This window comes from Erigeron canadensis, chromosome 1 (genome assembly GCF_010389155.1).
Source record: "Erigeron canadensis isolate Cc75 chromosome 1, C_canadensis_v1, whole genome shotgun sequence".
Classification (NCBI taxonomy): domain Eukaryota; kingdom Viridiplantae; phylum Streptophyta; class Magnoliopsida; order Asterales; family Asteraceae; genus Erigeron; species Erigeron canadensis.
This window is the reverse complement of record NC_057761.1, coordinates 35,383,586-35,527,764: the sequence shown is the minus strand read 5'-3', so window position 1 is coordinate 35,527,764 and position 144,179 is coordinate 35,383,586. Positions and strand designations below refer to the sequence as shown.

General features: G+C 33.3%; 13 protein-coding genes, 1 long non-coding RNA gene and 1 pseudogene across 21 annotated transcripts in view; 5 read left to right on the top strand and 10 right to left on the bottom strand.

The window, feature by feature from the left end:
* The window catches only part of LOC122597429, a 12,297-nt gene extending 7,611 nt beyond the window's left edge, over positions 1-4,686 (bottom strand). For 2 of the 7 annotated variants that reach the window (XR_006323424.1, XR_006323428.1), the window contains exons 1-5: positions 4,506-4,686; positions 2,425-3,733; positions 2,251-2,321; positions 1,197-1,253; positions 899-965 (exon numbers count right to left, since the gene is read on the bottom strand). This is a non-coding gene — a long non-coding RNA (uncharacterized LOC122597429). Of the gene's footprint in view, positions 1-898; positions 966-1,196; positions 1,254-2,069; positions 2,112-2,250; positions 2,322-2,424; positions 3,734-4,505 lie in introns of all 7 variants that reach the window. The other 5 variants (XR_006323429.1, XR_006323430.1, XR_006323426.1 and 2 more) reach the window with 5 other exon arrangements.
* Positions 4,687-7,453: 2,767 nt separating this feature from the next.
* On the top strand, positions 7,454-9,800 carry LOC122591062. The gene is made up of 4 exons (XM_043763259.1): positions 7,454-7,528; positions 8,328-8,822; positions 8,961-9,142; positions 9,310-9,800. The coding sequence occupies exons 1-4, from the start codon at positions 7,454-7,456 to the stop codon at positions 9,329-9,331; spliced, it is 774 nt and encodes a 257-aa protein (XP_043619194.1). The 3' UTR covers positions 9,332-9,800.
* A 9,641-nt stretch (positions 9,801-19,441) lies between these two features.
* On the bottom strand, positions 19,442-27,124 carry LOC122585092. Of its 2 annotated transcripts, XM_043757187.1 has the most exons (6): positions 26,783-27,124; positions 25,634-26,181; positions 25,420-25,467; positions 24,923-25,328; positions 23,454-24,027; positions 22,776-23,355 (listed from the first exon to the last, which is right to left on the bottom strand). In XM_043757187.1, exons 1-5 carry the CDS (start codon positions 27,018-27,020, stop codon positions 24,020-24,022), a joined length of 1,248 nt encoding a protein of 415 aa, XP_043613122.1. In that variant the 5' UTR covers positions 27,021-27,124; the 3' UTR covers positions 22,776-23,355; positions 23,454-24,019. The 2 variants fall into 2 exon arrangements, with proteins under 2 accessions (XP_043613121.1, XP_043613122.1); XM_043757186.1 differs by lacking the exons at positions 22,776-23,355; positions 23,454-24,027 and adding an exon at positions 19,442-19,749.
* Positions 27,125-39,081: 11,957 nt separating this feature from the next.
* LOC122580524 (probable nucleoredoxin 2) lies at positions 39,082-46,965 on the top strand. The gene is made up of 3 exons (XM_043752801.1): positions 39,082-39,249; positions 40,811-41,308; positions 46,145-46,965. The coding sequence occupies exons 1-3, from the start codon at positions 39,130-39,132 to the stop codon at positions 46,775-46,777; spliced, it is 1,251 nt and encodes a 416-aa protein (XP_043608736.1). The 5' UTR covers positions 39,082-39,129; the 3' UTR covers positions 46,778-46,965.
* A 4,702-nt stretch (positions 46,966-51,667) lies between these two features.
* Positions 51,668-53,244, bottom strand: LOC122586101 (NEP1-interacting protein 1-like). The gene is made up of 5 exons (XM_043758207.1): positions 53,069-53,244; positions 52,609-52,793; positions 52,422-52,493; positions 52,172-52,276; positions 51,668-51,854 (listed from the first exon to the last, which is right to left on the bottom strand). The coding sequence occupies exons 1-5, from the start codon at positions 53,220-53,222 to the stop codon at positions 51,732-51,734; spliced, it is 639 nt and encodes a 212-aa protein (XP_043614142.1). The 5' UTR covers positions 53,223-53,244; the 3' UTR covers positions 51,668-51,731.
* A 1,599-nt stretch (positions 53,245-54,843) lies between these two features.
* Positions 54,844-56,157, bottom strand: LOC122587308 (annotated as a pseudogene).
* LOC122587317 (EP1-like glycoprotein 3) lies at positions 56,155-60,160 on the bottom strand. Its single transcript, XM_043759453.1, has 4 exons — positions 59,858-60,160; positions 58,605-58,658; positions 58,382-58,476; positions 56,155-57,440 (listed from the first exon to the last, which is right to left on the bottom strand). The coding sequence occupies exon 4, from the start codon at positions 57,127-57,129 to the stop codon at positions 56,155-56,157; it is 975 nt and encodes a 324-aa protein (XP_043615388.1). The 5' UTR covers positions 57,130-57,440; positions 58,382-58,476; positions 58,605-58,658; positions 59,858-60,160.
* A 483-nt stretch (positions 60,161-60,643) lies between these two features.
* Positions 60,644-61,607, bottom strand: LOC122586081 (acidic endochitinase-like). Its single transcript, XM_043758186.1, has one exon. The coding sequence runs from the start codon at positions 61,558-61,560 to the stop codon at positions 60,679-60,681; it is 882 nt and encodes a 293-aa protein (XP_043614121.1). The 5' UTR covers positions 61,561-61,607; the 3' UTR covers positions 60,644-60,678.
* An 11,181-nt stretch (positions 61,608-72,788) lies between these two features.
* On the bottom strand, positions 72,789-73,994 carry LOC122591037. The gene is made up of 4 exons (XM_043763229.1): positions 73,913-73,994; positions 73,607-73,791; positions 73,401-73,475; positions 72,789-72,857 (listed from the first exon to the last, which is right to left on the bottom strand). Exons 1-4 carry the CDS (start codon positions 73,992-73,994, stop codon positions 72,789-72,791), a joined length of 411 nt encoding a protein of 136 aa, XP_043619164.1.
* Positions 73,995-84,257: 10,263 nt separating this feature from the next.
* Positions 84,258-90,859, top strand: LOC122604607 (calcium-dependent protein kinase 29-like). Its single transcript, XM_043777487.1, has 9 exons — positions 84,258-85,121; positions 88,385-88,528; positions 88,691-88,843; positions 89,175-89,290; positions 89,411-89,581; positions 89,736-89,863; positions 89,943-90,042; positions 90,202-90,262; positions 90,661-90,859. Exons 1-9 carry the CDS (start codon positions 84,428-84,430, stop codon positions 90,789-90,791), a joined length of 1,698 nt encoding a protein of 565 aa, XP_043633422.1. The 5' UTR covers positions 84,258-84,427; the 3' UTR covers positions 90,792-90,859.
* Positions 90,860-91,126: 267 nt separating this feature from the next.
* LOC122604602 (WD repeat-containing protein 48) lies at positions 91,127-99,887 on the bottom strand. Its single transcript, XM_043777481.1, has 18 exons — positions 99,500-99,887; positions 97,613-97,722; positions 97,267-97,425; positions 94,831-94,896; positions 94,650-94,739; positions 94,252-94,557; positions 94,060-94,157; positions 93,863-93,898; positions 93,657-93,777; positions 93,318-93,554; positions 93,132-93,227; positions 92,936-93,040; positions 92,731-92,865; positions 92,297-92,634; positions 92,097-92,190; positions 91,817-91,981; positions 91,607-91,730; positions 91,127-91,531 (listed from the first exon to the last, which is right to left on the bottom strand). Exons 2-17 carry the CDS (start codon positions 97,709-97,711, stop codon positions 91,632-91,634), a joined length of 2,244 nt encoding a protein of 747 aa, XP_043633416.1. The 5' UTR covers positions 97,712-97,722; positions 99,500-99,887; the 3' UTR covers positions 91,127-91,531; positions 91,607-91,631.
* Positions 99,888-110,079: 10,192 nt separating this feature from the next.
* On the top strand, positions 110,080-111,631 carry LOC122585965. Its single transcript, XM_043758080.1, has 2 exons — positions 110,080-110,402; positions 111,037-111,631. The coding sequence occupies exons 1-2, from the start codon at positions 110,084-110,086 to the stop codon at positions 111,618-111,620; spliced, it is 903 nt and encodes a 300-aa protein (XP_043614015.1). The 5' UTR covers positions 110,080-110,083; the 3' UTR covers positions 111,621-111,631.
* Positions 111,632-113,425: 1,794 nt separating this feature from the next.
* On the bottom strand, positions 113,426-116,251 carry LOC122591028 (receptor-like protein EIX2). The gene is made up of 2 exons (XM_043763219.1): positions 115,911-116,251; positions 113,426-115,724 (listed from the first exon to the last, which is right to left on the bottom strand). The coding sequence occupies exons 1-2, from the start codon at positions 116,249-116,251 to the stop codon at positions 113,426-113,428; spliced, it is 2,640 nt and encodes an 879-aa protein (XP_043619154.1).
* A 763-nt stretch (positions 116,252-117,014) lies between these two features.
* On the bottom strand, positions 117,015-120,086 carry LOC122591017 (receptor-like protein 49). Its single transcript, XM_043763208.1, has one exon. It carries the CDS (start codon positions 120,084-120,086, stop codon positions 117,015-117,017), a length of 3,072 nt encoding a protein of 1,023 aa, XP_043619143.1.
* Positions 120,087-129,487: 9,401 nt separating this feature from the next.
* Positions 129,488-130,544, top strand: LOC122585073 (uncharacterized protein At1g76070-like). Its single transcript, XM_043757170.1, has one exon. The coding sequence runs from the start codon at positions 129,639-129,641 to the stop codon at positions 130,503-130,505; it is 867 nt and encodes a 288-aa protein (XP_043613105.1). The 5' UTR covers positions 129,488-129,638; the 3' UTR covers positions 130,506-130,544.
* Positions 130,545-144,179: the final 13,635 nt, after the last annotated feature.

The window sequence follows — 144,179 nt, the reverse complement described above, 5'->3', positions numbered from 1 at the left end:
ATAATTGACAATAACTGAAATCGCTATGTCTAGGTAAATATATGATGGGCGTATCTACTCTTAGAGACGTAGTATAGGGTTTCCCATTAGGTGATTGTAACTAAGAGGACTAATGATACACACATTAAACACCAGAAGGGTTAAATGTGTAAATACTAAAGGGTTGAATGTGTAATTACTCTCATTATAAATAGAGGGTAATTAACCCTAAGTTAAGGTTAATCACAACACATAATAAACCCTAATTTTCGTGTGCCTCCTCTCTCTAAATTCGTGCATCATGTTCCAGCCGAATTACTCATCCCATTATTACTCAATCACCTTGTTATGGGAACCCGAAATCAATAGCAATTATGCTTTAATGTTCTTACAGGTTCCACAGGACGATTGGGGATGTTTTATCACTCGAATCGAATCATGTTTATTGCAACACACCACTCACAGGAGATGTCAAGGCTGACCGGAGACGGTAAAGCTGACTAGCGACGGCGAGTATGAGCAACGAAATGAAGGCTGACCGGATACGGTGAGGATAATTGGAGACGGCGAGGCTGATCGAAGACGGTGAGGATACAGTCAATGGTGAAGATAACCGCGATGGTGGAACCCGAATTACATGAATTGATATTCCTGCCGGAGATTTCTCCAGATCTAGGGTCTCAAATGTGTTTGTGTTTCTTTCTTTTTATACTATTTTGCTTGGTATAAACAATGGATAGATGTGTATTATTTACAGCTTTTTATTTTAGTGAGCAAAACACTAAAATTTTCCTGTACCTACTTTTCTTCGTTTCAGTCACAGAAAGTATGAGTCAGTAAATGTCAATTATGTTGTAGTGTTGTAAGACATGAATTTTGAAAAACATATAATAACATTCCAGAAAACATAGAATGATACCATCTAGTCCACCCGAGACCTTACAACCACTACTGTCCTCACCGAATTTCCAACCGACATGCAAAACCTGCATTATCAAAAGAAACTTTAGCAAGTAAGACAACTATTTACTAGTAAAGAATGCAAACAAGCAATTAGACCACTGAAGACCTATAGTACCAGGATGCACCAACTGTCCAACTCCTAAATAACTTGTAACTTCAAAGATGTAATACATGATATGAAGTACTCTTAAGTGTTAAAAGAATTGAATATGCAGCTTGACGTTCAATAGAAAAAAATGAATGTTGCAACATACAGTCAACACGGTCTCCACTCCTGATTGTTGTGAGCCTGGGTGCAAGTCCATTGTTATCTGCGCGCAACATGAAAGCAATTATTTATTTAATTATTTCGACTAATTTTTCAACAAAATAATATATGATTAATATTATTATACTTGATTCAAATTTAGCAGCTACCAGTTCAAAAAAAAAACATACGGCAGAGGCGGCTGAATAGTTATGGTAGGCTAGGCATGTGTTTAAGGCCTCCAGTTAGTTAGGGCCCCCAAATTTAAATGGACTAGATTTTATTTTTTCTACAGGTTGTTGGGATTATAAGGATAATTACTTCATTTAGTAGAAAAAGTAGGGTAACCGTATCAAAATGTTAAATTGAGCCGCTCGAGGCTCCACTCCTTTTTTTGAACATGAGAGGAAAGGTTGAGATTTTTTCTAAGGGTATTATGAATAAGTGATATGGGTATTTTGGGTTTCACTTAGTTAAAAATGAAAAATGAAGGGAACAAATGTTTTATAATGAACTAGAGATATGTATGGTGGGTATTTTTTATTCTATTAATTAAAGATTGGGAGTAGTTTGCAATTGACGGTAGAAAACACATGAAAATATCAATAAGAGGGCTTTAACTATAAAAGACTTAGATGCTCTCATGTGCTATACATGTGACATAATTAGCGGTTTAAGATGTTAGTGGATCATACTCATTCACAAAAACATAAAATTTGTCTCATGTAGAACCACCAAAATGGTTGTTTGAGGCTTTAAAGGAAGGCCCCCAATTTAGTCCCATTTAGAGCCTCAAAAAACCTTCAGCCGGCACTGACCATACCCCATGTCCATTATCAGTTATGCACACTGGAAAATCTACAAGTAAAACAATATCAACCTTTGAAGCAAATCCAGCTTGAGACTCGTCGACACAATTGTCCTATAGTATACATAGATACTTAATACTTGAGAGTTTAACTCAATCGGCACAAACAATTGATCTATCAGTCAACTTTTAAATCTAGCAGGTAAATAGTATGTAAATATATCAAAAGGAGCCAAATAAGAGAATATCTTACGGGATCTTGTTTAGCAGAATTGTAGTTTCACCCCAAGGGCGGCCTCTGATCTGAAAAATGAGCACACCACCCTTACAGTAAAGCAAAAATAATAGAATAAGGTGCAAAGCTGCTTTAGATCATTCTGTAAGACCTATGAACTAATATATAATGCCAGATTGTTATTCGACTTACCTGTTACCTTTATATCTGTCTCGCTCGTCATGACTGAACTTGGACGAACTACAGGAGTAGTCATGCTAACAAAATACACAATATTCAGTATCACCTGTTTCACTATGGAACCTTATAAACCACAAGCGATGGCATAATGTTGATATTGACCCAGTTGTTGGAGTAACTATGACGTCAACCATTTTGAATAACTCCCATGTAATAGTAAATGACCCTGCGCCTGTACTCAATCATACAAGGTTAAACAACAAAATTATTAACATTAGGAATGTGGTCAGAGGAAATTCATTTGGCTAGTATTGGACCGAATTGTGCTACATGCCTCCATATTGATACATCGTAACAGAAGAGTAGACGACCATGATAAGTTGAAGATTAAGACGTTAGCATCACCTGAGACGCTGGGCAGCAACATAGTCTTTAGACGCTTTAGGTGTTTGTGAGAACCAGTTTCCAGAGAGAATCGTGAAAGATGACATTTTACGGGTGGCTTTATAATTGTCAATATCTATAACACGTACTTCATCACCAAGTTGTGCACCAGAAAGCAAACTTGAAGCTTGGCAAACACATCGTAATCATTAATAAGAGATCCCAACAAGATGGTATGGTTTTGGCTTTTGGGCCATAAGTATTCAAAACCATAATCAAAAATATGTTCCATTGTGGGTGCTCCTCAAGCATATGGCAAAACAGCTGCACTTAGCCTAGCGACAGAGTAGCCCATACATCCCGTTGTCACCCCCGAGGTTAACATCTTTGCAAAAGGCTGTTTTTAGAGTTTGAAGCATTGGCCCAACAAGCGTGTCATCAATTTTCAAGGCAAGGACGTCACAGGTACCATAGTAATCTAGGTTAGCAGAGTAGCCTTTTACATCACTACCTTTAGGGTCGGTAACATAACCACACAAATTGACCAGATATGTCACAGTTTGTTTCGTGTGATGATGAGTGTCTTCCTCCTCCTCCGAAGAAAGTGAGGGTGAAGAGGGGGAGGACCTGTGACTGACACCAGGGTGATCAATCCAAACTTGAGCAAGAGTCAACTGAGGAGATTCACAAACAAGTTTTAAACGTCTTTCCAAGTTCATCTTTGGCATGACTGAGACAGTATCTTTGGTTAGGCTGTGCATTGTTTAGTTTCAAAGGAAGAGTATATGGTTAAGCTATTACACATGATACCTAAATACATGGTATCTTTGTAGCACTAGTAGCAAAAGGTATAAAGAACGAAAGAAGAAACACGTATAGATTAAATTACCTCATATGTCGGACGTTGTTGAGCATGATAAGTAGAGAGACTGATCAGCTGCACAGACACATAGATATAAGGTTAACGTAAGCATAAGTGGATTGAAAGGTAACTAGCGCTACACTGCTACAATGTGTGTGTGTGTGTATTATACTATTGGTTGGTCACATAGAGGAACATCGATACAACACTCAACAAGACCGGCAGAATAAGAAGATATAGAGTAAAAAGCAGGGAGCAATAATCAACAACAGCAATATCTGTTTTGTATATACCAGAGGCGAAAACGCAGACTTGATCTTTTCATGCACCTTACATACACCTCCTCCAAACATCGGCATAATAATCAACAACAGCAATATCTGTTATCAACGCTTGCGTTTGTTGATTTGTGGTTAATTACGTACAGGGTTAAAAAGGGCAACTTGGCCATCAAAAGAGCCTTGGTTGCATTTTTCATTTTTGGCATAATAAATATTCAATCTCTCTCTCACACACACAGTTGACACAAACACTTTGTCGTCGCCCATCGATTAACAACACTAGAGAAAAGGCTCAGCCTTTGGTTTCCATCGGGCCAGAAGAGTATTTACAATAATATAATAGCAATAAAAAGTAATAACAGCAACAAGACTGAACAAGATTTTACTACTTTAATAAATAAATAGATAGACAGATAAGTAAGATTTGGTGATGTTGATATATTAATTCTAGTATTATTAAAGTAGGGCAGGCAGGCTGGCAATCTTGTTAATTGACAGATGAAAAAAAAAAAAACTAATGGAAATTGAGCAATAAATAAATAAAAAGTGGTAATCGAAATTAGGACCTGTACAAGAAGAAGAAGAAGAATTCATCCTCTTCCTCCTGGCGCGTGGTTTAATGGCTGTTGTTGTTCATCATCCCATTCCAGTCTCATCCTGTCCTTTTCCCTCCCTTACAATAGAATTAGATCACTTTATAAATTTGAACTAGTTATAGGACCTGCGGGATACGTGGAATTATATACACCGGCTGCCCGGTATATATCCCATAAAATCCCCTCCACCAAATACCACACAACATGCATTGCATGCCGAGATTCGAACCTGCGCCTAAGCTCTTTGGTGCAAAGAAAGCATGTGTGAGCCCGGCTGGCCACTGGGCTATCAACCCAATGGTTACGACAAAATTTTGGACTCAAGCTTATGTCAAATATTCAAACTAAAAATTTTTGATAAAACAATCAAACATGTAACAATAATAATAAAAAAATATAAAAGAATTATAAGATGTATAAAAACATAAACAATAACTATATTAATGTTTTGAATATAATATGAGCGTAAGACTTAAACAGTAAAATCGTAACCATGCGAAACTTATTTGATGAAAACATGAGAACCAAAAAATTTAGTGTCAAGAAAATAAAAGTGAAAACTTTGATGTGGTGCAAATTTAAAAACATTATATATAAAAAAACGGATAAAAATAGTCAAAAAAAAATGTTTAAAAAGTAAGATCGTAACCATGTGAAAATTATTTGATGAAAACATAAGAACCAAAAAATTAAGTGTCAAGAAAATAAAAACGAAAACTTTGATGTGGGCGAATTTAAAAACGTTATGTATATAAAAAGTTGAATAAAAATAGTCAAAACCACATGGTGAAAGTTATTTGATGAAAACATGAGAACCCAAAATTTTAGTGTCAAGAAAATAAAAACGCAAACTTTAATATGGGGCAAAAGTTAAAAGATAGAAAGTTTAGGAGGTTGAAATGAAATATGGTAAAAATTATTCAAATTATTATGTGCTATAAGAAACTTGTACATTCCACGCATAAAGTAGTTAAATGAAAATAGTCAAAGACCAAATGTTTATAAGATAAATCTATATCTGTGTGAAAGTTGTTTGATAAAAAATGAGAACCTAAAAGTTTAGTGTCACAAAAATGAAAGCGAAACTTTGATGTAGGATAAAAGTTAAAAAAAATAGAAATTTTAGGGGGTTAAAACGAAATTGGTTAAAATTTAGGGGGTTATAACGAAATTTGGTTAAAATTAGTATGTGCTTTAAATGTTTGTACAATTCACACATAAAATATAAAAAATAAGAACCTAAAAGTTTAGTGTTACGAAAATGAAAGCGAAAACTTTGATGTAGGATAAAGGTTAAAAAATAGAATATTTAGGGGGTTAAAACGAAATTTGGTTAAAATTTAGGGGGTTATAACGAAATTTAGTATGTGCTTTAAATGCTTGTACATTTTACGCATAAAGTACTTATACATTTACATAGGTTTTTAGTATACATATAATTAATTTTAGTCATGGATTAAAATCTACATTAAAAAATCTTAATCCTCAATATTAGTGCATAGAGTCTATTATTGAATACTAATAAAATTAATAATTTCTCTAGTCTTTAATTTAAGACTAATACAAAATTACATCTCAATAAATTAAATGATAAAATAATAACATTTTTAAGACCACATTATAGATTTATAGATATGTTGTCCCAACGAAAGTATATATTAGTAATTCCTTTCAAATCTATGATTGAGTTTTATATCTAAACTTCGTCATTACACATTATCTTCATGTATTGCAACAAAAAAATTGCGAAAAATTGTTGACTCTTACGCTTTTTGCCCAATTGACCGGTTCCGAAGCTAATGAATTATCCTCAACTTCGTCATCAACCGGTTTTTGAACAATATCTGTCACATTTTTTCAAGATTCATTATTTCCACCACGATAAGCCAGCAACTCATTCACATCTATTTTGTGTTTGTAATGCATACCCATAATCAACCTTGTGTAGGAAATGACATAATAGTAGCCGCGTAAAGTTTTCAATGCAACATCATACGTAATGGATTCGATAATATTGTTATATCCTTGACTTATTTATTTGTTTAAAGGAAACGAAAACAAAAAGTGAGGATTGTATTAATGATCAATATTATTTTTTTTCTTCATTAGACAATGATAATTGGGGAACATTTTATACATGTAAAATGTTAGGGATATTAAAAATTTGTCCAAAACTTCAAATATTACATATATAAAAGGAAAAGACTTACAAATGGTCTTTCTGAAGTTGGTACCAACATGTAAGTTATGTTGCTTCTTACTGCAGTATGTAAACTGGATAGTGCACCAAGTTCTAAGCGGGGATCACTTTAGCAACGGTTTGATAGTTTTTACTTTCCTTTTTGATATTTTCAATTAAACCGCAAAACTAATTAATATAAAGTGTCGGGTCTTATGGGTGAAGAAAGATGAATGTTGATTTAGAATTTATTTCAAAACTTAGCTTTTATATTATTATATACGAGAGCAAGACCCGCGCGTTGCGGCGGTGAGATAATGATGCTGATAAGTCATAGCCTATGATAGGTCATAGGAGATGATATGTCATAGAGTGTCATAGCCAAATATCTTAGCCGTACGGGCTCTGACCTCAGATTTAAAATTTTGTCGAAAGTATATCGAATGACATCTCTAATGAAAGAGCATGAAATTTTAAGAACACCCATATAATTTTTATAATTTATCGATGTATCCATATGTGAACCGGAAGCCAACCCGGAAAAAAAAATAGATAGCGGGTCAAGTGGATTTATGGTTTGACGGGTAGAAGAAATAGAAAAGAGGGTAGAAAAGGGAAAGTGGAAGGAAATAAGAGGACGAGAAGGGAAAAAGTAGAGACACACACAAACACAACGATGAAACCACAAATATAAATAGGGAAACTATTGGAAGGGAAGGGAAGGGAAGGAATAGAAGAGATGGCTGGAGAATCAAAATCAATGCTGGAAAGGGAAATTGAATGTATGAGAATCGATCTAAGTGATGATGAAAAGGTGAAGAGTTTCGTTGCGAAATTTCCAGCGCAAGAACAACCTCTGGATTGCAGGGCATTAGATGTGGCACCTCCTACACGCACTTTTTGGAACAAAACGACGACAGCCTCTAAACCTCGCGCCAGGAGGAGGATTTCTTCTTCTTCTTCCTCTTGTTGTTCCGGTCAGTGACGCCCACTCTTTCTATTTCTATCATTAATTTCCATTTATTTTTTCATTATATATATATATAATCTCACTTGAACCTTATTATTTTTGTTTTGTTCTTCTTCTTATAATTAATACTGTTATTATTATTAATATTATTATCTGTGTGTGTGTGTGTCCTCCCTTTCCAAAATACTTTAAAAAATTTTTTTTTTTAAAAATATATATTTACTTACTACTGTAGTATGGTTTGTAATGGAATGTTTGTATCTATTTATTCAATAAAATATTTTGTGTTAATTACAAGTAGCAGGCATCATGAACTGATCCTTGTAGGCATTCCAAGTGACCAGCAGTACAAAATTTTTAACACAAGCCTCATATTCGTAATGACTAGATTGTTATTTTATTAGAGTTTTTGCGCTTTTGTTGGTTTGTCAATTCCCTTTTAGTTACTACAATTGCTACCAACACCTTCAAAAGTTTTAAAGTTGTCCGCTTTTTGACCCGTATCCCAGATTTCGTTGATTAGTTCCTAAACTTGCTCCCTCTTTATATATATATATATTTCCAAATACAAATAGACTGCTGTGCTGATGATGATTGATTTTGCAGTTGCTGATGGATTGATGGCAGATGCTGATGTTTGGAGGAGGTGGAGGATTCACGAAAAGATCAAGTTGGCGTTTTCTATGGTCTATTCACATCGTTTGCCTGGTTTAATACAGTTTTGGGCCCTGTTAATGTTGGTGAAACCAAATCTTCAACCACACTTTCGACTTCTTGTCAACCTTTTGCCCTTGACGATCTTGCCAACCCTACCCTTTTCGATTATAGGCTGTTTTCTACCAGCTACCGCCCTCTTCCTTCTGATCAATCTGTTGTCGACGATCCCCTTGCCACCGCATTCCTCACCCGGTTCCCGCAGGTAGTTCTGGATCTCAGAAAGATTGCTCACAACGGGAGTCCGTTGGTGAACAAAGCCGTCGATTGCGGCCTGACTTGTTTAATACTGCTCCCTGTTTTCCACCACCCTCTTCGCCACCGTAGCTACTCTACATATTCTTGTGTTGGTGTTGTTGAGTGTTGTATCAATGTTCCTCCTCTTGTTCCACCACTTCTTCGGTCTTTGGATCTTGAACTAAAGGTATCTTTTCCCATCTATCTGCGTGATCAATCAATCAATATTAGAGTATATTATTGTTGTAATTACTGTATGTTTCATATACATGTACTAGTGTACAGCTTACTTAAAACCTGTATTCTTTTGTTTCTGTCTGTGCAGCGGGTCTGTCTCTCTACTTATCATGTTCAACCACGTCTGACATACGAGGTAATCTACAACTTGGTGATGACTTACGTGTTTTGGATTTGGTCAACACTGGTTCTCCCTCCCAGGAAACTCGTCTTTCACGGTTCTCCCAGGAAACTGGTTCTCACAAACACCCAATGCATCCAAAAAAGAAGGTAAAACCAATCGTAACATAAGCTTTCTCGTTTGCTTTGCTGTGACTATAAATAATCATAACCTTTTCTTACGGCTTCTGTCTACCTTGTTTTATCCTTTCTTTCTTCATATTGTGTTTTATAGTTCTTGTTGTATTAAAACTCATCGTTGTTGTTCGGTGTGTCAGATTGGCAAACACCAAAACTTGAAAAGCGGAAGCTAAGTGATTTGTACGATAAAGAGAGTCAAACTGACTCTGATGACCCTGACTATGACTCTGACTGTTCCTTGGTGCGTTTTGTCGACCGGCAGTTAACTGCAAACTGTAGAGGAACATTGATCTTTATCCGTTTTGATATCCCATATACACTTGTAGATGTGAAGCAGAAAGTTGAGAAGGAATTTAACCTGGATCCCAGGGCTTACACCATGGAGTACGAACTTTTGGGGGAAAGGTTTGTGATCGACACGGATGGGGACCTGACCAGTTGCATCGGACGTTGGAAAACTTACCTGAGGAAAGTAAAGTCATTTGTTTTCAAATGTTATGTTCTCGATCAATTGCAAAGACATCTATGATCAGGGCGATGTGTTAACACCTGATACTCTTAGATATCTTAATTTCTCATGGGATTGTGTGTGGATTTGGATTTTAATCTATTGTTACTATTTTGTTCAGTGTTGGTTATGATGCACAGGCCTGGCACCTTTGTGATCACTTGTGCAGGGTGGTGTGAACATTCACCCTGCACAAGTTGATTAGCTTCTTACAATCATAGATGGGTCAATGTGTTTGGGACTTTCTGTTTCCAAGGATTGCGATTCTATAGCTTTTGATGCGATTGTTTGTAAGTAGACAAATCTGAATTTTATATAAAGTTCTCTGTGGTAACTTAGAAGACACTTTTAGCATGATAAACAATCTTTGAAAATTTGTTTGACAAAGTCTATTATTAACATTAATAATAGACTTTTTGAGCCTTGAATTTAAGAATATATGCAAGCTGTTTTTTTAGGCAATAAGCACCAAATTAATCTCAAATAACCGCTTGATGTCGATTATGTTTCGGGGGATTTATATTTCAAATGGGACTTTTATATTTCTTTAATTAAATTAACGAGACAATTGATATTTCTAATAATAAACCTTGTAAAGCATGACAAATTTGACGGGGAATGTTGACTAAACATCAAGTTTTTCCGACCGTCTTAGAACTAAAAGTTTATGTCGAATTTTAAAAGTGTTAGGAAATGAATGGTTGGTAGTAAAACTCTTTAACTTTTAATGCGTGTTTAAAGAGAGTTTTGAAGCTACAAAAGACTCAATCCAAAACGTTTGAAGTTTAATACTTGTTGGTGAATGTTGATATAGATTGAAACAATTCAAAGCAAGGTGAACGTTTGATTGAGGGGGATGTATGCGATAGAATATTCAAAATAATGTTCGTGATTTATGTTACCTTGTACAAAATGCATCGTCTAGATACAAGCCTAAACTGGACAGTTTAGCTATCATAATATCCCTTGTGAAGCGTATACCAAATACTCACGCTACTTCATTTACAACTACAATTACATCAACTAATTACACCATTTACACTACATGTCGTCTTCACCACCATCACTAGTCACCACGGCACCAAACATTAATCACCACCAATAGCCGCAATCATCACACCCACACTGTTGTTGCCATGACCATTGCCGTTGCATTGCGCGGGTACTTATCTAGTAGAAAAATAAATGATATTGTTTGATTATTATCTTAATATCTGAAAATTTTATAAAAATGAAAAAATCTACAAATAAAATCTTTCTATACCTCATTTCTAAATGATGAGATTTGCTAGTAATAGTATGCAAGATTTATTTCAATTCAAAATTTCTCTAAATTTATGTGTAAAAACTTTTAACTTATAAAACTTAAATTTGAATAGACAAAATGTTTAACAGCGGAACTTAGAACATTTTTTAGGAGGTGAGTAATGTATTTTCTTTTTATGATTAGTAATAATTTTTACACTACCAACTCAAAATGTTGGGTATTGGATCCCCAATAGGTGTTAATCTATAGTCCCTTAGAAAACATATTGAATTCTATTATTTTAGAAAATTCAACACTTTTTTATACTCAAAATACCCCTATTTCTTAATCCTAATTCTCTATACACCTAATCTATACTTTTATACCATCAAATAAAAAAACAACTATCTCTTTAAATATCATATGGGGAATTATCTAAAATAACATTAATGATTAACTTACACTACCAGTCTTTAATCTTTTAATAAATCTTCATTAACCTTTTAAATCAACTAGTTTTATATCAATTGTCTACACCACTTGACGCCACCTCCAACATCGACCGTTGTTCCCACCACCACATCGTCACGACCACCGCTGCGTTTCACGGATACTGCGCTAGTTTTGTAAAAGTTGGATCACCAATTTTATAGTTTCAAGGTACTTATGTTTATTTATTACATAAAATTATTACCATTATCTCATTTATTTCTTATATTCCAAGAAAAAAGCGAAAGCACACTGTCACTACTAGTACTCTCTTCTTCTCTTCCTCTCTTACACACATAAACATATTGAAGACGACGAGAAGTTAGTTGGTGAAATTATCATCAGAATCAACTTTTATAGCTCCCTGTTATCATCATCTTCATTAACATTGCAGGATTCAAGGTAAGAATACAAAACCCAACTTTTGTATATCCTCTTTTTCTATTAATTCGGATTTAATTACATGCACACTAAGAAAGTTGTCAAGTTATCATCTTTTTACGTTCAAAAGCTTCCCAATAAAGAATTATAGCAACCCACAAAATTTGGTTGAATTTCATGACGTAAAACTATGATTTTGAGTTGAATTTGTGAAATTATCACTATTTTTCATTGAAAATAAGTTTCGAAAATTAAGCCGTGTCCGAGGCTACAAGCTTAATATGTTGTTCCCATGATGAAAACGAGTGTTTGGGTACAACTTTTATTCCATAACACTTCCTAAATCATGATATTGAAATTGGGGTTTTTTGTTGAAAAGCTTGACCTGTTTGGAGACGTTTGACCCGTTTTCATATTCAGATTGTTATTCCTTCCTTCTGATGATGATATTAGAAGTTACACGTAAATTATACTCACTTGGTAGTTTGTATTGTAGATGGATGATGATGATGGTTTTTTTTCTTTTGTTAATGGCCTGGTTTTTGATGATGATAATGATCCGAATGTGAATTGGGAAGACATTGATGTGTCTGGTTTCGAGGAAGAAAATTCTATAACACTTGAAGATTTGCTTGTGGATCATTCTCCCAATGAATGGAATAGTGATTTGACAAGAGATGAGAGAAGAAGAATAGTGCGTGAGTAGGGATGAGATTATGGCCCGTAAACCGCGACCCGACCGCCACCCGCCCGCGACCCGCCCGTTCACGACCCGGCGGCACCCAAACGGGCCGGTTAACGGTTCACCAACTAAGTGTTTATCGGTTTTCGGTTCGGGCCGGGTCAGAACCGCGGGTTGCCGGTTTGACCCGGTGAAACCGTGAATTCCATAAAATGTGGGTTTTAGTGATTGGGCTAAAAGACATAGTTGGACTTGGGTTGGGCTTTGCAAATATAAGACGTGAGAGTGTGAGAGTGAGATGGCAGACAAACAAAAAAAAAGATATACAAATTAATTTTGGCAACTTATTTACCCTTTTTTTACGGTACACATCACACACACACAAACCTACCAACCAACATTGGGATTGTTCAGAAAAAAAACTCTTCTTCTTCTCAAACCATTCAAAATCAAAACCTAGAAGATTGATGCTTGTTTTTGATCGGATTTTTCTATTTTAAATTTACAAGAATGTCTCAATCATCATCCTCCATGGTAAGTCGGATCTTGTCTCTTTTTTTTTAATTTCGTGATCTTTTTTTCGGGAAAAAAAAATAAAACCGAAAAAAAATGCAAAGTATCGATTAGGTCTTGTTTCATGTTTATTTATGGATAAATATGATATAATGATCTATTTTCATGCCTATTTGTAGATGTATAATCTATTCCCATAAAAACAAAGATCCGAAATTTTTTTTTGTTTTTGTAGTAAATTTTTTATGCTTATTTGTTAGTATTTAATTCAGTAGCTATCAACCCATCCCATGCATATTTTTTTTAATTTTTTTTTCGAACACAGTAGCTTATGACAGTAGCATACTTACCTTTTTTGATTTTGTGTTTGTGTTTAGGATGTTGATGAACACATAGATGAGGTAAACTTATCATCGGGGGAGGAAGTACTTCCAACCAAGAATCCATCAACCGCCAAAAAACAGAAGTTAAAAAGGAAAAGGGGTGCGAACGTGAGTCAACCAGTGAGAATCTATGTTTCAAAAACTAACCCGCAAAGAAAGCGTAAATTGATAGCAAAATGTTGGGATCATTTTGAACCGTATACCGATGTTGAGGACGGTGTATTTAAAGGACGTTGCATATATTGTCAAACATCCTACTGTGCTGAAGGGTCTACAAATGGTACGTCCAATTTAAACCGTCATATGAATAAATGTACTTTAAACCCGAATAATGTTATTTCAAGCAATCAAAGTAACATTTGTTTTTCTAAAACGGGGAATGGGGAAGGTTCTAGTGTTCAAAAATGGGAGTATAACAAAGATAGAATTTGGAAGGTCGTCCTAAATTTGTTTGTGTTAGCCGAATTACCCTTTTCTTTTATTAGACACCCGGCTATGATAGAACTTGTTGCGTCATTGTCCCCCGTTTACAAGTTGCCTTCTCGTTGGACCGCTTCAAAAGGAGTGACCAAATATTTTCTTGAAGAAAAAAAGAAATTGTTTGACGTTTTAGGCAAAACTAACCAAGGTGTGCACTTGACAACCGACACTTGGACTTCGTCCAATCAAAGAAAGAATTACATGGCCTTGACCACACACTTTATTGATGATCATTGGGTGTTACATAAAAAAATCATTAACTTTAGGGTCGTTCATAGTCATAAAGGTGATGAAATGGGGCGGGAGATTTTAGATTGCATTAGTGAATGGAAACTAAAAAATGTGATGACCGTAAGTGTCAATAATGCCACCACTAATGATAGGGCCATTAAGTACTTGCAAGATAGGTTGCCGGAAATGTATGATAATGGGAAACACTTTCAAGTTAGGTGTATGGCACATATAACTCATTTGATTGTGAAAGATGGATTGATTCTTCATCATAAAGCTATTGATGGTGTCCGTTCGGCCGTTAGATATACCAAGAATTCCACACAAAGAATCGATAGTTTTAAGGAATGTATCATTCAAGCAAAATGTGAGTCTAAGAGGTTCTTATGTGTAGATTGCCCAACTAGATGGAACTCGACTTTAGATATGTTGAAAACGGCATGGGAGTTGAGAGATGCATTTCCTATATATGAGCGTAAAAATTCATGTTTTGAAAGTGACTTGGAATATGTGGTTAAGGGTTCGGATTGGGTGCTCATTGAAACATTTGTTAACTTTTTTGAGAAGTTCAAAGAATCAACGGAGTTGGTCTCGGGGACATCGTATCCGGTTGCCCACCGTTTTTTTATGGAAGTTATTGATGTTGATTCTCATCTTCGGGAATGGGAAAACAATGTGAAGTTTTGTGTCATGGTCGGTAAAATGAGGGAGAAGTTTAAGAAGTATTGGGGAGATTTCATGAATCTCAACATGTATACTTACTTTGCATTGATTTTAGATCCTTGTATGAAGATGCAAAGCGTTAGAAATGGGATTGAAATTTTGATGTCTTATGGTCGGAAACCGGAAATTTTGGATGACGAGTTTGATAGTATTGTTGAGGATAAGAAAGGTGTAATTCAAAAGGCATTTGAGGACTCGTTTGCTCAATACAAAGCAAGAGAGGGTGAAAGTTCAAGAATTCAATCAAAGAAACCGGTAAATGAAGTTGCACCAAGTCAAAGCAAAGTTGTGAATGCTTTCTTGTTTGGAAGAGAGGGTGGGTCATATAAAGTTGCAACCGAGTTAGAGAAGTATCTAAACGAGCCACGTGAAGAACTTCATCCCGGGTTTGATATACTTCTTTGGTGGAAACTAAATGGTCCAAGATTTCCCATTTTGGCAAAGATGGCGAAAGGTAACTCTATTAAATTTTTAGTATGATAATTGTATACTTTGTTGGTTTTTAATTTGTATGTACATTGTAGATATTTTAGCACTCCAAGTGTCTACCGTGGCCTCCGAATCCGCATTTAGTACAAGTGGCCGTATCTTGGATCCATATAGGACTAGGTTGTCCCCTTCTTTAGTACAAGCTTTGATATGCACCCAAAATTGGGTTAAAAACAAGGTCGTGGTTAACTTCGATGATGAAATAGACGATTTGCAAAAGGATGACGATGTAATTAGAGGTAATATTAATCATCAATCAAATCTGAATATTTATATATGTTTGTTTTATTTATTTCTTGGTATGTTTGTACTTTGTAGAAATGGAAGAAGAAGCTAGGAGGTTGACGATATGACCGTAACCATCTCATTGAAGATCATGGCAATATTTTTGTGCACTACATCTTGCACTATATTTTGATAATGCAATGTAGTTTACTAATGTAGTGCATGTAATATGTATGTATTTTGGCTAACTTATTAGTGCTAAAATCTAGTTTCTGACTTTCTGTTATGCTTCCTGGGAATGGAAGCTTACTGTCTCTTTTGGTCGTGCATGAAGATGAAAGATATGTATTATTGTAACTTGGAACTTTGGAAGCATTCTGATGTAATATAGTGGTAGTAAGTTACTAGCAGGCGGAAGTATTCCGATGTAATATATGATAAAAGGCCATTCTGATGTAATATAGCAGGTGGAAGTATTCTTTTGGTTGTGCATTTCGACAGGTTTTAGTAGATGTAATATAGCAGGACTCCTGGAAATGTAATTTACTTGTTTCAATAGGTTTTATATTTGGCCTAGCAGGTTTTATATTTGGCCCAAAGAGTAATATAGCCCATCAGGTTTGGAAATTGTAGTCCTGGAAATGTAATATAACAGATTTTCTTTGGCCCAACAAATGTGAAAAAGCCCATAAGGTTTGAGAGAGTATGTTCTCGGGTCAAATGGAAAAACCTGTAACCGAACCGGTAAAACCCGGGCCCGACCCGCCCCGCCCGTGTGGTTAACGGGCCGGGTTTCGGTTCCAACTTTCTAGCATTTTCGGTTCTCGGGTCGTCGCGGGTCGGGCCGGTTCCTGACCCGTGCACATCCCTATGCGTGAGTGCTTTGGTAATAAGCTGAAACTACGAAATGATGAAATACTAAGAAACATTTCATTAAATGAAGAAAAGTCAGAGCTGGGGCAAGTGAACCGAAAAGGTAATGATGATGAGATTGACCAGAATACAGAGGAAGAGGTAGACATGAAAAGTGTTGATGAACAGATGCAAATCACTGCTGCCCCAAGTAATGTGGTGATCAGAAATGCTTCCGATGAGATGATTGAGTTAGCACACAAAAAACTCCAAAGCTTGTGGTATTGCTATCAAGTAGCAGTAAACGGGTCGGTGGATGCTTTGAAGCCCAAAGTAGTGTCTAAAATGATGTTACCTGTATTGGCATACTTTGAATCCCGAAACAATCAACAGATGTTTAATGACGCCAAACAAGTATCACAGGCTATTAATGATCTACTTGAAAGGAATGCTCCACTGGTTGAATTGAACCAAAGATTTGAGAAGCTACTATTTCATCTTAATTCTGAAAGGGCCGGGAAAAGACCATCCCATGTTTTGATTTCTCCAAAGTTGGAAACTGTTCCGGATAGCAAGAAGCCAAGACTAGAACCCATCACCATGGCCCGAGTGGAAGAGGTGATTGCACAATTTGGCAATAGGCAAGAAGATGCTGCTGCAAACCTGGCCGGTTAGTCATCTATTTAGAGTTTAACTTCTCTCCTTACAGAAATTGAAAATAAATTGAAAAGTACTGTATACGAGTATATTAGTGTTTACAATCATTTTTACTGTCTTGTAGCTTCTAGGCCTTCCTTAAGCAGATTTGTCAAGGAAAAACTGAAGATCGAGAAGTGGCCGGGCAAGGCTTTAGCAGGCAACATGCAGGTTTATGTGAAGAGAATGGATATCGCCGACTCACATTACGTCTTTCAAGCTTCATATGTTCACCCCAGTTTTGGAATCTTGCTCAATAACTTGAAGATCTGGATTAATGATTACAACATCAAAGATTACACCATATCTTATACATGGAATGCCAAACTGAAAGATATAACAAATGGTAAATCTGGATTAATGATTACAACATCAAAGATTACACCATTCTATAGCTTTTGATGCGAAAATGCATGGCTCTATATAACTTCATTAAAATTTATGAATTACATTATTCAGTTACAATATGATTATATGTATTCTTCGAGTTGTTTGTAAGTAGACAAATTTAAAAATTTATAGAATGTTCTCTGTGGTAACTTAGAAGAAACTTTAAGCATGATAAAAAAAAAAGAAGAAGAAGAAGAAGCAAAAAGCATGATAAAGAATCTTTAAGACTATCTCCAATGGGGATGTTGTTGGGCGCCCTTGGGTGTCTTTAGGTGCTCTTGGATATCCTTTGCGGTTGAAACTTGTCCAAAACTAAAGATTTTTTGATGCATGCCCATGCTCTTAGGTGTCCTTATATATATATATATATATATATATTTTTTGTGGAGTTAAAAGATATTTAACGATATGTAAGGATGTTTATATGGTTGGAAATAAAATTATAGGATTTTAAGGATTTATAAGGATTTGTAAGGATATGATGTGACAGCTCAATGACGCCTAAGGGCGTCCTTAGCATTGGAGATAGCCTAAAAACTTGTTTCACAAGGTCTATTTTGATAAACCAACGAGTTGCAACATCTCAACAAAGTGCACAACCGCACGGGCTACCATCAAGTAAATATATAGATCAACATGTACCAGCCTGGTGTTTTGTTCTTAATCTACCGGAAACGACTAGACTTATGATAATCAGGGTGGTGTACTTATTAAAACCTAATTACATTATTCAATTAGGAGAGCTCAGTGTAATTTTCAGATCCTCTTTTGGAATTTTCACTTGTTTGACATTTCATTGAAGTCAAGGTCAACTATTCTGACATTGGTAACACTTTTCATCTGAACCGTATGTGTGTTCTAACCATGTGATTTGAACAAATTGATTTTCTTCAGCCAAAAGTTTTGTCGAAAGAGTAAAATTTCTCAACAATCAAGTTGACACATGCATTGATATCTGATTCCCGCACGCAATATCCATATACATTTTATATATTCCTTATCTCATTACTAAAGCGTATGAACTCAGGTTGATTTAAAGAAGACATTTAGCAAGAGCAAAACCCATTTGCTAAGGTTAAGGTTAAATAATGTTGTCTCTTTTAAGTATTTCAATGTTTTTAAACTCAGAAAGGTAAAGGAAGCGTTGGATTGGATAAGCTGAAATGTATCACTAAAAGCTTATACTTTTCTTAATTTGGTTCACATGACTTGATATAGAGGCACCTGGTTTCCCCTCAGTTTTGACACACTTACGATCAATGGGTACAGTTATATTTTTATCCATTGTAGGCTATAGGGTTTGAGGAATTGTTATGTCCTGCAGGAACTATTTTAGATGTTATATTAGTACTCCATATCATTTTAATGCTTTTATTTAGTATTTTGAATTACTGTCATACTTGTGACGTCCTTCCTTTGAAATCAGAGGACTCTGGGCTTGTTGGTTCGACACTTGCACCTGGTGAAGCATTTTTCTGCAAAGATGTTCAAAACCTGGGGGGGGGGGGGGGGGGGGGGGGGGGGTCCGCGGACTATATGGAGTAGTCTTTCGTAGGACTATATGTAGCTCTGTTACCTTACGCTTGAGGAGCGCCCACGCTGGAATAGATGCTGATCATGGTTTTGAAATCTTATGGCCACAAAACATAGACCATACCATCTTAGCTGGATTCTCTCTTATTAATGCTAAAGATATGTTTGCCAAGCTTCATGTTTGCTTCTGGTGCACAATTTGGTGATGAATTAGGTGTTGTAGATTTGGTCAAGACTAAAGCCACCGGTAAAGTACTGTCAACTCTCATGATTCTCCAAGGAAACTGGTTCTCACAAACACCCAAAGCATCCAAAAAAGAAGGTAAAACCAATCATAACGTAAGCTTACTCGTCTGCTTAATTTGCTATTTACATAAATAAGCATAGCTTCTTTGTTTTTTTACGGCTTCTATGTACCTTCTTTTTTCCTTTATTTCTTAATATGGGAGAAAATCAAATCCAGTAACTTTATTGTTGTTTGGTGTGTCAGATATTTAAACACCAAAGCTTGAAAAGAGGAAGCTAAGTGATTTGCACGATTACATCGATTAATTACATTTAGAGCAACTAAATACCCACGCTACTTCATTTAGAGCAACTACAATTACATCGATTAATTACATCATTTACACTACATGTCGCCTTCACCACCATTACTAGTCACCACGGCCACCAAATATTAATTCACCACCAATAGCCGCCATCATAACACCGTTGTCGTCATGACTATCGCCGTTGCATTGCGCGAGTACTTATCTAGTAGAAAAATAAATAATCTATTTGATTATTATCTTAATATATGAAAATTTTAGAAAGATGAAAAACATCTTCAAATAAAATCTTTATATACCTCATTTCTAATTTTTGAGATTTGCTAGGGATAATATGTAAGATACCATTATTTCAATTCAAAATTTCTTTAAATTTATGTGTAAAAACTTTTAACTTAGAAAAGACAAATCTTTTAACAGCGGAACTTAGTTAGAACATATTGTGTAGGAGGTTGATAATGTATTTTCCTTTAATGATCACTACCAACTCAAAATTTTGGGCACCGAATCCCCAATAGTAGCTAATTTTGTAAAAGTTGGATGACCAATTTTATAGTTTTAAACTTTTAAAGTACTTATATTTTAATTAAAACGGGAGCAAGTACCCGTGCTTGTGGCGGTAAGATGGTGAGGGTGATAGGTCATAGAGTGTGATAGGTCATAGGAGGTTATATGTCATAGAGTGTCATAGCCAAATGCTTTAGCCGTACGGGCTCCGATCTCGGATTTAAAAATTCGTCGAAGGTATATCGAATGACATCTCTAATGAAAAAACATGAAATTTTAAAAACACCCATAATATTTTTATAATTGATCGATGTATGATTTTTGAAATAAAAGATTTTGAATAAATTAGAGGAATAAAATGATTTACGGAGGAGAAAAAAAAATAAATGGTTGAGATTTGATGTTATAGGTGATATTGTAGTTACTTTAAGTGTTGTAGAATCTATACTGTAAATTATTTTATTAAGGATATTTTAGATATATTAAATGGAGATGTTTTTAGTTAGAGATAAAGATGTTTTTGATTTTTAAAAATAGAAAGTTTAAGAAAAAAAAAAGTGATTTGTTAAACACTAGATGGATACCCGCGCGATGCAGCGACAAATAAGGTATTTTTAAAATTGCGGGTTACAAAAGAGGGACAGTGGTTAGAGCGTGCCAGATTTTAGGATAGGAAGAGTATTATGAGAATAGAAAATGTCAAAAGGCAAATAAGGTATTTTAAAGATAGAAATAATTAATATGGAGGAGATTTGCTTTATTAGGTAGTATAAATATAGAATAAATACATGAATGTTTTGTTTATAATACAGTAATAAATTATTACTGATATCTTATTTATTTTCTTTTTCTCCAAGGAAAAAGCAAAACACTTTTACTGTCACTACTAGTACTCTCTTCGTCCCTTCCTTTCTTACACACATAAACCACCCCCAAACACCAAATTTCACGAGAGATTACAAAATCAGAATTTTATAGCTCCTATTATCATCGCCGTATATCATTTGCATTGCACGATTCAAGGTAAGAGTAAGTTGTCAAGTTATTACCCTTTTACGTTCAAAAGATTCCCAATTAGGTATTACAGTAACCCATAAAGTTTGGTATAATTTCATGAAGTGAAAGTATAAATTTTAGTTGAATATGTGAAATTATCACTATTTGGGGAAGATGGTCAACGATAAACTTCGGTAATGAATTTTAGTTGAATTTGTCAAAATTTTACTCACCTGATTAACTTGTTTTGTAGATGGATGATGATAATGTTAGTTTTACTTTGGCTAATGGGTTAATTGTTGATGATGATGATGATGATGAGACGGAGCAAAAAGCTGCTGAAGATGAAGATCGATCAGTTGGACATCATAAATGTTGATGAAGAAACAGAGGCTTTGCAAGTCACTGCTGCTGGTTCAAGTGATCATGTGAACAAAAAGCTACTGATGATGCGATTGAATCTGCCTCAAAACATCTTGAAAGCTCGCGGCATTGCTATAACGTAGCTGCAAACGGGTTGCAAGATGCTTTGAAGCCTGAAGTCGTGTCTAATTTGATGCAACCGGCCTGTTGTGGCTTACTTTGCAGCAGAAAAGAATGAAGAGCTTTTGGATGGGGCTAAACTAGTATCACAAGCTGTGAACAACATATTTGTAACCAATGATCAGGTAATTGTCAGTAGACAATTAAACTGCATCTTTGATAGCTCTTGGATCACTTCAAAGCAGAAAGAGCCGGGAAACGACCATCAAAAAATCCTAATGATACTCCGTCGAGATCCAAGAAGCCGAGAAAACCAGCGCTCACCTGGGAACGGAGGGAAGAGGTAATTGCTCAATTCGGGAATAAACAAGAAGAGGCTGCTGAAAACCTGGGCGGTGAGTATTCAACGTTTCTTTTTCATATATAGTTTACGCATTCTCCTTACATGCAGAAATTGAAAAGTATATTGTTTATACTATTTATTGTTGTGTAACGTCAAGGCCTTCTTTGAGCCGTTATGTCAAAGAGAAGCGGAATATCGATGGATGGCCCGGCAAACCAACAGCAGGAATCATATTAGTACATGTAAGGAGATCGATTGGATTCCAATGATGCACATCGCGCGTTTCAACACTTCGGCCTATTTTATGCACAATTGTTGGAAAGCCTGTCTACCTGGACTACCTGTCAAATGGGAGGCCAATCAAGGGGAAGGGATGGAAGATAATTAAAGAGGTAAAGGATGATGCTACATGGGGTGAGTGTCTCGATTATCAATGGAATACTAACCATTGGACCTGCATTCACCTCCTGCCGGTTCGTAAGTGAACCTCAACCTCATCATGAGTTGAAACATCTCGATCAACAAGTAAAGTCCTCATGTAGCTGCAAGTAAAGTCCTCATGTTTTGTTCTTAATCTACTGGAAAAGCTTAAACTTATAATAATAAGGCTGATGTAGTTATTAAAACTTAATTGCACTTAGATGTTGATTGATCATGAATTGGATTCGGATTTGGATGGTATTATCTCTATATAGATATATATATTGACTATTGGTGTTGATTACAATATTCAACTAGGAGAGCTCAGTGCTCTTTTAGAAAAGTCTATAGTTGACCTTGACTTCAATAAAATGTTAAACAAGTGAAAGTTCTAAAAGAGGGACTGATAATTACACTGAGCTCTCCTAGTTGAATATTGTAATCAACACCAATAGTCAATATATATATCTATATAGAGATAATACCATCCAAATCCGAATCCAATTCATGGTCAATCAACATCTAAGAGTGCAATTAAGTTTTAATAACTACATCAGCCTCATTATTATAAGTTTAAGCTTTTTCAGTAGATTAAGAACAAAACATGAGGACTTTACTTGGCAGCTACATGAGGACTTGTTGATTGAGATGTTTCAACTCATGATGAGGTTGAGGTTCACTTACGAACCGGCAGGAGGCGAATGCAGGTCCAATGGTTAGTCTTCCGTTGATAATCGAGACACTCACCCCATGTAGCATCACCCCATGTAGCATCATCCTTTACCTCTTTAATTATCCTCCATCCCTTCCCCTTGATTGGCCACCCATTTGTAGACTACCTTGTAGTCTTGGAGATTGACAGTAGTCCAGGTAGACGGGCTTTCCAACAATTGTGCATAACTGGGGTCAAAATAGGCCGGAGTGTTGAAACGCGCGATGTGCATCATCGGAATCCAATCGATCTCCTTACATGTACTAATATGATTCCTGCTGTTGGTTTGCCGGGCCATCCATCGATATTCAGCTTCTCTTTGACATAACGGCTCAAAGAAGGCCTTGACGCTACACAACAATAAATAGTATAAACAATATACTTTTCAATTTCTGCATGTAAGGAGAATGCGTAAACTATATATAAAAAAGAAAAGTTGAATACTCACCGCCCAGGTTTTCAGCAGCCTCTTCTTGTTTATTCCCGAATTGAGCAATTACCTCTTCCCTCCGTTCCCAGGTGAGCACTGGTTTTCTCGGCTTCTTGGATGACGGCGGAGTATCAATAGGATTTTTTGATGGTCGTTTCCCGCAAAGATGCGGTTTAATTGTCTACTGACAACCACCTAATCATTGGTTACAAATATGTTGTTCACAGCTTGTGATACTAGTTTAGCCCCATCCAACAGCTCTTCATTCTTTTCTGCTTCAAAGTAAGCCACAACAGGCCGGTTGCATCAATTTAGACACGACTTCAACCCGTTTGCAGCTACGTTATAGCAATGCCGCGAGCTTTCAAGATGTTTTCAGGCAGATTCAATCACATCATCAGTAGCTTTTTGGTTCACATGATCACTTGAACCAGCAGCAGTGACTTGCAAAGCCTCTGTTTCTTCATCAACATTTATGATGTCCAACTGATCGATCTTCATCTTCAGCAGCTTTTTGCTCCGTCTCATCATCATCATCATCATCAACAATTAACCCATTAGCCAAAGTAAAACTAACATTATCATCATCCATCTACAAAACAAGTTAATCAGGTGAGTAAAATTTTGACAAATTCAACTAAAATTCATTACCGAAGTTTATTGTTGACCATCTTCCCCAAATAGTGATAATTTCACATATTCAACTAAAATTTATACTTCCACTTCATGAAATTCTACCAAATTTTGTGGGTTACTGTAATACCTAATTGGGAATCTTTTGAACGTAAAAAGATAATAACTTGACAACTTTCTTACTGTATTAAATCCGAAATTAATGGGGGGGGGGGGGGGGGGGGTTTGTACTCTTACCTTGAATCGTGCAATGCAAATGATATACGACGATGATAACAGGAGTTATAAAATTCTGATTTTGTAATCTCTCGTGAAATTTGGTGTTTGGGGGTGGTTTATGTGTGTAAGAAAGGAAGAGACGAAGAGAGTACTAGTAGTGACAGTAAGTGTGTTTTGCTTTTTCCTTGGAGAAAAAGAAAATAAATGAGATATCGGTAATAATTTATTACTGTATTATAAACAAAACATTCATGTATTTATTCTATATCTATACTACCTAATAAAGCAAATCTCCTCCATATTAATTATTTCTGTCTTTAAAAATACCTTATTTGCCTTTTGACATTTTCTATTCTCATAATACTCTCCCCATCCTAAAATCTGACACACTCTAACCACTGTCCCTCTTTTGTAACCCGCAATTTTAAAAATACCTTATTTGCCGCTGCATCGCGCGGGTATCCATCTAGTGTTTAACAAACCACTTTTTTTTTTCTTAAACTTTCTATTTTTAAAAATCAAAAACATCTTTATCACTAACTAAAAACATCTCCATTTAGTCATGCGAAAGACTACCCCATATAGCCCGCGGACCCCCCCAAGTTTTTGAACATCTTTGCAGAGAAATGCTTTACCAGTTGCAAGTGTCGGACCAACAAACCCAGAGTCCTCTGATTTCAAAGGAAGAACGCCACAAGCACGACAGTAATTTAGGCTAGTAGTGTAATCAGCATCACGGGCAATACAGGCGCCCATATAACCACAGAATTTGACCAAATATTTCCCTGGTTGCTTTGTTTGAAGATGAGTGTCTTCGGAAGAAGTCGTAGAAGAAGAAGAAGAAGAAGAAAGGGATAAAGAAGATGAAGGTGAAGGTGAGGGTGAAAGTGAAGGGGAAGATGAAGAGGAAGAGGGGGTGGACACATGACTGACACTATCGTCAAAGATCCAAACTTGGGCGAGATTCAAACGAAGAGATTCGCAAACAATCTTCAATGCCTTGTCAATTTCATCTTTGGCTCGGCAGAGACCATGGCTAGGCTGTGTATTGTTTAATGAGAGAGTTAAAAACAGAGTACATTTTCCTAGTAGTGGAAATAGGTATAGAAGAAACATGTGTAGATTAATTTACCTGGTATGTCAGATGTTGTTGAACAGGATAAGTGGAGAGACAGACCCGCTGCACAGACAGACAAGCAAAAGGATACAAGCTTTAAGTAAGCATAGGCGACTTGAATGAGATTAGCAGTAGACTAGTACATGTATATAAAATATAATAATAATAATAACAATATACTCTAATATTGATTGATTGATTGATCACATATATAGACGGAAAAAGATACCTTAAGTGAAAGATTCAAAAACCAAAGAAGTGGTTGAAGAAGAGAAGGGGCATCGATACAACACTCAACAACACCAGCACAAGAAGAAGAAGAAGAAGAAGAAGAAGAGCAGCTACGGCGACGAAGAGGATGGTGAAAAACAGGGAGCAAAATTGAACAAGTCAAGCGGCAATCGATGGCTTTGTTCACCAATGGACTCCCCTTGTGAGAGATCTTCCTGAGATCCAGAACTACCTGCGGGAACCGGGTGAGGAATGCGGTGGCAAGGGGATCGTCGACAACAGATTGATCAGAAGGAAGACAGTGGTAGCTGGTAGAAAACAGCCTATAGTCCAAAAGACGAGGGTTGGCAAGATCGTCAAGGGCAAAAGGTTGACAGGAAGTCGAATGTGTGGTTGATGATTTGGTTTCACCAACATTAACAGGGGCCCAGAACTGTACTAAACCAGGCACATGATGTGCATAGAACAGAGAAAAGGCTAACTTGATCTTTTCGTGAATCCTCCACCTCCTCCAAACATCAGCATCTGCCATCAATCCATCAGCATCTGCAAAATCAATCATCATCAGCACAGCAGTCTATTTGAATTTGGAAATATGTATATAGAAAGCGGGCAACTTTACGAACCAATTAAAAATTGAGCACCCGGGCAACTTTATTGGTGCTACGGGTCAACGGAATTTGGGATGCCGGTTAAAAAGTGGATAACTTTTGAAAGGTGTTGATAGCAACACAAACTTATAGAGATGTATAAAGATGATAACAATTAAGTCATTAATGTTACTATAGACGAATATGAGGCTTGTGTTAAAAAAATTTGTGCACATGGGTCAGTCGGAATGCCTAAGAGGATCAATTAATGATGCCTGCTACTTGAAACTAACAAAGAGATTTATTGAACGAGTAGATACAAACATCCCATTCCAAACCATATACTACACTAGTAAGTAAATATATATTTATTTATAGAAAAATACTGTAGTATTTCAATTTTGCAAGGGAAGACACACACACACACAAACACCAAAAGATGATGATGATAATAATAATAATAATATATGTATACATATTGTATAATGAAAAAATAAATGGAAATTGAGGAAATTAATGATAGAAATAGAGAGAGTGGGCGGAGGGCTTTCACTGACCGAAACAACAAGAGGAAGAAGAAGAAGAAAGCCTCCTCCTGGCGCGAGGTTTAGAGGCTGTCGTCGTTTTGTTCCAAAAAGTGCGTCTAGAAGATGCCACGTTTAATGCCCTGCAATCCAGAGGTTGTTCTTGTGCTGGAAATTTGTCCACGAAACTCTTAACCTTTTCACCATCACTTAGATCGACTCTCATACTTTCAATTTCCCTTTCCATCATTGATTTTGATTCTCCAGCCATCTCTTCTATTCCTTCCCTTCCCTTCCAATAGTTTCCCTATTTATATTTGTGGTTTCATCAGTGTGTTTGTGTGTGTCTCTACTTTTCCCCTTCTCGTCCTCTTATTTTCTTCCACTTCCCCTTTTCTACCCTTTTTTTTCTTTTTTTACTTCTCATCCCAATCCAATCCCCATGTTTGGCTCCCGAATTCTTTTTCCTTTACCATTGGTTGGTGAGCATAAACCGAACCAAACACACCAAATGCTTTTTGTTTCCTCCAAAACCAAAAATTATGGTTTGGTTCTGATTTCGTATGAAAAATCAAACCGAACCAAAATTTTATATATATATATATATGGTACTTTTCCCTTACGAACGGTACTAAAATGCGAACCAGTGAGAACAGGGATAGGAAAGTAAATTTCTTATCTTTTTCTCTCTCTTATATAACAGTTTTATTATCTTAGAAAATTTACCCTAGATTTCGTAATTGAACATATTATAAACAGATATGGATGTTAATTTTAATAAAATATATCATTAAACTCATATTTTGCTCTTCTTTAATTTGATATCAATTTTATTAATTTTTAACAAGAATTGAGATGGATGCACAAAATAATACATGCATCAATGCTATGTGTGCATCCATTAAAAATGCTATGTTCATTCATTAAAAGAAAGATTTGATACACCCATCATAAATTCTGTTCATTTAGTTACAATCTCAAATGCACAAAAACAATAAAGGAAACAAAATCAGGATGCAATTTGTAAAAGTTCATCCATCACATTTGTAAAAGTGCATCCATTTTTTTTTTCAATCGGATGTGCAATGCTTATTGTAAATAAAAGGTCCTGAAAGAAAAGAAAAAAATATTCATCCAAAATTCAGAAAAAATGTCTATCAAATTCCACTGTTTCACACAAAAATATAATGGATGCACAAGATACAATGGATGCATCAAATATACTCAGATTCGCAATTCCAATAGAAAACCCGCCAGACAAAACGTTATAGATCCATACTAGAAATAAAGAAACTAAACAACCCATTATAAGAAAAGAAATAATTAAAATCTGTATAGATTTTTTATTCCGATCATCGTCGATGGGTATTTATCTGATTTTTGGCAACTTCCATCGCAAAATAAACCACCATCCTTGACAAACAACATATCAAGAATTTTTTTCAATGACAATATATAGTTAATATTATTCTGGAAAGGAGAAGATGATTTGTGATTTTTTATAATCTATTTTTTGGTTGATTGGGAATGAACTTTCATAGGATAGTAGGTGAGAAGAAAAAGAGGAAAGGGATGTGGGTGGAGTGGTAGATGGTGATGAGTAGAGATATGCTCTTATTGAGTCTGTACGTTACATAAGATAAATAGATAAATTTTGATTTTGTATTTCCAAATAAGCCCTTTTGGGTTATTATTTAATTGAAAATTTCCCAAAAATCTAACAACCATTGATCAAGTTTTTTAATGGTCCAGATCTGTTCTCACTCATTCTTATTTTTTTATTGTTTGTATTTGAATGCTCTCATATATATATATATATATATTCTTTACTTCATTATATATATTTACATTAGAATAGTTATTTTTTTTGTTCAATGTTTATCATTAATGTTCTTAGTATTGTTGCTCTTATATGTTACTTTATTATTATTACATATTTATTGCATCTTTTTTTTAAAAAATATATATATATGAATTTGATTCAATATTTGTTATAATGTACTTTATTCATTTTTTTATTTTTATATATATATAAATATGAGGTCTTGGTTTCTTTTAGCTTGAATTGATGAAATAAGTATTTGAACTTTTTAGATTTTATTTTGATAGGATTTTTTTTTCCATTATTCTAGTAGTATTGTTGTTACTAATATTTGTTTGGAAGAGTTTTGACGGGTGGCAATGGCGATTGATGTTAATGACGACGAGTATTGTAGGTTATTGATGTACATGTAATTGATATAATCGTTTAGTGCATTGTATTTAAGGAATAAAAAGTATTTCTGATATTTCCATCCTTTTAACTTTCAACATGTGTTTTTTTTTCTTTTTAACAAGAAATGTAGATAGATTACTTTTTAATTTAGTTTTATATTATGAGAAAATCATATATGCTGTTTAAATCATATATAATACTCTCACAATCATTTTTTTTTCAATTTAAAATCTGATAAATATAAAATCATCCCCCTAAATATAATGAGGTTAAATGATATTGAAAACATTTAAGCTAACCCCTTGTATTATTATTTACTTATAACTATTTAATTTTAATTTTATTGAAAGTATATCCAATAAAACGATACAACTTGTAATTAATTTATACTTATAGCTCATTATAAGTATACTTTTAAAACAAAGCGATCAATTTGCGTGCAAAGAATAATAATGAGCCACTTTTATTTTTCGTTGTATAAATATAACCAAATCATGTAACTTAAAAGTTTGTAAGAACGGAGCCCATGGACAAAACTATGAATCGGGTCTACGGCCCAATTAAAATTACACAACTAATGCTCATTTGTATATACGTTATACGTAGATTAATTAATTAGATTTAGATGTCCCATCGCAATCGCAACTAGACCCGTGCGTTGCCCGAGTTACCATTATTAAAGTAAATTATAAGACAGTCAACTAAAAAAAACAAATTAACCAAATTAACATAAAACTACACATAAAAATTAAAGAAAAAGTTGAAAAAATATGTAAGAATGTGAATAGTCCACAAAGTTATATAAAAGATATGATCGAAACATAAGACGGAACCTAAGACATATAAGATATGTTTAAACCAAGAATACGAACATTAATGAAAATTTAAGTTTATGGGACAGATAGAAGAATATCTTCATTCCTTCACATTTTAATTTCTCATACCTTCCATATCAAACTCATTTTTCACATCTTCATCTTTTACATCTCATTCTTCATATCTTCCACAAACTCGAAGACATATCCACAAAATAGATGAGGACGTATGGGAGTCTTGTATACGGGCAAAATAAGAAGTTAACAAAAATGTCACAATTTAAAGATATTTCACAATTTAAAGGCCTATACTTGGAGTCATACTAACCACCTTGAGCTTGTAATTTGGCTTCGTGAATCATTGAACTACATCGAGATATGTTATTCATGCACGTGAATGATAGAGAAACAAAAATCAAAGAAGAGTAGACTAGGGGTGTCATGTTATAATTATGAAACAATGAATACGAAATAGGTTAGATCTAATATCAAAACGCAATGAGCTAAAAGTTATGCACTTTAAAGCTTAGACCAAATTTAGAATACAAAACTGTCATCATGAACAAATAACACATGCAAACAAATCAAATCAAAGAAAGCTAATAATCAAGATAATTAGATAGAAAAAGATAAAAGATTCCCGAGAACAAATTTCACAGTTTTATAGAAAGTTTAAAACTAAAAAAGAAATTATCTTAATAGACTGAGATGAATACAAATGACCATATATTACGTTACTCCCTAAAATGGTAAAAATAGATAAATAAATAAATAATAAGCCTTTCATCAGCTAGTTTTTAAGTGTTCACAATGGTAAAGAATATAAAGTAATAGTAAATCTCTCCAAAGTAGATGCCTACAATGCTAGATTGTTATATTAGCAAACAAAAACCGGTTATGTGTAGCTTACAAAAGAACCCGAGTTTTCGTTAGATTGGCCTAAACCAGTGTCTCATGATTTGCAATAGAACATCAAAGATTAAAGTAGCTTCTTATCATTCACTTTTAACATCACGGAGGGTAATCATAATGTTAGGTTTGATTTGTTTGGAAGACATATGATATTGTGAATTTCTATATGAGTTGTTGTTTGTCCCGACACCATATGACCATATTGATTATTTGCTTCTAAAGGAGTTTGTGAAAAGGTAAAAAAAACTAAAGATGCAAGCGGACGGAAAATGTAACATGTGCCTTGAACTTATAATAGATCCCTATGAACCAGGGGATAGACTAACTGTTAAAAATGTAACTATTAAATCCCACATTCTGTTTCAACTCGAACCGATACGTATGCATCATCAACAAACAAGTTCTTGACTACCTTCTTTTTTTGCAGGTAGTTTTGTGTAAGTTTTTAAATTTGTTTCAGTGTGTTCTATATAAGCCTCTATTAACTTAAACTTGGCCACATACTTTAACAAAAACCTAACATCATTATCACTCCCTAGAGCATGAAGGCCAAAATCAAGATCACTATCAGGTGCTTTAAAGTGATACCTCATTGGAGTGTTGTTTACATACCCTAACTCTTTAATCATATCCTTAAGTTCAAACACAGAGAATGCATCACCATCTATGAAGTCCACAAAGCTTACTTGACCATCAACATAACTCTTCGATTCACCATTGGTAAAAAAAACCCCATGATGAATTTCAAGTGAAAAAGATAAAGGGCTTTTTTCTGAAAAATAAAAATAACAATAATATTATTATAACAAGTATAAAAAAAACCCTACTTTTACAGTATATACAAGTTTTGTAACAAATGATCAATTAAAAAAAGCAATAAATAATAATAATAATAACAATAATAATAATAATAATAATAATAATAAAACATACCATATGCTTGAGTGAGGTCAATCATCTCATCGTTGCTACGAATATGCCAGTCCGACACCACCATTCTTGTATGTGATTATAAAACAATAAGATATTCGGATGAATTTGGAAGATTATGCTACAGATGGATTTTCTAGTGTTTATATAACCTAGTGATGTGCTTATTCCATTGATACATGTGTTTTAGATTGGAATTCGTAAGGTTAACAGGTATTATAAAGGGTTAAAGTGGTTTATAAAAGGGTGTTTGGGGTGTATTTTACAGAAGTACCCATCACGTGTTTTATCACGTGACTGACTAATGGGTGAAAATAAGCGGAAGTTAGTTTTTGGGCCACCGTTGCGAAAGAAACCTTAAAGTCGGACCACGATTGCATTGATAAGTGTTTTTGGACTGTCTCTGCAAAAGGGGTGATAACACAGGGACCAAAAATGCAATTTACTCTTTTAATAATAGGGAAAATTCCATAAAAAGATAACCTTTTTACACAAAATTCCTAATAAAGGGAATCCATTTAATTTTCGTCTATTAAAAGGAGCTCGTTTCCAAAAGTTTCGCAATAAAGGAAATGTCGTTAGTTTTTAACGCTAACCTTCCGTTAAATGCCATGTCATTAAAAATTCTACTTGGACTTTGACTAAAATTTACCACGTCACTAAATTTTTTATGTATTAACCTTCATCATCATCTATATCATATTCTTCTCATCTTTATCTATTATCTTTCTCAATTTCTCGTACATTCCATTCCCAAACAAAGATCTGAAAAGCAATAAAGCATACAAAATAGATTTTTTGTATCATCATCATCATCAGAAAATTTTGTTCTATATGAATACATACACATGTGTATGTATACATACACTTTTTCTTAACTCTTATAACAGTAACACACAAGATCTAAGTTGGGTTGCTTATGTGGTGGCACTTTTCGTGGTGGCCGGATCTGACGGTCGGGGTTGTGGTGGTGGTGGGATCTAACAGTCGGAGTGAAGGCGGTGGTCGGTATCTAGTTACATTCATTGTGCTGGATGGATGGATGAAGATTGTGGGTCAACTAATTTTATATCTCATCATTGGTCATCATGTGGACTTCGTGATGGGGTGTCACTTTTGCGAATAAATGATACGTATTAGCTAAAATTACTAATTGTTGTGACTCAAAGGATCAAAATAATTCGAATTGTTTGAAGATAAAAGAGATTTGAAGAACTTTTGAAAAGGAAAAAGAACATTGAAAAAGCTATATTGATATAGATTTATATATGTACATATATATATACAGAATGATAGATATAGATGTTGATTGATTTGGGGAAGACCTAAAAGGACTAATATACCCTGATTAAATTGCCACATCAGATGTCTATGTAGGCTTTTTAATGACTTGGCAAGTTAACATGGCACTAAACGAATGACTAACGATGAAACCTAACGATATTCCTTTTATTGCGAAATTTTTTGAAATTTGATCCTTTTAATAGACAAAAACTAAATAGGTTCCTCTTATTAAGAATTTTGTATAAATAGGTTACCTTTTTATGAATTTTTCCCTTATTAATAAGCTGGATTTATACATACATATATAATTAAAGTTATTAACTAGACCATCACAACATGAACCGAACCGATATACGTACGTACTACCAGGGACGGAGCCAGAAATTTTTTTGTGAGGGGGCAAATTTAAAAGTTTCATATTATATTTATTAGAATCTTTGAGGGGAAAAAAAATGTTAAACAAAAATTAACTCTCACCGGAGAATTAGAAAAAATGGACCCTTAAAATAATTTCGTTTAGGTGCCAGTTATGAGAGCATCTATCTTTAACTTGAACATTGGTCTTTGCAATTTTAGAGCATGTGATAACTTTTGATACAATTACTCACACAAATAAAACACTTCAACTTCTCTTTTTCAACTTCGTTAAAAATCAAAATAATTGAAGCTTTTTACTTTACCAATAGAAGATTTTATCTCAAAACTAATGCTTCTAACATAAGTAACATACTTCCAAAGAAGAGGCTTATGACAACGATGGTGACATTTGTATGTATAATGTATTTTTTATTATTATTATTTAGGAACAAAACTACAAATATACCTCTAAAAAATTACATTATAACAAATTTGGAATGGGAGCAGTTGCCCACACTACCCCCATTGTAGAGACGTCCCTGCGTACTACTGTTAATTTACAATCATCATTTTAGAAAGAAGTGAAAAAAAATACCACCCGATCATTATTTTAGAATAAGTGAAAAAATAGCACTTAATAAATATGCCGATATAATTTATTTTTTTTAATGTTCGGGTCATGGGACGGCTAGCCGTTACATCCATACGGACAGACAGTCATTAGCGACCGATCCACGAAGTCAGATACCACAGGGGAGGAAAAACTCACCAATTTAATTGTTACAGAATGCACAACGTTATACTCTTAATACTGGTTTCTTTGGTATTAAAGAGTACCATATTGATTTTATTTTTTTAGGAAAATGATTAATTAATCTAACTATTTATAAAAATTAACTTAAAACTTTAAAAATTTAACATGTGTATTTCATTAATTCTCTTTTCAAATTTTGTTTTTTGATTTTTTTTTTTAATGTTTTTTTTTGTATTAAAAGAGTACCATATTGATGATTAGTTCTGTTTGAAAATAAATGAACCTTAGACAGGTGTCTGGTTGGTTTGGTTTAAACATATACGAATTGCGTATGTGTCTTGTTAGGCCCACACATTTGAATGAAAGAGTTTGAGAACAACACGCATAGACAAAAAGTAGTACTCGATTTCTACTTTTTCCAACCATTAAACCATCAACGTGTCAACCATCTTGAATATCATCTCGGTTCGATAACACTACCACGGTATCCGCGCTATGAGATGATGTTCGTGACGGCGACAGTTTTGGTAGGGAACGACTGTTGGTGGTAGAGGCGGCGTTGAGTGGTATAAATAATTGATGTATAAGTAATTAATGTAATAAGTTAATTGAGAAATTTTAAAAGATTAAGAATAATATATCATTGAGGGTATTTTAAACATTTTCCCCCATGTAACTTTCAACATGAGGACCATTCTTTTTATAATATAGTATACATAAAGACCAACCTCTTTTTTCCTTTATGTTGGGAATTGTCTATTTTATTAAAAAAAATGATTAAAGTCAGATTTATATTTTTTTATTTTATATTTTTTTCTGAACGGCAGATTTATATTTCTTAACTGTTAATGTCATCTGACACTAATCTTTTGAGCTCGTAAATTATTTTCGAAAAGTATATAAACGTCGATGTTTATAGTTGTACTTGAGTCCTTTAGAAAAATAAAATATTTTACATATCCATTGGACCGTTAAATTGAAGAATCATTAGCCATAAAACAAAATCAAAAGACTTACATAGTTAGTAGAACACATATGCGGTTAATTACCTAAGATTATGGGCATTTTTCTCAATATTACTGTTTATACGGAAAATGAGAAACATAACTTACAGATTTATATGTTTTACACATTATTACATGCATAAATAAGTTACACATGAAACATAATCACCTCTTGATCTCTTATATTTACGGATTTATACTAAATTGACAAACATTTATACATGTAGTAATATCTGGGACTATGTCGTTTTAAAGATATATTAAAATATTTTTATTGATTAGTAACAGTGGCCAGTTAAGTTTTTGTTTGGTTCTGTAGCTACCTACCATAACTTTTTTGGTTTTTTTCTTATGGTTAATCTCATTACTTGTAGGCACATAAGTATGAATATTTATGCAACTCGATCTAAGCGTACAACATGATAATTTTTAATCAAAGTATCTGTATGATTTAAATATCTAATTAATGATAGGTTGTTATGATATATATATATATATATAATTAATTATTAAAACAGTAGTTAACCTAACTTTTAAAGGTCTCTTCAAATTTAAAGCTATTTTTAAAATTTATCACATATGTTTTTATCCTATATGACATCTTTATAATTTTTAACAATATTTATCTCTATTTTATATATGTCTTTTACAAAATTCTAAAGCAAAGAAAACAAAATATAAACGGTATAAACTTAAAATATACTTTTAAAACTGAAAAATATTTAGTTTTTAAAATAGTTATATTCAATCCTACGTATTATAAACTCTAACTATATCACATTTATCATTTGATATATTAATTTAGTTTTCTTTTTTATTATTTATTTTTTTGGTGATCATGTAAAAACAATTTTCTTTTTTATTTAATATAAGTTTTTTTTTTTAAATTTTTTTTATAAATATGGAGGACTTTTCTCTTTAATTTTTATATATGTTCTTATTATTATGATTAAGGTTGAAGGAAATGTTCATTAACTTAGTTGGTAAAAACCTCCATAATGCCCAATGAACATTTTGAAAATATTCAAGTGTAAACATCAATGGTTTTCATATTTATCTTTAATAACATTTTGAAGTGATATATTATATTATACCCATATTTAACATTATTTTATTTACATTCACATTCTTACGAAATTAATAAGAACAATCACATTGAACTAATTAAACAAAATATTTGTTATTGTGTATGTCTACATCAAAACATTTAAATCAACACTAACTAAACAATAACTAATAATACGCGCATCGCGTAGGGTAAAATACCTAGTATATATATATATATATCTATATATCTATTAAAAGAGTAGTTAAACAAGCCTTCTAAAGCATTCTTCAAACTAAAAGTCATTCTAAAAAATTACCACGTAGGATTTATCCCATGTGGCATCTCCATATTTTTTTAACAATATTTTATAGCCTATTTTATATTTATAGAAAGTTTTAGATTAAAAAAAGAAAAAATCTTCCATCAAAATGATCAAATCTTATGTATATATAATCACAATTACAGCTTTATAATTCAATATTAAATATTATATTAATGCCACAGACTACAGTTCTTTATTATATTATTATTAATATCAAACTAATACGTTGAGTTTTAATGATTTTTTTACAAATTTTTGTAAGGACTTAGGTTGAGTGTATGTGATTATAAGATATGTTCATGAATAAGTTTGAAAAGAAACGATTCATATCATATTATTGAGAATTTTAATTATGTGATTAAATTTTAATACATGTTTATCTTTAATCTTATAGCTACAAAATAAGTAACATTAGTCAAAACTTTGATAAATGATTGTTTTAAATAGCCTCACATTACAAAATTAATAACATTAGTCAAAACTTTTTATTTTTTATTTTAGAACGATAGTCAAAACTTTATTAAATGATTGTTTTAAATAGCCGCACATCGTGCGAGTAAAAAACCTAATATATATATATATATATATATAGTGAAGAGATCAAGTGTATATATGGTTATTTAAATGATAAAAAAAACCCCAAAAATAGAATGACACGATGACCGACCGTGCAACTAACTGATGATTCCATATAAACGTACGTTGTCGTCGACTTAAATATATAACATGAATCCATGATAAGAAGGTTAACTCTCTTTCAGGTTACACAACATGCGTTTGAGAGATTAATTGTAGCACATGACTGTCGTTAGTTATTGTTTTGATAGTTGGTATGTGTTCATGATCATGTCGACCAATTATCTGATCCCGAAATTTTGGTCCATTTCCGTATGAGGACAAATCGAAATAAAATACCTTAAACAATATAAGCATAACTAATTTGTTTCATTTCACTATTAAATTTTCTTCCTCGTTTGTGGGTCATCCAATTATTTGTCATTATATACCAAGTAATTAGTTCATCATATCTGATGGTTAGATTGTGGTAATGTGGTTGATATATAGCTCATGTTTGAAACATATGTTTAAAATTCTGGTACTAATATTCATTATTTATCATATTAATTTCATTCCAAGTTTTTATTAATTTTAATATTTGATCTGGTGTATACCGGATTTTTAAACATATATTTAAACCAGTTAAGTTAATTACATTTATCATTTTCTAAAATTTATATATGCCTTGTTTCTCCTTTGAACTCTTTAAAGCATATATATCCTCCATATAGTCGAATTTTAGCCAATGAAACAATTAGCTGAATCTTAAGCTTGTTAGAAAGCAAAATCAAACCATTCATCATCATTTAGCTAAGTAAACCTGAAATTGTATCAAACTATAATACATTGAAAGCAAAAGGCAAATGGTTAGTGTTACGAAAATGTATGATTTTTTCCTATTCGTGTCAGAAGAGGAGGATAAACTTTTAATTTAGATATACACATACGAGTTAAATATGATATGACCCGATCCGAAATCCGACACACTCGAATCTTAACCGATACACCTGAATTTTGACCAGTATACTCAAGTCTTAACCGATACACCCGAGTATCGACCGATACAACCTGAGTCTTGATCAAGTTCCCGACCGATTTTTAGTCCAAACTAGCAAACTCGTATCCTCAACCTACCGAGACATTATCTGATTCGGAGAAATCAAATGTATCTGCCGAGTTTCACAGCATTTTGCCTGTAGATGTTTAAAACATTTAGTGACTTTTTTATTATCATGAAAATTAAGGTCATTTTTTTGCAAAAAAAAATATTCAATTGACAATTTTTTTCATTTTTCAATTTGCTCTAGCTTATTAGTAAAATCTATATATATATATATATATCAAGAATGACTTTTTTGTGATATAAAACAAAAGGATAACTTAGATGATGTTAACATCATCTAACATTATCTAAGTTAAATGATGTTCTCCTCACAAACCATTAAATCCAACGGAGCATTTTGATATATATAAAAAATGATAGGGGTGCAATATTATGATTCACGCAACATTATTTCCCATAAGATAATCATCTTTTTAGACAATTAATACAATTATACATTAATGTATGTGTGTATGTCAAAAGAAATTTTGTTAGTATATTGTAAATCAGAGTGGCGGAGCTATGTGGGGGCCATAGATGGCCATGACAACCCGACAATATTTATAAAACTCGATATTTCTAATATTATTACTATTATGCATTTATTTACTTTAAAGGTAATTGACAACCCTAGACTGATGTAAATTTATTTATGTAGCTAGTTTAATTTTAAGCATTAACAATAAAACTATTTGGTGACCCCAAACTCAAAATCCTGGCTCCGACACTATTTATTATTGTATTTATGCATGGCCTTTTTTTACATGTAATTCTACATATTTAAATCATTACATCTACATATATTAATCTGTCTATATATGATTTCCATCTGAATATACAAAGTTTTTTTTTTTAAACTTTTTCTTTATCTAAAACCGCAAATTGATTTCATAGCTACTAAATTTTGTTATAAATATTATAACGAAACTTGTATATATATGCTTTTGTATATAAATGAAAAGACCGTACGGCCGCACAAGAGGATATATTCCATATGTCCTTCAATATATATATATAGGAAAATACCAGGTTCCTTTTATTATCCTACTAGCTAGAGTGAGAAAGTTCAGAATAAAGAAATGAAAGAACAACTTTCTCCGATCAACACTACGTCGCCGACAGTCGTCACCCGCCACAGATATTCTTCTCTTTTTGCCTCCGATCATCGTGACTTCCTTCTTTCTCCTACCGGAGCTCAGGTCATGATCTCTATCCTTTCACACACTCCCTATTCTCTAATTTAATTTGATGCATGAAAAATACGAGTAATACTTTTGTTTAACATATGCATACATGTTATATATACATACATATATGTTAAAGAAATTAATTATCTTAGTTAAATTCATTGAGTCTTACTTTATAATTATTTTTGTTAGATCTAGTTTTTGTTGTTTCTATAATGTGATAAAAACTAAACTTTCTTTAATTACAAAACCATAAAAATAAAAGAAAGTTTTATGAAGAGAGTAGATTATTGATACTACTACTCGTATAGTAGATCATGCCATATATAGAAATTACATAATATACACATATATTTACACACTATTAATAATACATACACCTATGTATTAGTATTATTTTCATGCTGCTCGTTTATAAGTTTTTTCATTTTTATATATACGTCATCACATATGCTTAAAGAAATTATTCATTTTAATTATATATGACGTATGATGTTTAAATATTCATGAGTAATTTACTTCTTTCAAAAAAATAAAATAAAAATGGATGTTCTCTTTTCAAGTCTTAAAAACAAACAAAAAAATTTGTATCAGGAAGAGTCAAACCGCAGGCCCATATCCGGGCTAGAATTTTGGGCCGGCCGTGCGGCTTGCCACCATATATGTCCGACTAGTAGAGAGAGCAAAGCAAACCTCATAACTTTACCATATATTACAAACAAAGTTACTTACAGTCAAAATTAATCAACATGAGACGAAGAGAGTATAATGTTTGTGACACTCCCACTAATATATTCCGTACCAAAAACACTTAAAAGGGGTACCATGAATGTTCTATCAAACTCAAGCTAGCACATTATCACACATGCTTAATAGTGCCTTTCTAAAGTCTTCCATTATATCAATTAAGTTGTTTTAACTCCACACTTGGAATTGTATGTAACAATAATGTTACTAGTTATCAAATGTGCACAAAATATTAGGCAAAAGTTTAACATATTAAGATTTCAAAGTTCTAGATACATCAATAAAAAATCACTCATAGGAATGTGAAGTTTTATGTTAACCAAAATCATTCACTGTTAAAATGGTGTAAAGTTGATTTTTTTTTTTTAGTACTTCGTATGCAAACATCTCGGGGTTTCCCACAACTTTTAAGTTGTAGTGAATATCTAAATTTAAAATGTCACAACGATTTTCCATGTTTTTGTTTATTCAATGTATACATTTGTATTTGGATGACTAAAAAGGTGTGTGAAGTCATTTTGTTTTAATATGCCAATAATACCATGATTATTTATACAAGTTTGAGGTATATATGTACGAAATTAAGAATCCTATAAATGTAAGGTGACTCTCCCTTTCAGTCACTATTTTATTTGTTCAAAAGTGGGGCTCCCCTTGCATTATTTCGACCTCAAAGGAATTTACACATGGTGCATCATATATATTCACAAGTGTAGATATCTAGATTGGTGCATTGAATATTTCTTCGTAGAGGCACAAATTTCATTTCCGGCCTTTTGACACACTGTGTTAAAAAGTGTTATAATGTATGTATAATTAATTTCAGATAAACATTTCGGATCTTGAAGACAAAATCGTGGGTATATACTTTTCAGCAAATTGGTATCCACAATGCCAGAGTTTTACCAAACTCTTAGTCGAAGTATACAATCAAATTAAAGAGACGAACAACGAATCAAACTTTGAGATCGTCTTCGTTTCATCAGACGAAGACTTGAACGCTTTCAATAACTATTATCAATCATATATGCCATGGCTCGCGATTCCTTTTTCTGATTTGGAAACTAAAAAGGCTTTGAACAAGAAATTTGACATTGAGGGAATTCCATGTTTGATAATTTTACATCCTCATGATGATACAAGTGTCGTACACGATGGAGTTGAGTTGATATATCGTTATGGCGTTGAGGCGTACCCGTTTACTAATGAGAGGTTAGATGAATTGTTGAAGCAAGAAAAGGAGAAGCATGATCAACAAACTTTGTTGACTCTACTTACAAATCATGATAGAAATTTTGTTTTGGCTCATTCGGCATCAAAAGAGGTTAGTGCATTTCTTTCTTTTGCACGATATTTATTTGTTGTGTCACATCTTTATTACAAGAATACATATATTGCAACTCGTGGATGTAATATATATATTACCTTTCTCTGATAGAAATTTAATGGGCCTACATTTAAGTTTTTTGGTGAGGTTAATATTAGTCCCAAAATTTCTTAAAGTCTCTATACAAATAAATAGCTTTCTTGAATACTATTATGGCTATGGCTATGTTACATTTTATTTTTCCTTTCCATACAAAATTCGGTTGTTAAAATCATTTCTAAAATTTTAGTAAGTTTTGGAATTAGAGATTACTTATAAGAGCAACCATAAAATACTACTCTATGTCGACGCTTTTTTTGAAGCATACAAGTCATTCAATAATTAGCTGACAATATTGGGGATGCTTTAAACATTGATCGACAGATAGATATGCGACGAATGTTCAAAGTTGTATGTATGGTATCTAAAATTAAATTATACTGTATATATCGGATGACTAATCCAAGTAAGTATGTCGTAACATACTTTTATTTACATTTTATGTAATATTTTAAAAAGATTTAAAGTTTTAAATATAAAAATTCTTCATTAGTTTGACACGATATGGAATCTTGTTCTAGGAGAATAGGAATAGTTTGTAAGTTGTCCTGCTAGGATTCGCACACCTGTAAATCATCCTTTAAAAGTGATAGAGAAAGTTTATCCGTAAAGATTTAGCTTTTGGACCCGTAAAAGGTCTCCTTAATTAATCGTCCATTGTTTTTTTTTTTTGTCATAACTCATAACTTGCATGAATGCAAAACTTGATGTACTTGTGAATTATATAAACTAAATGTTTTTTTTTTTTTTTTTTTTTTGGAATAACGACTACTAATGAATAGAACACATTTTCACTCTATAATACCATTCGTAACCGTTTACCTTTTTCACCTACACTTTTTTTCCCGTCACATTAGCATCACCTTCTCACCTCTTTCACTTTCTCCTTTCCCTTTAACCATTCACCTACTATTTAAACCTCATTTTAATTATTTAAATAAAAATATAATATATTTAATATATATATATATTGTAAGTAACTTACACATGATTTTTCTGCGGGCTCGTCGCTGGAAAGTATTAGTGTTTTTACAAAAAAGTCTTGTATATCGTAGTAGATGATGATGGTGTACAAAAATTAATGGTCCTAGTTGGTCCTAAAATAAGAGGTGGTCTCAAAATATTTCACCCCTATATATATATATATATATATATAGGGTGGCAATCATATGATAACCAAATTAAAATGAGAACAAATAAGAACACTTAAAAACTTCACTTTAATGCATTAAAAGGCCATAAAACTGACATAGTGCAGAACTAATTATCATTATTTAAATGTTTAACAACACATTGATCCGTTAAAATCGAAAAAATCACACTTTTTGTTGGATGCAACATTTTGATCAATATGCATCCAAGATGGATGCACAAAACAAAAAATGTGATTTTTTTGATTTTGACGGATCAATGTGTTGTTAAACACTTAAATAATGATAATTACTTAAGCACTATGTTAGTTTTATGGACTTTTAATGTATCAAAATGATGTTTTTAAGTGTTCTCACCGTTCTTATATTAAAAGTGTTCTAACCGGAGTGTTACCATATATATATATATATGTATATATATATATTTATATATATATATTACCATGTAAACCGGAGTGTTCTTATATATAGGACAGTTATTGTGAAAACCAATAAATTGTCGAGAACTGCGAGAACTATTTTTGACCAATCATTTCTTTTCAAGATTAAAAGAATTATTTATATTCAAAGAGTATTTTAGTCTACATGCATTTATTCTATTTAGTAAGATTTAATTAGAGCATATTTACCTCCTTATTTATAGGAATCAAATGCATTTTGAAATTAACTTTTTATGACTTTTTTTTGGTGCGATGTTCATTAGAATTATAAAACACATAAAACTTAATTAATTTAATAGTAGAAGCTACAATAAGATTAGGAAAGTACAGAATCAATAGTAAAAATTGAAATACAAACAAACTATAATTTATTTTTTGTTGAGCTTTACGAACAATACAAATTTACTAAAAAGTGATATGTTTACATGTGTACAATAGATGCGTACTTATAATTTGTGCACACTTTGAAAATACAATAAAGTCATCGTATACATATGTACCCCGAAAAAATGTACCCATGTAGATATATTAACATGTGTAAATTAGATATACACATATTTAAATTAGATGTACACATATTTACATACATGTGTAAATTAGATGTATACATATTTACATACATGTATAAATTAAATGTACATATGTCGCCATGATATCATACCAACTTATATTAATTTTTCAAGGTACACATATGTACATATTTTAGAAATTATGGATGAATAATTGTGTTTGCTTACAAAAAATACAAGTAATATTTAAGAATTTATAAAACTATAAGTATAATGTTTAAAAGTGGTAGAAAGTCAGCAGAAGATTAATTATAACTAATTAGTGTGTATCAAAAAATTAGTTTTGTTTTCACGTAAAAAATGGAATGGGAAAGTAGAAAACGGTTACAAATTTTCAATTAATGGTGACAGTTTAGTTAATTAATATATTTCTAAACTACCATTTTCCCTTTAAAATATTGTAATATATTCTTTTTAATTAATTAAATACCATAATTAATTTAAGCCATGGATTAATTCATTTGATGGTTAAAATTAGTTCTCGACATAATTTTAGCTCTCAATTTATCTTTTTACTATATATATAAGGGGGAGAGGAGTGGTGGACGGCATGCAGCCGACATAACCATGCCGCCGAAGTAACACCGCCGCCATCAAGATGGCATGCTAGCGGGCTGGGGGGTTAAAAGCCCTGCGAGGCATCACAAGTTTTGACCGTTGGGAATGCGTAGGAAGCTGGGGGTTTGTGAGACCACACCCAAAAAACCCTCTTTAAATGTATATATAATTTATATATATATGTTGTTAAAAAAAGAAAAAATACAGAAAGGAAAGGGCGTGCAGAGAGTCAATAGGAAGAAGAAGATAGATCTAGAGATATTATTTTATTGAGACTTATTATTTTGTATTTTTTCAATTTAAACTTTCACTTTTATGTTTATACAAAACATACCTTCAGGTAATATATTTTTTATATAATAATCATTGTTATTTATATCTTTTATCATTGTTATTAAAAAAGAAGAAGTTTGATTAAATTAAATGAAAAAGAAAAAAAAAATTTGGGAGGGTTGAGAAAGTCATGAATGCCATTAAAAATGATTGGGAGGGATGGTTGAGAGGGTTCAAAAGAAAAATTGAGTTGAAGATATTTGATTGGTAGAATTTGAGAAGAATGAAAATTTAAAAGGCATGACTCCTCTCCCCCTAAAACCTATCTTTTCTGTCAAACAAGTACACCAACCACTACAACCACAAATGAATATATAATATAATATTAGTGAAAGTACAAAGAGTACAAAACAATCAGAAACAAAAGGCCGGTGATATGTTTCACTGATTCAAGCTTCACTGATGTATTTAACCGATTAGGCATAAAGGTTTTATCCTTCTTCACCTGCCAAGTCATCTCATATCACCTTTCTTTCACCTAACCTTTAGATCATTCGTAACCATTTATTTTTTTTACCTACACTTTTTCATGCCACGTCAGTTTCACCATCTCATATCTTTCACTTTCTTTTTTTCCTTTAACCATTCATCTTTCATTTGGACCCCATCTTTATTTATTTAAAAACATAATACATTTTATATTAATATATATTTCCTATTAGCCCCACATTGCAACCAATGGTTATGAAAAAAACAAAAAAGTGGCAGACTTTCACTTGGTGAAATGCTTAGCCAACCCCATCTTCACCTATGAGTTTCACCTATTAACTTTAAAGCTTTCACTTTCAAGTCATTTGCCATATCATTTCACTTTCATCCTTTTCACCTAACTTTTACAAATAGTCTTACAAATGGTCTAAAGACGAGGTCCATTCAGCGAAGGAAGTCGGTTATTTTAACCGGATATCTGCTGACACATGTTATAACTAATATGTAAAATAATACAAATACATAATGCATAAAAGTGATAGTGTATCAAAAGTTGTGATACATTTATCAATCTTTTTAAAATTGCCATGGCTTTGTGTAACTCTAGCTCTTCACTTTTTTTCCTTGTTAAAATCCCTCACCATTCCCGATGTTACCATTTAGATCGTCGCCTTCAATAGTATGACAAAATGATTTTGTACCATGTTTTTATCTTATTTTATTTTACTTTTTATTTTTTATCATATGAAAGATGCGTGATTAAGAATGACAATAGGTTGGGTTCGGAGTGGGTAGTACCAAACCCGAACCCGAACCGGTAAAATTGCTATTTTTCAAAAATAATACCAAAACAATATATGATTTTAGAAATAATATTATTTGATTTTGATGTTTTGAGAAATGAATGTAAAATATACCACATTAGTTGATCTTCATGTGGAATATAAATTCAAAACTAATCACTTATACGTACATAGATATAAGTATTGATTTCAGGTCGGGTCGGGATAAACATGCCCTAGTCCCTGCCCAGGACGAGTTTGGGTATTAGGTATCGGGTATTGAGTTTCCCTGTCGGATCAGGGTTTTTTTTATCCCTATGCGTGATCAATTTGGTAGGTACAGGCGTACAGTATATTTGAAGGTAGTTTGTGGCTACGGGCTACAGCCCAAATTGACTGAATTAAAGTTTATGGGATATTTTACATTGGGCCGTGTAGTACCTGACAAATATATATGGACAATACTATGTAGGTACCTGTTTCTTCTTTGATAGGCAAAACCATTGGGCTTTACTTTTCAGCCCAATGGTGTCTCCCAAGTCACAAATTCACTCCCAAGTTGATCTCCATTTACCAAAAGATAAAACAAAAGCTAATTCAGCAAGAGTTCAATGAGGAACTAGAAGACTTTGAAATCATATACATCTCGAGTGATCACGATCAGCTAGAGTTTGAGTCCTCTTTCGGTACAATGCCGTGGCTAGCCCTCCCGTTTGGCGACCCAAATAGTAAGGAACTAACCAAATACTTTGATATAAGGGGTATTCCTAGTTTGATCATTTTAGGACCCGATGGAAAAACTGTCACAAGGAACGGACGAAGTTTAATTAACTTGTATGAAGAGGAAGCGTATCCTTTTACTGAGGCTCGGGTCGAGCTATTGGAGAAGCAGATGGACGAGGATGCCAAGAATCTACCTAGCATGGAGCTACATTCGGGCCATCGTCATCAACTCACACTAGTGTCTCAAGGAAATGGGGGAGGGCCATTTATATGTTGTGATTGTGATGAGCAAGGTTCGGGTTGGGCTTATCAATGCATTGATTGTGGGTATGAAGTGCATACCAAGTGTGTTAGACCAGTGGTTCAGGTCTCTAGTGCTTGACTCGATATTGAATTAATTTGGTGAGTTTAATATTATAATGGCTCTAGAGTGATATTTGATACCTTATTAATAATTGTTTGATATTTGCTTTGTCAAAAGGTAGTCATGGTATGGGCTGATGGCTTATGATAGATTCTGGAATGACTAATTGTGTATAATAATCTTTTGTATAATTCTTTCTATTCCTATTTTGTGCTTTTCCAAACTGTGATCCGGGATGCATTGCATTTCCATGAAAGTTGTAACATGCTTCTTTTGGGATCTAATATAAAATTGACATGTGTTTGTAGCTGATATATACATTTTAATTTAATTTAATATAATTATTTAGATAGATCGATAAATATAGAAATTTATCTTACAAAATCAAACTAGGTATACATTTGTGTATAGTAAGAAATGTTACGGGATCATAGTTTTTGAACGAAACATCGGGTATAGTGACGGTTAGAGAGTAGCAGGGGGTGCTGCTTTATCCGTTCAATACTACTCCCACTACTCTTAGCTGTAAGGGGGCGGAGTGGGGTGTCCAAACCGGCGGTATTACCCTAATACCGGCGGTAACACCGCCGCCACCCCCGAATTTATGGTTAAACGGGTTCGATAGCGGGTATAATTGCCGCCGAGCATAAATGGAGGGAGTGTGAGATCTTTGAACGTTGAGCGGGGTCCACAACAAGAATCCAACCATTAACCTGCTTTTTATTTTTTTCTTTTATTTATTTCTTTCTTTTATATATATATATATATATATATATGTATAGTGTGGCTGCGTATAGATAGAAGAGATAATACTACACATCAATTTTTCTTTTAATTAAATATTATTATTTTCAAAACCAACCCTGTAGTATTAATATATACAGTTTTAGTAACTAGTTTTATAAGACTAGTAACTGTATGTATATAATGTAATGTTATGTTTTTTAACATTAAATAAAATGTATGTATTATTGTTAAATTGTTTAAGTTAAAAAAAAAGGAAAAAGAAAAATTAAATAATTTGGGAGAGTTGAGAATTTATCGCCCTCCAGTAAAAAGGGTTGTAAGGGTTGGAAAGTTGAATTGAGTTATAAGGATTTTATTGGTGGAATTTGGGAGGATTGATAAATTCCCATATATCCACTCCGGCCCCCTAAGTGTTAATCTACCTATCTATTTTAATACCCTATTTTTCAATTAGCTTACGTGGCAAATTATTAGCCCATATCCAGCTTTTTAATTTCCCCTAATTTATATAGTAAATCTTTAGCTTATACTTATTTTACATATTATTCCCCTAATTTACATACAAGTCTCCAAAGTATACTTATTTTACATATTAAAAGATTTAAAAATAAAAGTTACAAAAACAAACCTACAAAACTATCACTCCAAAATAGTTGGCATCGTTCAATTTTTTATTTATTTATTTTTTCATTTATGACCAAAGTTTGAATCTTCTTTTTCAAATCTTTTTTATCATTTTTTTTCAAATTTTTTAATTAATTATAATGGCCATATATAATGTTTTTGTCCAAAAAATAAACCTACAATTGTTTAGAAAAGGTTGGAACCAAGTGAGGTTATTTTCTTTTTATTTATCAGGTTTTTTTTAGTAGACATTTTGTATTTTTTTGACTTTAAATATATATTTTTAATATTATATAATATTTTATACAATAAAAACACCTCTAACACACAAATCAATTTATATAACGTTTACACGTATCACTTCTAATACAAACAAAAATTTAAAGTCAAAGTTAAAAGGTTATATTTTGAAAATTTAAAATCTGACACTTTTAATGAAACAATTGGGTTGGGCCTGTTGGGATGGTCGATGGAAAGTGAAGCCGGGTGGCAGACGGCCATCCAAAAAATTATAGGATGAGGGTGAGTGAGGAATAGTGTAGGGAAACACATGCTCATCAAACGTCACGTGGCGTGAAATGTGGACCTTGCCTGTAGTAGGGTCAAAGCAACGGTAGCCACGAAAATCAGGTGGATACCCGAGAAAAATATAGCGCACAGACCTATAGTGTAGTTTATGAGGTTGTGTGGCTGAGGTGTTAGGGTAACAAGCACAGCCGAATACTCGTAAGTGTTCGTAATCCGGGTGACGAAGGTAAAGGGCAAAAGTGGGTGTATAAAAACTGAGCCTTTTGGTTGGTAGGATATTATGAAGGTAGGTGGCAGTGTGTAAAGCCTCAACCCAAAACGAAGGAGGGAGATTCGCATGAATTAAAAGGGCCCGAATAATGTCGTTAAGGCGTCGTATCATGCGTTCTGCCCTACCGTTTTGGGAGGATGATTGGGGGCACGAGAAACGAAACAGTAAACGGTTTTGATGAGCAAAATTTTTAAATGCTAAATTGTCAAATTCACCCCCTAAGTCACATTGAAAGGTTTTTATTTTGCGGTTAAATTGCGTGAAAATTAATTGATGGAATTTGGCAAATGTGGGAAAGGTTTCGGACTTATATTTTAGGGGTAAAAGTTACTCTGCAGAAACACGACATATTCTTGTCTCAAGCCCAGTATGCTAAAGATATAATAGCCCGCACGTCTATGTCATCTTGCAAACCATGTGCTACACCTGTTGATCTCTCTTCTAAGCTTAGTGCAACTAATGGTCCATTGTTCTCTGACACGACCTTGTATCGAAGTCTTGCGGGTACTTTGCAGTACTTGACTTTCACTCGGCCGGATTTGTCATATGCAGTTCAACAGGTTTGCCTCTTTATGCGTGAACCTCGAGAGCCTCACTTTGCATTTATGAAGCGCATACTCCGGTATTTACAAGGCACACTTGAATATGGTTTACGCATTGTTAAGTCAGGCTCACATGATTTAGTTGCTTATTCTGATGCGGATTGGGGTGGCTTTCCAGATTCAAGACGTTCTACATCAGGTTATTGTGTATTTCTTGGTAACAATCTTATTTCGTGGTCTGCTAAAAGACAACCTACGGTCTCACGATCTAGTGCAGAAGCCGAGTATCGAGGTGTCGCTAATGCAGTTGCTGAAACATCGTGGATTCGAAATTTACTTCTCGAACTTCATACTCCATTGCAGCGTGCATCTATAGTGTTTTGTGACAATGTTTCAGCAGTTTATTTGTCCAATAATCCGGTTCAACATCAACGAACAAAACACATAGAGATAGATATACACTTCGTTCGAGAGAAGGTTCGTCTTGGACTCAGAGTTCTTCATGTCCCTTCTGTTTTGCAGTATGCAGATATTTTCATCAAAGGATTATATCGGGAGCTATTCCAGTCATTTCGATCCAGCTTGAGCGTCTGTCCTCCGCCCGCTCAAACTGAGGGGGTGTCTTAGCAGCCAATAATATTTCTATATTTTAGGAATAGATAGTATTTGTTATTTAGAGATAATCTTGTATAATTATGTGTATATCTCTTCCTATTTTGATGGTTGTATTCTTCCCTATATATAGGGCCTTTGATTGTGAATAATATACACAGAAAAACATTACAACCTCTATTGCTTTCAAAGAGTATTATCTATCTTCTAGCTTATTGGTAAGGTTTGTACATTAGAATACAAACCACTAGCTCAACTTTTAAAAACATCATATTTTACTTTGCAAATATTTGACACTGAAAGTTAACATGTAGCCAGTTTCAGACTTCAGAGGTCATCTAAACTCATTTTAATCTTATGAAGCCCGTGTGTTAACACGGGACAAAATCTAGTAACGTAATATATGATATACGGGCTGTTTATATTATTATTATTTTTTTCATATATAAAATGAACAAATTATAAGTTTTAACAAATGTTTAATAATGTATGTATGGTTAAAACAACGAATGTTGGACTCTTGATTAATTTTGTACACTTATCAAAAAATTTAGGTGTGGAAATTTGATATGGAAGATACACTTTTATTGTGTCATTTAGCATTTGTCAATTATAAATTAGGATCGACTTATTTAGATTGAAAAAAGATATATGACTCGATTAAAACAATAAAACTCATAACTCTATTTTAGGTATATTGGTTGATGGGTTTATATATTTTATCCATTAATTTTAGCGTGTGAGAATAATAAGTACTCGTAGTAAACATTAGAAAGAAGGAAAGTTAAGAAACTAAAAGAAGACAAGGCACCCCAATTCATAAAGATGAAATATGATTAGATAGCGTGATTTCTTCTCCATTGCATCTTCAAGACGACACGCTAGATACATATTCACAAACTTAACGTGATTACGTGAAGTATTTTCTGTATTGAACAATTACTAAAATGTACTGTAATAGTTAATGGTCATTGAATATATCTGACATTAAATGGCCTATTAATTTTTTTTTCTTTTCTTTTTTGAGTTTTTTTATAAAGTATTTTTTTTTAACATTTAGTCGGGATATGATATCAGGAAAACCTTATCGTATGATGTTGAAGCCTAACACATACCCATAATATATTTTTTTTTAGAACAGCGAAGGGTCAGACCACGGGTATCCAGACTGGATACTGAGGACCTACCCGCCTGCCCCACCCGATAAATTCAACTAGCACGCCAAGAATATTGGCTAGTAACAATGCTTGAGATGAGATTTGAACATGTGATCTTGTTACAACATCTGGGGTAGTGTCAAACCACTGCGCTAGCAAGTGGAAGACACACATACCCATAAATTAGTCAGAGAAACTACATAAATTCACACAATAATCGTTTAATTTGAATGGTTTCGACAATCTTACAAACTAATCTTTTTAGAAATACTGCTGTGGTCAATGAAATACTTCAACAAAAGCCGCACGCAGACGGACATAATTTGCATCATGAATATTGTTACAAATAAAATTCAAAAATTATTGAATTAAATAGAATACGTGCAATTTTTCAAAAAAAAAAAAAAAGGGAAAAAAAATACGTGCGTGCATGTATCAACAAAAAGAATAGATTAAAAGAATATGAATTAATGTGTATTTCTTTGTGCCGATTATAGGGTTCTTCTGCAAACTGGACATGAATTGTGAGTAACAAGCCATTGGGATATGCATTTGGGATGAAATTTGTGTTCGCACTTTGGAAATATTCCAGCTGAATTCCCAACCTCAAAATCCTGTTTATTTTTTCAACACATATAATCAAATATCATTTTATTTAACAAAGCTAATGATAAATAATACAGTAATAATAGAGATGATATACATAGCTCCTGACTATATATGATTAATCTGTTTAAATAGTTGTAAATTGATATTTATGCATATTAAAAGAGTCGTTATATTCAATATATATATATATATAATACGTACATTTTATTATACTTGTCTTAACAGATTAAATATAGCCCCGGATCTATATATGTTTATCGTCTTCCCAAGTTACTTAAATAGAATGGTGTAATTAACTTTACTAAATTCCCATGTAACATACCTGAAGGCAAATTGAGCAACAAGTTGTGTTTCCAGAAGCGTCAAACACATCATGGTTTGATACTTTGATCTTTGGAAGCTTGATTAGCTTTTCACAACTTGCAATCTGGTCACGCCAATTCAATTATTCAAATTAATTAAAAAAATATATGACTTCTAAATCTAAATGCTTCTATATATCAAGTGGCCATTATATCATATTTTTCCTTCATTTAAATGACTGACTTAACTAATTAAAATTTGTCATTTACCTTGGTGATTAGAAATATATGATCCTGATCTCGAAGAAGTTTTGATTCCAAATCACCTATAACAATATCAATCTGCATCAAAAAGTGACATTAAGTCTTTTCATTTTTATTATATTTTTTTCCTATTAATAAAAATGCATTACAAAAATATATAGTTGGGCATGCATGCATATGGTTAATTAGTTACCAAGTGAAGGAGACATTCATGTTCATCAACGTGATCAGAATGCAAGAAATGATCATAGCATGTCCGAATGATTTTATATGACAAAACGGCCCCTGATGCTACACCGATGATTATATCTAGTACGAAGCTCCTTTTGTTCTTGAACCCGATCAATGCTCCTCCTACGGCTCCGATTGTACCCCCAACTAGACCAATATATCATATCAACGTACAATTGGTAGTCTTAAAAATGTAAAACCACTACAATGGTACAATATATGCGTAAAAAAAACGGTAGATTGATAGGAACCATTTGATTCATGTACCGAATTGGTACCTACGTAACCCCCAACAGGGATAGTGTATACAACTAATTTTTTGTATGTGCCAAAAGGAATTGGACTTGGAAATAAGTTGCGATATCCAGTCTCATATTGTGGACAAATGTAAACATGTTATATATATATAATTAAATACTGACCTATACCAAATTGGAATATGAAGATAAATAATAGTCCTTGTATGAAAACTTGAGAAACTATGGGGGTGCAAAGATCTCTTATCTTGTCACCATAATGGTATCCTTTTTGTAAGGATGAAGATGAAAGCATACTAAGTTTGATGGACTTGTTCATGATGATTTTGTAAAGGAATTAAATTTAGAGGTTATTTGGAAATGAACTTTTCAAAAATGGAATTTGGTGTTTATATATGATTTGAATAAAGAGGTCATGTATTGAAAACTAGTAAAAGGAAAGAAAGCAAGAAGCTTCAAATCATGATTGAAAATTCTTTAGAATATTTCGGGGACTGGTTATTTTGAAAAACATTTTGTTTTTTAAAGTTGAATATTTCCTTGAAGTCGATCGAGGGTGACAGGACAGAAACATAACTTGAAACTATAAGCAATCAAAACAAATTACTATCTCTTTACAAATAAAAAAATATTATGTTAACGACTTATGGGCATGTATTATTAATGATTAAAATTAGAAAAACATATTAATAAATTAAATGTCATGACTTAAGAATATACTATTAGTGCCTAAGCAAGTAATATGTATTACAAGTTTACTGAAAATAATATAAAATATTATAGTTTATTGCTTGGCATAGAGAAGTTAGTTACGTACATGAAGTCAATGCGGGCGACTGTTCTCTCTAAGTCAACAGGCTTTAAATGTTTAGTCAATTTTGGCGAGAAGTCTGTCTACGCTCTTGCTCGAAATATATCTACAGATATACACTTTTGAGAGTTTTACAGATACAAGGGATGACCAAGGGAATCAGTATCATTTGTGATCTGTTTCTGAAATTTTGTACTCTTTGTTTTTTCTTCATTTCCATCCATAAAAAGCCCTGGTTGACTTTGACTTTACCATTTATTTTTGTTCTTGCTAAGGGTTATCCATTAATACGGACTTGGTGAATTGTTTATCGATCTTTTTTAATTTTGAAGATAAGTAAGTTCAAAAACTTTCAGTTAACACCATGTGCTTGAAATATAATGCCATCCGACTTTGCCTAAGTCGGACTTTTTACTTATAATTGCTAACTAATTTAAGTTTTGTTTCTATTGACTTCATTTGAGTAAAGAACAAAGATATATAATAAATATTAAACAAAGTGACTCTGTGGCCCAATGGATAAGGCGCTGGTCTACGAAACCAGGACTTGATTTGAGTCAATGTTTGTTTTAACCACCTAGCTTCTAGTGCAGTGGTCAGCCAGGGTACCTTCCGGGTATCTTGGCGAGAGGAGATGTTGGCTTGGAAGTCATGGGATCGAATCTTGTATTCCCCATTGACCTCGGGCATTTATCTCTTTAGCATAAAATGAACCCCCTTTGGGGGTACCAGCGGTGTAAAACGTCTCAAACCCTGAGCATACTGGCGTTTGAACGTCACTGCTCAGCTCGATGAAACGACCTACCACCCGCCGTTCAAAAAAAATATATATAAATAAATATTAGATCACCACTGAAATGGTCTAATGGTAAACAGTTTCCTCATAATAACTTTCAGGTACGAAATCTTTTGAAGCAAACATTTTGGAAATGACATGAGAAATGATTGGAAACAATTACATATCGTACATCAGAGTGAAAAAGAGTTACCATTTCTGATAGCCCAAAATACTCTATATTCGTATAATAGTAGTTAGAACTAGCATATCAAATGGATATGCTTTCAAGTTAATGATGACCTTTGTATGATTTTCTAAACAAATTTAAACTAATACAAGTGACAGTGAAAATAAAAAAGATAAATGGCTATCCTGTCACTACATGAAATTCAAGTAAACCCGCCTTCGAAAAATAAGACTAGGCAAAAGGTCAACTGATCTAAAAAATAAAAAGAACCAGCAGTTCAGTTGATCCGTGGAAAAGGTACACAATTCATAAAGATGGCGCATAGAAATGATCACAAGAACCTCATGGCTACCTTGGCCCTGAAAGAATAGAAGGACTCAGCATTGTGAGCTCCGTCTCTTGTGCAATTGCAGTTTTATTATGCATTCTCAAATCTGTAAAGTTGTAATCCAAATTTGACTCAACACTCATTCCTCCTTCCAACACCTTCACAACCGATGACATTGAAGCCCTTCTCGTAAAATCAGTTTGTAAACACCATGAAGCCACTTTCATCATCTCCACCACCTCCACACCATTTGCTTGCATATCTTCACTGTACTTGTCAACCATATCTAACAATGTTCCTTCCTCCCAGCTTTTTTGAAAGACGGCGAGTAAGTGCCAGCTTTCTTCTTGAAATGATCGAACGAAAATCTTCCTCCCACATAAGATCTTCAAGAGAACAATACCAAAGCTATATACATCCACTTTTTCTGTGATGATTGAGCTGCTCCAACATTCTGGTGCAATACAGCCTGGGGTTCCTTTTATGGTAGTCATCACTTGGGTTTTGTTTTTGTCAACGAGCTTAGACAACCCAAAATCAGATACCTTGGCATTAAAGTTGTCGTCTAGTAGTATGTTTTGAGGCTTAATGTCAAGGTGGATGATTTGTTGCCTACAATCTTCATGGAGATATGCTAATCCTTTAGCAATATGAAGAATTATTTTTTTCTGCACTCCCATTCCAGTACATGCTCCTGCAAATCTCCATGGTAGATCCAACGATCTAATGACCCGTTACTCATGAAGTCATACACGAGAAGTCGTTGTGATTTCCAAATGCAGTATCCTCTAAGCCTTACTAGATTCACATGATGAATGCTGCCAATGGATTCGACCTCAGCTTGAAATGATTTTTAACCCGTGTAAGACCGTCACGACACTTTACTGCAATTTTAGAGCCATCTTCCAAGATCCCTTCAAAAACTGTTCCATATCCTCCTTCACCAAGGATTTTACTAAAATTCTCTGGCGGTTTTTAATTCTTCATAGGTAAACCGAGTGGGCATTCCTGGTACTTGATCGAAATTCTCCTCTTCTTGCATTTCAATATATTGTCTTCTCTTAAGGACTATGTACATAATGAAAGCTACCACCACAATAAGGAGAAACAGAAAAACTCCAATGGCAGAACCTAGAACTGTTGCAAGTCAAGTTTTCTTCTTTTGGGTTCTTGCCTGCTGGACTTTTATAAAAGCTTTAGCTTTCACATATCGATCTGGACTATTATTCCGAAGAGCGGCCATTGTAAACAGTTCAGAAGGTAAATAACATTCACCACTTAACATGTTGGAATCATACTGAAACAAAGCGGCTTTACACGAGCAATTGTTGAGACATGCACGTTTGCAGGTCTCCATGTCCACTTTCTCCATGTCAGCAGTAGAGGTGAAGTTCTTGACATTCTCGAGTGCAATAAAAACTTGATCTTGGATAGCATTACAAGTGAGAGGTGTAATTTCAGAGCAACCAAGGTGACTTTCTTCATAATTTACTGCTCTGAAATAGTCTATCCTGGGGGAGCTTGATGCCGGACAGCTACATTGTTGCTTATTCGAGCAAATGGAATTTCTCCCACAAACCAAAGGATAATCACACTCTCCAAAATCACTGTCTGTAAGTAGATCACCAGCCTCTGTCCACCCATTTACTTGAAATTCAAACACTTTCAAGTGCCCATCTGGCATCAGTTGCATATACTGTGCTGATGATGCCAGGCTTATAGAAATATTGTAATCAGGATTACTTGGCTCCACAGAATTAATTAATAAATCCAGACTCCCATTCAACCACCTAGCATAACTTTTCCCTTTAGTTTCATTTTTTCTAGAAACCATGTAACTGAAATAGGCCTGAGGTGGGTTTGAATCAAGATAAGCAAACAAACCTTTATCGGTGACTTGAAGAGCGTACATACCTTTCTGAGCTGTCCAATTCGTTGACGAAACACTAGGTATCAACTTTTGACCTTGAAACAAGGGTTGTCCGGGTAACAAACAATCGGTCGGGTGATCAAAAGATTGCCAAACCACCTGGCTATTGGAATCATACAAAACCAGGTTTCCAGAATCAGTCAAGTTCGTGCCAACAACAGATGACCCTGCAGTGTTGGTGGTCCAAACCATTCTTCCATCTGCATCACGTAGGACTAATTCTCCAGTGGCAGCGAAATTCAATTTTGCATCATACTGGACCAGAAAATCTCGGTTGGCTGACCAAACTACGGAAGGAAGTTTTCCATTAAGAATGAAGATGCCAAAGAGATAATCAGAGGCACACGTATTTCCTTGACAGAAGAAGCCAAGTGCAAATTGAGTTGCACCATCTATGAGGATGACTTTGATTCTTCCTTCTGCATATATCTAACTGATAATAGATTGATTGATGGTCCATGTAGTGGAAAGATTTGCAGTGGAACATAATTCAAGTTGCTGAGCTGTGAGTGTGGGCGAGTAACAAGATAATATGACAACATTGGCAAAAAGAAAACAAGGATTAATTCTTGATGTTCTCACGAGGTACTAATTAAACAACACTCTACAGCCAATGAATTGAAAAACAAGAAGATAATGTATAGATACAGGATGTACATATTAAATATGACAAGAAGTCAAAACAGTACTCTTTTCTTCCCTTATATTTAAGGCACTTTCCTTCTCATTTCCCATACATCCACAAAATGTTACCGTCAATAAAGTGGTTCCTCTATTAATACTAACATTTTGATCCAATTCGATCATATATATAACTTCACCATCAAGATTTTCCATTACATATCATTGTATGATTACCCGGTGATTGATATTTTATTATTCTAATGGTCTCAAAATAGGTACTGTTGTAACCTTTTATTTTAAATTTTTCTAAAATAAGTATGAATACTTAAAATTAATTTATTAACTTTAACATATTTTTTGATACATTTTTTCATGTAACTTATTTCTAAAAGGCTGTGTGAAAAACAAAAAGAATGTGTTATATATATATATATATATTATATATACTCGTATATACTTTACTTCCTGTGTAAAAAACAAAAACAACTGCATGCAACCGTCATGGCCTCCAAAATGTGTTATATATTTATAATTATAACAAAAACAAAACAATATATAAAAACACAAAAATTAAGAAATCTTGAGTTCGGTCGTTGGAAATTAAGTTAGGCTCATGCACAACTTTCGTCGGCCATCATTGAGTTGGATAAATTTAAACATGAAATGGGTTGACAGTTGTTCCTCAGCAAGGTTCCACCTTTACCTCCTAGTAAGCAAATCAAGACTTTGCTAGAGGGAGTTTTTGTTATCTTTTGATTCAGCCTCCAACAACTTGATGGCTTTTTTAGAGGGTTTAAACGAGGGAAGTAAAAGAGACTACCTAATACCGATTTAACAAGTGTTAGCTGACCACCAATCGACAGAACCCTCAATTTTCAGGAAGAGAGACGGTTTGCTCAAAAGGAATGGATCTTCCTGTTCCAATGATAAAGGGACATTTTTAATGAATTAGCATCACGACGACACAGCAACTCAAATACACTTATCACCAAAGTAAGTTAAATTGGATAATTTAAAAATTAATCCGCGGTAATTAGCTTTACCAATATGCTCCCCAGGAAACTCTGTTCCAACGTCAACTTCACAAAGGACTTAACCTTCATTTAATCAACATGTAGAAATCATCACAAATATAAAAACTAAACTAAAGAAAAGAACAATAACTCAAGCTAATTAGGCCAGAAAACAACTTCAGTCCAAAACTCATAAATCCTTTGTGTCGCATGTCAAATCTGAATAAGTTATGATATTTTGAGGTAGACATCAACACCAAGATTAAAGGGTTAGTTGATACTCACAGAAGACACACAACTGTCATGTGTGAACATAACTATATAAGTTCCACCACATGACACCTAAACTATATCCTGAGCATTGGCTAAATGTCGACCTTTGCTAAGATACTATTTTACTACCATTATCATTTCCAAATCCAGGTCTTCCAAGTTCCCATCTGGTCGAGCCATATACTAGTGAAACAACGTGTTAACAATTGTAAACATTGTACCAACCCATCAATAGATGGAGTGGTACCCGTTCCCAATACAGCTTCGGCCACATGTGAAGTTGAGAGACGCGGGTTCAATCGTTGGGGATGCCTAAATCATGTGGGCATTAAGTAAAGGTATTTCACAGGCATCAAAAACCTTATGGGGAGGTCATGATGGGAATCCAATGTGGTTCTGGGGACAGGGTGCCCTCCTATACCCCCTTTTTCTTTATATAATTGTAACATTGTTTGAGCTTAATATATGCGTAGAAACTCTGCTTTAGGTGTATAGAAGTTTGCATAGAAATTTTAACACTTTAGATATCTTGAATCAACAAAACGTAATTTCCCCTGATCTGTAAGAGACTTAGAGCCATAACATGTCAATGACTGACAGCAGTTTCAAACTGAAAATAAGTAGAATTTACAAAATTTGCGGCAAATTAACTATTACCCCAAAATATTCCATTCTCAAGAAGAGCCCAATTATCAGAAGAACGCCCCCACCCCCACCCAGACTGCAATAACTATAACCTTCTAGATCCCTTGTACTAGTCGTAGGGGTGCTAAAGTTAGTTAATATCAAGCACCCAAACTTAAAGCAAGAGTGGTTGTAAAGAGAAAATTAAAAATATACACTTATTAGGAGACCAATAGAAAGAAATTTCATTTCACTTATAAACATGTTTGTATTGAGATATGGTGCTATTTCTAAATAAGTTTTGGATGAGTGATACCAATGTAAATACCGTTCAAAACACAAAAACTAAATGATAACTAACCAGTAACCACAAGTACATACTTAACTTCCTCTGTGACAATTTGTCAAACAACTGATGTGCACTTTTGTTCCCGTGAGCAGACGTATTCATCATTGCTTTCATACATGGCCTCTTAAGTCTAAACATTTTCTGTAGTACACCTTCTTTGACAAATTTCGAGAATCATCTTCTAAATAGCAGTATAAAAATATTCTCCTGAAACTTAATTCACTGATAAAGTAATAATATATAAAGAGGGATGGGAAACATGTGGTTGTCATATACTCGTATATATTATATAGTGTGTATAGGGGTGGGTTAGATTAGAGACTCCTTATTTTAGGGACTGTTAGGGACTCGATCTAGACCGTCCATTTTCTTCGGATCTAATCACCACTGATCATCTCCGGTGAGACTTACACATGTGTAAGTTGTATAAAAATTATGATTCGGAGCGGGCTTCGCCCTTAAGGATATTCATAAACCAAAGCTGGTGGGGGTGATAGGTCATTGAGGGTGATAGGTCATAGTGTGATAGGTCATAGAGAGTGATAGGTCATAGGGGGTGACCGGTGATGGGTGATCTACCTAAAAAAGTACTTAAAACATGTGTAAGTTACTTACACATGTGTAAGTCTCGCCGGAGATGGTCGCCGTCGCCAGAGGATCATGGTGGTGGTTGGAGATGATCATGGTGGTGGTGGTGGTGGTGGTGGTGGTCAGAGATGATGGTGGTGGTGGCCGGAGAAGGAGGTAGAAAGAGTCCCTAACCGTCCCTAAAATAAAGAGTCCCTAATTTAACTTTTCCCAATGTGTATATATATACATATATATATGCTTATCATATATTGTAACAAAATAAACGTATCAAACACTGCTCTTAATGTCATCACTATACCCTTCTCGACCATCGTAGTACACATTCCAAAGCATGACACCTCCATAGTTTGGAAACTGCTTAGCAAACGGTATAACTTGTGAAAGCATTTCTTTCCTTGGAATATATCCTGCTGTCGTGGCATCAAGAGAAGCAGCTAATCCAACAAATAGCGTACTATTAGAAGATACCGAGGATGCCCATTTACGCCACGAGTTCATAAAACTTGTGGGATTGTTGGGATTGAAATCACATCGAGGGTTATCAAAGTATTGAACCCAAACATAGTCATATATGTCCAGGTTGGTACTAAGTGCATTTAGAAATAGACATTGTGGAGCCGTGGCTAGGTAAATCTTTTTGCGACTTTGACCATGTTCGCGTAGCCTAGTAGCAAGAGTAATATAACAAGCAGAGAATTGCTCCATGCCTTGTGTTATAACAAAGTCAACACCATCTAGGACCGCATCACCAAGAGGTCTGGAAGTTGACTGGCCACCAAGGAAGTTGTTCCATATATAATCAGCTACTTGACGGGCATCATCAAATGATGACAATGAATATGTACTGGAGCCACCCCCAATCGAGAGCATGACCTTCACCCCGTTTCTTTGACAATTATGGATGTCAATACTAACTCCTTGACATGCAGTAGGATCACAATGACCAGCAAGGTTCATCATAGGAGATTGGCCATTACCAAATTGAAAGAGAAACGCAATGTTAACTATACTATATTTTCCAGTGTTACATGCATCTTCAAGCTTACCCTCATTTGTATTTTGACCCCAATATACCACAAGCTGCCCGGCCTCGGATATCCAGGCCAAGGCAAGCAACAACAAAACTAGCGAGTAAAGCTTCATACCCATTTATTGTTTGTGTTTGTGATTCATTTAATTTAATTTGGTGTTGAATAGTCGGGGAGTTCAGAAGCTAGAGCAATCCCCGCTACACCATTAACCTAGATACACACAATCATACTCTTAACTCTCAAGTACAAGCCTCAAAGTACAAAAGAATCTGAAATGGGTGATTAAGTGTTGTAATAGTTGGGAAATACAAAAGCAGATGAAAATTGTAACATATGTAACCCCGCCAAAACCCAAAAAAATAAATAAATAAAGGAAGACATCAACCATAAGAACAGACCAAAAAGATTTCACAAAACCACAGATTAGCAACAAAAATTTCTTGCACAACAATCTAGAGCCAAATTTTTGAGAAGTTTACTTACCATTAATCAGTAATCAAGAATCACTTAAGACATGGACAGAGATTTTTTAATTGAAATCCATCAAATAGCTTGCAAATCGATATTCCTATATATATAAGATAACCTACCTGATCTGAAAATATAAGAAATTTTTGATAAGAAAACTTACCTGTTAATATCAATTGAATCCAAAGTATAGTAACTAAGTGCAAGGAATTGAGACGAGCAGATCGCCATGGATAACCTTCTCAACCAGCATAACCCTACAAACTCTTTGACATTAATACAAGACAATAAATTTGAATAAAAGTCAAAACTAAAAGACATAAATATATACAAATCACAGATAACGGATAGGTTGACTTACAACTAAAACTGATAATCAACATTAAAAGAATCCCAAGTCCTTGTCTCCTTGATCCTAGAAAACCATAACCCATCAGAAGTAGACATGAGAATTACTTATACTAAAAATTAATATTTAATGATGTTCGGAAAATAATAAGTATAATAAAATTCACACAACTAATAGCAGAGTACCCATAGTCCCATATACATTTAATCAAAAAAAAAAACCCCTAATCTTGACGAAAGGAAAAAAGAGAGAAAATACCAGAAACACAACCCTTATGTATGCTGCCCAAGGAAGGACATAGTACCGCGTCATCCAAATTATGGTAATGTAACATATTGGCCTGCACCCAAGTAATTAGAAGATGCCATTATGTAAACAAAAAAATATCAGGAGTTGCAGAAGTAATGAAAAAGAACAGGTAGAAGCACACAAAGGATTCAAGAAAATTTTCGCTACATGAGTACTCCATTGCCAAACGAATTAGCAGATGCTCATGCTCCACTGAATAAGAACCCCAAATTCAGCAAGATAGATCATAACAAACATAGACATGTCATTATAATATATTCACAAATAAGGAATAACAGAGTACACACATACCAAATGTTAAAAGATAAAATAAGCCGATAATGGATATCCTTAGCTCTGTTGGATCTTCAATCCTCCATGATCACTGCATTCAACACCAAACTTATCCATAGTCAACGTCTGACAATAAATGATTTACTCACAATGGAGACTGAGAAAGCAAAGAAATAACATAATAGTAGCAACGGAGAAAAGATATGTGCTGGTGATCCAACAGCAAGAACAGGTATCCAATCATTTTGGGTTCTTTCTTGGGCATGAGCATGCAACCATGTACCATGTAAACACAGATACACAACCATCTACCATGAACCAGTCCCAATTGATCTTTTTACGAGCCATATATGTACCAGCACCCTGTCATAACAACAATCAAATGGTAACCACCAGTAACCAACACCTTTCCAACTTATATAGGTTCAAAGCTTAACATCATGATTCCTTGAATATTGAAAACCCTAACCCAACCATTCTGCCACAAGAGTTGGTTATTATCAAAGAAAAAGTGACCAACAGAAGAACCAGATATTAGCAACCGAAACTTCTTGCACAAATAATCCCAAGTTTATGATAGTTTTATTTACCATTAATGGGTTATCATGAATTACATAGAAATGGGTAAACATATTTCCTAATCATGATCTAATAAAGTTAGCAGGAAACCTCTTTTCAAAAATAAATAGAAGGAAAAAGTTCATGTAACCCATTATTCTTTAGCTGATTTTCTTAGAAACCTCTTTTCACACACACACACACACACACACACACACACACATATATATTAAAATTAACAGTTACCGTTCACAAAAGGATCCTTGAGTGATCCACAATACCTCTATGTCAACTCGTCAAGTCCTGTTTAGAAGTTGTTGCCGTCAACTTTATTTACTGGACCATCCAAGGGACTCTAGATAGTTTATATCCCCCATATGAAACAGCAAACAGAGACGCTTCACATTCAATCTCTGCCATCCAGGTTGAAATAGTCCATATACCTCGGATTAAAAAAGAATTAACTAAAAACCATCTTGACAGGGCTAGAGCTTTAAGATCAGGTAATTGCAAGTAATAACCAGTTAACAGTGAAAAAAAATCCATATTGTGGCTTAATCGACATGCCATACTAAGAAGATAAAAACTCTTGCAGATGTTTGACATAATTAGGAAATTAGCCATTTCTAGTCTATATATTGAAACCAATCCTATATCCACGTTAATTCAGCAAAACAAGCAATTACTTTATTAAAATTTTGAAGATTCGGTGTAGTATTAAAATTGAGTATATAAAATATCAAACAGTCCATTTATACTCTTATCTATTTTAACCTAATCCCATGTTCATGTGTATACCACAAAAGTAAACTTGCCTTACATTAAGTTTGACTTATTTTTCTTTTCAAACCAAATATAGATTATATCGAGTTGCAAATCTCTAGTCTATATGTTGTGCAAGACAATTGACTGACTACATACATACTTCTACTAGGGGATTTCCAAAGCAATTGAAAATTCTAGTAGCATATGTAAGCCCAAGAATAAAACTGTAAAAATCATACAAAGCAGAGGATATTAAAAGCAGAATGCAATGCCCGCTACAAGAACCGCCTACATACACTTGATCAGCCCTCAAGTACAAGCCTCAAAGTACAAGAGAAGTTGAAACATGTGTTCAGGTGTTCTGATACAGGAATACAAAAGCAATTGAACATTTTAAAAAAATATGTAAACCCATCATTTTAGATGTCAAAAACACATGAAGTCGAAGAAGTGAAAGCTAAAGAAATCCTTCCTACAACCACCTATATACAATAGATCAACTCTCAAGTACAAGCCTCAAAGTACAAGAGAAATTGAAACATGTGATTAGGTGTTATCATAGAGTTGATAAATCAAAAGCAATTGAAAAATTTAGAGACATATGTAAGTCCATTATTAACAACATCAAAAACACAAAAAGTTGGGGAAGTCAAAAGCTAAAGCAATCCTCTCTACAACAACCACCTGAATACACACGATCAAACCCTCAAGTACAAGTCTCAAAGTACAAGAGAAGCTGAAACATGTAATTAGGTGTTATCGTGGAGTTGATAATACAAAAGCAATTGAAAACTTAAAAAACAAGTAATCCCTTATATTAAAAAACATCAAAACCACATAATTGAGGAACTTCAAAAGCTAAAGCAATTTCCACAAAACAACCACCTATATACACACAATCAAACACTCAAATTACAAGCCTCAAAGTACAAGAGCATTTGAAAAGGGTGATTAGATGTTATAGTAGTTGGAAAAGAAAAAAGCAATTGAAAATTTGAAGCTAGAGCAACCCCATTACTTAAGACGTAGAAACCACACAAAGTCGGAAAGTTCAAAAGCTAGAGCAATCCCCGCTACACCAACAACCTAATACACACAATCATACTCTCAAGTACAAGCCTCAAAGTACAAAAGAATCTGAAATGAGTGATTAAGTGTTGTAATAGTTAGGAAATACAAAAGCAGTTGAAAATTGTAACATATGTAACCTCGTCAAAACCAAGAAAAAAAAAAAAAGACACCAACCATAAGAACAGACCAGGAAGAGTTCACAAAACCAGAAATAAGCAACAAAAAGTTCTTGCACAACAATCTAGAGCCAAGTTTATATAAAGTTTATTTACCATTAATCAGTTATCAAGAATTACTTGGACATGAGCAAAGAAATTTTTTAATCAAGGTCCTACTTGATCTGAAGAAAAAAAAAAGAACTATTTGATCAGAAAACTTACCCGATAAAATCGGTTGAATCCAAAGTATAGTAACTAAAGGAATTGGGACGAGCAGATCGCCATGGATACCCTTGTCAACCAGCACAACCCTACAAACTCCTTGACATTAATACAAGAAAATAAATATGAATAAAACTCAAAACTAAAAGACATAGATAAATAAAAATTAAAAAATCACAAATAATGAATAGGTTAACTTACAGCTAAAAATTGATAATCAAAATAAACATGAAAAAAATCCCAAGGTCTTGGTCTTTTTGATCCTATAAAACCGTAATCCGGCAAAAGTAACACGAGAAATGGTTATAATAATATTTAATGCTGTTCGGAAAATAAATAGTATAAAAAAAGCCCTAATCTTGATGGAAGGAAGAAAGAATGCAATGTATGTTGATAAATCCCCTAATTATTCCTTCCTTTGAGCCCTAGACCAATATAAATAAATACATTCACAAAATTTGAAACACGCAATAGTACTGAAGTTAAAAACAAAACAAAACAAAAAAAGAAAAAGAAAAAAACCTCTAATCTTGATGGAAGAAGTTTTCCTATTAAGTGGCGATAGTCGAAACTCATCAAATTATTATCGAACATTGAAAGGAAAAGTTAATATCGATGGCCAGCAGAAGAAAGAAAAAGAGAGACGGATGATATGTCGTCGACCGTTGGGATGGTAGTGGATTTGGGGCGGGGATGAATTATTACTGTATTATTTTACAGTTACTATATATATACAATCTGTCTATGTGGGTCTCAGATATCGCGTTGATTCAACGCGGGGAAAAGATTAAACGCGGCGTTTTACTATCTTTGTGTCTCGTATATTTTAACATTTTTACTTTTAGCTATTCTTTTACGTATCTACCCCTTATAGGGTTGGGGAATCATCACAACTCCAAAATTCTAAACCCTCTCAAATTTTACCAATAAAATTTTGCCAATTCATTTTTCAACTTTTTCAATCAATTTTCCTAAGGCCATCCACATCCACAATCACAACCCAACCAAACGATTTCATTCATTAAAAAACTAATTTTTCTCTCTTAAATCTTTCCAATCCAACCAAACCAAAATTTTACACTCCCATTAACAACCCAACCAAAATTTTTTATTTTAATAAAAAATATTATATTTTTATGTCATTTAAAAGAAAATAAAAGTAAATCAATGCAAATGGCTTTGGTTATTTGGTTAGAATGTTGTCACGTCCCCCAATCAAACTCTCCAAACAAGTTGATCTGCCAATCAAGTCGTCATATGATGAACTCTTTTAATATTTTTTTTTATTAGTTTTTGATCCAACCGAACAAAAAGGAAAGTAGCGATGGGGATAGTCTAACCATTTTTAGTGATGTGCCTATGATTTTTACAACCCTCCACAATTTTTTAATTTTTACTCCCTTCGTCCCTAAATATTTGTCATAGCACCCAAAACACACATTTTAAGATATACATTTTATTTTTTTAAGCTGTAAAATGACAATAGTGTCCTCAAGTTATTTAGCTAAAGAGTCGTTTCTTTTTCCATGGCTAGCTAAAAATTCCAGCTTTATTTCTAGCTAAAGAGTCCTCATGTTATTTATGATAGGTTTAAAAAATGCCGCCATTTGTTTGACACACACTAACAATAGATTTAAACCTTTCACATTACAGTAGCTTTCCTTATTCCATTTAGATATGGAACTCTCACTAAACTCACGTACAAAACCAAATTTAGATATATGAAGCTCTTTCCTATTTGTCTCAGTAAGGAAAACATATCTAAAGCTTCTTGTTTTTTTGTTTGTTGGTGACAATGAAGAAATATAGAGCTTCATGTTTACTCTGAAACTTCATGTTCTAAAGGAAAAAGAAAGAAAATAAGCTTAATTTTTAGAAATTGACATTTAAAATGGGACGGAAGGAGTATTTTTTTTTATAGTTATAGTCTTTTTTTGTGTGGATCATTTGCTTGTAACAGGGTATCTAGCTTACGTTGTCTTAACCAGGTCCGTGCTAGAGAGTTCCTTCACCCTCAATACCTAGTTGGAGGAGAAACCCCCAACTAAACCGTCCGAAGGCACGACATTTAATTGGGGTAAAACCTTACCCTCTCTGCATGGCTCAAACCTGCTTCACTGAAGAACTTTTTGTGAAATTCCCTTAAATGTATTTCCAATGTTTCGAACTCGAGACCTACAACATGTAAAGCTGATGCTCAACAGTTATAATGAGATGTACTTAGTCATAACAAATACATTTAGTTTTAAATTTAATTCAAAATAAAAATATTATATATATATATATATACGAGAAAATCGAGTACGGGGTTGTCATGCACCCAACTTTGGTGAAAAACTCCTCACATACCAATATTTTAATATTTTGAATAAATGTTTGGCCCCCATGATTTTTATGGTTTAAAAAAAGGTATGTGAGAGGTTTTTCACCTAACTTCGGTGCCTAACAGCCTCATAATCTCTTCCCTATATATATATATATATATTATATAGGGAAGTGAATATGGGGCTGTCCCCCATCTAAGTATAGATTGAGAACTCCTCACAATTGGTTTTTTCAATCCATAAATATCATGAGGGCCCCATTATTTGTTTAAAATACAAATAATGTTAAAATATATGTGTGTGAAGTGTTACACATCTATGTTTAGATGGGGAACAACCCCATATTCACTTTTCCCAATATATATATACTAAAATAGTAAAATGTTATATACTTTTACAAATGTTCTAAGCATACATAATACAACTATCTATTGCATGCATAGATAAAATCATAAGATTTTCTTATTACCTATGAGAAATATTTACATTAGGTAAAAAGAAATAACTAACGGTCTTAACAGTTGTTAAGTGTTGTTTGGCTAGCTAACGTAGTTACAAAAAGATATTTAATGGAGTTTATTTTCAAGTTTAAGTTTTTTGACTTTTGCCACTAAAGTTTTGTCTTATTTACTTTTTGCCACATAACTTTTGGTTTTTAACCTTTTCTCATCAAAAGTTTATTTCTTTCTTATTGTTACCACATAACTTTTACTTTTTAAATTTTCGTTACATTTTTTTTTATTTTCGTTACATTTCCCTTTTTATTTTGCCACATAACTTTAACAAGCTTTGTTTTCAAGTTTAAATTTCTTAACTTTCGTACTTTTTTTCACATAACTTTGTTTTTTTTCAGTCTCGGAAAGTTTTCTTTTATTTGTTTTTCTCCCGAGTCAACGTCCGGGTAGGAATACTAGTTTCATACTAAAACTCAAGGATTAAAAGTATATCTTCAAAAACTATAATAGCTATCTAGTAAGTAAGTAATAGTCAGGGGGTAAAAATGAAAATTTTGAAAAAAATTATGTCATCTACTTATCTATACTCCGTGTCTCTGTCTTCTTTGTTTGATATCAAAACACATACATTTATACCACCTGCAAAAGTCTTTTTCTTTTAAAATAAGTGGTCAAAGCATGCACTCTCCCCTGCATTTTTTGACCATTGAACGGTCACATCTTCAAGCCCTCGTTCCAACCCTCCGCTGCTTCATAGCCCGCTCCATTCAACCCTCCAGCCAACCCGCTGGGTCGGTGGCGGTGTTTTCCAATGGGTTAAGGCCAACCTGCCCTCAACTAGCCTTAACTCTGTATGCTCTTATAGCTAATAATAATGAATCACAAACCGCATTTACCCATTTTAATTTACTTGCATTATAGCTTGTCACATGTGATTCTGTTAAAATAACTAGATAAAATAACTGTTCAAAATGAGTATTAAAGAAATAGTTTGAATTGAAAAAAGTACCTGCCATATTGGCTTGCAAACCCTTAGAAGGAGATTTGTCATTTAGCAGATTCATCAGTTTTGGCTCATCCCTTGTTTTTATACACTTAGATAGGAAGAAAAAAAAATGTATAAAGGTAAATAATGAGCAGACTTGGTAATAGCAAATTATAACTCTAATACGGAGTTAGGCCATTGTGTAAAAAGAATAAGGGCTAAACAATAAATAAATTCCACATTCTCACATATACAAAAGAAACACTTAAAAAAATGAGATGATTGAATGAATTAATTAAATAATAAATGTAAGATTTCATGGAAAACATTGGTGAATAAACAAATAGTCAAATACTTAAGAAAAGGATTTTTGGAAAATTAAATAAATAAATACTCTCAGGTTACCATTCATCAAATAAGAATAAAACAAATACTTAAAAAAATTATACATATTACATTATTAATCCAAAGTATTGGGAGGGCCAGCCACTTCCTTTTCTGGTCTTTAATACCTTCCGCCCTTGATGATAAAGCTACAATAAGTTTTAATTATCTACAATAATGTTTTTTTTATACAGTTATATACTATGCAGTCAAACATGTACATATGTTATAGATGACTAATAATTGTTGTAAATATATCGTTTCCTTTCTTTTACACCTTTTATCAACGTTTGTCATAATTATACATGCATATATTGTTATTTTTCTTTCTTCTATACTAATCAAGTTTCGAAGTTTGAACTTCTAGCTGCCCGTTTAATTAACTCAATTCTTATATAAAAGTATTGATTACTAGCAGGGGCGGTACTAAATGTACCCCCCTCCAAATTTAAACTTTGTCATGTATTTTAAAATTTTCATAAATTTTTATAAATTTTCTATAGGTTTTTAACATTTTTCCCCCTTTTAGATTTATTTTTCATAAGTTTTCTAAGTTTGTCCCCTTTAAAAATTTTTCTTGGTACCACCTCTGATTACTAGATTATTAAGTACTTATTACGGCCGGTCGTAGTTAACTTCACCCTCCGCTACAACATATGCGAGATACGTACGTCATGAACATGACGTAACAATATGAACGCCATGCCATGGAAACTTAACAGATCACGTCTACTCCTTATTTTATAAGTACCACCTAATTAACTGATGATTAATTTGATGTCAGTAGTCCACATATATGCAACACGTATGCATTGACATTATAACTTTAACGCGCATTCACATTATATATATTACTTTATAACTTAAATGACTACTGTATTCCGACTCAATGTTCGTAAAAAATGACTATTATATTATAATGTTAAGTTGTTACACCAGTTAATTAGTTAGAAGCCACTCAACAAGAACGGGAGCTGTATATTTCAATATATTAATTTATTGACATTAATTTGCAAATATAAAATTTAGACAACTATACACTAATTGAGTTCACACATATTTCTGCTACGACAACGTGTTTATCATGTAACTTTAGAATCCAAAACCTATAATTAAGTTGACGGGATATCAGATCACATACTCACAAAGACCAAGGTTTATGGTCTACATAGAAATATCGTTACAATCTCAACACACACATGCAAATATAATCTTCTAAAAACTCTTACAATTTTCAAAATTATCATATTGATTTAATCGCTATTTGTTTATAACATGTCAGATAATCATACTACATCATCATATTACGATGCATCCCAATTTGAAAACATAGGTGTCGTAAACAAACATATATATCTTATTAGCGAGGGACCCTTGGCAGATAGATGAGAGCACAACCATTGGCAGATAGATGAGAGCACAACCACTATCACAGTGGATATAACCGCCTAAGTAACTAAGCAACACCCGATGTTGTTTTCTATGGGTTTTAGGTAATCATAGTATTTCGACAATTAACATATGAGAGAGGTTAGATGTAAACAACCTTATAATTAATCATACCTAAGTAGAGAGACTGCTTTCACTTTCTATCTAAATGATAAATCGAAAAGGACCTCCGGTGTTTACACAGGTTGAGGATTGAACCTTACCTCTGTTTTCAAAGACAAGAGTTTAATACTTAACCCAACCATGTTACTGTACTGTTAAATTATATTAATAAAAACATTTTGAGTATTTCAAAAATAAAAAGCTGAAAGGAAAGGAGTTGAGTTTGTTTTGCTACAAAGTAATTATTAATAATCTTAATATATATATATATATATATATATAATATAAATGTAACTGAGCTAACCTCAAATCTTCAATTGACCAATCACAATCTTTAATTTCTTAAAATTAATTAAATTAACACATGTCTAAATTAATTTATACCTTTTGATTTTCCATCATTAATTTACACTTTAACCCAATTTAAAAATAATTAATACTTTACTCAATAATGTTTATCTAATAACAAAATATAGTTAAAAATTAAAGAGATTACAACATTTGGATTAATACGAATTAATATTTATATCAATATTTTATTTTATATTATTGATTGTAATCAAACTAATTGTAATATTGTTGTTATTAGTAATTGTAATCAGACTATAACTAGGATAATCATTGTTATTATATATTAGCAATTGGAATCAAACTATATTAAGGATACAAATTCTTCAAATAACTGAACTCTACAAATAAAATGACAACACACGAAATCATTGAAAACTCCATGAAACGTACAGATGCTACTTTTATCGTTTTTAACAACCATGAATATCGAAAACAAAGTTACTTTTTTCAAGACATTAATGAGAACTCAGTCAATTATGTAATCAAAGTTATGACATTCGTTGCTTTTTTATAAAAGTTTGTTAAATACTCTGCTACATCATCTAGCCTTAATATGAGTATTGCTTTCATTATTATTCCATTTTAGTATCTTAAATCCTTTTTAAGTATAATTTTACATATAACGGATAAGTATTTTTTTTGTTTTATATACTAATTCTTATAATAATGATGTTATAAACTCGTGTATTTGTCACGAGTCGGGTCTAAGAACTAGTGCTATTTAATAATTATTTAAGGGATGAAAAAAAAAAAAAACCCTTAATTGATCATATACATATGAGATGAGAAGCAAAGTTCAAACACAAAAAAAAAAACTGCAACTGTTCATATATTTCAAAAGGACATGATCAGCTTAACACGATACATAGTAAATTAAGGTGTAAATTAACGTACCCTGATAATACACCGCAACGTGAGTAAACCAAACTAATTGCTACCATATAAATATTACACTTACAATACGCAATAGAAATAAAACAAGTCTATATATATAACACAACATGCTTGATCGATCAACTAATTAAAATATCCACCACCATTCGATATTTCAATTGTATGCATGATCAAAACTTCTAAACTCACAATATCTGATGCACATACGATATCAATCACAACGCTAGCTTCAACAACAGGCCGGATCGGAAGAATTGAAATCTTCCAATGAATAAGCAGCAGCTTTGCTAAATTGTGCCTGTTGATTCACGCACAGTAATATATATTAGCATTAACAGGATGTTGATATCAAACAACGCACATACGCGGTGATGTGTGTGAAACAACGACTACTATAGATGCAAACCATATATAGTTTGCATGCAATCGATCGTGTTAACAGGCACACCTTAATTATTAGTTTACCAATAATATGCATACAAATATATATATATATATATATATATATATATATATATATATATATATATATGTAGAGTTATATATATGAGAATACTAAAAAACTTAATATTGATGTATTATAAATTCATAAAATTACTAACTTTGTATATAATTATATTATAATTAATTAAGTGTTTTCTGTCAAAATCGAGTTAAAATCTTGATTAAGATCCTTTTTTATGTACCATTTAATTAAACAAAGTTTTGAGTATGAAACTAATACTGAGGTCAAAAGGGTAGAAATTAATTAAGCATGATTATGGTAGACTTTATTATTTAGTGGAACATGATATATACAAGTAATTCATACAACACCACCTCTATAAATATGAGTAATTACCTGCTTGTTGAATCGCATGATTTTATGCTCATCGTTAAGAATTAGTTTGACCAGATCTCCTGTTATAAGCTTTACCTAGAGTACAATTAATAAATTGATAAATTAACTCTCATGGAGTAGTATGAAATAGGTCCCAACAAAACAAAATTACAAAACATGTATGTATATAACTTAATGATACTAAAAGTCTAATATTCATGACTTACTAAATGAACAAAGAAATCAATTTCTTTGGCGTCATCAGACAGAAAGTAATCAAAGGTAGTTGTAATGAGCTTATACGAAAAAGCTGCCCCTGATAAAGCTCCCATGATTACACCTTCTATTAACCTAATCTTGTTATTTCTCCATCCTATCACTGCCCCTGCGATTAATCCAAGTGTTGCCCCAACTGCAATATATACAAGTTGTGAGAAAAAAAAAATTATAACTTTGAAAAAGTTTGCACGATGGAAAAGAACAAGAAAGATTCATGCATGTGGTAATATATGTTTACGAGTGCTAATTATTACCAACTCCAAACTCGAAGACTAAGAAGACGAAGAGTGATCGGATGACTACTGCCGAAACAACGGAGCAGCAAAGCTCTCTCATCTTAAATTCTCGATTTTTAGAATTTCGTTTGACTGGTTTTAGACAAGGGTTACTTGTATATTTATATTCGTAATAAAAGGTGTATTTTAGGAAACTTTTAAAGATTAGGAAACTTCAAGAACCCTTTTTCTATTAATTTTATAAGGTAATATTGTATTTTTCTAAAATTAATTAACTAAATTTATGAAAATTAAAAGGAAAGGTATCCTTTTTTTTTTCAATTAATAAATTTTAAAAGAAATTAAATAATTTATTTTAACTACTATTTGTTCTATCATAACATCAAATATTTTTAATAAATATTAAAAAAAATTGTATACACAACTTATAATTAAGTTCTCATGGTCTTTCTGAAAAAATAAATTTCCCGACACAAGAAAAATATATATATATATGTATATAGAGGAAGAGTTATTTGAGAACTCACAAATAAAAAAGAACGCGAAAACAATTCTGGACCACTCATTTTCTTATATTTTCTCTCTCTTCCATTAAATATGAAAATTCACCTAAATCATTTAAAATGCTTTATCTCACAAACCGTAAATCGTTAGACGAAACAAAAAGCATGAGTAGTCTTAAAATTTCGTCCTCTTTCATTAGAGATCCAATTCGATATAATTTTGACGACTTTTTAATTTTCATTTTTTTTTCCATTGTGTTCATCCTACAAATGTGTAAGATCATTATTTTCACATGTAAATTAGTAGATGAACATATATACACAACAATGAAGGTCAATGGTGGAGCCCGTCAATCCATGGCAGAGCCATGGTAGCCAAGGATGGAGCCCGTCAGTCCATGACGGAGGAATAACGGCTAAGGGCGGAGCCCGTTAGGTAGATCACCTCTCACTGGTCATCCCCTATGACCTATCACCCTCTATGACCTATCACCCTATGACCTATCACCCTCTATGACCTATCACCCCCACTAGCTTTGGTTTATGAATATCCTTAAGGGTGAAGCCCGTTCCGAATCATAATTTTTGTTCAACACACATGTGTAAATTGAACCTACACATGTGTAAGTTCAACCTACACATGTGTAAGTTATGTGTAACTACCAAAAAGCAAACGAAAATTAAAAAGTCGTCAAAAGTATATCGAATTGAATCTCTAATGAAAGAGGACGAAATTTTAAGACTCCCAATGCTTTTTGTTTTGTCTAACGATTTACGGTTTGTGAGTTAGAACATTTTGAATGATTTGGGTGAATTTTATTATTTAATTGAAAAGAGGGAAACATGAAAAGAATGTGTGATCCAGAATAGTTCTTGAATTTTTTTTTTAGGGGTTCTCAAAATAACTCACCCTATATATATATATATATATATATATATATATATATGGATAAAAATATATAACTCACATCTTAATATTTTAAAATCCATGTAAATTATGAGAGTTCAATTCAATCATCTATTCATTATTTAATAAATATTAAAAAAAAAAAATAGAATACAAGATGTTATAAGCTTAAATACATGAATCAGATAGTCACTTTTCTATATATATATGTTGCATTTGACATTGATGCGCTGCTGATAATTTTTTAAATGAAATGGTGTACGTACGTGTGTGTGAAATCACATGATTATGATTAATTATGTTGGGAGGCCTACATAGTAAAGACTTTAAGAGTATAATAATAATTAACTAATGGGGAGTGATATTTATACAATAAAATTTAGTCATCTACAACAAAAGTACAATTTGTATTACACAGTGTATAACTGTATCATGCAGGATTTGTTGTAGATGGCTAATATTTGTTGTAACAATATCACTTCCCTTAACTAATTGATCAATATAAAGTTTTTAAGGGTTGTGGGTCTGGTGAGATTTTGATACCGATAATAATTAAGTCATTTAGATGATGTTTGTGATTACCTCTCTTAAAATGATTATTTAATTAATACGTAAATTTATGATCGCGAAATGAGGCGGATATGTGGGTGGTGATGGCAGAGCTGGTGGTGGGGCCGACAGTGGAGCTGACAGTAGGGACGACGATGGTTGTGATTATAAGAGTAATTGATGTTAAAAGTAGTATTGTATTTATTTTAAGTGTTGAGAGATATATATTGTAAATTATTTCATTAAAGGTATTATATGTATATTAGGTAGAGATGTTTAAATTATTAAATAAATGAGAGAAGTATGTTTGGTTTTTTAAAGGCGGAAAGTTTAATAAAGAAAAAAATGAATTGTTTTATATAGTATATATAGATATAAACACAAATAATTTAAAATAATTTTTACATGAAAAAATGATTACTCCTATGAAAACACAAATTGAAAAACACAAAATCTATTTTTATAAACAAAGCACAAACACCCCTCAATATACTCTAATATTTCGACATATATAACCTGCATTAAACAAAGACTTAAAGTTTTACTCGTATTGTTTTCCGTTACTAAAAATTATAGAAAACACAATCGGTTCAACGTTTTCCCAATCATGTAATAGAACATGTGATGTGGAGAGGGATCGACGTTGGCGACGTCTCATCGATATGGCCACTGGGCCTTCCCGATCTGCGTCTAAAGGTGTTATGGATTCAAACAATCACATTTCAGCATCGTCAACATTTTATTTGGCTTTTAGAAATATATATAATTTATCTATAATATTTTTTTTGTGTGTGTGCAAGTGAGTATATAAGTTTTTAACAGACGATGTTATAGTATATTTTATATACTTCGCAAGATGTCAAAACACGAAAAAAAGTTGCATCAAATAGTTAGCACTTTGGGATTAATCTTTACTACTTTATAAAGCAAAAGCCTATTTTTATTTTTAGAAAGTTCTGTCTTTAAAATACCGAAAGTGTCCTTGGACATTTTATGTTTTTAATGAATTAATTTACATTTCAACCCTTATCTTTTAAAATATTTTTATTATCATCTTTACATCAACCTACAATCCTAAACCATTTGACACCGTCACCACCACCAATAATACCATCACCGACAACACAAAACCGTCATCCCCGCTAACGCCGCCGCATTGCGCGGGTACCATGCTCGTACTTTATAATAATCATGACAACTTAACCTTACCGAGATAACAACTATAAAAAGTAAAAAAAAAAAAAAAAAAAGATTTACTTTTTCACTTGAGAAAGCTAAATTGAAATTTAAAAACTTCTTAACTAGATAGTAAAAACTAAAATGATTGAAAGTACTCAAGTATGCATCGTATTTTAAATTAACCCACCAAATAATACTACTTATTCATTTGTTTAGTTGACTTAATTTATTTTTTTTTCTCAACATTCAATCGGAATAAGAAATCTAAGAAACCTCACCATATAATAGTTAAACTTTACATGTACTTTAGACAACGAGATGTTGACCATGAACCGTTACAAATATTCAAAAGAAAAACTCTAAAGGTGTGTTTGGTATTGAGAAATGAATCAGGAGAAATGGAAATGAATTGATTTCCCATGTTTGGTACTTTGGTATGGCTAGGAAATTAAAACACGGAGAAATACAAATTCTCTGAGAAATAATATTACATATATATAAAACCATTTCTCCCATTTCTTTCATTTTGGGATGGAAATACAGAGAAATTAATTGTGCAAGACTTTTTCATCTTTTTTCTTCTCTTTTTCCTTTTTGTTTTCTTTTTGCTTATCTTCTCCTCCACTAAATATTTCTTTAGAAACGATCACAAATTGGAGTTTTGGATTTCTCGTGGGATATCTCGTGGTGGTGGTGCAACGATGGAGAAGGAGGTATCCTCCGTTGGTGCTGCCGGTGCTGATGGACTCTAAATATGGTGGAGGGATCTGACTGTACGGCGGTGGTGGTCTTGCAAATCGGAATTCCATTTGACGGCAATACAATGATTATAATTTGGTGGTGATCTGAAAAAAAAGTAAGTAACTCTCAGTGCCGCCTTCCGCGAGTTTTGAGTCCCAATACCTCCACGGTGTATGGGGGAGGTTAAGATGTAGGCTGACCTTACCTCTACCTAAATAGAGAGGCTGCTTCCAGTTTCTACCTAAATGGTAGAAAATGCCCTCTAACCTTTGTATGGGATGAGAATCGAACCCATAAACTCTGTCTCCAAAGACAAGGATGTTTACCACTAATACAATCATGCTGCTTCGGTGGTGATCTGACAATTACTATATTATGTATACATGAGCAAAAATATAGATTACGGAGATGTAGAAATACACGTAAATAAATATAGATAGATATATACACTGTAAATAGATATGGATAGATACACTTTATAATATAGATACATGTAAAAGGATATAGATGGATAAATAAAGAATCATTGTTGGTAAATACTACTCGTACCATATTCATTTTATTTTATTTTATTTGATATTTGTTTTCCAATATACTCCGTAAAAATTTAGTTTAATTTTTTAATTTCTTAGTTTAATTCTTTGATTTTTACCAAACAATGGAAATTATAAAATTTCTCCACCATTTCATTTCTCTGCATTTCATTTTTCTTATTCATTTAATTTCCACATATTTCTCTTTACCAAACATACCCAAGACTTGTCATCCCTATAAATTGAGCTCAAAACTTAAGGTAAAATCTAAGATTGTCTCTGACCGGTTGGAGTGTTGGACTAGACATCATTGCCTAGTTGACTTAAGTTGACTTAAATATTGTACTCCATGCATGCATTAACATTAATGTACTCGTAATACTATTAGTTTGTTTTCTCCTCAGTCCTCACATACTATCTTTGCTTTTTAGTATTAAAAAAATATAATAATATAATTTCGTTGATTTGTTTTCAATGTTAAGTTATGGCTTTCGCACGTTTCTGTTTATGTACGAACCCGACTTTGCTTATTCGACTTCCGTATTAGTGCAACAATTATATTATTTGATTGTATGTATATTTGTATGGCTGATCCACAAACACTTTACTAGTAGCCCTTTGGCTAGACCTCGTCCATGTCTTGGATCGGTTGCTTTCCTTTTATGGGCTCAATGGCTCTATTTGGGTCAATGTTTCATACTTTTATAGTTTTATTATCATCTATGTTCCTGCTTCTGTATGACAATTCATCTCTGCCTCATATGAGTTAACCGAAATCTAAATGACCACTAATGCAACTTTATGTTTTTTAATAGTTTGATTCTTACCTGGTTAAATATTTGTCAACATATATTATAAAAAATTAACATGTTATTAATTATATATATTTCTCACGTATTACACGGGTATTTATCTAGTTAATTAAGAAAATATAACTTTGTACTTGTATCATATGTAAAGACGGGCAGAGCTATATGGGGGGTAGGGTTGGTCATGACCCATCCCCCATCACATACATACAAGTATATGGTAGAGGATTTTTATGTCATTTGTAAAGCTTGGTAGTATATCTGAAAATTTGGCACACCCATCTCTATTTATTTTGACATGCTGGATTGGTTTAGCTTAATTTATACCTCTCTTCTTAATCAATGGTAAAAAAAAAGGAAAGAAAAAAAAAGGTTACCCATTTGCTGTGTATGGGTTATTTTGCTCCGTCAAGTTCATGAAAAAGAAGGTGACTTTTGGCTTTTGTCTTTTTGCCTTTTTTCCTACTACTCTATTAATATATAATATTATATTTGATTTGATAGTTGTTTTCACTTTAGACCCCCAAGATATTATACTGTTTACAAACTTGTAAACTTATAAGTGAAGAGTTGGTTTATACTTTTTAATTAACAAAATGCGTTTTATACACATAATGTTCTTTTTTTATAATTCAATATGATATGGTATTAAAATTAATATAAATATTAATATGACATCAATAATTTTGGATTTCAGTATGAGTTAATAATAAAATGGTTCGAAATGATAATTTAATGTATTAGTGACATTGCAACAACACATTGAGTGAGTGTTTTTTCTTCAGATGTATAGGACACATACTTCATGCCATATGTCTGTTTTTTTTCTTAATAAAAAAGCTTCAAATGCACTACCAAGTTGCTTAAAGAACCAATGGAAAAATAACTCGTATAGACTCAACCTTTCACCTTAATTTTTGTCATTTTAGTCACCCATCTTTTATTTTTATTAAAATAGGATGAAACTTTTCATTTTTTAACCACTATAATCACTCACTTTTTATTTTTGTTAAAGTAGGATGCAACTTTTCAATTTTTAACATTTTGGTTATCTGACTTTTATTTTTATTAAAATGACAACTAATGTTTACCCATTGCCTATTCTCTTTGACATAAAAATCAATTCCTATTTTAATTTTAGCTTTAATCATTAGATTCATAAAAATAATATATAAAGATATATATGATGCATAACATAAGATACATATATGATATTAAAGTAATATTCATTATAAATCATTTAATCTTTTATTAAATTTTAAAAAATATTATATAAACAACAACAAAAACAATGATTTTAAATACAAAGATATTTAAAAGGTTTTCGATTCCTTTCGTTACAAAGAAATTTCAGGTTAAATATAGAAAAGGTAAATAGGTATGATTGGATTTAATAATGGTGTTGATCGTGTCACCCTAAGTTTTGATGACAAAAAATAACTGTTTTAAGTGACATGATAAGCTATGTGGAAGCTAGGGGTGTTCACGGTTAAAGAACCGGACCGAACCGAACATCTATAGGACCGAACTGAAAACCAGGAATGCAAAAAAATAGAACCGAAGACCGGACCGGTTTTCTCGGTCCGGTTCATGTTCGGTTTTTAATCGGGTTTGTCGGGTTGATAGGTTGGGCCGAACCGAGTTATTTAACATGAAAATCATCAACTGAAAGAGAAAATTGGCGAGCACCTAAAACATGTAACATAGATAATCTATTTGGACGTGAATGGAACGAAATCTCAAGTAGAGTCTATAGTCAACATTATTGTCACACTTTCACTCAATACAAGAACCCAATATTAACTACAGAGCACAATAATTAACAAGAACCCAATAGAATCTCTGCCGTCGATAAATATACTTTAAGGTTACTAAAAATTTAAAACCTAGAGAAAAATGCTATCAAATAAAGTTTACGTATATATTATGTGATTATGTGATATGCTATTAAAAAATATGTATATTGTTGTTTTCCTAAAAAGGTGCAAAGATCCCACCAAACATTTATGCATGATTTATTGTATATTCTCGGTTCGGTCTAACTCTCGGTTTTCTCGGTTTATAAGTGGAACCGAACCGAGAACCGAAATAGTAAAATATACGGAACCGTGGACCGGACCGTCACCCTCAGTCATGTTCGGTTTCGGTTCAATATCGGTCCGGTTTTTCGGTTTTTTCGGTTTGGACCGTAATATGAACGCCCCTAGTGGAAGCTAAGATGGACTCTTTGTAAGTTACCTAGTTACATGTTGGTGTTCATGAATACTTTAATACCGTTTTTCAGCAATTTTATATAATGTGAGTGATTAATATAAAAACTTATGCATATGTTACATTACATTTTAACAAAAATATAAGTTGAGTGACTAAAGTGGTAAAAAAGTGATGAATAAATGACTAAAGTGATAAAAAGATGAAAAGTTGCATCTCATTTTAACGAAAATAAAAGGTGAGGGACCAAAGTGGCAAAAAAGTGAAAAATCGAGTTTATACTAGTGATTTTTCCCAACACCCCCCCCCCTCCTTTTTCGAGCCCCCGTTGAAAGACCTCAACTAATGTTTCCCAACACTAATTTTGGCCCACCACAACGTAAGTTACTGGCTCTGCCACTATATAAAGTGATCAACAATAACAAGGGTGATAACTTAGTACTAAACTTTAATTTTCTATGGTGAAAATATTTGAAACTCTCGAGATTAAATTCCATGAGGAAAAACCTTTGTGGCTACGGAATACGGAGGTTCAACCATGAGAACTCCACACGACTAGGGATGAGCATTAGGACCGGAAACCCGAGGACCGGCCCAAGACCGACCGAACCCAGCTAGGACCGGCCCGACCCGGAACTAAATCGGTCCGGTCTCCGGGTAGGCATATTGTACATTTTCGGTTATCGGTCCGGTTCGGGTTATACCCGGAAATACCCGGATACCCGAAAAAAAACCCGAAAGTGTAAGGGACTAAGGGTTTATTAGGTTTTTTTATTGGGCTTATGCATGGACCTAAAAAACAGAAAAAGAAGTATAGGAAACTAAACCGTTTGCCTCTTTTTTCTCACATTATATGATCTCTTTGATCTCCCCTCTCACAATCTCACGTCTGGAAAAAAAAAAAGAAAGGAAACTATCTGATATCATCTTCTTTCTCACAACAAAGTCTTCTTCGTCATCAATGGTATGTAATTATATCATCTCCTTTGTTAAGTTTTTTCTTGAAAAACCCTATATATTTTTTAAAAACCCTGATCATGTATATATATATGTTGTTTGAAATCAGTTTTGTATTTGTATATATGTATGTTGCTTTCTGTTCATGTATTAGTATATATGTATGTATGTTCAAAAATCTATATATATTGCTTTCGTTGTACTGCTGTTCATGTATTTATATATATATATATCCTGTTCTTATATTGCTTTAGTATGTTGTTCAGTGTAATCTGTTCTTGCAAATCCAATCAGTTGTATAATTGTTCATGTATATATATCCTGTTCGAAAATGTATGTATATATGTTGTTCAAATTCAAATTATGTACAGCTCGTTAGATTCTATGCTGCTTGCCTTCCCATGTACAGGTGGGCTAAAGCCCAAGTTATGTAGCCCAGCAAAGCTGCCAAAAAAACAGGCCCAATCGGTTTAGACCGGGACTGGACCGATAATTTCCGGGTTGGACCGAACTGAACTGACCTCCAATCGGTCCGGGTTTAAGACCGTGCTTATCCGGGTTTAAGCGATTTCCGGGTTTCAGGTTTTGCCGATCCGGTCCGGGTTTAAGACCGTGTTCATCCCTACACACGACCCTCAAATTGGGTGACCGCGTGAGATTAATGAGCTCGCCAAACGGTTCAAGTAATTAGGTTATAATAGTTTGTAATGTTATTTACAATTTGTCATTGTAATACACTACGTACAAATAATGTTGCACTTGTTCATACTTTTAGTTAATTTGTCACGCTTTTATGTGTGTAAAAATATATCTATACTCCTTATTAAAAATTATGTAGGGGTGTTGAAAAGTTTACAAATATGGGACATGCGGTTTTACCTTTTTACCCTTCTCCTTAAAACAAAACACAAATATGTCTATTCTCTCTATCTCTCTAACAAAAGAATGTACCAAAACAACACACACTCTCTTCATTTCCGTCAATAACCACCGTTGTCGTCCAACATCACCAACACTCCGGCCATCTCCGTCTACGATATCCGCCGTTACGCGCGAGTACCATGCTCGTAAAACTAAAACTGTATAGAAATTTCTCCACACTAAAAATGTGTATAATTAAAAGTTCGCACTTTTTAGTGTGGACTTTCATAGTTATTTTGTAACACCTCATTTGTCCACGCTACCTTTTTAGTTAGAGTGGACAAATGGGGTGTTACAAAATAAGTATGAAAGTTCACATTTTCTACACACTTTTTAGTGTGCAAAAATTTTTACACACCTTTAGTTTTATATATTTTTAAACACATAAAAACGTGACAAAATTTTTAATTTATTCATACCAATTAAAAATGTGGACAAATGCAACATTATTTGTAGTGATAGTTTAATTAATCATCACGCGTTGTTTTAGTATCTTGTTGAAATTTGATATTATATTGTTCGTGATTTAATATGTTGTGTTTAACTTGATATATTCTTGATCTTTAGGCTAAAAGTTTAGATTTAGATGAATTTGACGATTCGAAAAGCATTGCAACTCAAACTTTTCAAACGATTGACCGCAAGTTTACTTTAACCTTTACCTTTACTTGTCTCTTTTAGTACTCGTCCTGTTTTGGTCCATCCAAAACGTTGGTTAGTACCTGTCGACATTGATTTTAAAGATCCCAACCGATACATGTTTTTATTGTATATATACGTTATTTAAGTAAAAGATCTTTCACTATTATGTAACTTCAGCCCGAAATTAACTTTAGTAGCTAGTTTAATTTGAACAATCAATATTGTTAAAAACTATATTATTTACATTGTCTTAGCTAGTTTAATTTGAACAATCAATATTGTTAAAAAAACTATTTACAAATGTAAAATCACAAACCCGTTTACGCACAGGCCTTGGCGTATGCCATACGGCCCCAAGATATATAAAAAGGCTAATCACATCCGAAAGCAACTTCAAAGCAAGAAACCCAACAAAGGCGTGCACAAGCAAAAAAGAACCAAAAGTGAAAGAAAAAAAAAAAAAAAAAAACTACATAAAGCAAGGCACCTTCAATATTTATCAACGGAATCTAGTTCCAAATTAATCTTTACAAAAACCAAAATCTAACACAAACCCATTTCATATCACATCCTAATCTCAAATGGGTATTTGTTGGTCTTTACTAAAACCTCATAGAAGCCACGAAATCCCGATTAGGTCTCCCTCACCCCCTCGGAATCAATATAGTACCCCCGATGATCGTGTCACTGAACAAGAACGAACATATGGTCCTATTCCTAGCAAATTTGACCCACGTAATAAAACCATGAAAAACCATGATCAAGATGGTTCTATCTTAGGTAAGGTGTATGTTGACTTAAAACAAATTTATCATATAGGGAAAGAATTAGGAAGAGGTCAGTTTGGAGTCACGTATATTTGTACCGAAAAGGCGACAAGAATGAAGTACGCATGCAAGTCAATAGCGAAAAAGAAGCTTGCGACAAAGAAGGATATGGAGGATGTAAGGAGGGAGATATTGATGTTGCAACATTTAACCGGACAACCGAATATTGTGGAGTTTAGAGGAGCATATGAAGATGAAATTAGTGTGCATTTGGTGATGGAGTTGTGTAGTGGTGGTGAGCTTTTCGATAGGATAACGAAAAAGGGAAGTTATTCCGAGAAAGAAGCAGCAAAGATTGCAAGGCAGATTGTGAATGTGGTTCATGTTTGTCATTTCATGGGGGTTATGCATAGAGATTTAAAGCCTGAAAATTTCTTGATGGTTAGTCAAGATGAAGATGCTCCAATTAAGGCTACTGATTTTGGGCTTTCGGTTTTCATTGAAGAAGGTTCGTTTTAATTTGCAAATTCAATTCATCTCTTATTCAAATATATACTCCGTTTATTGTTTCAAATTCTTTTCTTGAAAATGTGCTTAAACTACGTACCTATATGTATTGCTCGTGAAAATTAAGATAAAAGAGAAACTATACATACAATACATAAAAATTGTACGTTTATAAGCAAATGAAGTAGTTTTTATGAACATCGTAACTGAGGAGGAGGTTGTTATTAGTCTTAAATTTGCTTTAAGCTCTAGATTTTTTCTGTACTTTTCTTTGGGTTCACGTAAAACGTTTATAATTAATTTCTACAAGATGAGATGTACCTCGTATATAATTTTACAAGTTTCCAAAACTAATAATAATTAAATATAGTAAGTTATTCAAATTCTTCTCATAGGTATTCTACATAGATAATCGTTTTATAGTATCGATCATTGTTATATTTGTCATAACTTTTCATTGCTAAAATATTTTCGACGGATTTTGCCATCGGTAAATTCGGGTTTTTAGTAGTTGTAAGTCGACGTCGTAACATTCATCTTAGTCCTTAAACATAGCAACAATCATCAGATCTAAACTTGTCGTACGTTATTTGCATATGTCTATTTGTATATTATTTGGAGCTTTGAAATCTATCTTGTGAAGTTTACGGACCTTCATTTAATTGTTTTTTAGAACAACAACTTTCTAATTAAGGCTTTAGGGACTATTCAGAAAAATGTAGTTGGTTGTCTTAATAACAGGGGCGGAGCCAGTAGGGGGACTGACGGGTGTTTAGCCCTCGCCAACCGTCAATGTTTTTCATTACAAGACTAACTCATAACTGATTAGTGCAAAGGTATTTTTGCATCGAGCCATCTCCAATCTATAAATGTTTGATTTATAGCCATGGTAATGGAAGTAAAACTTTTATATTAGACTCATAAAAGTATATCATCGTTATAAAATTTTATTTTACTAACATTTTATTAAATAGTTATATCCTTTATATTATATTGGATACAACAATCGGAAAAAAAAAAACAATTGATTCCCCATCAACGTTAAATATCCCGGTTCCACCGCTGCTTTGTTACGTCCAAAGCAAAGTATGCATTATAGGGGAAACTAAATGAATCCCTCCAAGCACCTTAAATAGTATTGGGTCCTTATAGGAATTCGTGTAAAATAAGATATAATAAACAACGTATGTTGTAATTCATTAGAAAAGGTTTGATGATTAGAGAAGATATAATATAACTCGGTGTAGATAAAAAAATCAATGTTAATTACTATATAACCATAGAGATATTATTTTAGAAAGATGATATTGTTCATGCCAAACAACTACAAAAACAAAACGAGTGAAAATGATAGTAATTCCTTCTAGTTTTGCGTTTGTCGTGTTAAAATAAAACAACTTAACCCTTTTATTAGTTGATATCTAGAATGTTTACAAAATATTACAGTTTCTTAACTTTTTCAACATCGATATCGATAATGAAATGAAAAAAGGAAAGTTAAACATCATTTTTGATCGTCAACGAAATGACTAGTAAATACGTGTAGTGCACATTGAGTCAACAAGTCAATGGTGAAATGACAGGTCAACTGACCAGGTCAATAAAGTTTTGTCTTGATCCCCTTGAAAGTCTTTCAATATGTTTAAAATCCACGTCACACAAAATAATTCATGATAATGTGAATTTTGGACTTTAAACAATATGCAATCATGTACAGATAGAAAAACCCCACCATGTTTCCATGACTCAATGTAGGGCTAAAAAGGTTGTAAACATGTGGAAAAAACTAATAAGGTATCATATGATCATACACTACTAATGATAACTATTAATTTGTTTTATGTCCAATCAAGTTGATATTGATTAAGACCCCTAGCTACCTGAAATTGTGTGTACACATGAGGGTATGTTGCAACTAGTTCGAATTATACTTTTTGTTAATTTAGCTTGTATATCATCATCATAACCTTATCTTATTATCTTATCTTATTATATATTATAACATCATCATAACCTTATCTTATTATCTTATCTTATTATATATTATAAGAATGTTGAACTAATAACTTATTAAACAATCAAATCACTTAATTTTATTAAATTGATTATCACATATGTCATCATTTAAATTAACAATAATTAGAAATCCTAATAATCATTATTCAAATGTATTATTATATTAGTACTTTGTAAAAAAGTCTCATTAATTTACACTTTTTTGTTTTCCATCATTAATTTACACTTTTTAGTCTTAAAAACTAATTAATTTACAGCCATCAAGTTGAGAGAATTTTTTAAAATTTACAATCATATAATTAATTAAAAAAAATTCAACATATGAAATATTGTGTAACATTTTTTTTTCAAAACCTAATTACTTATTAGCCCTGAATACTTAATTTTTATTTATTATATGTTATATTTTAATTCTTAATTATTTTTCATAATAATTTCAAAAAATTATATAATAGAAACATTATTACAGCATGTGACTTGTGCAATGATTCCGACAAATAATTCCATTAATATGTCTCAGCTAATAGTTACAGTGCCGAACATGTGATTATTGTACAACAACTTGCAAAGTATAACACTTGGAATCGTATATCTTTAAAATTATAAGCTTTTATGACTTAAATGTATGAATATCTAATATTGATAATATATTAAACCATGTATCCAGTGTTGGACACAAGTTTAAAATCTAGTGACAGTTGCTGAAACGATTGGATTATTAAAATATTATCTTATATTATATTTATATTTATTTATACGATATACTATGATTTTTTTTTTGAACAACAATATTATATGTATTAACAAAAACTTCGGCTAGATACTGAAGTTAAAAAATATTACATTAAATGTTTAGGACTTATGCGCCATAATGACCACGATAACTTAATCTTATTACACTGAGAAGACAACCATAAAAAAAGTAAAGAAATAATCGAGTTAAATTACTATGATTTTATTATACTATTGAAATTGAAATGATGTTGCTGATCTATCTGTTGATTCAATACTCGAATTCTACTAACTTAGCTATGAACCCACCCAAGAGATTAATTTATTGGCTTGGCCAATGTATCATCACAATCCGGGAAATCCTCTTTTTCCAAAAACAATCACAAGGAAACAATTATAATCATGTTATGTATTATTGATCATCACCCGTTTCATATTCACACGTACAAATTATTTTTATAAATGCGGTAATATGGTAGGTCACACGTTATTTATAATTTTTATTTAAATTTATAGGAAAAGTTTACAAGGAAATAGTTGGAAGTGCATATTATGTTGCGCCAGAGGTGTTACGAAGACGTTATGGGAAAGAGATCGACGTATGGAGTGCGGGTGTCATTTTATACATTCTTCTCAGCGGTGTTCCTCCTTTTTGGGGAGGTCAATTAATTCTCTTATCATATAACGTACTCTTAATTATTAGTTAGAAGTAAAAAAAAAAAAAAAAACCACCAACAATATATTTATATTTTTACATCGAACTTCTTCATGTTAACATTGAAATATTTGACTTGAAAATTAAAAAAGTAAACATTGTTGCAGAGACCGAAAAGGCAATATTTGAAGAAATATTAGACGGTAAACTTGACCTTCAAAGTCCTCCATGGCCTTCAATATCTGCTGGTGCTAAAGATTTGATCTCCAAGATGTTGATCAAAAATCCTAAGAATCGTATCACCGCCGCTAAAGCCCTCGGTTAGTATACATACCCGATAACTTCTCTAAAAGTCAAGATGGTCATATCGACTCATTTACATACTATTAGGTTGTTTTTGCTTATGCTTTTGTCTCAAAATAGGTTCCATGAGTTATGTAAACTTTTATCGAAAGTGTGTGGAATGCATAAACCTAATTACCTAATTAGTAAACAAGACATGACTGGACACATAATTAAACAGTAAGGATTTATTAGCCCGTTTTGACCCATAATCACCCAACAATCCTGTTTGTACGTTTTTGTGACGTCTAGAACTAAGATTAAAAGGACTTGTAGTACTTACTCATGATCGAATGTTACATTAATCAGAGCACCCATGGCTAAAAGAAGATGGTGAAGCATCAGAAGTGCCGATGGATAGCGCAGTTTTGATACGAATGAAGCAATTTAGAGCAATGAACAAGTTAAAGAAGCTTGCATTGAAGGCATATTCTATTTCTTTAAATAACTTTTAAGTTCCTTTTATATCAAGAAAAAAGATATTCGCATCAACAATTTTGGAAGAGATTTTGATAATGTCGTGACAATTGGTTTGTTTGTTAAAGGTTATTGCAGAAAACTTGGAATCAACAGAAGAGATAAAGGGCTTGAAGCAAATGTTCCACAACATGGACACTGATGGAAATGGTTCTATAACATATGATGAACTTAAAACTGGACTAACAAAGCTCGGATCCAGGCTTTCTGAGGCCGAAATACAACAGCTTATGGAAGCTGTAAGCTCGAATCTCTGTTTTAGCTCTTTAAAAAACCAACATTATTGTTTCATGTAGTAGTCAATCATTAATTCATTACAATGTTAATCTGCATCAACTTAGAAGTTAAAAACCAGTTCATTTGAGTTTATAAATCAAACATATCGTTTTTCAGGCTGATGTTGACAAGGATGGAACAATTGACTACATCGAGTTCATCACTGCCACAATGCATCGACACAAACTTGATAGGGAAGAGAACTTGTACAAAGCCTTCAGATTCTTTGACAAGGATGATAGCGGGTTTGTTTATACACAAACTTATATGGTCATTTCAAAAATCGTTAAACATTATGATGATTTGACGTAAGTTTTGTTTCAGATATATCACTAGAGATGAGTTGAAACATTCTATGACTCAATATGGAATGGGGGATGAAGCAACCATTGATGAAGTCCTTGACGATGTAGATACAGATAAGGTCAGCAACACTAATAAAAATCAGCGGGGTTTTCATAGAGCTATAATACTATAGCCTATAACCTTATTATCCTTGCCTTTACCTCCCCACCCACCCATGTTGTCACTTATATAACTTATGATTGCTTATATAACTAATGAGAGATTTGGTTGATGGCAGGATGGGAAGATAAACTACGAAGAGTTTGTGGCGATGATGAGGAAGGGTACAGTTGAACCAGGTGAACATATCAAATTACAAGAATTTGATTTGTAGTGTTGTTAAGAACTCCCAATAATTCTGAGGTTGAGTGAGAGTGTTGTGTGATAAATAATTAGCCAAGGGTGAAGAAAATAATTCAACCCTTTGAGCTTTGCTTTAATCATGTGTGTGTACATAAATGATTAATCCTTGGATTCCTGATAGACATGGTTATTATCATAGAAAGGGTGAAATTATGCTTCCTAAATCACATAAATAATTAAACTTTCATCTGTTCAGATATACCTGAACATAGTTATTTCAAAATTAATATCGAAACTATAACCGATGTTATATACTCCATATTTTTGTTTTGGATCAATGAAACATGTGATGTTAACATCAACTAAACGTCAATATTAATTGCTTCTTTTGTAGTTTTAAAAAGACCACGCGTGGTGTCACACAGATGGTTCTCAGTTTTCACTCGAAGAAAAATCCCTGGAATGTTAATAGGTTGGATTTTAGCTTTAACATTGATGATTTTGGGAACTTACAACCGTAATTAAGATTACATATGATTGTCTTGAGAAACAATGAGTTTCCAAGGAATGGAATCAAGTCATTTACCGTGTTTCTTCTGTTATTTTATAATTAAATAAAAAGTCAAAGTACTTTTGTTTAGAACAAATTATTCCCCAACTAAGGGGTTCACAAAACTAACCTGACTCATTCATCCCAGCATCGTTCTTAATTACCCTGCGACATCCTTCACTCAGGGTTGAGCACATGCTTTATTTTTTTATGTGACCTAACCTAGCAAACTAGAGCTACAGTTGGCTTTACTTTATGGGGTTGCATACATTTTGGTTCATCGTACTTGTACAAGCATGGACAGGTACACTTCAAATAAAATCATAATTAGTCCTCTTCTAAAGTTCTGTTTAGTTACAAAAATATGGGAATCAAATGGGACATTTCAATAAGATGTACAAAACACAAACTAACTTGGTTGGCACAGGTGACAACGGTATTATTTGCAAGTACAATACTTGGTTCCTCATACTACTAAATATTTAACTTTACTGATCTCAACATCCTTTTCCATATTCAACTGCTATTTCTTTTAACTCGATTGCTCTCTGTCCACAATATCAAAATAGCAACCCTTCCAACAACGTTCTTGATTGTATCAGGAAGTGCGTCATCATTCACAAAACTAACTAGTGTATCAGAACCAAGTGGAATACAATAACCACTTGTAATGAGAGATTATCATCCCCACACTTCTTAAAACCCGGAAATCTATCTGAAAATGGCAAAACTATATACTATCAAAGCCCAGTAAAAGAACAGCATATGCTATTTAAGTAGAAACTTTTACCTCATTGAAACATCTATTCATCTATTCATCTTCCAGGCACGATTCTGTAGTTGAGGGTAAGATCTTCAGGCTTTTTCCATATATAAGCACGAACAGTCGCTAAGCTCATGTCAGGTGTCAACACCTGAATTATAATGACATGATAACCTCATAAAGGAAAAACTATATTTTAGAAGTTCATTTAACAATTAATAATGAAAAGAGACTTGCCTGATTATTGCATAAAATTTCGATGGATGGTTTAAGCTTTTGCCAAGGTTTGAGTCCAGATCTAAAGGTATCTCCTCCAGATAACCCGGGAGCAAAAGGTCCATCGATACTCAAGGTATCCAATGGTTTGTCCAATACTAACTTCTCCACAACATAATTAACAACCTACAAAACATATTTATGCTGAAAATTTAGCTATTCGCATATCATTGCTGTGCATCTTGCTTCATAAACTTTGATCCATATATCACCCAACTGTTGCAGATTAACGAATACGCACCTTGTGTATTCTTAGAATACGAGGAGCACTCAGTTTCCCTTGTGTCACGGTTTGTGCAGTTGAACCTTCGTATGGCTGTAAATAGAAGCTACACCTGCAAAATTTTATAGTTTTAATAGATCAAAATTAGATATTAGTGAAACTAATTTAATTTCCTAAAAAAAATAACAGAATAAAAAAGAAAAGTAGAGAGTAATTACTTGGTATGTTCCCGTGGGGGCATACGATTATGCAAAATGCAATCTAAAACCCACCATGGTAAGTCCTTCTCGTCTTCAGTTCCATCCATTTCGGTAATTTTTTTCCTCCATGGCCCGTTTTGGGAACCCTCGGTAATAATCGAAGGAGGGGAGACCGTTGAGAATTCAAATGGAGGATACACTACACAATCATTTTCAGCATTACTATCTACCTCGACTTTTGATAGTGAACTACTTCTAGAAGATGGAATTTCTCCATTTTGAGACCCAGGTTTATGCTTTTTCTTAGACAGCCAATGAGCCAATAGTCCTTTGAGGGTCTCTCGTGCCAAGTTAACCTGTTCAACAGATCAAAGGTATATATTCTTTATAGAGTTTATTCGTGTATATAAAAAAAAGGTACAAAACCACACAGGAAGATAATATATGCAGACCTTATCATCCTCGGCTTTCTCGGTGATGTTAAGATCAGCAGAATACATTTCTGCTGAGAAGCATTGCGGGGTATCCAAATGCACAGACAAATTCCCAAGTCTACTATCTACGGTGAACCAAGCCGGAATGCTCACCTGTAAATTCATGGTCAAGGCAGGTCAACGAGAAGTTGCAAAGCATAGTCAGCATGTTAGTGATGCCTACCATCTCAAATAGTTCTTCCTTCTTCTTTTCAAATGAAACATGTCCATAGTCTTCAATCACAACACCTCTGGTGATCTCCCAAAGCTTCACAGAACCAGCATTATCCTATAAAAAACACAATTGAAAAGTCAACCCATCAGTTCATTTGAATATTAAACTATCAAAATAAGTAATGTAAGGGAACTTTTATGTAGACCTTAGTCAGAACATGTCGTCTATTGTTCAAGACTTCATACTGCACAATCCCTGGAATTCCATCAATACTGAAGTTTGGTTCTCTATACACGGGAACCTACAAGTCAAGTAAGATTAGTAATCTCATTATCAAAAAATGAAAGTACTTGTTTTTTTAAACAAAAATACAAAAGAAAGATCAACTTACAGGAGTAGATCCTTCCAAGGAAGCCCTTGCTCTTGAAAATGACAAATTCCCAGCCAGGAAAGAACCACCTCTTTGAAACACTTTCTGAGGATTTTGACCTTCCGCAGGCCATCTATGAACAGAAGAATCGGTTGTTGCAACCCATATGCCATCGTCATGCATTGCTAGTTGCTGAATAGGGTGTTCCTTTGTGCAGAGTAGTATACTCTCCCTAGTTGCAAGGTCTGTTAAGTACAACTAGAAGTAGACAGTGTAAAGATAAATAGTAAGTTTACTTGCAAAGATACAAGAGAAAAAGCTTTATTTTTTTCAATATTGGAAGCAAAAGATTGCACTTACAGAAAGATCTCGTCCACCACTGTAAACATGACTGAAAGTAGGAGTGCTAGCAAGCGCCCAAACAGAATCTGTATGAACAGCATATGAATGCACGCATCGCTGTTGCCCCAGATCCCACAATCTATAAACAAAAAATCATGTCGGACCATGTTTTTATTTTTCAAAAACAGAATCTTTAATTTTATCTTTGATCATTCGATGTTTACCTGATCATAGAATCAGAGGATCCCGATAAGCAGAATCTGCAACAATGTAATTGAAGAACCATTACAAACCAATGACCAAAGTTGATCAATCATTAAAATACATGAATATTATATAACACACTCAACTACAATACAAGTCAAACAAGGCACATGACTACCCCAGAGCTACTAAACAATGAATACAAAACACAACAAACCTCCCAGTAGAGTCGAGGAGCAAAGCCCTGATATTATCTGTATGCCCTCGAAGCTTCATCATCTTTGAACCACTTCTTGAGTCCCAAACACGTATAGCCTACAATAAATCAAATTTTGTGATAAATAAACTAACTCAAATGAAGGCTGGGAAGTGTGCAACAAAAAAAGAAAAGAAAATACAAGCGAATCACCTTCTCTGTTCCACCAGAAACAAGAAGAGTTCCAGTATCATTCATTGCCAATGCATACACAGACTCTTTATGTCCTTTGGCAGCAATAGGAACATATCCTTGAGGTAGGTTTGTTTGTGATGAGATATTGTTACTTGAGCCAATAGTACGTAGGCTTGTAATGGGCATCAAGCTGCCTGATCCATTGGTGCCAATTGGACGATCCTCATCAGCTGCCTCGGTGGATTTAGTGATGGGTGCAAGTGCAGCTTCAAGATCCCAGACAAACACCTCACCACCCAGCCCACCAGAAGCAACAAGATTGCTCTACAATCGTAAACAGACAAAAAAAAGAAATAAAGGTTTCAATAGCAAATGCGTAAAACCTATATCAAGGATATACTTGCTAGATGTCTTACGTTTTTTTCTGATGCAGCAAGACACGTGACATAATCTGTGTGTTGACGGAAAGTCCTTATGCAAGTTCCATTAGAAAAGGAATCCCATGCCTAGTAGTACAATGAGATGCAAAATTTACTCCACATTTTGTATATATCCTAACGTATTATTATAACGTTCAATCTTACACTGAAGACAAACCTTGACGGTAGTATCTGAGGAACAAGATACAAGGGTTTTCCCTCCTATAAGGACAGCATCATTCACCTGTACACTCCAGAACATGTGCAGATTAATTCAATGGTTTACTTGCAGATCAATAGAAGTTGAAGTACTTCAGCCATTATAATCAGATTTGTAGTGTTTGGATATAAAAAAAATGTGCTCCTCATAATCTGGTTAATTAGTAGTCCGACAATCAGTTTCATATACGCATCAATAAACTGATCATCCAAGGGTAGAACAAAAGTACATATTTACCTGTTTTTAACCTCATATTTAATACTTTTACTCCCATTGAATAACCTCATAATCTGGTTAATCAGTGGTCCGACAATCAGTTTCATATAGGCTTCAATTAAACTGATCATCTAAGGGTAAAATAAATTTACATATTTACCTGTGTTTAACCTGATATTTGATGCTTCTACTCCCATAGTCCCATTTAATAACAAAGGAATGCTAAACTTAAAAACAATTTACAAACACATGTGGCAAGTAAAAATTTGTTTGTAAGTGTAGCCCTTTTTTTCACATTAATGTTCTTTGCAGTCATTTTATCTATTAATTCTCGAAGTAATCAGCTTTGTCAAAAACTCCTAAATTTGATTGCCTCATTATTATTGATAAAAACAGCAAAAGCATATCCAAACACTATTTTTCAGATACTGTGTTATTCCAAATAGTATCTTGTTCTATTTATACATCAATATATAGAGGATGGTTAGGATTACAGCTGCAAATAAATTATTGCCTTTTTAAATGTTCAAATTTAACTTTTGTTTTAACCTTAAATACTTTCTACACCCCAGCAGCGGCATAGATTTACTTCAGCACACAGTTTAGTTTTATCTCGTATAGTTAGTAACATCATTTAAAAACCATAACATATTGGCAGTTCATCACATCCACAACCTGAAACCCTGTTAACCACTACTACTGCCTCCATGTCTCTATGTATCGACATCTTAGTCTCTTCAATACCCACTGAGACTTATGACAACATATTAGTCGCCACTGCATTTTACCAGACCACCACCAAATGGCTGGAATTTCTTTTGTGAGCTCAGTCGGCATCAACTCACATCCAGCTTCTTTCTCCTTGTCCTTATTGTAGTAATTAGCCACCTAATCAGTCCAACCATCCCCCCAACACATACCCATATACTGTGCTTTGCTTCTTGATACAGTGGATAACACTGAAGTGTAGCTGTAGAAGATGAATTAAATTCACCAATTTGATTTAAGCTGTTGATGGCTTGATTCAGAACCAGAAGTTCCACCCCATTTCTTGATGTTCAGTATAATCGTAGCGACTATTATAGCAATGGAAAGTCATTAGCAGCAGTACCAACATGGAGCAATATAGTGTAGTGGCAACATAGGTTGTTAAATATTTTGGGTTGTGAATGTGATGAGATGCCATGGGGTTATGATTTTGAATGATGGGAAAGAAAAACACTATTACTGTACAAGAGAAGGAAAAGTGAATGTCATTGCAAAGATATATCTTGCACGTCAACTACACTCAAGCAGTGTTGTTAAAGGCGTGCGCCCAGGGCGCCTAGGCGCAAGGCGATGGCGAGGCAACACTTTGCCGCCTAAAAACCTAGGCCCAGGCTCACCAACAATTTACGCGGAAAACTACTATTTTCCATAAAACCCTTTGGTTATCCAAGAAGCGATTTAATAGCATGCCAGAGAGAAAATCACGTCTTTATATTGTTCCAAATATCAACATCAAATCATCAATCAGAAACTAACATCATTATTATCAAATTATCCTTCATCAACATATTCTCCCTTCAACTTCAGGCAAGTTTTCTTCTTTTTTTTCTTAAAATTATTTTTTCTTTTTTCTTACTTAGAAGATTTTTTCAAGGTCTTGTAATGTACCATTATCAAGACCTTCATCATCAAGACCTACATCTTATGTAAGCTTAAATGATGATTCTAAGGAAGAAGAGCTCGACACATTTGACGATGATGGCATGGCATAGTCCGTGGTTCTAATTAAGTTTTGTCAATGGTTTTGAACTTTCTGTGTTAAACAATGTCTTGAACTTTTTTGGCTTAATGCATTATGTGTTATTTTAGATGGAATTTGCTAAGTTGAATGGCATTTGGTTTGGTTTTTACTTTAGTGCGCTTTTTTTTTTCGGGCGTGCGCTTTTTTTGCGCCTCTCGCCTTCGCCCCATTTAGGGTCTTTGCGGTTAGAGTTCGCCGTCGCTTTTGACAACTATGCACTCAAGTCAAATAACTATATTCCTTAAATGAAAAGGCCAACGTTTCGAATGACACCACCACATAAGATGTCCATCTCGTTCCTCCGGATTAAACACAAAAGAAGTCAACAAGCACAAGGCAGTGATTATAATGACTGGTAGTAACAAGTTACCAGGAATGAAGAACCATACCCAGTCAACATGAGACTCGAAGGTTGCTGAGCAGGTAGCATCCTCATCGGTCAACTCCCATCTCTTCAATGTGCCATCACGACTCCCTGTAAAGAGGTAACTTGAGTTGTCTGGTTTTGATGGCTTTAATACAGCCAAGCAGTTTACACCTGCACAATGCTGCAAAAGAAGTGTTTCGAAATACTTTATGAATGTCTACACTCGTTATCACAAAAATCAGAAATGTGTGCTTATGTGAAAAAAAGGTATCCTGGCTTAGACGTGCAGAAACATATCTCATTAAGTTTCTAAGTGTGTATTCACCTCAAGAAACTTGCATCGGTCAGCCAAACAAAAGAGAACTAACCTTTGTATCATCGGCATCATTCAATAGATAAGTAAATCTCTTCTCCTTACGCGGACGGACCGAATTGGAGGCACTGCCTGCAATACCGACACGATGCATTGCCAAATTTCCTGAAATAAGTTAAAAAAAACTCAAGGTATAAGACTGACGCTATATCCTCCGATAGCATTTCAAAGAACTTACATTTGTTCTAACTATTGACTATTTAGACAAGTAATAAACACTTACACGGGTCTAACAAACATGTAAGTTTCTTACTATGATTTTAACAAAACCAACTAAAGTTATTAACTAATTATGATTGCAATATATTAATCAATATATGAATGGCACAACAATATCATAAATATAAAAAACGCATGTCTGAGATATTTAAATGATATATACCAAGCTATATCAATGTACACCTTGAATCTGAATAGGTTTAAGATTTTAACATATATATCCATTCTGTCCCTACTTCACAACACCAATTTGGACTACGGTGGGATCCACCTGCCTCTTACATCCCTTTTATGCACTCTATATGAAAGAAAATACTTGATCCCATACAAGATTTATTTGGCAAGAGACTTTTACAATACTTACGTTACTAGGCCAATAAGGAAACATTTACAGTTATCAAACAATAAGCTACAGATAAATTTCAAAAGATAACCCCTACACCTAAGTTGACTATTTTAACTCAACTACCACTATGTGCATGGCCACATACATCTCTCTTTCTGATAAAAAGAGTTCTTAGTTATAAATATCCCCGGTTTATTTCTTCTATGAACTCCCAAAATTAAATCTTTGTAGGTGTTTTTGAAGGTCAATACTCTAAGTACAGGACTTATCCATTAGCCGGCACTCATAACAAACTCCAACCATTATGTTTACTAGCAGGTACCTTTCTCCTTAATTCTAACTATGCTCTTATCTATAATATTGTTAGAACCTACTTTGTATCCCTAAATACCATCGTAAAAGCTTTCAGTATCTAACTATTTCATGGCACCAAGTTTATACAATTGTGCACGCTTAACTTCTTCAACTATAACCTCAAATGACATAAAAAAGATTAACCCATGCCGGATTGCATGTGACATGATCTGCACACACATTATATAAGCAATACATAACTCCCTCATTGCAATTTCATAAACCATAAGCAACAAAGTATCCACGAATCACTACAGCAGCAGTGCTCTTTTACACGCTGTAAAATTTTATAAGATCACAAGAATGAATCACTTTACATAAACTGCAAGCAACATTTAACAAAAAAAGACAGCATCAACAAAGTTATTAGTCCCCCAGCAAAAGTTTCATCTTATCTTCTCACGGTAAACTCTTACTTCGGATGTCACAAAGAGAAAAAAAAATCAAAATGCTTACCTATTAGTACAGCAATAGTAAATACATCCACAGTTAACATGCACCTATTCCAGTACGATGAATGGTGCACCTACTTTGTACTATTTGATGCATAGTGCACCAATGAACGTAAAGTCGGAGACTTTATAAGTTTAAAATCCTTCCTACTAGAACTAAGCAATACATGAACTAGAAGAACGTCCGACTGCGCTAAATACAAAGCAACTAATAACTCATTAAGGCCATTACTACCTCTAAATCCCGATAAACCGTATATTTCTTTTCCAAGTCATGGCACAAATTAAAATAATTCAACAAGTAATCAAATATGTCATCTGTTACACATCAGAAACACGTATAAATACACATCTTTTACAAACCCTAAGTGAATCACTAAATAAAAAACCTAAAAAAAATTCTACAACTCAATAAAACTAAAAAAGTCAATTGATTTCATTTATATATTATAATCAACAGAATTAATTAAAATAAATAATTAACTAAAATTCAAAATAAACTGTAGCTAACCTTACAGAAAACACGGATCGATAATGAAATAAATAAATAAATATTATTATTATTATTGAGATGATGATCGTTTAAAAATTGAGTTGAGGTTATTATTGGATTGAAGTTATATAGATACGAATGAGAGTCATATGTATTATTTTGTGTATGAAACGGCGTCGTACTGTATAGAAAGTAAAATCAGTGAATATGAAGTTGATTTTTTTCAATATAATTAGGATGAAAGGAACAGAATCGGATGATATTTGATTCGTATGAAACGGCGTCGTATATGTGTGTGTGTAGTTGAGAATTGAATTGAATTTTTTATTGTACAGATTGAAACAGATGAAGAAGAAGGAAAGGGAAGAAGGGGCTTGAGACGAAGAAAACGAGAATAATATATTGATTTTGATATGATATTATTATTAGTTTTAATTGAATTAGGAAATGATATGTTTTTTAAAAAATTTATCTTATAGAAAAATATTGACATGTGAATTTTATTGATTCTCTTATCTAAATTTATCTTTTAATTTTATCACTTGTGAGATTTTTAAGCTAACTATTTAAAAGTATTAATTATTTCATTTTTTGGTTATACTAGTTAACTTTTTTTTAACCCACTAAAACTATGTTATGCGAGATAAACTAACGGTGAAAGGCAACGATATAGGTACGAATAGAGTTGGATATCCCAAACTTATCATGATTAAACATGAATAACTCGTCATTCTTATAGGGATGATTGACAATTATACGCTAATTATATTATTTATTTAGGGAAAGGTTAGGTAAAGCATGCAGTACCTATCTTAGGTAAAGCAGGGATGATTATGTAAAATTCAGGAGGAGTTTATGTAAAATTCAGGGGGTTATGTATGTTTATTAAATTCAAAGGTTTAATATGTAACTATTTTTAATGTGGCAGTACCTAAGCTTAGGTAAAGTCTGCAGTACGGATCATTTTTCCTATTTATTTATATTTTACATTTTGTTTTTTCATGTTGAGTTATAAATAAAAATGAAAAAAAAATCTTTACTATAGCAAAAATAAAATAAGGTAGAGATGTCACAAAAGTTGAAGTATTATATATTGGACGCGTAATTTTTAACTCTCAAATAAAATACGTCACTTAAAAAACTTTGATGAAGAAAAAAGATCCATCTCCCATCATATATGTGTATTTATGTATATCTCATTTTCAGTTGTGTTTTGTTTCTCATATATCAAGACAAACGATCGTGTTATTTGCTTGATGTCTTAGATGATCATGTTTTGCATTGGACACACTCTAAACATAATTTTCATAATTTTGCATACGAATTAAGGAAGTAACTTATGCCAACAACTACTGACTTGTGTGTTTGCTGAGTTCATATATTTCATACCCATAGGCCATAGATTTGATATATGGATTTCTATATTCATTCAACTAAAAGGGTATCTGCATGATATGGTGCATAATCTTGTTGGTGGTGTTGGTTGTGGCGGTGACAAATCATGGTGGTGTGCGGCGGTAACGGTGGTGATGGTGGTAGCGACAACGGTTGTGGTGGTGAGGCAGCGACCGACGATGATGATGGATCGATTGTGGTGGTGTTGATATGTGTTATGTATGAGAAAAAGAGACTTAATTGTGTGTTTGATGTGTTTAGAGTGTTTAAGAGTATTTTGGAAGTATTAAAAAAAGTGCTTAATTTGCTTAAAATGGAGAGCTAGTTTGTTTTAATAGGAACTAGACGAATACTCGCGCAATGCGGAGGTGTAGGCGGCATGTCCGTGGTGGCGGTGACGACTTGTAGTGGCAATAACGACGAGTAAGATAGATAATTGATGTAAAATAATTCATGTGATTTAAGGAGTTAATGAAGGTAATTTAGTAGATAAATTATGTATGTTATAAATGTTTTAAGAGATTCAAAAAATAAAATAGCTAGTTTATATTATAAGGAAGTATAGATATATAGATATAAAAGTGTAGATTAATACAATCAAATTGCCATTCCAAACAGATATTTGTATAAATAAAAGAAAAAGTTGTAAACGTGGGATGGAATATTTCAATTATTTAGTTTAAAATGTCTTTCTCATAAGTGGCTTTTCGGCATATTCATGTTATCCTAATTTTAACTCCATGCTCTGAGTATCACTTTTGTTTTGCTTAAAAAGACACGCAAGAAAAGAAAAATAATTATATCGGGGATTTCTTTGTTTTACATAAAATTTAAAATGCCTAACTCATTTCTAGATTGATACGAGGCTACCACATGTTATTAATAGTTGTCTTACAATTTTTTAACAAAAATTGTCTACTTGATAGGCAATCTTTGACGTGGAGTTCCTTTGTAACTCGGCCCATCGACCAACGTTCAAGAAATGCGTAGTAGATTGAGCTACTCATTAATAGAATAACGTTCAAACATGGACGTGCATGTGAAGTTCTAAAAACGCCGGGTTGATCTTTCGGTGTCTCAAATCATGTAGGGATTAAAATGAAGGCATTGTATCAGCATTATATGAGTATATGACTCATACGTGGTAAGTTGATGGGTATCCAGTTATGCTACTTGGGCTAATGTTCCCCCAATACTCGTTATTTATTTATATATGTAAAGTAAGTAAGCAAGTAACGCTCAATGCCGTCTTCCACAGGTTTTGGGTCCCAATACCTCAACGGTGTATGGGGAAGGTTAAGATGTAGACATCCTTACCCCTACCACGACAGTGTAGAGAGGCTGCTTTTAGATTCTATCTAAAAATAGAAAATGACCTTCAGCCTTGCAAGGGATGAGGATAGAACCCATAACCTCTGTCTCCAAAGACAATGGTGTTAACCACTTGATCCAATCTTGCTTCTTATTTATTTATATATGTATTTAGGAAAATTACAGCCAATGCAGGTAGTCTATTTGTAAAGGTTTTTGCATATTAAAATAAAGATCAAGGTTCTATCTTAACATGAGTTTAAGGTTATTTGGGGTATTTAATTGTAAAATCTTTGCTATTAAAACAAAAAGAAACTAGCAAAAATGTACTTCCAAACACAAGTCGTAATTCGTAACTACCAAATTTTGGAATATGTGAGCACCTCATTTCCAAATTTAACTGTAAGTTCTTTGAATGATAATGCAAAAGCTACTTTAGGTGTGGGTTTCGGCAAAGCTTGGAAGCCATTTGGGGAGGTCGTTGATACCCTGCAACCCCTTCGGTAAAATGAATTAGGTGAAGGTTTTGGTAAAAGTGTGACACACACCAAGAAGAGAAAGAGATGGCATGAGAGTGAAAGAAAGCCAACGACTATTTTTTTGGACGTTAAGATTTTTTTCACAAATATTTTCTTTATAAATTTTTCTAGACCCCTTTTCACCTTATAAGTACATACAACAACCTTCACATTTTTGGGACCACAAACAATTGTAAAATCATCATAACACATCTTCCACTTTCTCATAAAATCCAACTTTTTATCGTAAAAATATCTTCTAATTTTTCCAAATCCAGATACGTTAATTTGTCTTCGTCCGACGAAGAATCCATGGGTACCTTAAAATTTGTTAAATCATACCCGTAGCCTATTGATACTAAGAAAAAAAAGTTCAGGAAGTCACAAGAGGCGACAAGAAAGGATATCAAGAGCTTTTGGTGTTCTCAAAGGAAAATGGAAAAATGTTCTATCCAGCCTATGACCAAAGCGAAGATTGGGAGTTTGTTTATGCGGATATTATTTTGCATAATGTGATTATAAAAGGTGATGGGAGGGGTTCAACTATCATGGGACAACAAAGTGCTAGCGGAGTTAACAGATAAAGATGTCCATCACCTTTTTCGATATGATCTCAAAGCGCACGTAACGGCTAAAGACTTGCCATATTTAGTCGGTGATTAGTGCTTTTTGAAGTATTATGTTGTGTTTTTTTTTAATATTACGTAATGTTTTTTTTAATGTTACGTAATATTTTTTTCTTTTAATACTAGATGAGTACCCGCACGTTGCGGCGACAATCATTTGAAGCGCACAAAATACCGTAACCACAATAATGGATACAACGAAATAGTGTCACAAACACAACATTTGTAATAATCTGATTGTAAAATGAAGTTATATAACCATTGCAAAGCAATAGTTTATCATCTCAAAGTCTACATCATAATGAGGTTACTATAAGCTAAAAACATAGTAACAAACTCATTTAATCACCACCAACTTCAGTTTGTTAGGCAATCAGCTCATCCAAGTCTCTCCACTTTCATGCCAACCTCTTCAAAATAATCTTCTTGAAACTACACTGTTTTTTACTCTGGACTCATTATGTCCATAAGGTTTGAAAAACATAATAGTAAAAGGTATGTGGGTTAATCATCCGACCATTTTCACCCGGACTCATATTACTCGTTTTTAACTGGTTACTGACCCTGTCCAAATCCAACCTCTCCATTTCACCACCATCACATAATACTAACCAAAAGAACTATAGAATCACTATGTAGCAGAGGATATGGAGTCCCATCTAGCCAAAAGAGACCATTCAAGCATAAATTTAAATCAAATTGGTTATCTCTGAAGTCACCTCCATATGACCAATACTTGCTAGTTGCTAGCATTGATACTTTCTTTGAGTAGCCCCTAATCAACCCAATCCCAAATAAATCCTCCTTGGAGACCAAATGTTATATCTATTGTTTCCAAATATTCATGAATGTTCCCATTGCTATTACCCATAGCATGCGTATACTTGATAATTTGCATCATATAACTATAAGCAAACACATGGAAAGTGTTAAAAAGAAAATGAAAGTGAAAGTTTGTTGCGTCATTGTAGTGATCAAACTTATATCAGTAAACTATGCCAAACATTATAACGACCAACATCATACCCATATAAGATTTATCCGAACTCCTTCTTGATCAACAACAGATATTCAAGAAAAATGTAACACCCGTCGTTTAAAAATACGGATTTCCAAAAACTTTCGCCTAACGGCGTTAAAAGAAAGCGGAATTAAACTTTAAAAGTCCAAACCAACAAAATCTGTTTGGTTTATTCATTAAATGGTGTTACTAGGCATATCATCGAAACAAGTCTAAATGAAAATCCATCGGTTGCCCAACATTAAACAACCGACATTATAGTAAATACAAATCATAAATATCTAAACATAAATCAACGTCTAATGCGAGCACCCACTATGAGTAAACTACAGCCAACTTCAAGATCATTTACCCATGTCTCACATCTACCTACTCACTATGTTGGACCTGGGGGCACAACACATTTTAAAGAGCAAGTGTTAGCTAACGAATTAGCTAAGTAAGATAACACATAGTTTATAAAACGTTTGTCCATTTAAAACATTATATAAAAGTCATATTAAGTCGTTAAGACATATATCATCAAACATATCATCTCACATACATATCATAGCATCAACATCTTTCATATAAGGATGAGTCATCCTAAATGTTCCTAGTCATCTTTTGCATCTTCACATATCACATCTAAACATCTTTATAGTTGTGACATAAGTCACGCATCTCATATAACATATGCATTTTTAAAAGTGTGACATAAGTCACACCCGACTGGATGGACAAACCTTACGGTTGTACATCATGTCGTTAAGGAATGACAAACCAATCCAGGAGTAATCCGTATGTACATGACAAGTGGGGCGGGTCCGACCTCCCGTATTACTCTTCACATCTTTGACCATGTTGCAAGGAGCCACCCAAGCAACCACATCTACGCACTTAGCCGGGCAAGGGCAAGTACGGGTTAAGCTTAACACTTTCACATCTAAATTACAAGCTCGATTTCACATTTCATATGGTTTAGGTGTTTATACTACCTAAACAAGTATCACATATACATCTTTATATTTGGGCCCTTAAACGTGCACGTTTCATGGCAACTTAATAAGTCTAGTGAACTAGATGAACAAGCCATGTAATCATGCACATTTCACATATCATCAACATATATCACATTTCAGTTCATCTCAAAACATTACATATCATTTCATAGCATATCATTACATCTCATATCATTGCATTGCATCTCATAGCATATCATTACATATCATCCTTCATTACATAACATAGTTCATCACATAACGTATTTCATAATAACTCAAAGCATTTCATATCATATCATAACGTCACATATCTTTGGGGTAGCATTTCAGGCTTCAATATGCATATACATAGCCCATTTCACCTCCCGTGTAATCCCGATTAAGCATAAGTATACAAGATATCAATTGGGAAGTTATTATATGAAAACTATATTTTTGTTGAACCCTCAGCGTGTCAAAGTAGTGTATCTTACCTCATGACGAGCACAACGATATACCAAACACAAGTTAACAAGCTTCACAATTATCCCGAGTGACCTATATTGAGTTCATAGTCATTAAACTTGCATAATCCCATCCTGATAAGGTTACAAAACCATCTATTAACTTAGGTACACTTATAGGACCCTTAAACGCTTGTTTCAAACCTCAAACGGACTTACAGACACTTTATGCGGCGCATGCTATGAATATGCGTCGCATATTTGCTTCAAAAATCACCCAGAACCCTCCTAGTCCCCGATATGCGCCGCACGTAAACTATATGCGCCGCATATGGGGTGCTGGTCGAAAGATGGACTCGCGCCCTTCACTTGCAGGCGACCTTTCGACCTCTGGAAGACCAAATTAGTCAAAACTTAGTTCTTATGAAATGTAGGGAATTCAAAGTCCTTTCTAGAAATATAAAGTTTGACTCTTGAAGTTCTCTAATGATAGATTTATGACGTTTTCAAGACAAGTCTGCAGAATTCGTCCGAAACCTGACCACTTTTGAAAATCGACATTTTTCGCATACCTATGGGCAAAATCACAGGAAGCTTTGTTCATATCGAATCTAGGGGACACATAGACCTTTTCAAAAATATAAGATTCATCTATTATCTCATTTATATCAAAAAGATATGTTTTTTGCAATATGACAACAGAATCAGGCTTTGAAATCCTTATCGTTTTGAAAGCAATTTCGATCCTCAAACATCCATGACAAATGATCACGACCTTTACAGTTCATATATACCAAAATATGAATCATTTGACTTTATGAAATCATCAATTGATTTATAGATTCATTACACACATTATACAATCGATTTGACACTCGAATGACCTAAATCGATTCACAAACGCCATCGAATCCAAATCAAACCTCAAGACCAGATGTGACCCTCATATAATATCATAAAAAGATCATCAATATCACGTTCATACCTGTAGGAAATCACTTAACTTCAATTGATCGAAATAACGGTTACCGAACGACCCAAAATCACCGATTCTATCAATAAAACGTATTCAATTGATCAAGACCATATATGAACGAATTGAATAGATGAATATAACCAAAAATCAGTAGAGATTACCATCCTTACCTTAAAGATGATTAGAGATTTGATCTACAAACGTTTAATCACTCAGATTCAACCCGAAATCAACACGTTTAAAGGATTTTCGCAAAGGAATCATATGGGGAGAGGGAGGACGGTTTGGAGTGGCCAAGAACTGAAATTTTGATTATCATTAGGGCTAAAGGAACCCTAAAAGCTGGACAAAACTTTCCAAAGCTTACACTTAAGTCCCTACACTTCACATCTTTACATTTAAGGCTTAAACGGCTTAACGGGAATACTTACCGACACATTTAACACATCTTAATCATCTTTGACATCTTAAACATATTAACATATACATCATTAAGGCATTGAAGCCTTCCACATATAGCACATTAATCACCTATAAGCATTAAATCTCCTAGAGACTTAACGGACACAAAGTGTTGACTTAACGACTCAAGTCAACCGTTAAATAAAAAGTTTGGGATGTCACAAAAAAAAAGTAAGCCGATACCTCTTGATCAAGAGCCTCACAGGCCAAACATCCGTTAAAAAGCATCTAAGGAGCAGCCCAAAAAATCAACCGACCAATAGCCTGAACAACAGCCTGAAAAGTGGCCAGAACAACGACTCAAAATGTGGCATCAACAGTACCAAACAGAACCTAAGATGAGAATTACTCATATAGCCATATGGTGTTCAACATATACCAATACCATAGAAGGATAAATGATCTTTGAAGATGAAAAGTATAAACATGAGATTGAGGTTTAACGTTGGTACTTTACCAAAAAACCTTTTTGATGTAGGCTCTAACTCATCTCGTACCTAAATAAATGTAAGCCTTCACTTAATACAAAACATTTTATGATAAACAAAATGATTTGCAAACAATACTCAATACTCGATACATATCACAAAAGTAATGAGAAGGTATGAGGATTGTAGTGCTTGTACAACAATCAAGTTTTCAGCTTTGCCTCAATACTAATCATATTTATACCACCCTAAAAAAAGGAACAATTAGTGAATTACCACAAATAATCAAAAGAACTCGATAAAACTATAAACGGTGCTACTGAATCTTAGTCACCATTCACTAATCACCTTGATGATCCATTTTCATATTATCCTCTATTAGAGTGTCTCGATCCATCCCGTTTTCCTCCTCATACTCACCTGTAAGCAATCGTTTGCCTCTCATTACTAAACACCAATAAATGTCACAACACTAAAACAAACACATATCATGATATATTTGAGGTAAACACATATCATGTTTTGCAATGATGGTATACATACTTTGTACAGCTTGATTTGGTCCATAAGCTCCAATGTTGAATTCTTTAAATTATATTTACCAAATAAAAATATAATTCCTTTCATAAAAAATGCTTCCATAGCCACCTTCTCATGGATTAGAGAAGATAAAGCATAAAAAGATGAATGAAATGAAATATGAACTATGGCACATGCATATTATCAATACAATTGATGAAGATAACAAATTGATGATTTATTTTAATATGAAAATAATAATAATAATAATAATAATAATAATAATAATAATAATAATCAGCATATCATTTTTTAGCTCTTGAAAAAAAAAAATTACCTGGTTTGATGATGAATTGATGATCACGATGAGTATACAAAGTAGATTAATTTTTTCAGAATTTATGAAACCCTAATTGACGTGAAATTGAATAAGGAATTTTTGGGGATATTTAAAATAGGTAGGATCCGATGTAACCCGATTCGTGGCTATAAGCGAATGGTGGTGATGATGCATCACGAAGTTGCATAGAGCCAGAGAGATACTTGCTGACGATGATGGTGGTGATGATGCATCGCGGATGTATCCATGGGATGGTGATGATGCATCGCGGCTGAACCAACCGACGTGATAACCGATGATGGAGGTGATGAAGCGTGATAACTGATGATGGAGGTGATGAAGAGGATGGCAGTGTTGATGAAAAATCCAGTGTTGATGATCGCAGGGAAAGGGGGAAAACATTGTGTGTTGCGTAATGAAAAAATTAAAAATGTCCAAGGGTAAAACTGGTATTTCAAAGACAGAATTATCTAATTTAAAAAGGCTCATCTGTGTTATTAGGTAGTATAGATATAGATATAGAAAATGTTGTGTTTTTGTTTAAATACGGTTAGTGAATTTATAAATCAAAAATATATGTAAAAAAGAGGTGAGGTGGATAACGAAAAAGTTCATCAAATCGGGTGACCATTCATTTCAATTTGGTAAAGTTGAAAGAGTTTCAATTTGAATTTTTTTATTGGATGTTGACAAATTGAAAAGTTCTTTGCTTACCACTCTTCCTAGGTGAATCCTGGGTTAAACGTCCTCAACATTTCAATTAATTTTAAGTCACTATTGGCCAAGCATCTTTAATCACTTCATTATTATTTTTCTTTTCTTTTTTATTTATTTAAAAGAATGAACCAAATATAAGTGATATCTGAAAACCCAATAATTAAAAAAGAATAAACTTAGAGGTTGAATGTCCTCACAATTATGTGAAGAGAATATTACTTTGTTAGGGGGCGTTTGGTTGTAAAAAACACCCATTGTTTTCTATTTTTGTTTTTAAGAAAACATGAAAAACAGAATACGTGTCTAATCATAGTTTTTAAAGAATGTTTTCTAAGAAAGCAAAAAACAATGTTTTTCACTTTTCAATTGAAAACTTGAAAACATCTTTTTTTTTTCCATTTTTATTTTCAATGTCATTCCTCTCCCTCCCTTTACATCTCTAATATATTTTCTAGTTTTCTAATTAGAACGCGTTTTTAAAATTTTTATTTGTTTTCCAGAAAAGAAAACCCCTTTCATTTTTTAGAAAATTAGAAATGAAAAACTTAGAAAATAATTTTTACAACCAAACAGACCCTAATATCTTTGTTTCTCTTTAATAAAAGACTATATTTGACAAATATTGACAAAAGAACCCAGATACAAGTATACAACAAAATGTCATCCCTGTTATATTTTATTTCTCCATGAGGTGGGGACTCTATAACGTAAATCCGGTTAAGACAACGCTAGACCATCCGTTACGATTAATCCACACGTTAAAAAAAACAAGTCAATTAATTAGTCATAAACTATTAATCAACTGCATCCAATGTGTTATCTCATCTTATCTATTTATCTTGGGAGAATGGTCGAGAGAAAACATGGAGATAATGCAGCAAGCTCTTCAAATTTTCTATGCCATATCGGGGTTAAAGATAAATTTACTCAAATCTTCGGTGTTTGGGATTGGAGTGGATCGTGACGAAGTAGAGGGTCTTGGTCGACACTTTGGGTGCAAAGCAGACTCGTTACCAATGGCCATGAGCTATCTTGGCATCCCAGTAGGCGCGCGAATGAACCGTATCAAGGAATGGAAACCTCTGTTTAACAAACTCTCCAAACGTTTAGCAGGGTGGAATGCAAAGCTTTTATCAATTGGGGGGCGTCTCACCTTGTTATCCGCCGTTTTGGGCTCTTTAGGTATGTACATGTGTTCTTTGTTTCAACTGCCTAAAACAGTAAGTAATTAAAGTTCTCGAAGCAACAAGAGCAAGGTTTTTTTGGGAGGTAACGAGAACTCTAGAAAGATGGCTTGGGTCAAGTGGGATATGATTTTGGCTAGTAAAGTGTCGGGTGGTCTCGGGGTAGGAAGTCTAGATGCTTTAAACTTGGCTTTGATAAATGGAGGTGGAGATTTCTCGTTGGTCACAACTCGTTATGAGTCAGGTAATTACAGCGATTCATGGCATTGACTGTCTTCACTCATTTAATGCAAAAGGCAATTATGGAACTTGGGCAAATATTTGCAAAGGCATTTCATACAGTACATCAACAAAAACATCTCCCTGTCGAGGTTATATCTCGTAAGATTGGAAATGGGGAAAACATTAGCTTTTGGAAAGACATATGGGTTAGAAATCAAAAGCTTGCTACTAGATTCAATTCCCACGTATTTATGCTCTTGAAAGTTATCCAAATTGTAAGCTTGCCCATAGAAAGGCTAATGACAATTGAGTATGGGAATGGCGTCGTCCAATTCGAGGTGGCAGAGAGCAAAATCAATTCGAAGAGATGTTGATGGTTATCCATGGAACTTCCCTTTCAAATTCATCAGATTGTTGGAAGTGGAGTTTGGAAGGTAAACACATATTCACGGTTAGGAATGTCCGACATTACATTGACCGTACATCTTTGACGGTGTCTTCACCTCCAACAAGGTGGAATCCTCTTATACCCAAAAAGGTTAATATGTTCATCTGGAGGCTCCTTAGAAATGCAATTCCAACTAGAATGAATTTATTTGCTCGGGGTATTGACGTCAATACTTTCATGTGTGTCCTTTGTACTGCTGGAATCGACTTTAATGATCATCTATTTGGTTCTTGCTCTTTTAGTATTCAGGTATGGAAGAAGTTAAGGTCTTGGTTACAAATTGATGATCTCTCATTGGCTCTCCCTCATCAGATGATGGCATGGCTGGATACTTACCATAAGGAAATTCTTGAGGCCATATTCTTTCTTTGGTGGTGGTGTTTTTGGAAACATCGAAATAATTTGGTTTTTGAAAAAGAGGCGACATCAAGCAAAAACGTTTTTAGCCCAATTGTATCTTTATCATTCTTATGGATGTCATCTCGTTGTAAAAGTACTATTTTTTCGTGGCCACTATGGCGTATTAGTCCTAGACACTTGATGTAATTCTAGTATACTTTGGCATCTTGCCGAAGTATTATTAATAAAATTTTTGGCTGTTAAAAAAAAAAAGAAATGGAAAATAATTTCCACTATCTTGCCATATACATATAAGTATACCATTACATATTTACATGTTATTCTAACTTTACAGTTTATACTCAAGGCATCAAAGAAAAGACCTACCAAAAGAGGAAAAAAGTTAAATTTTTTGCATCGCAACAATATTCATTCATTGTACACAATACACAAGTTGTAGTTCAATCTAATCTTACTTTTTAGATGAAAAGAAACATCACGACTTTGTTTTAAGAAACTATAGATACAAAAACTTTTCCATGGCGTTCTTTTTCTCAGACAAAGCATAGTGTTATACACAAGCAAGGTGCGATAGAGGCAACATTCAAACACGTCAAGAAATTCCATAATCTTATGTTGAATAACCAGATATCAAGTACAACAATCCTACGAGTATTATTTACCTTACTGCAAATAACAAACCATTTTTTTCTCATAAGTCGATCATTTGCAAGCAAAACAAGAAAAACTTGGTAATATTATTCAGTAAATCAGTAATCCTATCTTTAGCTTGGAAGGGAATTCCTTGAAGTTCTCCAACTGATGATGCTTTTTATTACTCAATTTGATTGTTTTCACAAAGCGGATTACCTCGTTTGCTAGAAACATAGTTCAATATATAGCGATATTCGATTAATAGAGAATTGAAACTTAGTTATGTACTCCATTTGTTTGATAATTAAGATGCCTAGAAAGAAAATTACCTCTTCCTTTGGTGAACCATATTGCAAAAACTGCAGAGTATGTATATTGATTAGCCTCTTTTGCAGACCACACAAACTGCAGAGTATTGATGTAGGCCCAAGCCCAACCTTTGAAGATCAGACCCTTTTGTTTTTAGAAAATCAAGACAATTCCAAGCATTTCAGACAAAACTGGAATGATCCCTCCGTTTTGGGCGTGTGACCAGTCAAAACGACCGCAGAAACGGCCTTCGAGCCCCGAAATGGCCCTTTTCTATGAGTTTTGGACTATTTTGTATGTTTTTTCGGTTTTTTTGGACTTTCTTTTGGTTATAACTTTCGGTCCACTTGTATTTTAGGGCCCATTCGAATTTTGCAGCTTTATTTATATGTATCTGGACATGGGGAAATGATCAGTTTATGATAAATCAAAAATTCATTTTTTCCCTATTCACAATGTGTGTTTAGTATGAGAATCCAGATTATCGGTATTCAATCTGAATCAACGATAATTTGAAGAATTGTTTTCCGGGTATTCTTTGAATCAACAGAATCAATTAGTTATCTTAAATTTCCGTCTGCGTCAAGTATATATATTGGTAAACTGTTATTGTTGGACGTACGGTAGTCCAAATAAGATATCACATCTGATTCTCTGTAAGAAGATGCATGACAAATATGGTTAACTTTGAAACTAAAACCCTGGCTACTCAGCATCACATTTGGGATTTCTAGTCTCTAGATAGCCACTTTCTGTAATCTATCATAGACACACACATAAGATGGTTGGTTATCTGATTCTGAACTTTTGAGGATGCTGCCATAGCTCACAATGTTTTCATGTTAACAAAATACCAATATTGCATATGCAACTTACCCAAAAAATATTTTATATATATATATATATAACATATGCAACATGTACATAAATACAAACTGTACACAATAACATTATTCAGACTCAAAAGGATAACCATGCTTTTTCGCTTCACTTGTTGATATTATATATATATATACCCTAATAAGAGTTTAACTTGCACTTCCAAGGATCTATTTTGCTTCATTTCCTCCCTTCAACTTGGCAACTCTCACCACAACTGCAATGTATATCTTGTCCATGGTTCTCTCGGAAAACATAAAAAGCTTCTTTCTCCATCGCTTTTTGAACACCAATACAACAACAATACCCCAAAATCCGGTTGCAAAACCACTTAGTATGTCCAAGTAAAACCATACCTTCTTAGGCTCCTCCGCTAGCTTGAAGTTGGGCTGACTTATTATGGTGGGTGGGTCATCGGGATTAGAGCAATTCCTTGGCAGTGGGGCACCACATAGATCTCTGTTACCAGTGTATATTGAAGGTTGATCGGTAAACGTCTGCAACTGGTTTCCTGTTGGAATTCGTCCCGACAAATTATTGTGCGACAGATTCAAATAGCTTAAAAAATTTAAATCTGAAATGCTTGGAGGGATCATTCCAGACAACTCATTTGCTGAGAAATCAAGAGAGTTTAAGGCCTTCATGTTTCCAATTTTTTGCGGAATATTCCCACTTAGATGATTATGTGACAAGTTAAGCCCAATCAACAAGATAAGTGAAGTTAGTTCTTGAGGTATCTCCCCAGTAAGCTGATTACTTGAAAGGTCCATGTTCGTGACAAATTTCAATGTTTTTGTATATTCAAGATCAAAACCTTTGATGACCTGGATTACACTCGCATCAAATTCAGAATCTATGCCGTCGCTAGCCAGTATTTTAGCATCAACCATGCTACTTAACTCTCCAAAACAGCGAGGGATGGGACCTGTTAAGCTGTTGCGTGCAACATCCAAAATATGAAGGTAGCTAGAATTGCACCAAGATGCCGGAATACTCCCTGTGAAGTTATTATTATGCAGCCTGACAACCTTCAAAAATTCATTTCCAGTTATATCGGGTAGAACCCCAGAGAATTCATTTTCACCCACATCTAAGACCTGTAAAAAGTGACTATTCCATATGTCTCTAGGAAGCTCACCAGTGAAGTAATTATCATCAGGTTTGATCCATAGTGCACCACTAGTGCCTATAGAGTCTGGAACAATACCAGAGAGCTCGTTTGAACTAATCAGCAATGCAGACAAGGACAAATTTCCGAGACAGTTAGGAAGTTTGTCGGTTAACCTGTTTCTAGAAAGATTAAGAACCGACAAATCTTGCCTACTGCAGATTAAAGTTGGAATACTACCATTGAAAAGGTTATCTTGTAAAAGTAAAGTCGCTTGCCTATCAAGATACACCGCAAGAGGAAGGTTTCTCAAACTCCACGTGAGTTTGTTGTGAGAAAGATCTAAGCTACGTATAATAGACATCTTCTGTAACCATCTGGGCAGAGGCCCTGAAATGTTAGCATTGGACATCACCAACTCTTCAAGGTTCATTTGAGTTCGAAGCCATTGTGGGAATTCTTGATCTACCAACTTGCAAGAACTGAGACGAATGGATCTCAGTTGGAACGGAGGGATCCAGTCACGTGAAACCTGAAACATCAACATACTATTATAACTTATATCCAAGTACTTCAACATGGACAGATTAACAAGATGGGTTTCAGAAACTGCTCCGTCTAAAGAATTGTTAGAGACATCAAAAGAAACTAGTTTGGTGAATTTCCCAATCGAAAGTGGAATATTCCCATTTATCAGATTTGAGGACAGTGAAAATACTTTTAATGAAGAAAGATTTCCTAGAGAGGCAGGAATGGGGCCAGTTAACCGGTTTGATTCTAGATGCAGATCCGTCAAAGCTGTTAATCTTCCCAAGGATGCTGGAATGGAACCGTTCAATTGATTATTAGACAGATCAAATATGGTCATGAGCTGCCCGAGAAATGTTGGAATGGGACCATGTAACTGGTTTGAAGATAGATTAAATACTTCTAAATACCTCAGTCTTCCCAGGGCTTCAGGGATAGGACCAGCCAATCTGTTTGATGTGAGACGTAAGACTCGTAGATTGGTCAGTTTTCCTAGAGATTCTAAAGATTCTGGATCTGGAATGTTTGTTTTGTTTGGGTAATTTAAGGAGTCCGTCATCTGGCTAAGATCCAGGTGTTGGAGGTTGGGAAGAGTAATACTTAAATCGTAATGAGCACCAAGATCAGCAATAGTCACTCCACAGTCTCCCAACCTTAATTCTATTAATGAAGGGATCTTGTATAGAACCATGCCGCGATTTCTAGCTCCACTAAGATCCACCTGGGTCAAGATGAGATGCTGGAGTGAAGAAAGACCCGAAACCCATGACATATCATCTGCCATCAGCAGCAGCTGCAGGCTGTTGGAGATGCTAAGATCAAGAACCCTCAAACTAGAAAGATTTCCAATGTGGTGGGGAATATTACCATAAAAACCTGAATGAGAAAGATTGAGGCGAGTCAGCTGTTTCAAGGATCCAATTTAACTCCTTGAAAATTATTCCCACTCAAGTCCAGAAAGTTCAAATATTGTAGGTGCCTTAACTCTGCTATAGAAGAGTTGAAATCATCGATCATACCTAGAAAGGAAATGTGGTTTCACGGGAGGGAGGTCAGAGGGAAATAGGGGAATGTCAAAATGGTCATAATTTCCTTTAAGATTAAGGCCGACAACATGACTACCCGAAGTATTATCACAGTGAACTCCTATCCAGCGGCAACAATCGTTGCCAACCCATGATGAGAGCATGCCAAAATCATCTGCAATAGTGTTTTTGAACTTAAGAAGGGAGAGCCGTTCTTGCTTAGAGCAACCCGCTGACGCTGATATATTTGGAGAACCCCAACACGTATATGTCATTGCAGCTACAAAAAAAGTTGCAAAAATGAGATTAAGCCTCAAACACTTCAGGTTCCCCATTATCTGACGCCGGTGAACAATTTAAGTGGATTATGAAGAGTGAAGTGCAAAGATGTTTCCTTGAATATCTTTATATAAATGAACAAGCTTATAATCTGCCAATGGCCAGTCTTCACATGACTTTGAAGTCAACAAAGTAAACGCCTTAGTGGCTCTGCGGTCTATTGTGGCAACATTATTAACATATATAACTAAAATTCACATGACCAACTCTCCCCACCCTGTTTGTGCATTTTAATACTGATGAAATAAACATAGTAAAAATACATTCAAAACTGTGTATTTTAATACTTTGTTATGTTTTAGATGTCTAATATACTTTGGAAAACAAATACTTCATCAATGTTTGATATCTCAAATTATGTACCAAAAAATGTGGACAAAAAATAAAATAACAGTGAGACTTGTGTTGGAGAATACAAATACATTCAAGTATTTGGTTAAATAGATTCGTACAATTCCAAACATATTTTCAAAAAATAATGTTGATTTTGAGTAGGACGTGAATCAACTCTTTATGTAATTCTATCAGAGAAACAGACATAAGATGGTTGATTATCTGATTCTGAATATTTGAGGATGGAGTCATACTTGACAATATTTTCATGTTAACACAATACCAATATTACATATGCAACACATGAATACAAACAGTCAAACACTAAAACATTATTTAGACTCAAAAAGAAAACCATACTAAACAGTAAATGCTTGTTGAAATTAGATGTACCTGGAGAATACAACTTGCTCGTCTAAGGATCTATTACGCTTCTCTTCGTCTCTTTATCTTGGCAACTCTCACCACAAATGCAACATATATCTTGTCCATGGTTCTCTCGGAAAATATAAAAAGCTTCTGTCTCCATCGCTTTTTGAACACCAATACACCAATAATGCCCCAAAATCCTGTTGCAAAACCACCTATTATATCCAAGTAAAACCATACCTTTTTAGGCTCCTTAGTTGGTTTGAAGTTGGGCTCATGTGGTATGGTGGGTGGGTCATCAGGATTGGAGCAATTCCTTGGCAGTGGGGCACCACATAGATCTCTATTACCAGCGTATATTGATGGATCAGTAAGGGTCTGCAATTGGTTTCCTGTTGGAATTCGTCCTGACAAATTATTGTGCGACAAATTCAAGTAGGTCAAAAAATTCAATGCTGACAAGCAAGAAGGGATCGTCCCTGTCAACTCATTTGCTGAGAAATCGAGAGAGATTAACGCCTTCAAGTTCCCAATGTTATCGGGGATACTCCCACTGAGATTATTATGAGACAAATTTAAACCTACCAACATAGAAAGGTTTGTTAGCTCTTCCGGTATTTCTCCAACTAGTTTATTACTTGAAAGGTCCATATTAACAACTAACTGCAGGGTTGTTGTATATCTAAGATCAACACCTTTCATGACCTGACGAATGTTTAAGTTGGAACTGGCAGTACCATTATGAATTGATTCATGGCTACCAATTACCATGCCACTTAACTCTTTGAAACAGCTAGGGATAACTCCTGTTATGTTGTTTTGAGAAATGTCTAAAATTTGAAGACCCTTCTTTAGGCACAAAGATCGAGGAAGTCTTCCACTCAAGTAATTTTTATGTAGTCTCAGAATCACTAGATGTACAAGCTTGTCTCCCATCCATTTGGGTATGCTTCCAGATAAGCTGTTATCGCCCAAATCCAGAACTCTTAAGTCATAGAAATTTCCCAAGGAATTAGGAAGCACTCCACTCAAGTTATTGTTGTTGAAGTCTAACCAGGTCAGAGATTCAGAAAGATTGCCACGGAAATCTGGAATAACCCCCGATAGCTCATTTGAACTAAATACCATTGCCTTCAAGTTTATGAGATTCTCTAGACATCGAGGAATCTTCCCGGATATCCTATTTAACGAAAGATCAAGAATTTCCAAGTGTGTCCACTTGCACAAGGACTTTGGAATTGGTCCAGTGAAAAGGTTATTTTTCAAATACAATGGCCCTGGAAGCCCAAACCTTTCCAAATGCAATGACTCTGGATAAAAGTTCGAGCCAAACAGCCAAAACACAATTAAGGGGTTGCCGCAAGGAAGGTTTGTTAGTGGTCCTGTGAGTTTGTTGTAAGAGAGATCTAACCAGGGAATGAGTGGCATCTTTCGCATCCACGTAGGAAGATTTCCAGAAATGCTTGAATTTGACAAGTCTAACTCTCTTAGATTCGTTTGATTTCGTAACCACTGAGGAAATTCAGCTGCAATCTTGCATGAACCCATTCGAAGTATTCTCAGCTGGAATGGGGGCATCCACTCGCGTGAAATATTCACTGTTAAGTTGGGATTGGAGGTGGCATCCAAGTACTTCAACATCAAGTGGTTAGCAAAATGGGCCTCTAATATTACTCCTTCTAAAGAGTTGTTAGAGATATCTAGATAATTGAGCTTGGTTAGTTGTCCAATTTGAACCGGAAGTGTCCCATTTAAGGAATTTGATGAGACTGAAAATACTTCTAATGAAGCCAGTCCTCCTAGAGATGCTGGGATAGGGCCAGTCAACTGATTGTTTTGTAGATTCAATTCTTTTAGTTGCCCGGTGATTGTTGGAATGGGACCGTCTAACTGGTTGTAAGATAGATCTAGTCTTTCTAAAAATCTTAATCTCCCCAAAGCTTTTGGGATGGGACCTTTCAAACTGTTTGACCCGAGATATAATACTCTTAAACTGGTTAGTCTTCCAAATGATTCTGGAAGAAAACCGGTAAATCCATTCCTAGATAAATCCAACAGCTCGAAAGCGTAATGGGAACAGTTGGATATGTTTGTTGACGGGCCATTCAGTTCTCCTAAGTAATTTTCTGACACACTCAAATGCTTGAGATGACATTGTCCCCATATTCCAATATGCTCAATATGCTGAATGTCATTATGAGAAAGGACAAGCTTTTGAAGGCTAGGTATGATGGGAATCGAAGAATCCAGTAAGTTTCCTGAAAGGTCAAGCGCTAATAGGGAACTCATGTTCGTTAGAACAGATGGAAATCTGCCTTCAATCCAATTCCAGCTAAGATCCAGGCGTCTAATGTTGGGAAGCATTCGACTTGAATTAAGATGAGGACCTGCAAGATCAGAATTTGCAAATCCACAGCACGACAAACTTAGATCTGTTAACGACGGAATCATGTAGAGCACCCGGTGACGATTTCTTGCTCCGCTAAGATCCACTCCAGACAGGTCGAGATGGTCAAGTGATGAAAGGCCAGAAATCCATGCCATATCACCGACCATCAACTCTTGTGAATATGAATTGAGATCAAGAACCTTCAGATTGGAAAGATTTCCAATATAATGGGGTATATTACCACTGAAACCGGCATTAGAAAGATTCAGGTAACTTAGTTGTTTCAATGTTCCAACAAACTCGGGAATTTGACTTCCATGAAAATAATTCCCACTTAAGTCCAAATATTCTAAATGCCTCAACTCAGCTAAAGAAGAGTCCATCTCTTTACTATCTATGAAATGCTTTTCATCAAGTAAGTAGTTCTCGTCAACGGCCGTGCCAAACCTTCCACCACATGAATTAAAATATTGTAGGTTTCCCCTGAGATCAAGACCGACAACACTTCCACTGGCACCATCACAACGGACTCCTTTCCACGAGCAACAATCCTTACCAACCCATGATGAAAACATTTTGTAGTCATTTTTTATGATGTTTTTGAACTTGAGAAGGGCTAGTCTCTCGTGTTCAGAACAACCCGTTGTGATATTTTGAGCACCCAAGCAAGTATACATGGTTGCAAGTGAAAACAAACTTAAAAAAACGATATGAACTCCTATACCCCGCTGACCCCCCATGTTTTAACACAAACCTCGTTTCAGGTAAGTACAAATCCTAATGGAAATATAAGATCTTATGATGAAGAAATAGGTCCTTAGGAAAAAAAACTAACAGGTTAATCAATTCTTAATAAGTAACTAATCATGTTTGGCTATAAGTCTCACATGTATTTGAAGTCAACAAAGTAAACGCCTTAGCTATGATATTGTAAACTCATCATTGTAGTGTTGACAAAAGTAATGAAAAGAATGTCCACTGAATTCTAAATTTCTAAGAATTCAAACCATGCTACATGATTATGCATTTCTAGTGCTGTTAATAAACTATGAAAAATAAATAAGTCAGTTTTGGAGACTGATTCCATGTGGTACTGCTTAAGTTCTAAATATTCTGTATTATGGTAGCAGATAGATCGTATATATAATCAAATATTTAGTAAAGTATGATCGTTTTGTTTGCAGTTTTCAACTTTTCATGAGTTCTGACTATATGAGTATTGAAATTATTGTTAGGTAGCAAATATTAATACCAGATTTTCTTATGCAACTTCTCATTGTTTTTTAATCTTAGAGACTTGCATCGCAACGTACTCCTCTGCAAAAATAAAAAACTTCTGTCTCCATCGTTTATTGAACACCAATACTGTGATTGCATCCCAAAACGCTGTAGCCTGTAGCAGAACCAGATGTTATGTCCAAATAAAGCCATACATTTGGCTCATCAGCTTCTTTGTATTTGTCAAGATAGTAATTGACCCAAAATCCTTATCTCACATTAGTATTAGTATAAAATTACTTCGGTGTGAAGTCACAATTAGATGTTTAATTAAAATTCCTTCTTGTGTGAGAAAAGAAATTTTTGAGAGTTCCTTGTAAAGAGCAAAAATTGGTGACGGAGTGTAGATTGTTGAGAGTGAGCGTCTCCATTATTGTAATCTGACATTTGTACTTTGAACGAAGTGATATTTGTTGTAATGGATTAGGTTCATCGAATTAAACTTAACCAAGTATATCGTTGAGTCGTAAAATTAAAATATCCACCGTAACTTTCTCTGTGATGAAGGCTAACAACATTTCCAGTGGTCGCAGCTGACTCCATCCCAAATCCCAATGGCTACAATCTTTAGTTCTTTACCAATCCATATGATAATAGCATTTTGAACAACCTGTTTATTTTGAGAACCAAAACATACATTATACATATATCTTTGAAACCAAAGAATTACTTTGAATAACCATGATTCAACCCAGTACACTTTAATATATACTTTTGCCAGAAACATAAAAAAAAATATATATATCTGAGTATATGACAAGAAACAAAACTTCTTATGAATTATGATGCATAAACTAGTTTATTGATAGTTATCAAAATGGACTGTAACTTATGAGCCCAGCCATGAAGACTTTGGAAGTCATGCATGTTGGATAGCTAGTTGTCAACGGAGAATTTATATCCACAAATTTACATTAGTTTATCCTGGCCTATTTCTATAATTTATTTTGCACAGTTTCCTTACGCCTTAGGCACATCTATCTTTCTTAGGCCGGTGCTTATAGCTCCGTCGGCCGGCGTCTGACGCGCGGCCCGGCGAGGACGCTATAAGCATGGCCGCGTCTTCGTTGGCATCCTCTCCCTTTCTCCTTCTTTCGAACGCGTGTTTGTGGAGTGGTGGTGGGACATTTTGTGCCGTTGGAGCCAAATAAAAAAAAAAATTTCAAAAATTTTTTTTTAAATGTAACGGCTACATGCCATTTTTTTTTAAATTTTTTTTTCTTTTTCTATTTATACCCCTTCCATACCACCATTTCAAATAACAACTTCAAATCATTTCCAAACCATTTTATCTTTCTCAACCCATTCCATAAATAATTTATCTCAAACTATTTCATTAGGAAAAATGTGTAGAATTTTGTGGACTCAAGAAGAAGATCTTTGCTTGTCGAGATGTTAAGTGACGAGGAGACCCGACCCTGTTATGGGTACGATTGAAATGAATAATCCCGGCGTCTCGTTTTGGGATGACGTTACTGAGATGTTTAACGAGTAGACTAATGGAGGGCCAAGAAACAAGGCTCAACTGCAAGGTCACTGGAGCAAGATGAGGAGGGAATGCAAAGAAGTTTGAGGCAATTTGGATGCAGTTGATTGCACATCCCAGGAACGAAGATGACGAGGAATATTATGCAACGGCGAATCGGATGTATCGGGAGAAGCATGGGAGGAGTTTCAGATATGAGCATGTCTTCAGGCAGCTTCTCTTTGTTGCGTTTTAGATTGTTCTGGATTATGAAGTAGACTTTGTACTTTTATTAAGTGTGCTTTAGTTTGAATAATGTGTTTTGTTTCTACTTTCATTGTAATGTTTTTAAGTATTTTAATAAAATAAGTCTACTTTAAGAACATAAGTTTATTCATAATTTTAAAAACATTACAAACTGCTTAAATAAAAACATACAACATAACATTAAAAGAGCCTACTTATTTCTTCTGGGCATAAACTGCTTGTCAAAGCTGATGAACTCATTCAAGATCATGATCGCACAAGCAATTTCTACCACAGCTTCTTTACACTTGTCAAACTTCCCCTGCAAATAAGTAAAGTATTGACACCCAAGCTCAGTACAATGGGTCGTCTGTATATAATATATTTGTTCTTCACGCCATTTCTTTTTCGCTTGAAGTTTTTCACCAATTTCAACAAGGTCTTCTTTTAACTTTTGGTGATCCAAGATATCAACCATTATACTGTCATCAACTTGATCGCCAGTCATTGGTGGTTTTAGGTTAGGGGCATTTGATGAAGAAGCCATTGCAGATGTATAGAATTTTGAGTTTTGAAATGAAAGATCTGGTAAAGAGGCAATATTTATAGCCTGAAGTCAAAGACGCTCCTCCAACGTTCAAAAATTGAAATATTTACAATTACAGTCCCTCCAACGTTCACTTCAAAATATTTACAATTACAGTCCCTGAAACGTCCAACAATTTCAAAATATTTACATTTATAGTCCTTAACGGCTACTTACATTTTCAATCTATATATAGCTACCTAGAGCCTTAACCAGTTTCATCACCATTCCACTCAAAATATTCTACAAACTTGTTTCATCTGCTTAACTCACTCACCATTCCAAATGGCTCCATCATCATCAAAGACAAATCCTCACCGACCTCGTCTCACTGAAGATGAGATGAAAACACGAATCGTGGCGGATGTCAAAAAGGACACCCTCCTTCAAACTGAACTTTCTGGGGTCCTGGGTTACTTAAGGAAGAAGAGACAACAATGCGACCAGACCGTTCAGGAAATAGAAGCACCAGGCCGCAAGGTGTTGAAACACGAACAGACATACTCTTATCTTTTGCAGGATGAGAGTAAAAGGGTGAAGAGGGTCATCAACCATGTCTTTAAGGCCGGTCACACGTTGACCGACCAATGCACTTGGGCGGAATCGCACCACGATAACTACGGAGAAGACAAAACAACGTGGGAAGTCAAATGCCCAGAACACGACAAGTGGTGGGCAAATGAAACGGCTTACCGTGGAATAGGAAAAATGTCAATCAAAGACGATGACGTTAAAGAGTAATCGTATTGTTTTTCAGTTTTTCAGGCTTTTTTTCAGTACCGTCTTTTTAATTATTGTATTGTGTTTTTAATAATGTAATGTGTGTTTAATTATAATAAAATGTGTTTTTTTAAAATGTTGTGTAAAAAAAATGAAATAATAAAATAGTGAATGAATAGTGAAGAAGTAGGGAAGAAGTGAGTATTATAAGGAGGGAGTGTTCTTGGAGAGAGAAAACTGATGAATAATGGAAGAAGTGGGTAAGAAGTAGGGAAGAAGGAGGTGTTATAAAGAGAGGCCTTAGTTTCACGCTGGCCACCACAAGTCCACACTAAAACTAACTCAGTTTATCACTTTATTGATGTCACTTTAGCGATACATGACTTAAAACTATAAAAAAAGACATTTAAAACCCCAAACTAATTATCAAGATTACGTATGTCATCGCGTCCCAAATAATCATTTTTACATTCAAAGATTTTTCTAAATAATCATTTTTACATTCAAAGATTTTTCTAATTATTTGTGTTTTACGAACGCAATTATTAGATAATTATTTTGTAAACGCAATTTCAAACGCCCCTAATTAAGATTGTTTAGTTAAAAAGTTGTCGTCAAACAGTCAATTTCTTATTATAAGGGGGAGGGAGCCGTGAGCGAGCTGGGGTGCGAGATGGAGCGAGCTCAGCGAGTAACGGGTGCCACTGGAGCAAGCTGGGGTGCGAGATGGCGGAGCGAGCTTCTAGCTCGCGGAGAGATGAAGACGACAGGGACTGAAGCTGTAACTTTTTCAAACTGTCATTTGACCGTTGGGGGGGTGTTTTGTACAATTTTCGAACTTGAGGGCTTCTTCTTGTATAAAAAAACAAACCTCCATATATATATATATATATTATATATACATACATACGGCTGCTTAGAGGGTACCCAATGGTGACCACTCATTTCCCAAGGACTAGTCCTTGTCAGCGCCACATCAGCAAAAAATACTCCAAGGACAAATCACGCAAAATGCACCCAATTGACTCATCCCTCAAGTACTAGTCTTGGACCCACCAATTATTTAATTTTACCCCTTTAAAATAATAATAATAATAATAATAATAATAATAATAATAATAATAATAATAATAATAATAATAATAATAATAATAATAATAATAAAAGAAGTTTATTTATGTTAGGGTTAATTTTAAGTAAACATCAAAGTTCAGGGTAAGAATTGAAAAATTGACAAAAGACAAAATGACTAAAGACAAAACATCAAACTTCACCTTCTCCATCTGGCCATCTTCTTCGATCGTGAGCTTAGCTTGCCGGAAAAAGTGGATCCCATTTTTTTTCTTTTTACAGATACACACACAGATATGTGTGTGTATATATATATATATATATATATATATATGGGAAAGAAAAAGAAAAAAAATGGAAACTAACTCGTCCCTAGAGGAACGAACCAACCGGACGAGCCACCTGCACGAATCAAGGACGAGTCTCACCCAACGGTATGGACTCGTCCGAGGATGTCGAATGAGCGCGATAACGAGTCCACTGGGTGGCCTCTTATAGTGGCGGTGGTCGTTGTTCGTATGGCAGCGAGCTTTATAGTGGTGGTGGTCGTTGCATAGTAGTAACAACATCAGTAGCAGCCGCTTGTCGTGGTGGTTGTGGTAAGAACAAGAGAGGGAGAAAAAGCAGTGGGGAAGATGGTGGTCTTGTGGTGATTACTTGATGCATGTTAATTAACATCTATATCTATATGGTTATATATATATATATGTTGTATTTGTGGGGGTGAAGAAGGAGAGGGAGAGAAAGAACGAGAGGGAGAGGAAGAGAGTATTTGAGTTTTAGACTATCCGCATCAGTTCAGGATATCCTTCTAACAAACATCTTAATCAACATGCTATGTCAGTTTTTCATCCATCCTTCCCACAAACACTTTTTACCCACAACAATAATATATTCATCCTTCTTACAAACAACCATATAAGTTCCAAAGTAACTTTTGTCTTTTACCTTTATCTCTCTTCATCATTCACAATCCTTCTCTATAAACAACCATGGATGAACATCCTCCATGTCACCACCCACATCAATAATCTTCCTACAAACATCCTCCATGTCACCACAAATTTCCTATGGACATCCTTGTTGTGTATGGTCTTAGGTGTGTGAGTGCAAAGGTGCATATGTAAAGTTTATATGTAAAATTTGAGTGTTTGGTTAATTATAATTATTAAAAGGGTTAATTGTAAAGTTTATAATGTTAAGGATAAATTATTAAAATGTGAAGAAAAGGTTAGGAGTTTCGGTTGCCACTAAAAAAAGGTTGAAAAAAAGTTAGAGTGTTGAAATGAGGTGGAATAATTTGATTAGATATTTGAAGGGAGATGGGAGGATTGAACCTTTCGGCTCCCTCCTCTTAATTTTTGGAAAGAATTTTAACATTGGGATTAAAATAAAAAAATACCAAACATGCTTTGATCCTCATGTCCATTGTGTTCACCACGGCCAATCGTGAGCCATTTCGAGCGTTAGGGATGGTTTATAATACTGCACTATAAAAATTGGATTAAACGCATTGTTCTCTTTGAGTCTTTGACCCATTATATTTATATATTTTAAAAATATGTTGGGTAGGAATCAAGAATATCAACAAAACCTACAGCTAAAAAATCATGTGGTTTATAGACTATCTCCACCCACAATGAAACAATGAACCATGCATATCGTTTTTGACTTTGTTCACTCACCAAACAATTTTTCCTCTACCCATCTCTGGCCATCGAGCGTTACCGTTATATTGTCGTTTCTTGTAACTTTTATGGAATTGGCATAGGTAGTTTCTAATTAAGTTGGAAATTTGTGTATTTAAATAATATTTTAATGATCGAAGATCAATGTCAACAATACGCTCATTAATATTCAAAAACATTTAGCATATAGTTACTGCACGATATGTTGTAACAAATAATTTATACATCATCAATGTCGGTTTAAGCTAGCTTTTTGAAAGCTTTTAAACAAAATTAATTTTGGTGACATAGTTAGATACTTAGATTCATCAATATCTAAATTAAAGTAAACAAAGAAGCAAAATGACTCATCATATGGACCTGGCTACCTAGCTATGTCCGAAAAATGTTGTTTATATTCTATTTTCTTTGAGCAGTTGTAATAATAATTTCTCCATGCTTCTTTTTTTTTTAGGTAAGGTTGTACATACGATGGGTATAAGCACATAGAAAATCATGAAGCATTTTATATATATATATATATATATATATATATATATATATATATATATATAAGTTTAAGGGTCAAAATGTAAAATGGGCATTTTTGTGTGTAGTACATAAGCTTGGCATCATTTTCCTTTTTTTTTTTTTTTTTTTTTAATCTTGAGTAGCTTATTATAATATGATCAAGTTGGTATCTAGCTTAAAAGTCAAAAACATAAGTCAACTATATAATGAAAAATTGAGTTCTTAAATTTTGTAAGGGCCAAAGTTATTGTTTAGCCCAAGCCTATTATTATTGAGTCAATTCTATAAGATCGATATATATATCTGAGTTTTTGGTGGTAGTTAGATCTCAAAGATAATATAGCAAAACTGGAGTATATGATTGTATCACTTTTTTTTTTTCTCCATAGTATACTGAAATGACTAAGCTTAAATAAATATATTTTATAAAATACTCCAGTTTTTAACAAATCCATACTTTTATCAAACCGATTATATATTAGCGTTGAGGTGAACATGGGGATAATAATAATCAAATAATTAAGCATATACTCGAGTATATTAATTAAGTAATAACGGAGTACATTATTAGTGTTGACTGTTGAGTGAACTTAACGTGGGGATAAATAAGAGAGTGAAGCCAAATCTAGCCAATATATAAACATGGCCACGCTTTTGTAATTGGACACGCCCTCTTTCCGTGTATGCCACTTTTCTGTTATCCTTTTAATTTGTTATTATTTAAATATAAATATACATGGTGTTTAACATGCGTACAATTAAAAGTATTCATGGAATCGAAATTATTGTATCTGAACTTCAATTCGTTTCGGTTTTTCATGCGAACCAAACTTTTTTTTTTTTTTAACGTCATTGGTAATATACAGCAAATTTCAGTTGTTAAACTAGTTTGTATATATATATATATATATATAACATGATTTTAGTTAAAATAAAACAAGTATTAAAGTAAAACAAATAAAACAATAGGTTTTTATTTCCTAAAGATCACCGTGCAACATGAAAATCATTGTGCATCAATTGATTCGTGAATCTTCGTGCATCAATTTAACCATGATCCAAGGGTCAATATCATGTCTTATTTGTTTTATTTTAATACTTGTTTTACAATACCCAACCCCTATATAATATATCGAAACAAAAATATTGATTGTTTTCCAAATAAAGGAATGTATTCATTGGTGTCCCAAATTCTATACCCAAGAAATAATAGGAAAAAATCACAGCATTGACGTTACCTTTTAGAAATGATTATTTAGTTAAATTGATTTAGGAAAAAAAATACCCAGTTAATTAAAATAGGGAAATGCTAAATACAGCCCAAAAGGGTTGGGCTGTATTTAACGTGTATAAAAAACTTGTACCTTCCATATTAAAAGTCCGCCCCTTGATTTTCATGGTAACTGTACAAACAATTTATGCACCTTAAACATAGCCCTAATTATTCCATGAGATCTAGAAGCACTTCTGCAACTTTATCTCTCTCCATTTCCCTAACTTTTTTTTACTTCTTTCAAAGGGGAATGAGGCTGTATTTAGCAAACCCCATTAAAATATAAAAAACCAAATTATCCAATATAATAAAAAATCTTTTCATGGATTAATATAAACTAAAATCTTGAATATGTTTTCATAGTTTTAAATAGTTAGTGATGAAATTTAAATTTTGTCACATGCAAATAAAGAAGTTATAACTTAAAATTTATGTATGAAATGTGTTAGTGTATTAAAATGATAAGGGTTCCATCTATTTATTTAGTTTCTCCGTTAGCGATGTGATAAAAAGGTCTAGCTATAAGTCAAATGAGGCTAGCTACATTGGTATTTCTACTTAAAACTCTTTTCCCTCAAATTTGTCCAAATAGTCTCACTTCATCCGGCCGAACTTTCGGACTTCTATAACTCTGACAAATATTCCCGTGGCTAAATGACAAACCACACATTCGTGGTGATTACAACAACAAAATAATAATAAAACAGAAGGAATATAATTAAAAATGGATACCAATTAAATTGATCAAATCAAAAAAATAAATTCGTGGTGATCAACTTTCTTGATCAGTTATTGCTTCGTTGGCTTTGATCAAATCAAAAAAATAAATTTTAAAACTATACCAATTAAATTGTTAATGTTCAAAAAAAAAAAAAAAAAACCAATTAAATTGTAACAAAAAAAGATAAAACTCGCCAAAATTAAAATGAAACATACTCGTTATAATTTATCTTGATAATATAATATAATAATCTCGAATGAATGTAATGTAATAACTCTCATCAATATTGGAATATTTTCTATATTACTCATATCACTCATTTATGAAATATGTTTCAACTAATAAAGAATGAGATTTTTAAAATATATTTTCGTAGATGGTAATAAAAACTCATGGATTAAAATATGGCCGGTTAAGTTTGTATAGTAATACCAAGTTTCAAACGTTTTAAATATATAGACTTTTAATATATGACATGCCTTGAGTTTGCTTAGTCTTCTTTTGACCAAAACCTAGATCTCTCCCCTTCCTCTCTTCCTCTCTCTTTCCTCATATGTATATATGAATCATATATAAACACAAGTGTTAGAAAACCATAGTCCATTTGAGACACACAACATATAAACACACATATATAACATTATAGAGCTGAATTAAGGAGATTGAAAAAATCACTATATTTTTTGTTCTTTGAGAAAGGAAGATACAAGATTCATATATATTTGTTACAAAGCATGGAACAACAACAACAAAAAACAACATCAAGATCAATGAGCAAAATCATGAAGTTTCTACCAAGAGCAACATCATCTGTTTCTTTTCAAAACCCTCCACTTTATAGCCCAAAGAAAGAAAAAAAATTATCAGAAAAGACTCACAATAAATCCAATCTTGGTAAAGGCTTTTCTGGCCCTTTGGTCACCCTAGTCGTTCCATCAGAAAACCGTCGTAAATTAACCAAAAACGACCCAACGTTCACACTAAAATTTGAACCTACCTCTCCTAGAGTCTCATGCATGGGTCAAGTCAAGTGCAAACACTACCGAAAAGCCGCTGGAGCTATGGCTAAGATCAACAACAAACCAACACCTAATAAAGTGTCACGCGCCACGTCTTATACGCCCGAAAGAACTTACAACAACAAAGAAATTATTGATCTAGAAAAGGCAGATAATCCGGTGGTTGTAAAGAACAAGAAAAATAAGCTAGGTAATTTACGTAGCATATTTGGAAGTAGTAGAAAATCGGATGCAACAAACAACAAGTCCAAAACGGATAATTATAATTCGGATGTTATAATACCAAAAGGGCCATGTTTAAGTACAATGAAAAGATTTTCAAGTGGGAGAGATGCGTTTACGAATTTTGATTGGACAACACAAGTGGCACCTTTAGATGAGAAATTAGATAGAGGAAGTGATGATGAAGTGGAGGTCAAGATGCCATCATCAGCACCTGTGATAGTGAGAAACAATAATATTGGTGTTTGTGACAACTTTGTTAGAATTGGTGGTGTGAGTTTAGAGCCAAGAAAAGAGATTAATTTGTGGAAGAGAAGAACCATGGCTCAACCTCAACCTCTTCAATTGCATGTTAATTAAATTAATTAATTAGTCTTTTTTCTTGAACTTTTTGGTAAAGTTTGAGTTACTTTGTGTTTATTTTATTAAACTGTCGTACGTGTCTCTCTTGTAGTAATCTGGACTTAAAAAACTAGCTTGTAAATATTTAGATTCGCTAGTATTTAAGTCATTTTGTATCAAATTTTACATAAAGTGAAAATTATGCATAAATTATATGTAGGTAGTTGGAGTTTGGTCTTTGATTTTGGAAATGAGATTATGTCATATAAAACTTTAGGATTATAAAAGCTAGGACCAAGGTGTTTAATTAGTTGCTAACGGTGCATTTAATTGGGGAAAATATCCTTTGTTTTTTATTTTTATTTTCCAAAAAAATAATAAAAACAGAAAACAAGTTTAAATCATAGTTTTTCAAAAATGTTTTCTATAAAAACAAAGAACACCACTTTTCTTTTCTATGAAAAATTAAAAAATATATATATAATTTTTTTTATAGTTTTTCACTTTTCATTTTCTAAATTTTAAAACCTTAAATTCTTTTCCATTATTTAGTGTTGAACGTGTTTTTAAAACTTTCATTTGTTTTATAGAAGATTGAAAACTCCTTTCATTTTCTAAAAAAAATTAGATTTAAAAAACTATAAAATATTTTTCACAATTAAACGCGCCTTAAAAGATTAATTATTACGATTTACAAATAAACTTGAAAACAAGTTAGAACATTAATTTAACGAACTATTATGAACCATTTGATGAAAAATTTGTTTTTGTTTACCTCCATTCGTTTGCATACATATACATCTTTATATATAATAAAAGAAAATTGTCTTACAAAACTACTTTTAAAAAACAACATTATGTGGCATGTTTATATTTTTTTTTTAAAAAAAATTTATTTTATTTATGACGTCATATTTAATATTGAATATTTTTAAAGATAAATTGTTCATTAAATACTTATTTTAAATTTCTATTTTTATTTAAAAATATTTTTATGTTTTGTTAATGCAATAGGTACCCATATATCTATAATCCCTTATAAAATATATTGGACTCCTTATTTTAGAAATTCAACAATCTATTCAATATCCTTATATTGTCCCTAATTCACACGTTACCTCTAATTTTATATCTCTAAACACAATCAGACAAACACCTTACCAAGATCTAAGATACAGTCACTTCTTTCTCTTCTTCCTATTTACACACACGCATATCGATTCCCCCACTGTTTTGTATTATTATCACCGTTTAACTGTCGCAACGCGCGGACACCAACCCTCGTATATATAAATTATGTTAGTCAATTTAATATCTCCAAATCAAGTTATAATATGTCAATAACAAAAATTACATATATATTTTTTTAATTTTTTTGCTTTTAAAAGTTTTAGTTAAAATACTCGGGTTAAACCTAAGTTTATTAGCTAGTTGTATGTAATTTGGAATTTGATCACCCATTTTAAATACGTACACCTTAGTTTGTTACTCTTTTATCACATTAATTAATAATGTATATTTTGTTACTCTGTGTGACCTATACTTTATTTAGTATCTATATTAAGTTGTTAGCAATTAATAATATTATTATAGGAGTAGTGTTTTTTATTTTTATTTTTTTTTAATAAAAAAAATACACATAATTAACACATTTACAATTTGTTTATTAAATCTACCCTTTTTTTCTCATGAACCAGTGAACGGCTACAGTTAATTATATTATTGATTTAATCATGTTATATTTGGGGCGTAAAAGATATTATAATAGTTTAATTTGACTTAATGACAAAAAGGGGCCGGTAATGCTTTGCATATGCACAAGAGTAGTTGCTCAGTTGGTTGCTTGAAATTAATCAATATCACAAACAACAAAAGTATGTTAGTTCTTGTTTCATCACTAGCTAGGCCTAAAATTGAAGAGGATAATTAACTTCAAATTGAAATCAAATTTAATAACAAGAATTATTGGCTCTTTTAATAGGTTAGAAATTTGCTGATATACCATTTAGCCAGAAGGTATTGATGGATACCAATTACCAACCACAACTTCAAATTAAATACCAGCAATACCGTGTGGCATGACATTTGGCAAGAATATATATTTGGTATATATCGCAATTGATATCGATATGTATATATTATTTTTGGCTCCGTTGTCCTTTGTAATGCATGTCTCTGTCTTGTACCAAACTCGTAAACAGGCCAGTCAGTCTTACTTAATTCCAATTGATCTTATCTTATTAGTAAAAAATAACCTACGTGATAACTCAATAAGATTCTTTACATTTTTTAATCCATTTCACACCAAACAAAACTTCACTATCACTAAGTTAATATGTAACCATCGTAGAAAATTACTACAGTAGTATTTAACTTATCAGGCGACTACCAGGGCTGAATATGAGTTTTGTCACTTTGTGGGAAGCTGTGTATGAAAATAATATAGTGTAGGCCGGGCCCCAAAAGGCAATGATATGATTGTTCAATGATCTTTTTTGCAACTAGAGGAATGCTACACTTCAGTCGTTAAGTTTAAACTTTTTATTTTATTTTTTAACAGCAAGTTTAAATTTAGTTAGAAAGAAGATAATAAAAAAGTAACTATGCTCATAACTAATTAATCATGTACTAGCACGGTACCCGCGCTATGCGGCGGTGGTCGTGGCGGCGACGGTGTGATGGTTGGACGACCGTTGGTGGTAGAGCGGTGGTGAGTTGTGTATATAATTGATGTAAAAGGTTAATGGACATATTTTAAATGATAAAGGACTAACAGTGTAATTTAATCATTAATGTTAAGAGGATAACGTATATGAAAGTATTTTAAGGGGTGTTAAGTGAAAATATTACATATTTTCAATATTACCAAAAATAAAAAGGACTATTCTTTTTATAATATAGTATAGATAAGAGAGTAATTAAAAGACAACATGCATGATTATTTAATTTTTTTCATCTCTTATCAAGCTTTAATTAAGATGCATATATGGTTCTGTTCATTATAAAACTAGATTTATGCTCGTGAAATACAACGACGATGAGAGTACCATTGGCGGCGACACGTGGCGATAGTATCGGTAGCGGTGGCGATGACAGTGGTGGGGGCGGTAGTCGGTTGAAGGATGATCTATATTTTAAATTATTCCATTAATGGTATTACAGATATATTAGGTGAATATATTTAAATTTGTAAAGAAAGTAGAGGGATATTATTAGTTTTTCAATGGCTGAAACTTTTATAAAAAAAGTCATTTGATTTATTAAATAGTGTAAACTAATATTTGTATTTCCGAGAACTTTTAGATCATATATAATAATAATTATCTACGAAAATAACGAGCATGGTACTCGCGCAATGTGGCGGCGATGACATTCGATGTGGTAGCGTCGGCGTCAAGTGATGTTGGTAATTGATACAAAGATATTTGATTTTTAGGGATAGTGAATATATATTTTTTAAAAGATTATGAAATGGTTGTGTAAATTAATTAATTAAGATAGAATGGTAATTTCACATGTCACAAAATTATAAACTTTTCAACATATGGGTATATATTTTATATAGTAGTATAGATGAGACTTTTAGAGATGTTTATTAATTATAATCCGAAATGAAGTCTGTTCTTACCTGTATATAATAATTAAGTTATTCGAAAATTTCTGACAAGTAATTTTTGTTTTGAAAGTATACGCAGTTGCTTAGTGGTATCTCGCTGAGTTAATCTATTAGCGTATATATCAACCATTTTTTTAACTTCTAATCCTAAAGAATATCTCAAATAAATGAATGATCATTAAACTTAGTTTCGCTAAATGTAAAGATTTTTATAAATATGAAGGCCTTATACAACCACACTCCTTGCGTGTGCTCAACAACGGCTTTGGGGACTACAATTCGATAACACGCATAAGATCGATTGACTTCCGACTTGACCAACACACGTACTTAATTTATCTTCTATAGCCGGCAGCCGCCTTTCGAATTTGCTTGACCTACCCCTCAAAAGAATGTGTCAAATGAAATTTAAATACAATAAACAACCTCAATTTACACAATGACCACTACTTATGCCAAATCATGTGGTTATTAGACAACTAATACGAATTGATAATTATATCTTCAAAGGCATTTATAATAGATACGCTTGAGAAACAATGTTTACCGACCCGATCATCGAGGTTGAATTTGAAACTAAAAGAAATAATTCTAATGTCTAACATCAACCATTAATTTTATTTTTATTTTAATCAAAGTCTAGCACAATAAGCTATAAGCTAAACAAGGCCGTCTAACAACAATTCAAACAAGGTCATCTACAACAATTCAAAAGTTACACATATTCATATACTATCCAACTTAACATCAATGATAAAATACAAATCGTCATTTTTATAATTATCAATTAAGTACACCTTTATTCCTACAATAACATAAACAAATTACATTTAGCATAATTGTACATCCCTAAAGATACAACAACTTAACAAGTGATGAAAGTCAATATTTTAAAAACAAAAAAATTAATTTTTTTTTTGTTGCAAAAAGTCCTGTATTAATCCATACACGAATTCCACATAATCGACCAAAAAGTCTAGTATGATTTTAGATAGTCAAATTGGACCACAACAACTTGGGCTTCCAACCAATACCTATAACAATTAACTGGCCTTGTTTATTAAAATTTTGTGGCTGGTCTAGATAGGACATAATGACTGACGTTCACTATATTTTGACTTTTTGTAAATAAACTTAACGAATGAGTTTTGCTTTACTTTTTTTTTTTTATTTTAAAAGAACAAAATTAAAGTTTACGCTTAATTAATGTAATAATCTAATTCAACTAATAAGATAACTAGTATATATATAGTTTTTCTTAATCAGTTGTAATAAATACGAAAACTAAAATTAAGTAGATATATAACTTGCATGTAGTTTTCGTCTTTTAGAATTAAAGAAAAAAATTTCAAGAGGTTTTCCTATAAATATTGGATTTGTTCCTCCTGAATTGATGACTTGACGTTGAAATTTAATCAAGTGGTATTACTGGTAGTATGATGATATTCCGGTGACCCGTTTTATGATTTAGCCGCTAAAAGATAGAGAAAGAGTTATTGTCTTAGAAATCAAACAAAGTACAAACCAAACATTTATTAATAGTATAACTTTGGAAAAGTAAGACATGAAGCAGGCCTTTCCAACAAAACGATATTGACGAGAACAATTCGTAATTTGGACCCCTCCAATTATATGAACAGATCATGAACTTCATGGTCAACTTCGTTATTTAAAATTAACTTCTTTTTTTTTTTAATTAAATTATTGAAAATACAAAGCTAACGTAAGGCCCAAACTTTTATACTACCAAAGTACAAAACTACCAAAACCAAGCTGGGCCCAGCTAATTAATCAACAAGACATCAGGCGGCTGGCCTCTTTGATGAAGTCTTTTAGCTTTCCTTTATACGGATGTCACACTTTCAAGTTTCAAACAGTTCATGTTATCTATTAAAAGATAGGTACCCGCGCAATGCGGTGGTGGTGACAGCAACGGGTGGTGCTAGTGGCGTTAATGGTAGTGTAATTATTTTATGTTTAAGGGATGAATCTTTTGTAAATAACCTCATTAAGAATATTATAGAGATATTAGATGTTAATATTTAAATTAATTAATAAAGAAGATAAATAGTTTGAATAAATATGGGTATAAAATAATTTAGAGATATATTAGGTAGATTTAGTGTGAGAGTTAGAAATGTGTTGAAAATTAAGGTTATTTTAAGTATTTTAAAGGTAGAGAGTTAAAAAGAAGGATGGTAGTTTGTTTATTAATATAGTATAGATCATTGATCAATTATAATCATCACCAAGTGTTTTAGAGACAATGAGCCTTGAATTGTATTCTCATAAAAAAAAAAAAAAATTTCTCAAATTCAAAACTTGTCATAGGCAAATAACTAGGGATTGCCCGGAAAATGATTGGAAATGACCGCGGATAAAAAGAACGTTCCAAGTTAGACTGTTATATCTTATAAAAATATGGGCTTGTAACCCTAACAAGAAAACCTTTTCAGTGCCCTCTTCTAGAAAGGGTTTATGCATATTACACAACTAGTTGATACCCGTGCGTTGCACCGGGTTTTTTGACATTCTACATAATAGTTCACCGTAAATGACAAGCAATAAAAGATTATTATACCGAAAGTGAATAGTCAAACCACAAACCCTCCTAAAAAGACATATACAAATGGACATTTCAGAGACAATTTGTAAATTAAACCATAACACAAGCAAAATACTCATTTTTAGTCGTAGAGGATAGCCAGAACAATAAAACTAAACCTAATACTATTGAGACATTGAGCTTAATGTCAAAGGAGAAAAAAAAAAATGCAAGAAGATAAGCTATATAAAATACCAACTTATGAAATTAGCCATGGCAAGAGCAAAGTCCGGTTGACAAAGTCCATAGTCTACGATATAATGCTTTGCTAAAGGTTGCTCCTGTATAAAAAACAAAAAGGAAAATCAGCATTGCAACTTGAAACATAATTAAGATAGCCTAAATAGCCTATGCATATAGTTAAGTTATTTAAAAAGCTAAATTAAATTCAATAATCATTTCTTTTATAACTCTTTATCTAAATATATCTAATTCTCATAGAGATGGACCTATTTTTAAATCGCTCTGGTAACGTAAAATGCTTTGAGGATGAAACATGTATTTCTTAAAAATCACAGGGACGAAAATTGCCCTTTTTCCTTAAAAATATGACGTGTTATAAGAAAAAAACAAATAAATAACCAATTAATCATTAACAAAACGTCGAATCTTTACCGCTCGTAGCATGTCACCAAGAATGTAAGACCCAAAACTCTTACACTCGCATTGGGAGTCCTAGGTGTTACATCGTGAGCATAGTTAAGTTGGACACTCTTTATCTTATCTAGAATACATGAAAATAGACGTAAACAGAGCATTATAATGTAATAACTTATAAACCGAGTAATATGCTTTTATCAAAAGATTACATTTGGAGGATCGACTTCACGAATAAACTTAGGATTATAATGTAGTAACTTGTAAACAAAAAGAAGCCAATTGAACAATTTGTTTTCACGAATTATTTGTAAAACAAATTATAAACTAAACAATAACATGTTTGCCGATTATAAAAACAACAATCACCTATTACTTTAACACAAGATAGTTATTTTCGTGGATCTAACTAAACAATGGACATCTTTAGTTATAGATAGTTATTTTCGTGTATCTAACTAAACAATGGATATCTTTAGTTATACAATCAATTTTAAGTTTGCATGATACATCCCAATTCATTTAAAAACAATAGTATAATAATAAAAAAAATATGGATAGACCCGATCGATTAATTACACCATTGTCGATTGAAAAAAAAAAAAACAAATAAAATAATCAATGATAAATATACCTTGTAGATGCAAAATCGAGATTGGAAAATATAGCAATAGATAAAGAAATGATGTATAAATAAACTAGCCTCATCTTTTGGATTTTTCATAGTGATTGAATTGTTTTGATAAAAGTCATCAAAATTAAAACCTCCAGATCCGTAAAGCTAAAGGGATTTGAAACTATCTATTGTTATTCGTAATTGCAGACATTAATTGATTCGAATTAAGTGTTGATTTCTTTCCTTTATAGGTTATATAATAATATATGGATATGGATTTGCAATTTAAAAGAATACTCATTGAATTGTTAATTACTATGGATTTAAAAGAATAAACAAAATGCAAGGTAGTTCAAGTGGCAAATCAATCCTCGACATTTTTTTTTATTAGAAGACAATTTAGTGGCTTATATATAGAGAAGTGGACACTCCACGTCAGTAAATAAGTTGTCTACGTGGCTGCTGAGGTGTCATTTAGATCACTCTGGTAACGCCACATCAGAAATTGCTGACATGGCGGGCTAGGAGAGTGCCAAATAAGCGCTTTTCGATAGCGCTTTATATATATATAGAGTTCCGTTAGAAGCAAATAACACTTGTTGAGCTTCAAACCGGCCATTAATTACGTTAAGCTTGTTTTTTTAAGGAAAAAAAAACGGTCATAATCTTATATTTTTTGTTCAAACAAAGAGATTCTTACACTCGTATCTTTAAGAGCTATATTATGTTGTTGAACTTCAATTCAAATAACCAAACAATATGTTTTAACTTATAGAGTGAGAAACCAAAATGCTGGAGAAACTGCCATCCCTACTTTAGCTGATATTATCATTTTTGCATGATTAGTTAAAGGTAAAATAACATGTTTTTATCTCGTTGTTTTTATTTATAGGCAACCCAACTAATTAAATAGTTCAAATATTCATTTAGAGAGGAAAAAAAAAAAATATAACCTACAAATAAACCCAAATTATATCCTAAGGTATTAGACCAAGAGATACATGTCTACATCTATAACATGTCAAACATTACAAATTTACAATCACCTTAGACCAAATACTGTAACTTTAAAATCCAAGCCTACATGAAGCGATTAAGCACCAGTGGCTTTGGTTCTTAATTAACTGTTAGTTGGAAGTATGCAAATACTTTGACCTAGCTACTAACTGATACTGAGCAAACTTCTTTGTAGTGTTCAATTTATGCCAAGGTTTTATGCAATATTGATCTTAGTCGCTTGATGTGGTGGAGGCCAAAGCGCCCGACATATTGTATTTGTAATATCAATTCCTGAATAGTTAGAGATGAGCTTCAGATTCTAACTTTTACCAGAATTGGGTTTTCCCTAACATGTGTGTTTATACTTAATACCATAAGCTTTTACGCGTAAAACCTTGTTATGTACTTGCTGCTGGTTTCAAATATCAGCTAAGCAAAAGATTAAAAGAATGTTCAGCCTTTAGACATAGAGTAGGTCTTTGATACATATATATAGTGCTTCTATCTAGCTTCTTCTTTTTTGTATTACTGACAGCATATATGTGATATGCGACACGACTGGGGAAAAAGGTTCGACCACATCTTACAACCCGACCAAAGCGAATGTTTTGACTACAATAGAAGAAAACCCATATATATATATAATCAGACTACAAGACTGAAAACCAAGACCTGGAGTACAATTACACTAAAACAATTCAGTTTCTTAGTTTCCGTTCTACAAAAGAAATGTGACATACAAACCAAATGAAATATTGTCAGATACATATAGTTCCATTCAGCCAGTAAAATGGTTAAGGCAGGCACGGCCCGAAAAGAGTAAACAAACAGGAGAAATGAAAATAGAGTAAAGCTAGCCATAATATGAACACCCTTACATAAGTATGCATTGAAAGAGAAACTAAATCTCCAACTCTTTTAAAATATTCATGAAAATTCTACATCTAAATCTTGATCCGACAACCAACAAGAGCCGGTCATATTGTAACGTCCTGGAAGTTAAATAAACAACTAAATCTCCAACTCTTTTAAAATATTCATCATGGAAGGTAGACTTTAGTGTTCATAGACAACCCCCAATTCTAATGGACAGAATTTCCCTACATTGTTTAAATTAACTGCAGATAGTCAAGACTGCTACCATGCATGGTTAGCTGTTAACTGTGCACTACCTAACTGCCTTTGTAAAACGGTTGCATTCTATAGCGTTTATAAGGAAGGCAGAATCACTAGCTAGTCCATAGAATCATATTTCAACTACGGGGTAACTAATTACTCAAAATAAAATATAGTTCAAGTTAATAATTAAAAGCGTACGAAATGTAGTCAAAATGTCAAAGACACATGTTTACTTGAATATATCACAGACAAATATTATAGATAACTACATCCAAAGTCCAAATATTGACAAGCAATTCGAAGTTCAAACATGTTCGTCTAAGAATGAACCAATGAACTAATATTTGATAAGGAACAAACGAATCTACATCTCAGGAGATACAGATTACATAACCCGTAGTAGTGTTGAATTTCAAAGTTCATGTAACTATATAAAAGTTACGTAGCCTTTCTCTAATAAACTAATGTAAGAGCAATAGCAATCCTGCGTTCGTCTAGTCACGAAAGCATAGTATTGGAGGGTATATATTTACTTATTCAGATAATTAGAAACTATCATATAGCAAAATGGACAGAAAATGTTGAAATTTCATACTATCATATTGTGATGTGTGAGTGATTTTCTTCCAAATTAGTAAACAGAAAATAGGAAATAGTGATAAACAGTTTTAATTTCATTGTTGTATACTGATAAGGAGATGCCTTTGATACATGGAAATATGCAATAACAAAGCTTTAAAATATGAAGAAAACAACATGTGACTACATTAGAGGCAGGCCAAGTTGTGGACTATCAAGACAAACGGGCTCAACCAACAAGTGAAGTTGTGGATTGTGTCAGGCCCAAGAGGCAAGCTAAAAGGTCCAACAAATACCATGATGAAGTCAGCTTTGAAAGTTTGAATAGGTCTACAATGGTGTTTCTCTGTTTCAGTATAAAGGGAAACACTAATGGCAGTTGTAGACCTATTCAAACATTCAAAGTTGACTTAACCATAATATTATTTGTTCGGCTGTTTTAGCTTGTCTCTTGGGCCCACCACGATCCATAATTTCACTTGTTTGTTGAGCCCGTTTGTCTTGATAGTCTACCACTTTGCCTGTCTTTGATGTATTCACATCAAATTAGCTACCTCCCCAATGACTAGGACAGACTAACAACCTAGCCGACTAGCCGTTAAAGGCTTATTCATACAGAAAAAGAGCTAGTCTGTGATCACATGTAGCAGCCTCTGTTCCGAGTTATTACAAATTCCTGCACACACCACAACAAACATATTTAGTTGTGTATAAATTCTTGTTTCGGATTGCTTACTTAAGTCCTTTATGCTCATTGCTTATTTTCCAGCAAATAACAAACACTTTGTATAAATTCTTGTTTAAGGCATTAACACTTTTAAATAAGCAACCCAAAACACCCCCCTCAAACAAACAAAACAAAAGAGCACAAACCGGAAAAAAAAAAAAAAAAAAAAAAAGAAGAAGATAATTTATATTACTTTGGTACGGAAACCGTATGATGTTTTGGGATGTCTTCAACCTCCAATGTCTCCAAATACAAATCAATGTTACTTAACTCCTTATGTTGATTCAGTACATCAAACATGATCTCGATATCATCATTATCTTTAATAGGAAGAGCAACATATCTCATAACATTTCCAACAACGGATGGATACCTACAAACTAATATATTTGACACGATATCGTAGCTTATCAACAGACACAACTATTGAACTACGTATATTTTATCGATAAGTTGATCAAATGGTATTCCATGTTCAACTGTGATAGCTTTATTTGGAGACATGTTATAAGATACACCTTCTGGTCCATTACAAATTTTACCTCCCCAGTAACATAATAATGTACAGTAGCAAATTTTGGTGACATACTGTAAAATTATATACAAAAAGTATATAATTAGCTAGTTATATAACTAGCTAATTAAAGTTACTCTAAACTATTATAACAAAATTAAAGTATTTAAAGTAAGAAATACAACTTGTACCTTTAGTAAATAGTAATGATCGAGGTCAGTATGAGGGATTTTAATGGGTTTTTTTTCTTTTTTTTTTTCTATACTGTTTTCTACATTTTCTTGAAAATGGGTTTGTACTTTTGTGTAATTATTTGGTAAATACTTTGGGAGATCCGAAAATGTACTGTTCCTAAAAGATTGGGCTCATTTATGAGTCAATACTTATTGGTCAAAAATAAAAAGTATGAGTATAGTGGGCTTCTTTTTAATCATCTCATCTATTTTATCTTTTTTCTTTTTTAAAGATTAAAGATTAGAGAATTTTCTTTTCGTAGTTATTAATATTTATTTTATATTGAATTTTATGTGCAATATAAAAATGAATAACTCCCGTTTCATGTTATCTATACTATATTATAAAAGAAATAACAAGTGTTTAAAATATGTAATATTTTCACTTAGCATCCCTTAAAATATTTCAATATACACTACCCATAACATTAATGATTAATTTACACTACCAATCCTTTATTCTTTAATATATTTTCATTAACCATTTACATCAATTATCCACACCACTCGACGCCGTCTCCACCACCAACACTCGGCCCCCCACTACAACTGCATTGTAACAACCACCGCCGCATTGCGCGGGTAACGTGCTAGTAATGATGAATGAAAATTTATTAATAAATTTTGGAAAGTTTTACATATAATAAAGATCCTTGTAGGTAAACTAAAGTCTTCATTGGCCTATTAAAAAATTAAAGTCTCTCAATAGTTAATTAAACTTTAGAATAATGTCTTTCATTAAGATATACTTCATATGAAGACAAGACTGAGAAGTGGTAATGTAACAATCATGATTATTTACAAGGTTAGAGATTATTACTACATAAGTAAAGTAATGGTTTAAGAAGTATAATATTTTGTTCCAAATGAAACAACTTCTAAAAATGAAAATATAACAAAGTTTCAATTATTGCTCTTGAGTCTTGAAGATACTTTTCTCTCTTTCGTTTTCTCAATGAAATTTTTTCGTCGTTAGTCCGTATTTAATAAAAACCATCACGATTATATCTTTATTGTTAAGTTGTCTATTTGCATTACTAACTGGTTGATCATCCTTATCATATTAAATTGATTCACATTGATTTGGATTTTGAAGCCAAATTATGTATGTTAGCAACAAAAAAAAGTCCAAACTAAACACTTTATATTTGAAAATATTACCCATCACGAAAGAAGGAACATTATTTATATGAAAAAGATATATATTTAAGAATGTCAATATTATCAGACCCAAAATAGCAGCAGCTAATGTTCACGATTTTATCTAACGAAACAACAGAATTTCACCGAAATCAAAATTTACAAATCTCAACATCACCCAAAGTCACGTAGTGTGATTTATATTATGCATTATTGCATTGACAATAGCGAACTCATTTGGGATTATTTGTCAAATAGTTGGGTAACGAGTAGTGCGGAACCAGGATCACAGATGACCCGTAGCACAATTATTTTTTTCATTAGGCTCGTATCGTCACAAAGTAATGATAACCCCTAGACGGTTACAATTTTTAGCAATTTTTTTTAAGGATTTTTGTCTATTTTTGGTGATAACTTTATATATATCCTTGAAAATTTTGTTCATAATTTACATAGAAATAGGAGGTAGACGGCCAACAAGTTGCGCCACCACTCCTTTTTTGTATAACAAAACTAAGACGTTTAAAAACTATATTCATACACCGTGACGTTATAACATTGCTATGCATAACCCGTTGGACCCTTCCAAGCAACTCAATGGCCTCAGGTGTCAAAAACCCAAATGTATCAAATGCAAAGGGTATAAACACATGTTGGTTGTCAAGACACGCCTTCTCGTGTTTGACCACACGTCTATTTTTGATGGGTTTTTAAGACTTTTTTGGAGTATCTTTCATAATTTTTAGCATAAATACATCTTTATAAATTATTGATAGAAAAAACTTTCGATAGTTTAAAATTAGATACATTGACCGGTATCCCATATTTATTTGACCTGTAACACCAATAAAAAAATACATCATTTTTTAGAAAAAGTTATACTACAATAATTTAGTGGACCCGTAGTCCGGGCTACCCCTCGTTTAAGTGTAGTTCTGCCAGTGGTA

Coding starts and splice junctions, on each gene's coding strand:
- LOC122591017 (XM_043763208.1), bottom strand. CDS start 120,086: ATGGGGGGTCAGCGGGGTATAGGAGTTCATATCGTTTTTTTAAGTTTG.
- LOC122586101 (XM_043758207.1), bottom strand. CDS start 53,222: ATGAACAAGTCCATCAAACTTAGTATGCTTTCATCTTCATCCTTACAA. Junction 52,794..53,068: donor CATATTCCAATTTGGTATAG/GTCAGTATTTAA, acceptor ATATTGGTCTAG/TTGGGGGTACAATCGGAGCC. Junction 52,277..52,421: donor ATATATTTCTAATCACCAAG/GTAAATGACAAA, acceptor TGGCGTGACCAG/ATTGCAAGTTGTGAAAAGCT.
- LOC122604602 (XM_043777481.1), bottom strand. CDS start 97,711: ATGCATCGTGTCGGTATTGCAGGCAGTGCCTCCAATTCGGTCCGTCCG. Junction 92,866..92,935: donor AGGAAGAACTATTTGAGATG/GTAGGCATCACT, acceptor ATGAATTTACAG/GTGAGCATTCCGGCTTGGTT. Junction 91,731..91,816: donor AAATTTTATGCAATAATCAG/GCAAGTCTCTTT, acceptor ATTATAATTCAG/GTGTTGACACCTGACATGAG.
- LOC122591028 (XM_043763219.1), bottom strand. CDS start 116,251: ATGGGGAACCTGAAGTGTTTGAGGCTTAATCTCATTTTTGCAACTTTT. Junction 115,725..115,910: donor AAACCACATTTCCTTTCTAG/GTATGATCGATG, acceptor AAATCTTTCTAG/TTTGAGGGTTCTTGATCTTA.
- LOC122585073 (XM_043757170.1), top strand. CDS start 129,639: ATGGAACAACAACAACAAAAAACAACATCAAGATCAATGAGCAAAATC.
- LOC122591037 (XM_043763229.1), bottom strand. CDS start 73,994: ATGAGAGAGCTTTGCTGCTCCGTTGTTTCGGCAGTAGTCATCCGATCA. Junction 73,792..73,912: donor AGTCTTCGAGTTTGGAGTTG/GTAATAATTAGC, acceptor TATATATTGCAG/TTGGGGCAACACTTGGATTA. Junction 72,858..73,400: donor TCATGCGATTCAACAAGCAG/GTAATTACTCAT, acceptor GTGAATCAACAG/GCACAATTTAGCAAAGCTGC.
- LOC122586081 (XM_043758186.1), bottom strand. CDS start 61,560: ATGGGTATGAAGCTTTACTCGCTAGTTTTGTTGTTGCTTGCCTTGGCC.
- LOC122580524 (XM_043752801.1), top strand. CDS start 39,130: ATGAAAGAACAACTTTCTCCGATCAACACTACGTCGCCGACAGTCGTC. Junction 39,250..40,810: donor TTTCTCCTACCGGAGCTCAG/GTCATGATCTCT, acceptor AATTAATTTCAG/ATAAACATTTCGGATCTTGA. Junction 41,309..46,144: donor CTCATTCGGCATCAAAAGAG/GTTAGTGCATTT, acceptor AATACTATGTAG/GTACCTGTTTCTTCTTTGAT.
- LOC122585092 (XM_043757186.1), bottom strand. CDS start 27,020: ATGGCTGGAGAATCAAAATCAATGATGGAAAGGGAAATTGAAAGTATG. Junction 26,182..26,782: donor TTCTTCCTCTTGTTGTTTCG/GTCAGTGAAAGC, acceptor TTGATTTTGCAG/ATGCTGATGGATTGATGGCA. Junction 25,329..25,419: donor AACAACATCTGACATACCAG/GTAAATTAATCT, acceptor AACAATACACAG/CCTAGCCATGGTCTCTGCCG.
- LOC122585965 (XM_043758080.1), top strand. CDS start 110,084: ATGGAGATAATGCAGCAAGCTCTTCAAATTTTCTATGCCATATCGGGG. Junction 110,403..111,036: donor CGCCGTTTTGGGCTCTTTAG/GTATGTACATGT, acceptor CAAATTCATCAG/ATTGTTGGAAGTGGAGTTTG.
- LOC122604607 (XM_043777487.1), top strand. CDS start 84,428: ATGGGTATTTGTTGGTCTTTACTAAAACCTCATAGAAGCCACGAAATC. Junction 85,122..88,384: donor TTCGGTTTTCATTGAAGAAG/GTTCGTTTTAAT, acceptor TTAAATTTATAG/GAAAAGTTTACAAGGAAATA. Junction 88,844..89,174: donor CACCGCCGCTAAAGCCCTCG/GTTAGTATACAT, acceptor TACATTAATCAG/AGCACCCATGGCTAAAAGAA.
- LOC122587317 (XM_043759453.1), bottom strand. CDS start 57,129: ATGGTTTGGACCACCAACACTGCAGGGTCATCTGTTGTTGGCACGAAC.
- LOC122591062 (XM_043763259.1), top strand. CDS start 7,454: ATGGCTGGAGAATCAAAATCAATGCTGGAAAGGGAAATTGAATGTATG. Junction 7,529..8,327: donor ATCTAAGTGATGATGAAAAG/GTGAAGAGTTTC, acceptor TGATGTTTGGAG/GAGGTGGAGGATTCACGAAA. Junction 9,143..9,309: donor CAATGCATCCAAAAAAGAAG/GTAAAACCAATC, acceptor TCGGTGTGTCAG/ATTGGCAAACACCAAAACTT.